A 126,109-nucleotide genomic window follows, 5' to 3' on the forward strand; every position below is an offset into this window, starting at 1 on the left:
TTCTTCCTATGTTTTCCTCTAAGAGTTTTATAGTGTCCGGTCTTACATTTAGGTCTTTAATCCATTTTGAGTTTATTTTTGTGTATGGTGTTAGGGAGTGTTCTAACTTCATTCTTTTACATTTAGCTGTCCAGTTTTCCCAGCACCACTTATTGAAGAGACTGTATTTTCTCCATTGTATATTCTTGCCTCCTTTGTCATAGACTAGTTGACCATAGGTGCTTGGGTTTATCTCTGGGCTTTCTATCCTGTTCCATTGATCTATATTTCTGTTTTGGTACCAGTACCATATTGTCTTGATTACTGTAGCATTGCAGTATAGTCTGAAGTCAGGGAGTCTGATTCCTCCATCTCCGTTTTTTTCCCTCAAGACTACTTTGTCTATTCGGGGTCTTTTGTGTCTCCATACAAATTTTAAGACTTTTTGTTCTAGTTCTGTAAAAAATGCCATTGGTAATTTGGTAGGGATTACACTGAATCTGTAGATTGCTTTGGGTAGTATAGTCATTTTCACAATATTGATTCTTCCAATCCAACAACATGGTATATCCCTCCATCTGTTTGTATCATCTTTAATTTCTATCATCAGTGTCTTATAGTTTTCTGCATACAGGTCTTTTGTCTCCTTAGGTAAGTTTATTCCTATGTAGTTTATTCTTTTTGTTGCAGTGGTAAATGGGAGTGTTTCCTTAATTTCTCTTTCAGATTTCTCATCATTAGTGTATAGGAATGCAAGAGATTTCTGTGCATTAATTTTGTATCCTGCACCTTTACCAAAATCATTCATTAGCTCTAATAGTTTTCTGGTGGCATCTTTAGGATTCTTTATGTATAGTATCATGTCATCTGCAAACAGTGACAGTTTTACTTCTTCTTTTCCAATTTGGATTCCTTTTATGTCTTTTTCTTCTCTGATTGTCGTGGCTAAGACTTCCAAAACTATGTTGAATAATAGTGCCGAGAGAGGACATCCTTGTTTTGTTCCTGATCTTAGAGGAAATGCTTTCAATTTTTCACCATTGAGAATGATGTTTGCTGTGGGTTTGTCATATATGGCCTTTATTATGTTGAGGTAGGTTCCCTCTATGCCCACTTTCTGGAGAGTTTTTATCATAAATGGGTGTTGAATTTTGTCAAAAGCTTTTTCTGCATCTATTGAGATGATCATATGGTTTTTATTCTTCAATTTGTTAATATGGTGTATCACGTTGATTGATTTGCGTGTGTTGAAGAATCCTTGCATTCCTGGGATAAATCCCACTTGGTCATGGTGTATGATCCTTTTCATTTGTTGTTGGATTCTGTGTGCTAGTATTTTGTTGAGGATTTTTGCATCTGTATTCATCAGTGATATTGGTCTGTAATTTTATTTTTTTGTAGTATCTTTTTCTGGTTTTGGTATCAGGTGATGTTGGCCTCATAGAATGAGTTTGGGAGTGTTCCTTCCTCTGCAATTTTTTGGAAGAGTTTGAGAAGGATGGGTTTTAGCTCCTCTCTAAATGTTTGATAGATTTCACCTGTGAAGTCATTTGGTGATGGACTTTTGTTTGTTGGAAGATTTTTAATCACAGTTTCAACTTCATTACTTGTTATTGGCCTGTTCACATTTTCTATTTCTTCCTGGTTCAGTCTTGGAAGGTTTTACCTTTCTAAGAATTTGTCTGTTTCTTCCAAGTTGTCCAATTTATTGGCATAGAGTTGCTAGTAGTAATCTCTTAGGATGCTTTGTATTTCTGTGGTGTCTGTTGTAACTTCTCCTTTTTCATTTCTAATTTTATTGATTTGAGTCCTCTCCCTCTTTTTCTTGATGAGTCTGGCTAATGGTTGATCAATTTTGTTTATCTTCTCAAAGAAACAGCTTTTAGTTTTATTGATCTTTGCTATTGTTTTCTTTGTTTCTATTTCATTTATTTCTGATCTGATCTTTATGATTTCTTTCCTTCTACTAACTTTGGGTTTAGTTTGTTCTTCTTTCTCTTGCTCCTTTAGGCGTAAGGTTAGATTGTTTATTTGAGATGTTTCTTGTTTCTTCAGGTAACTTCTATTGCTATAAACTTCCCTCTTAGAACTGCTTTTGCTGCATCCTATAGGTTTTGGATCATTGTGTTTTTGTTGTAATTTGTCTCTAGGTATTTTTTTATTTCTTCAGTGATCTCTTGGTTATTTAGTAACGTATTGTTTAGCCTCCATGTGTTTGTGGTTTTTACGGTTTTTTCCCTGTAATTGATTTCTAATCTCATAGTGCTGTGGTCAGAAATGATGCTTGATATGATTTCAATTTTCTTAAATTTACAGAGGCTTGATTTGTGACCCAAGACGTGATCTATCCTGGAGAATGTTCCGTGTGCACTTGAGAAGAAAGTGTAATCTGCTGTTTTTGGATGGAATGTCCTATAAATGTCAATTAAATCTATCTGGTCTATTGTGTCATTTAAAGCTTGTGTTTCCTTATATATTTTCTGTTTGGATGATCTGTCCATTGATGTAAGTGAGGTGTTAAAGTCCCCCACTATTATTGTGTTACTGTCGATTTCCTCTTTTACAACTGTTAGCAGCTGCCTTATGTATTGAGGTGCTCCTATGTTGGGTGCATATATATTTATAATTGTTATATCTTCTTCTTGGATTGATCCCTTGATCAATATGTAGTGTCCTTCCTTGTCTCTTGTAACATTCTTTATTTTAAAGTCTATTTTATCTGATATGAGTATTGCTACTCCAGCTTTCTTTTGATTTACATTTGCATGGAATATCTTTTTCCATCCCCTCACTTTCAGTGTGTTTGTTTCCCTAGGTCTGAAGTGGGTCTCTTGTAGACAGCATATATACGGGTCTTGTTTTTGTATCCATTCAGGGAGCCTGTGTCTTTTTTTTTGGAGCATTTAATCTATTCACGTTTAAGGTAATTATCGATATGTATGTTCCTATTACCATTTTCTTAATTGTTATGGGTTTGTTTTTGTGGGACCTTTTCTTCTCTTGTGTTTTCCACTTGAAGTTCCTTTAGCATTTTTTGTAGAGCTGGTTTGGTGGTGCTGAATTCTCTTAGCTTTTGCTTGTCTGTAAAGCTTTTGATTTCTCCATCGAATCTGAATGAGATCCTTGCTGTGTAGAGTAATTTTGGTTGTAGGTTCTTCCCTTTCATCACTTTAAATATATCATGCCACTCCCTTCTGGCTTGTAGCGTTTCTGCTGAGAAATCAGCTGTTAACCTTATGGGAGTTCCCTTGTATGTTATTTGTCATTTTTCCCTTGCTGCTTTCAATAAGTTTTCTTTGTCTTTAATTTTTGTCAATTTGATTACTATATGTCTTGGCGTGTTTCTCCTTGGGTTTCTCCTGCCTAGGACTCTCTGAGCTTCCTGGACTTTGGTGGCTATTTCCTTTCCCATGTTAGGGAAATTTTCGACTATAATCTCTTCAAATATTTTCTCAGGTCCTTTCTCTCTCTCTTCTCCTTCTGGGACCCCTATAAGGCGAATGTTGTTGCGTTTAATGTTGTCCCAGAGGTCCCTTAGGCTGTCTTCATTTCTTTTCATTCTTTTTTCTTTATTCTCTTCCACAACAGTGAATTCCACCATTCTGTCTTCCAGGTCACTTATCCGTTCTTCTGCCTCAGTTATTCTGCTGTTGCTTCCTTCTAGTCTGTTTTTCATTACAGTTATTGTATTGTTCATCTCTGTCTGTTTGTTCTTTAATTCTACTAGGTGTTTGTTCTTTAGTTCTTCTAGGTCTTTCTTAAACATTTCTTGCATCTTCTCGATCTTTGCCTCCATTGTTTTTCAGAGGTCCTGGATCATCTTCACTATCATTATTCTGAATTGTTTTTCTGGAAGGTTGCCTATCTCCACTTCATTTAATTGTTTTTCTGGGGTTTTATCTTGTTCCTTCATCTGGTACATAGCCCTCTGCCTTTTCATCTTGTCTATCTTTCTGTGAATGTGGTTTTTGTTCCACAGGCTGCAGGATTGTAGTTCTTCTTGCTTCTGCTGTCTGCCCTCTGGTGGATGAGGCTATCTAAGAGGCTTGTGCAAGTTTCCTGATGGGATGGACTGGTTGTGGGTAGAGCTGGGTGTTGCTCTGGTGGGCGGAGCTCAGTAAAACTTTAATCCGCTTGTCTGCTGGTGGGTGGGGCTGGGTTCCCTCCCTGTTGGTTGTTTGGCCTGAGGCAACCCAACACTGAAGCCTACCTGGGCTCTTTGGTGGGGCTAATGGCGGACTCTGGGAGGGCTCACGCCAAGGAGTACTTCCCAGAAGTTCTGCTGCCAGTGTCCTTGTCCTAACAGTGAGCCACAGCCACCCCCTGCCTCTGCAGGAGACCTTCCAACACTAGCAGGTAGGTCTGGTTCGGTCTCCTATGGGGTTACTGCTCCTTCCCCTGGGTCCCACTGCACACACTACTTTGTGTATGTCTTCCAAGAGTGGAGTCTCTGTTTCCCCCAGTCCTGTCAAAGTCCTGCAAGCAAATCCCACTAGCCTTCAAAATCTGATCCTCTAGGAATTCTTCCTCCCGTTGCTGGACACCCAGGTTGGGAAGCCTGACGTGGGGCTCAGAACCTTCACTCCAGTGGGTGGACTTCTGTAGTATACGTGTTCTCCAGTTTTTGAGTCACCCACCCAGCAGTTATGGGAATTGATTTTATTGTGATTGCGCCCCTCCTACCATCTCATTGTGGCTCCTCCTTTGTCCTTGGATGCGGGGATCTTTTCTGGTGATTTCCAGTGTCTTCCTGTCAATGACTGTTCAGCAGTTAGTTGTGATTCTGGTGCTCTCACAAGACGGAGTCCGGTTTTCTATTTTTTTTATATGAGTGGATGTTGAAATTTGTTAAATGCTTTTCCTTTTTTTTTTTTTTTTTAAATGCTTTTTCTGAATTGATTAGATCCTGAGGTTTTCCTCTATACTATTAAATATTACACCAACCAAGTGTTGTTTTTTTTTTGGCTGTGTTGGGTCTTCGTTGTTGTGCACGGGCTTTCTCCAGTTGTGGCAAGCAGGGGCTACTCTTCGTTGCAGTGCACAGACTTCTCATTGTCGTGGCTTCTTGTGTTGCAGAGCCCAGGCTCTAGGCCCACGGGCTTCAGTAGTTGTGGCATGCAGGCTCAGTAGTTGTGGCTCGTGGGCCCTAGAGCGCAGGCTCAGTAGTTGTGGTGTGTGGGCTTTGTTGCTCCATGGCATATGGGATCTTCCTGGGCCGGCACTCGAACCCATGTCCCCTGCATTGGCAGGCAGATTCTTAACCACTGCACCGCCAGGAAAGCCCACCAACCAAGTTTTGAATTTTTAACCAGCTTTACATTTCCAGAATAAACTCTACTTGGTCATGGTATATTATTTCTTTTATGTATCATTGGATTCAATTTGCTAATATAGTTTAACAGCTTTATTGAGATATAATTCACATACAATAAAAGTTTTAAAGTGCTAAAAAACCTTTTTATAAAGTGTTAAATTCATGGTTTTTCATATATTCACAGTATTATGCAACCAATACCATTATCTCATTTTAGAACATTTTAATCATTCAAAAAGCAACCCCATACTCATAAACAATGTCTCTTCACTCCCTCCTTCCCCACAACTCCTGGCAACAAGTAATCCACTTTCTGTCACTCGTATAATGTATGGCTTTTTGTTTCTGGCTTTTTTTCACTTAGCATAATGTTTATTTATGTTGTAAAATGTATCTGTACCTCATTCCTTTTAATGGCCAAATTAATATTCCATTATATGGATATGCATTTTGTTTATCCATTCATCTGTTGGTAGACATATGAGCTGTTTCCATTTTTTTGACTATAATGAATAATGTTGCTGTGAACAATAGTTTATAATTTTTTGTGTATACATGTTTTCATCTTTCCTGGATGTATATGTAGGGGTGGAATTGCTAGGTCATATGATAATTCTATGTTTAACTTTTTAAGGAATTGTCAAGCTGTTTTCCAAAGTACCTGTGCCAGTTTAAATTTCCACCAACAATATATGAGAGTTCCAATTTCTCTATATCTTTACCAACACTTGCTATTGCCCCTTTTTTGATTATAGCTATCCTAGTGAGTATAAAGTAATATCTCGTGGTTTTGACTTGCATTTTCCTAATAACTAATGATGTTGATCATCTTTTCAGATAGATTTTCTAGTATTTTGTTTAGGATTTTTGCTTCTGTGTTCATGAGGGATATCGGTCTGTATTTGTCTTTTCTTGTACTGCCTTTTTCTGATCTTGGTATCAGGGAAGTACTGACCTCATAAAAATAACTTGGAAAGTGTTTCCTCCTATTTTATTTTTCTGTGAAAAGACTGTGTAGAGCTGGTACTATTTCTTCTTTAAGTGTTTGGTAGAATTCACCCATGAAACCATCTGAGCTGGAGATTTATATTTTGGAATGTTTTAAACTATGAATTCAACTTTTAAAATAGTTGTAAGGCTATGCAGTTATCTATTTCATTTTGGGTGAGTTTTAGTAGTTTGTGGTTTTCAAGGAATTGTTCCATCTCATCTAAATTGGTGATTATGTGTGTAGAGTTGTTTAGAGTGTTCCCTAATTATCCTTTTAATGTCTGCAGGGTCCATAGTAATAACCCCTCTTTCATTCCATGTATTGTTAACTTGTATCTTCTCTCTTTTAAATCATATTAGAGGCTTATTAATTGTATTGGTCTTTTCAAAGAACCAGCTTTTGGTTTCATTGATTTTCTCCTTTGCTTTTCTTTTTCAATTCCATTGATTTCTGGTGTGATATTTATTATTTCCTTCCTGCAGCTTGCTTTGAGTTTATTTTGCTCTTATTTTTTAGTTTTATTAAGGTGGAAGTTTAATTGACTTGAGACCTTCTTTAAACAGTTAATGCTATATATTTCCCTTCAAGCACTGCTTTAGCTGCATTGCACAAATTTTGACATGTTGTATTTTCATTTTTGTTCAGTTCAAAATATTTTCTAATTTCCCTTGAGACTTCCACTTTGATCTGTGGATTGTTTAGAAGTATGTTGTTTAATTTTCAAGGGAGAGTTTCCTGTTACCTTTCTGCAATTATTTCTACTCTAATTCATTATGGTCAGAGAACATACTTTAAATGATTTTGATTCTTTTAAATTTATTAAGGTTTGTTTTATGACCTAGTGTAAGGTCTGTCTTGATGGATGGCACTTGAATATATTCTGCAGTTGTTAGGTGGAATGTTCTATAAATGTCAATTGAACCTAGTTGGTTGTTAGTGCTATTCAGTTCTTCTATATCATGGCTTATTTTCTGTCTACTAGTTCTATTGATTACAGAGAAAGGAGTGTTCATGTCTGCAACTATAATTGTGAGTCTATTTCTTCTTTCAGTTCTGGCAAGTTTTGCTTCATGTATTTTGAAGCTCTTCTACAATTATTTACAATTATTATGTCTTCCTTGTGAAGTGACCCTTTTATTTTTATATAATGATTCTCTTTATCTCTGGTAATTTTCTTTGCTTTGAAGTCTACTCTTTCTCATATTAAGCCATTCCAGCTCTCCTTTAATTCGTATTATGGTATATCTTTCCCCACTTTTACTTTTAGCTTACCTATATCATTATATTTAAAGTGAGTTTCTTGTAGAAAGCATCTAATTAAGTCATTTTTTATCCATCCTGAAAATCTCTGTTTAATTGATGTGTTTATACATTTAATGTAAATATTGACATGTTTGGATTTAGATCTACCATTTTATTGTTTGTTTCCTCTATTTTTCATTCCTCTGTTTCCTCCTTTCTTGCCTTCTTTTGGAATATTTGAACTTTTTTTTTAGAATTCCATTTTAATTTATCTGTTGTTTTTTACTATATCTTTTGTTATAGATATTTTTAAATGGTTTCTTTAAGGATTACAAAATAAATACTTAACTTTTTACAATCTACTTAGAATCAGTATTTTACCACTTCAAGTGGAGTGTAGAAACCATGTACCATATAAGTTCCTTTATACTTCCTGCTTTATATTGTAATCAAAATTGTCTTATATATTACATCTACCTACACTGAAACCTCATTAGACAGTGTTATGATTTTTGCTTTCAACTGTCAAACATATTTTAAAGAATTCAAGAGGAGGACAGTCTATTAAATTTACCCAAATATTTACCATTTTTATTGTCCTTATTTCCTTCCTGATGTTCTAAGTTTCCTTGTAATATAATTTCCCTTCTGTCTGAAGAATTTTCTTTAACAGTTCTTTCAGAGCAGGTCTGCTGACAATGAATTTTCTTAACTTACCTTTATCTGAGAATGTCTTTATTTTACTTTTATTCCTGATAGATATTTTTGCTGGGTATAGAATCCTGGTTGACTGCTCTTTTCTGTCAGCAATTTAAAATTCTTGTTCCATTTTTCTCCTGCCCTTCATGGTTTCAGTTGAGAAATTCACAGTTATTCAAATCTTTATTCCTATATAATTAACACATCATTTTTCTCTGATTGCTTGCAAGATTTTTTTCTTTATTTTTAGTCTTCAATAGTAACTGGAATCATTATTTTTCTATTATTATCATTATTATGATTTGGTTTATCCTCTTTGGGGTTCACCAGAAAGCTGGAGCTTGTAGCTTTATTTACTCTGCTCTGTTTTGCTGCCTTCTCCCCACAGTTGCACCTGCATCTGGAGCCAAATGGTGGGAGGACAGAGAGAGACAAAAGAAAATAAATAAATAAAAATAAAAATAAAAACAAAAAACCAGCAGAGGCTCACACTCTCTTAGGACCACAGATACTTGATTGGAGAAGTTTTTCCTCCCTCAGAGTTTTAGGGGTCTGTGGGTCCCTGATGTCACAGCCACCACTGCAGGATTCCCTGGGAGCTGGGGCATGAGATAATGGAGAAAAGATTAAAAAATAAAAGAAAAATTATTTCCCCCTCTCACTCTGAGCATTAGAGGTCTCCTTTCCTAATCCTAAAGTCAGAACTAGGGAGATTCATGGGCACTCTCTCTGTGTTGATTCCCCAAGTCCAGGTTTTGGGCTGCCTTCAGACCAAGCTGGGGGATACCAGAGGATGAAAAACTGGTAAATTCACTAGTCAGTGGTATGTCAGATTCTACCCTTCTTCCCCAATTTCCTGCTAGTATTTTCGGAGTCCTCAAGTAGCTGCTACATACATTTTGTTCAGGTTTATTGCGGCATTCAGTGGGAGGAATGTGCTTACCCAGAATTGGAACCAAAATTGCTTTTGAAACTAAACAAATTTAAGTATTTCCCAATGTGTGCAAAACAAAAACTACTAATTTCTTTAGAATAATTTGTTTTATGCTTAAAATCCTCACTTGTTACAATTTATGTTGTAATTAAACATTGGTTCTCTTCTTCTCAATCACATGCTTTATGTTGCTGAGGAGAGATTCTTTACCAGCTAACATCATCCCAGATGGGAGTAATGTGGGTAGAGGTCCTCTCTCTTTTTGTGGGGTAAAGTTCCTTGTGGATATTTCTGGGAAATGTAGTCTTCTAAGTACCAAGGGAAAAAACCTGAGGAGAAACAAAAAATATTTTTAAAATAAGGATCTCAGAAATTATCTCCTGATAAACAAACAACAATTACATGGCTTACTTTGGTTTTGCTTTAAGTGTAAATAAGTCACTTATATAATTTAGGTGGGCCTTAGGGCAGATAAAATATTTCATCAATTAACTTACTAATTTAGCATTAGTTTTTTGTTTGTTTGTTTTTAGACAGAAGGCCTTATTTCACATGGCTTTTTCAACTACAATTTCCTATTTCTGCCACGATTGCTGTCATGTTTTTCCACAAAGCATAATATAATGATGGCCATCTGATAGGAGAATTCAGTTTAATTGAATGAGGGAAAAATATTACCAATGCAAAAAAAACTTATAGGCATTTGTTGCAAAATTATATGTATTGTTATAGAGTGATGGATTTACCACAAATCAGAGCTACAAAAAAGATTTAACTTTGAAAAGTAACAGTTAATTTAAAATAATTATTTTTTTCATGTACATCGTAAATATTAACTATTTCTCACCAGGCCAGTATTGCAGAGTCAGGATATGAAGTCGGTGAAGTCTCTTTACAAATACTTCTCTTGGAAAATACAGTTTAGGGTGGAGGGTACCAAGTACAGCCTTGCCAAAAGTAGACAGAGACTTTAGGACTTAAAAGTCTTAAGAGACTAGGATAGCATCTGGCCTTGTGTTCTTATAGAAGACTAGGGCCTGGCACAGTGCATGCTTGCTCTCTCATTCACTTAGTCAATATTTATTGAGCACCTGATATGTGTTAGGCACCATTGTAAGCACTGGGGATATGGCAGGAGACAAAACAAAGTCCCTTCCTTCATGGAGTGTACATTCTAGTGGGGGTAATAATTAAAGACTACAAATAGTAAAAATACAATCTGGTGGTGAAATACAGCAAAACTAGGGCAGAGGAAGTGAGGGAGGAGGGAATCACTATTTTATTTTGGGTGGTCAAGGAAGGCCTCCCTGGGACAGTGACATTTGAGCAGAGATCTGGAAGAAGTGACAGATGGTTTGAGCAGAGGAATGACAGAGCAGATAGTTAGGTCTGGTTCAGAAGGAGGGAGCCCCTTCCCATTGAGCCCCACTTCCCACACATGGAGCAGAAAAGAAACCAGGTCCAGAGAGTGAGTTAACTTATCTGAAGTTGCAGGGCTAGAAGTGGAAACGCTAGGCAGAGAGTCCAGTTTTCTTCACTTTTCCCACTTGTTTTTCCTCTTCTTCCCCTGTGATAGTGGGTGGAAGACAGACACAGAGGGGAAAGGTGTATAATAAACACTTACTTTAGGTTGTGAGTGCATATCTTTCCATCTTTCCAATGATTCACCATCTTAATACCTCAAGGAAAAACATTTTTGTTTTCACATATTTAAGATTCTTGCTATCATTTTTCTAAGTAGTGTGAGCGCTGTTTGCATTAAATACTCAGAGGTACTTGATTTGAAGAGTGAAAAATGTTCTCAGAGGAATTCGGATCAAATTACTATTTAAACCAAGCGTGTGACAGGGAGTAAGACTGCTATCATCATCCGATGTTACAGATGAGAAAGCTGAGGCTCATAGAGGTGAAGGGGCTTGCCCAGGGTCACACGACCTGTCAGTGGGCCAACGTGCTCTCCGCCAGGCCCCGCCGCCCAGCTCTAAGTGCAGGCCGGTGTGGAGGTGGGAGAGGCCCCTACTCCATGCGTGCTGGCGTCTCCTCTCGCGCCCTCTGGAGCAAGACACTAACTATCTCTTTAAGAAGGAAAGTGAAGCGGGCCGCTTACGCAGCTGCCGGCAAGCCGCCGACTGGCTGGTCCCCTCCATCCACCTCACCCTCCCTTCCCCTCCCTCCCTCCCTCCCGGCAGCCCCAGCCCCGGCGAGCACCCAGCTAGCCGCCTCCAGCAGGGGCTCCGGAGAGCAGTTCGGCGGCCTGGGCAGGGCAGCCGAAGCCATGGAAGCCTCCGCAGGTGATGACAGGAACCTCCCGGCCCACCGCCCAGCAGTGCCGCCGCAGCCCGGAGTGCCTAGTGCGGGGTGGGGGGAGGGGAGGCGCGGGCCCCGCAGGGGAGCGGCCGGAGCGCCAGGCGGACAGCCAGCCCTGCAGGCTTTCCGGCCGCGGCGGCCCAGCTGTCAGCGGCCGGAGACTCGGCGGCCCGCTGTCCCCGCCCGCGCTCACCCGCCCCTGTCTGTCTGTTTTCCCCACCGCCGCAGGTTGCTGATCTGGGCCAGGCAGCTGCAGCAGCGACTGCAGAGGCGCTGCGCCAAGCCGGGCCGGAGTGGTGAGAGCCGGCGGGGCTGCGGAGGGCGAGTGGACTCAGGTGAGGAGGCCTCGGCGGAGCAGGGATGGGGGCCTGTGCGGCACCGCGGCGGGCGGCGGCCGGCGGGTGGGGGCTGCTCTCTGCGGTAGAATCCCTCAGAGGGCACCAGCCGAGGAAGGGTTAACTGTGACTCATTCTTACCATCCCTTCATTCCCCTACATCCTTCGAAGCGCCCCACCACCACCACCTAGAAATTCACTAATTAGAGGATGCTGGTGGCAGCAGAGAAGATGCCCAAAGTGGGCTATTTGGAGGATTTTAGGGATCACCCCATTCCTATTTGTTTTCCTCTTACGGCATTTGGCAAACGTTTAAGCCTCTTTCTTTCTTGGAGGAGGAGCAAAAGTACCTGGGGGTGGGGGAAGCATGGAACCCCACACCCAGCCCAAGGTCAAGTGCCAATGACTGCTTCCTTCCCATATTCTCCCCTGAGAAGAACCAGGGCCCTGCAGTAGATCTGGAAAAAAATGTCCATGACCCCTAGAGTAGGAGATCTAAGCCTCAGTCTCCATGGATCCTCCACGGTATGTGATGGTTTCTTCTGCTCCTCAGCAGGGAGCTGGGCTGTTGGGAACACCTACTAGCCTGGGAAGCGCCCATATTCCCTTACTCAGCCCTGCAGATTGAGGAGAGGCCTGGAGACACACTGCCTGTTTCCTCTGCCTTCTCTGCCCATCTGGAGGTGGGATGGGCTGGAGTTGCTTCCCAGAAAAAGGTGATCTCTGCAGGCAGGGTCGGGTAGGGAAAGTGCCAGAGACTGGGGTTCTAGTCCTTTTGCTTGCTCGTAGGCCACAAGTAGCCATCTTAAAATTCTGTAGGTGTGGGTGTCTGTTAATCTGTTAAATTCAGGAGTTGGATTAGATGGTCTGTACAATTTTAATATGCCATTCAAGCAGCTCTTACATGTCAGGGGGACATCCCTATTAAAGCAACCCAGAATTTAAACTTGGGTCTATGAAATAATTGGGGTTTCCTCAGTTGATCTTTTTCAACTCGAGACTTCTCAAGTGAAACATTGACTGTGTGGGCCTCGTGGAACTGGAGGTATCAGACAGTCCTATATTGTCAGCTCTGCGCCATCACTGGGATGACCTTTGTCAAGTTACCTCCCTTCCCCAAGCTTCAGTTTCCTCATCTGTAAATCTGGGAAGAAGGGTACGTATCTCAGAGGGTTGATATAAGGATTGAATGAGACATATATGAAAGCACTTAAAATAGTGCCTGTGCCTGGCACATAATAGGTTCTCAGGGACACAGGAGTTGGGAGATAGACTGGAGGAAGAGAGGAGGGGTGGCTGCTCTTAGTCAGGTTCTCTCCCACCTCCCCCGCCCCACCGGTCTCTTTTACATCCCTGCGGATGGTTCCCTGCCAGGGGATAATGAATGCTGGAGTGTGTTGGGCTGCCAGGCTGAGGGGCCTAGGAAGCAATCAGGAGGTACAAACATTTCCACTGCAAGGGCGCTGACATCATTCCAGCAATGATGGTCCCAAGGAGGCATATATAGCCCAGCACTGGGTTTGGAAAATCTTGGCATCCGAGGGCAGAGTCCCTAAGGGAACAGAAACATCAGAATCTTGTGTGCTGGCAGGGAGGCAGGGACCGTGGCTTTCTGGTTTCACATGGACCCCACTGCTGCTTCCTTGCCCTCCCAGGAATCTCTCATTAGAAGCTCCATGAGACAAGGAGGTCAAGTTTTTGGTGTCTGTATTTTCTATTCTTTATCTTCCCTCCTGCTGTCCTGTTCAGCCTTTCATTCATCTTTTCTTGCTCCAGTTTATTTCAAAGATACATTCTGCCGCTTGACAGCATGATAAAGAAGCCTCCCCATAGGGTGGGGCAGGGCATTTTACTGCTGCACCATTTGGGCCAAAAGGAATTGTTATGTCCCCACCCGCCCTAAATCCCCATTAGATTGTGAGCTTCTCCTGGCAGAGGCATGGACTTTTTCCTCTCTGTGTCTCCAATCTCGAGCCCATGGCTAGGCATAAAGTGGGTCCTCAGGAAGTGTTGAATCAAATAAGTTGGAGGAAATTATGTCCCTAAGCCAGCCAGGTTAGGGAGAAACTGTGAGAATGTGTTGACAGTGTAGGGAAAAGCATTTTAAAGTATAGGGTACTGTGCCCGTTGTTGATTGTCATTATTTATTGCTCGTACTGTTATTATTGCTATTGCCAGGGGCCAACAGTTGTTTTACCTTCTCCTCAAGTCAGGCTTGAAGGGATTAGATGTGCCTGGGGGGTGTGATTCTGTTGACAAACGAATGGTTCTGGCTGGTGAAAGATAAGCATGAAGGGAAGAGGATGGGAAAAGAGTGATTCCAGCCACTTCCTGTGTTTCGGGGAGGGGGCAGATAAGGAGAATCAAACGGGCCAAAATGGACAGGTAGCAAAAAATCAGGAGACCCAGGTCCCAGGTCTTGTTCCACCACCACCTCAATGTGTGACCTTGGGCCAATCACACCTCCACTCAAGACCTCTGGGTCTCCAGCTATAAAACGAGAAGACTGGACCGCATGATCCCTAAGGCCCCTTCTGGTTCTGACATTTTGTCAAGTGGATTTTGTTAAATAAAAATGAGACAACTATTATTACTCTCAGTATCATTTATGGAATAGCAGACCATTACATATTTCAGGTGATCCTCATAACAGATTATACCACTTTGAAAGATGAGGAGACTGAGGCTTAGAGAGAGTGACTTGCCTAAGACTGCACAGCTCGAAGTGGCAGACTTGTTATCTGACACCCGGTCTATCTGACTTGAAAGGGTGAGCTCTTGCAAAGGTTTCACAGCCTCCCCTTGTCATCACTGTGAATTGTGTGTACACTTGCACACGTGCATAGGGCTTTGGAGGAGGGAAAGCTGTGAAGGATTCGTGACAAAAGATCAGGCATTTCCCCAAAGGGATTGTTGCAGGGGACTTGCTGGGTTGAAGAGTATGTAAGTCAGTGCTGGAAAGTCTTCCTTGCACTGTGAGCTCTGCCTTGCTGATGGGTGGTGGGTGCCCCTTTACCAAGGAGAACAGCCAGGAGTGAATGACAATCATGACAGGCACACTTTTTGAGCTCCTCCTATGTCCTGTGCTCTGTTTTACACAGGTTCACGTACTCCTCAGACAATCCTATAATGTAAGCACTACAATTTTACCCATTTTACAAGTGAGGAAGCCAGGGCAGTGAGGCAAAGGATCTCGCCCAGAGTTACACAGCTAATGTGTGGTAGAACTCGAGACAGTTTAGCTGGAAATGCACTGTACTGAGAGTTGAAAAGGCTGCTTTTAGTCTGAGCCCTCTCACTGACCGAGTGATTTTGGGTTGGCCAGTTTCCTTCTGCATGTCACAAATGGGCTGGATGCATCTCTGGCTCTAAAGGGCCTAAATGCTGCCTTATCCCAGAACAGGAGTGGAGGGGATTCCTCGTCTAGCTAAACACGTGTCAGCCTTTGTTTATTATTTATTTATCAGGCCCTAGACCAAGAGCACAGGATAAAGGAAGGAGTAAGAGGCGATCCCTAGTTTCAAGACGCTCACGGCTAACAGAGGGAGACAAATATCTAAATGTGTAGGTATGATGAACCATCTAGGAGCTGTGATAATACTGATGTGGGTGTAATGGGACAGGGAGGGGGGATGGCCTTTCCTACTCAGTGGGTCAGGAAGGTGAGGGTGATGCCATTTTCTGTGTTGAATTTGTGTGTAATAATAATAATAAATGTTCTACCCAACTTAGGACATTTCCAAACAGTTCTTGGCTCTTGACCCCAGCAACCCAAAAAGTGGCCACAGAGTCTGAGGGACCATCCAAACTCACTCTGTGGCACAGTTCCAAAGGAACCATCCATTTGTCTCAGGTGGGCCTGAACCTTCCCTGTCATCAGAGGCCTCTAGAGGCAGGACTCTGAGGCTCCTCTTGGAAAGCCTGTCTAGTGCCTATAACAATCCAATGGGCTTGGGAACTTCTTCCTCATCTCATTCTTTCACCTGTCTGGAGCACCTGACCCCTGGAGAGCTGAAGGCATTTACCCAAGATTACTCAGCAAGGCTGGGATCAGAACTCTGGCCTAGTGGAATTGCATTTCTGAGCCATATGTGGATCTTTCTACATCTGGGTCAACAGGGACCTAACGGGCTGTTTCTTCATTTGATGGGCAGCTTGCACTGAGTGGGAGGTTTGATGCAGGTGATGTGAAGCTTGAGCTGAAGGCCCTTATAGAGGATGAGGCCTGTGCTCCCAGGCTGCTTTTTACTGCTTAGTGGAGAGATATTTATGAAGTGTTTGTCACATGCTAGCACCTCCGAATTGAGGTGCTGAGCCAACCAAAAGGGAGCATCTGGGAAGCAGCCTGGTGCAGTGGAAAGAGCCAGCACCGAGGGGCTGGGGACTCACCTCAGCTCTGCCAGGACTCCCTGGGTGGCCTGGGACGAGACTCTTTGCTTTTCCACACTGCAAAATGATAGTCAGAGGTGGTGAGCTCTAAGGGCTCTTCAAGTGCTGACTGGCTAATAATTCAGTAACTCTTCCCTCTGTTCCAGAACCACTTTAGGGGGTACAAGAGTGGATAGGATACAGATAACTGTAACTTGAGGAAGAATGAGATAAATATAACAAGAGGAATGAGCAAATGCTCTGTGAGTTTGCTGGAGGGAGAGGGCTTGGGAAAAGCTCAGTTCAGAAGCCACCTCTTCAAAGATAGGATGAGACGTAGATAGAGGTGGGGTTTTTTTGAACCAGGAGGAGTAGCAGAAACGTGCTGTCATTCTGCAACAAGAAGGCCGTATAGCAGAGCAATGGTCCTCAGACTTAGATTTCAAAGATCAGTACATTTGGGAATGTATCCTAGGTTGGCCAACTTTTTATTCTGCCAGGTAAAGACACATGACACTAGTTCTGTTTACTATTACTATCATATAGTCAGAGAAAGAACATTTTAATACCTTTAGCCCCAAAGTAAGAAGGCTATATAAAATCAGAAAAAAGTATTCCTTCAAACTGAATGCATTTTGCTTTATTAAAAACTCACTGCATTGTCCATACTTTTGCTGCAGACCAGTGTCCTTGTGTTTGGCTCTGAAGTCAGGCTGCTTGGGTTCGAATCCTGGCCAAGTTACTTTTTCTCTCAGAGCCTCTGCTTCCTCATCTGTAAAATGGGGACATGATGCTATCTACCTCATAAGGTCATTAGGCGGTCCGCATGCCATGATAAAACATGAAAAGCAAGGGACCTCAAACCCTGTTGTCTATGTTGGGCCCTTTGGGGATGATAGCAAATTAGAGAGTGTTGCTTGAAAGACGTGGCTGCTAGCCCGCTCTCGCCACTGCTGCCGTGCAAGAATGTGGGCCTCATGTTGTCACATCTTCTCATTTGTAAGAAATCTGGATGTTTGTGACACCTCTTGATTTTTTTAATGTGGCCAACTAGGAAACACTTTAAAACGCACCCATTAACGTGTGTCTGTGTCAGGCCACCAGTCTCTGTCCCCTGATGTACAGTGTTAGATGCCAGGTGCGTAGTGCTCATAGTTGTCCCCTGAGGATGAGGGCGGAGAAGGGAAACGAGGCTGGAAGTGCAGGCCTGGGCCAGCGATGCCCTGTCTGCAAGGCAAGGGAACATATTACTTTGGCCACTTGTGATCTTCTGCTTCTGGGCCCCCAGCTTCAAAGGGCCAATTAGTGCCCCTTCCCTTCTGGCAACACTGTCAGAATGGAGTCTCTAGAGACTGAGGCCTCCAGGCACCTCTGAGCCCCCTTGAAGCTGTCACTGGTCGGCCTCCCTACCACAGGGTCTCTGGAAGCTTGGTGGGCAGCCTCAGAAGAGCGAACTTGGCTGATGGCGTGTGAAGCCGGCCCAGAAGCCACCCTCGAGAGGGAGGCGGGAGGAGAGGCTCTGGCAGCTCCTCAGCGGGAGAGGTGCTTCCTGTTCTCCGGAAGCCATGCTGGTTCTGCCACCTCTGCCTGGGTTGTGATGAGGTCTGGACAGCAAGTGGTCTCTCTGTAGAGAGCTTTGCCACACAGCCCCCACTGAGGAAAAGCTGGGATCTGAGTGTGGAGGAAGCCTGGAGCCTTCTCAGAGAAGGACCTCAGAGGAGTTCCTAATTAGCAGGAGGAGCCCCGTCGACATGCTTTCAGGACATTCTGGGATTCAGACTAAAGCCACTGAGGACAGTTTACATTTTTGTGGCTCTAGTTAATCAAATATTCATCAAGCACCTACTGTGGTCAGGCTTTATCCGGGCCGCTGTGGGAGAATGCAAAGAAGTATTTCCATCCGTTCATTCAGCCAGTGTGTAGAGCGTCTACTCTGTAAGCAGGCCCCAAGATGTGGTCTCTCCCCTTAGGGAGCTTTTTAGGCTGATAAATATATATGGCTGGTACATGGAGCCTGGCTCATAGGAATATTACTAACAGCTGCTGTTTAATTGTGTGCCTTCTGAGTAAAAGATACCAGCCATATAGTACCTGCTTTAAAGAGTGGGTACTGGGATTGAATGGAATCCTCATCTGAAGCACTCAGCCCTGTGCCCGCCACACACTGGTGCTCAGTAAAAGGGTAGCTGCATTATAGTTAACTTGGAAAATTGGGCAGATCCAGAAGAAAGGCCAAGACACAGATGGGTCAGAGAAAACAGGACGCAAAACAATTCAGGCCCACTTAGCATATGTTATCCTCATTTTATAGATGAAGACACTGAGGCTCAAGGAGAGGAAGTAGTTTGTTCAGAGTTACACAGCTGCTGTGTAGCAGAGCCTACACTTAAATGCTGGTCAGTTTGGCATCGAAGCTATGTTCCTTCTTCTAAGCCATATTGCCTCTAAAGAAGTGGGTAATGAACAAAGCAATAAAACTACCACATGCGACAGGTGAGGCAGTGCCACCTGGTGAGGTTAGGAGTTTTTATAATTGAGGAAGCTGGGACTAGTGGAAAGAAGGAACTGGCCAGAGTTATATAACCAGGAAGTTGTAGGGTTGGGACCCCAATCTAGGCATACTGGACATGTCTTCCCACACTGCTGGGGCAGAATAGTAGCCATTGAGGGTAAAGATAGTTGTCTCCAGATACTCAAAGTTCAGTCACAGGAAAGAGCCCAGGCTTCCATATGCCCTGAGGGACAGACCCCAGACCAGCACTTACAAGTGCCAGCCAGGGAGGAAAATTTTGGCTCAGTTCTAGGAAGAACATTCTAAATTGAAAAACCATCTAGCAATGAAACAATATGTTTTGAGAGCGAGCTCCTCATCTCGGGGCAGCTCACATAGGTCTGGATGTTCTAGAAGGAATTCTTGCAATGTAATGGGGTTTGGAATGGCTGTGCTTGATAGTCTTACAGTCTAGAGGATCTGGAATTCTAGTATAGGACTGGTCACAGGTGATGCAAGCGGTGGGTACCACTGGCGACCCCAGGAGAAAGGGTAACTGTAGGCTGGAGCTGTCTGAGAAAGCTTCCTGAGGGAGGAGCTAGAGCAGGATCTAAAGGGCTGCGAAAAGGGAGAGGAGTAGGACTGGGTAAGGTGAGCAAGTGCTAGGGCGGTGAGCCCGCCAGTCTAGCTGGGCTGTAGGGTTAGTGCTTCTCAGCAAAGGGCATTCCCCTGTTCTCTGGGGCTTTTTAAATGGTGGAAATGGCACAGTGAGTCCTGCGTCTTTCCTCATTAGGAGACTGGTTTGGCACCACACCCCCCTCTTACCTCCCAGCCATCCCTCCCTCCTCTCTTCATTGTACCACTCACCTCCTCCCACCCTCCCTTTCAGAGGTGGCAGACTTTGGACATTGAGCTCTCTGGGAGAAAGGTGTGCCAAACGTGGCCTCTGCAGTGAGGCGAAGCTCGCAGCATCTGACAAAGGCCACCTTCCTCGCATTTGGGGCACAGAGCTGAAGCCGACCTGGGCCTCCTAGCGGCTGCTTGCTGCTCAGGGTGAGCACTGGCTTCAGAGTCAGGACTGGCTCATCTCCAGTTCTGCTACTTGTTAGCCTGGGACCTCAGACAAATTGTCTTACCCCCGGACCATGTTCTCATCTACCAAAGAGGGATCGATCATTCCTGCCTGAAAGGAGAGCGATGATCTGCTGAAAGGACCTGGCATACAGCAGATGTCCCCACAAATGCCCCTCTTCTGCACGGCCTCAGACGCTTCTCTGCCCACTGGGTCCCAGCCCTTGTCCAGGTGAATGATAAGAGGGGCACCACCTACCAGGTGCAGGGATGTGTGACTTAGCGCATCCTCCTACCGCTCTGGGAGGAAGGTATTATTATAGAAGAGGAAATTGAGTCACAGAGAATTTAAGCAACTTGTCTGTTATATGCGGCCTAGCTACCAAATATCTGATTCCAGAGCCCACCTTCTCTCCACCCCTTTTTCTCCCTTTGCTTTTTCATCCTCTTTCTCTCTCTATTTCTGTTCTCTTAGGCCTGTGAGTATCCATTTGTCCCTCCTCAGCCCTTAGCTGGGCTCTTACAAGCAAGATTACCAGCCCTGGGCCTGATTGGAGTGAGCCGGCCTAAGAGCTAGAGAAAGGCATTTTGTTACTTCAGCAATGTCCCTAAGGGACCCTTGGTCACATTCTATCCCAGGTCAGCAGTATTCCCTCCATGGGCCTTTCCTTTCTACCTAAATTACTTTTACTCACCCCAGTTCCCTCTGCCTGAAATTTTCTTCCCACCACTACTGCTATCTCCCCATGTTCCCATTTGTCTCAAGGCCCAGCTCACATGCCATCTTTCAGGGGTCCCTCTTCATCAGCTCCTTCCCAGAGCCCAGGCTCCTAGTCACCAGACCAAGGTCTGTGCTCTCAGAGGACGGAGAACACCTGACCCTGCATGCCCTCCCATTCCCTGCCCTGCAGAGAGCAGCCCATGCTGGGCAGTACCCAGGGCCCAGCCTGGAGCTGTAGGACACCTTGAGCCAACTCTCTGTTTTGTGGCTTCCTTCTGGAAGGAAAGGGGGTGGGGTCCATGCCTGGGAGAGGATGGGCTTCAGAGTTTGTTAGGACTGGCAGGAGATCGCCATTGTAAGGAATCCCAGAGGTTAGCCTTCAGATGAAGGAGACCAGGATCCAAGCCTAGACAGCGTCAGACCCCTCGCCCTGCTCTCTGAGTGGTCGAGAGCAGAGAGCATGGACTTTGCAGTTGGACATGCTTGAACTGCCATTTTGGTCTCGACCATGGACTTACTTTGTGACCATGGGCAAGTCATTTGATTTCTCTGACCTTTTGTTTCCTCAGTAGTAAAAATGGGCATCATAATCATAATCCCAGCCTCATAGGAGCAAAGCTGGGTAGAGAATTAAACTAGATTAGAAATCCCATATGTGTAAAGCCCCCAGCACAGGGTTTAGCACACAGTAGGTGCTTAATAAATGCCAGTACCCTTCCATCCACAGTTAGAAGGAAAGAACTTTATAACTTCTCTAGTTCTCCAAAGATCCGATACATCTTCAGTTGGTAGTGAGCTCCCCTCTCACTGGAGGTATTCAAACTGGGTCTGGGTGACTGCAGAACAGGAATGTTATTCAGAGAAGTGTAGCTTCAATCAGATGGATATTGGGCTTTGAAACCTTCAGATTCTTTCCTGCCCTGAATTTCTGCAATTCTGTGAAGACTTTGACTCAGATCTCATTAGTCAGTTATTAGAAATCAGTTGGGGTTCAGCTTGGATGTCTGCTTAGCACAGATACAAGACAGAATCCTGATGGAGTTATGAGCTTTCTCCCAAGAGATGGCAAGGCTAGAAACAAAATCGGGTCCAAGAAGAAGAGTTCTCATAGATCCTGTGAAGGGAACCTGGCTGGTATATTTGGGGCATGAAGCTAAATGTTTAGGCTGAATTTTGGGAAGGCTACGCCACAGCCAATAGCATGAACTGCCCAGGGCAAGGCCTGTGTTTGCTTTATCTCTGAATCCCCAGTGCCCAGCGCAAGCCAGGCACACAGGAAGTACTCTGGACGAATAATGAGCAAATGGCAAGTAGCCTTGGTGTTTCTCACAGATGGAATCCTGAGCTGAGAGACTCTTAGGACTCCCCTGGAGGCCAAGTGGCAGTTTCATACTCAGTGCATGTTCGTCTGTGTGTCTGTGTCCAGGTCCGTGCGTGTGCCAGGCTTCCCAGAAAGACTCCTCCTGCTTGCTGCTGCCTTGCCTTCTTCTCTTTCCCCTGCCCCTTCCCCTCCTTCCAGCTTTATTGACGTGTAGACAACATACATCAAGCTGCACATACTTAAAGTGTACAGTTTGGTAAGTTTTGACATAGTATGTAACCCATGAAACCATCACCACAATTAAGATAATGAACACATCCATCAACCCTCAAAGTTTCCTCTTGCACCTTTGTAATTCCTTCCTCTCATGCCTCCCTCTCCCCTCCCTTGTCCAGGCAACCACTGATCTGCTTTCTGTCACTATCAATTACTTTGCACTTTCTAGAGTTTGGTATAAATAGAATCATACAGAATATACTTTTTCGAAGGTGGTGGGGGTCTGGCTTCTTTCACCCGGCATGATTATTTAGAGATTCAAGTTGTTGTGTACATCAGTAGTTCTTTCCTTTTTATTTCTGAGTACACATAGTACACCATTGTATGTAAGGGTAAACCATGATTTGTTTTGCCCTTCATCTGTTGATGGACATTTGGTTTTTTTCTAGTTTTTTGTTATTACAAATAAAGCTGCTGTGAACAATTGTGTATAAGTCTTTGTATGGATATACCTTCCTGTTCTCTAGGGTAAATACCTAGGAGTTAAGTGGAGTGGCTAGATCATTTGGTAAATGTATATTTAACTTTTTAAAAAATTGCCCAAGTGTTTCCAGAGTGGTTGTACCATTTTACATTCCCAGCAGCAGCGTATGAGAGTTCTGGTATCTCCACATCCTCAACAGCACTTAGTATGATCAGTCTGTTTAATTTTAATCATTCCAATAGGTGTATAGTGGTATCTCCTTATGGCTTTAATTTGCATTTTCCTAATGACTAACGATGTTGAGCATCTTTTTGTGTGCTTGTTTGCCATCCATATATCTTTGGTGAATTATTTGTTCAAGTATTTTGCCAACTTTTAAATATTTAACTATTTGGCTGTTGGTCTTAATATTATTGAGTTGTAAGAGTTATTTATACGTACTCGATACAAGTTCCTTGTCAAATATATATTTTGCAGCTATTTTCTCCCAATCTGTGTCTTGCCCCAGAGAGCCCTGTGGGAGTTTCAGACTCAGTGTGCATGTGTACATGTGTGTGTGTGTGTGTGTGTGTGTGTGTGTGTGTGTGTGTGTGTGAGAGAGAGAGAGAGAGAGAGAGAGACTCAGAAAGAGACTGGCTTCCTGAGAGATTGCAGCCTCTGAATTCAGTCCTTCTCTACTATCATGTAGAATCACAGGACAGCACCTAGAGGTACTTAAAATTTGCACATCTCCACAGCTTTCTTTTGCAGACAGGGGGCCTGAGTCCCTGAGACCATGGGGTGTAGCGTCAGAGCCCACACAGACCTCTGATCTCTAGAGGAAGAGGGCCCATGCTGGGTGCTTTGATGCTTTTGATTCCGGTGACACTTGGTGAGGCAGGTCACCTTTCTCCCTCACCTTGTCTGTACAATGGGCATGGCACTGCCTTTCTGTGGGTGAGAGGCAGGTGCAGAGCTCTGTGGCTGATCATCTCAACTCCAAGGACAAGGAGCGTGTCAGCACCGTTTATTGTCACAAAAGGCACTTGGGAGACAGAGGAGGAGGAGCCACATATTCATTAAGGAATGTTTGTTGAGCTCCCCTCTGGGCCAGGCTCGAGATGCACTGTCTGGAACAGTGCGGGGCAACCTTGTCTGCTCTGCTCTGGGTGTGTGGAGCCTGGCTGAGGGCATCATTACCTCTTCTGCCAGTGCCCTCTCACAGCTCGCCAGCAGTGCACATCGCTGCTTAAGCCAAACGCCTCTGTGTCTATGTGTCTGTGTGTATGTGTATGTAGACTTAGAAACCCTCAAAAAATGGAAGATAGTGATCCACAGCGGGTGTGTGTAAACAGCCTGTGTCCTCCTGGTATAACAAAAGAGCACGTGCAATGGGGCCACCATGGCGAGAGCTGTGAACTCTGTCTCCGGTGGAGGCACACGTGGGCATCCATGCTTGAACTGAGCTTGGAAGCTAAGCAGGTAGAAGAAGCTTGGAAGGGCTTTCTAGGCAGAGGGCACTGCATAGGCGAAAGCATGGTGAATCCATGAGGTGAATCAGTGAGGATATTTGGGAAGATGTGATGGCAGAGGCCAGGTGGTCACACAGCTCCATGAGGTGGGGGCATTATCTCCATTTATAGATAGGGACACTGAGGTACCAACTCAAAAGAAGGGTGCCCTCAGGCCTGTGAGTCAGTGGCAGAGCTGAGCGTACGGGCTCCCAGTTCTGTGCTCTCTCTCCTGTGCTGGGCTGTGTCCCAGGGGAGATGGACGGTGGCCTCGAGGCCATTCTCCTGGTACTAGGTTGACTGTGCATGGGGTTCTCAGGTCCCAGATCACCTGGTTGGCTGCCTGACTTCCTTCAGCTCGTGTTTGCTAGCCCTTGACTCTGAACCTGGCCCTGCTCCTGGCGCGTGGGAGACTGAGCCACTGAAGGCGTGATGCCCACTTCTCTTTTGGCCCTCGCAGGCTAAATGACAGCTAGCCGGACTCTCAAGCCCGGGTGCTGCTGTCACAGTGCACAGGCCAGAACTGCCACCGCCACTCTGGATACTTGTATGTTTTAAGCTGGGTATATTGCCAGCCCTGAACAAAAATAGGGTTCTGTTATTAAGGGAGAAGGGGCGATGAACACTGGGTGGGCTTCACCCCCACGTGCCCAGAGGCCTGGGCATCATCACGGTTCTTCCCTCTCCCTGGTTTCCCACGGCCCATCTCTTTCGGTCCCTGTCTACTCCCTAAATTTCTCTCGAAGCCATCTTTACTTCTCTCACTTCCTTTCCTCTTCTCCCGCCTTGGCTTTCCTGGTGCCCCTCCTCATCTCTTCCAGCCCATTCTCAGCAGAGCTGGTACAGGGTTATCTTCTATAGTCTAAACCTGACCTCGTCCTTCCTCTGCTCAGAACTTTTTCTGTAGGCTCAAAAGGTGCTCCCCCAGTGCCTGGTCTCCCCTCTGCTCCCCCTTTGTCCCTACGCTGTCTGGTCTCGTGTACCCAGCCCTTTGTATCTCCCCTTCTCTTGCATGTTTCTGTAATGTTGACCCCCACTCCCTGCACTGAATCTGGAATGCTCCTCCGCAGAAGCCTGCTCCTGAGTTCTGCAGAGAGACTCCCTCCGTCCCCTGCCCAGCCCCTCCCTGACACACGCTTTGATTACGATTGGGGAGAACCCAGCGCACATAGACACCTGGTAAACATTGACTGAAATGTCCCTGCCACAGCTGCCACACAGATAAGAAGTACTCTGATTAGGAGAGAGGAGGAACTTGAGGGGACCTGCTTCCAATCTTGGAGCTAGGCCACTTTTGAGCTACGTCTCTCCAGGAGGCTTCAGTTTCCCTCTTTGCCATGTGAGGTGAAGACACTTGTCACAAGGCCACAGAGACACAGAAAAACCATCTTTGGTAATTCCTGTTTTGAGCTCGAACTCCTTGCCTTTCAGGAGGCAAGGCTAAGTGCCTGTGGTTTTGTCAAGGGGAAACACAGCTGCTGTGCATATGTTATGGGGGGAGAATCAGCTAGCAACTCAGCCCTTTAGAAAAGCAGTTTGGCAGCATAGTCATACTTTTTGACCCTATAAATCTACTACTGGGGATCCTTCCTAAGGAAATAATTCTAAATACAGAAAAATAATTATGCATGAAGATGTCTGTTGTAGCATTCTTTTTGACAGTAAAAATGTCTATATGTTCAACAGAGGGGGATGTTAAGGTAACAGTGATGGACCCATGAAATGGACTATTATACAGCCCATAAAATACTTTTTATAAAGAATATGCCATATCGTGGGCAATTCATAAACCATGTTAAATTTTTTTAAAAGATATAAAGGTGCCTCTCTACCATGTTTATAACTATGTAAAAATAACAAAACCCGCCTCCAAAATAGTTTTTCTTCTATGCTTAGAAAAAAACTAGGAGGAGCAGCAGTCAAATTAATCAGTGGTTTATCTCTGAGTAGCAAAAATGGAGGCTTTTTTTAAAAAAAAAATGTGTGCTACTTTTATAGCTATAATAACAACATTCATAAATAGAACTATATTTAACATTTAAAAATTACCCAGTTGGAGCTAATTCCGTGACCTTCTTGGGGTGAATTATTCACTTGTCTCTGGGCCTTGGTTTATAAAATAAGGGAAAGAAATTACTGCTCATTGGGTAGTGTGTGCCAGGGCTCTTCACAAGCATTATCTGATTAAATCTTCGCAGTTGAAACCCTATGTTGCAGATGAGGAAGCTAAAGCCCGCGGTCAGTCCTCTGCTGAGACCTAGGTTTTCCAGCTGGATTCTGCTCTAGGAAAAGCCCCTGCTCTGCACACCTTCCCCGGGGGCCCCTGCGATTATGAAGATCTTTGCCTGCTCAGGGGAAAAGGCAGGGCAGAGGGACACCTGAGAGCCCTGTGTCAACAGAGCCGGGGAGGAGTTTATCTTACAGGGTGGGGGAGGCCCGTGTTTGCCCGCAGGTGGGAAGGAGAGCTTTTTGCTGACTGCAGCCAGAGCGGCTGGTCTCTGCTTTACCTTTTGGCACCAGCAGCCTTTTCCTGAACAGGATTTGCCCCTCAGCCCAAGTCCCCCGTTCTGTGTTCCCAGCCTCCCTGTGTGTCCAGCACCCTGGGTTCAGAGCTGCAAGGGTTCAAATCTCAGCTCCACCAGTTTACCTGGGGCCTTGGGCAAGTGCCACCCCTTCCCCCCATGCCACCCCCCCCCCCCCCCCCACCGATCTCAGATCCTCTATTTATAAAATGGGATTGGACTAGACTGGAGATTCCAAACTCCAATGCCAGGCAGCTAACAAACGAAACAGCCCAGGTAAAGAGCACAAGTGCAGGTAAGAACTGGCAAAAAGGGGCCACTCCTCAGCCTCAGCCCATCACTGCCATGCAGGAATGCAGGCACAGAGCTGCAGGATCTTTGGGGTTAAGACAAGCTAAAAATCTGGGTTTCTTTAAGTATGAAATTTCTCAAGTTATAAATGTTGACTGAAATTAAAATACACATACATGCAGGCCAAAGGAGAGTGGTCTTTAGGCACGATACAGCCTATGGGCTGCCAGTTTGGGACCCCTGGAGTTGTCTGTCTCTGAGCACCTTCTGGCTTTGACCTTCTGGTCCCTGGCCTCCTGGCCTCCAGGTGCTCCTCGAGGCAGCGCTGGGCAGAGTGAGGCCCAGGCCTGCGAGAGCAGGGAGGCCAGTCTGCTAAGGAGGGGGAGGCCCTCAGTTTGGCTCTCCTGGGCCCCATACATGCCCTGTACAGATACAAGGGCTTAAAAGGCTCTGTCCTGCTGCCTGCCCCAAGCCCTATCCCTATCCCTATCACTGCGCTTGGCAGCTTGACCTGCACAGCCCCACTTTACCATCGTGACAATGATTAACCTCACGTACACATAAGGAAACTGGCCCTGATTATGACAGGCCTGCAGGCACACAGCTCCCCGCTGAGCTGGGGTTTGAATCCAGTAGTGTTTGGCTCTACCCCCTGAGCGCCTGCATTTAGTCCTCACGGCCCCCGGAGGGCTCGGCTGGTGCTGGTGCGGATGGCAGTGTTGAGTACACGGAGCTGAGCACACAGCCGAGTGTGGTTGTATGTGTACTTGTGCATGAACGCAACCGGACCCGTTGTGTGCAAATCTGGGTGCTGGGCACCTGTGCTTAATACAGTCAGTTCTTGTTATTTGCAATAGTGATGTTCTATAAACCAGTTGTGAACCCTGAATTAGTACAAAACCATTGCTTCTGAGGGAAAATACAGAATTAGGTTCCTGGGAGCCTCTGGTCACAACATTTTCATCAACTGATCAGTACATAACCTTGTTTTATTTATTTGTGTTTCTGTTTAAAGACACCTTTAATACACATTGTTGATACATTCACCTTGAATTCGTGCCAACAACACTATAACTCACACCTGGACGAACCTTATCTGATGCTTATTTTCTCCGTAAGGCACGTCACAGCCTTCCTGAGCCTAGGAACACTAGACAGCGCTTCAGCACTATGCTTGCGGGCCATTTTAAATAGCAAAATTACCGCCCCCCCGCACACCAGCAAAGCACAAAATATGTTAAAAATATAGCTCTAAATGGACCACAAAAAGGACACTTGTTTATAGTATAAGAAATGAACCAAGCTAAGTGAAGTGTGTGCATTTTTGATAACTGTGTACTTCTGGAAACTGTACAGTTTAAAATACTATTTTTTAAACTCAATTTTATTTTATTTTATTTTATTTTTTTCACACACACACACTGTATTTTATTTTTACAAGAGATAAATCGACTGACACCAAGCATTGTACATGGATGACCACAACAAAAGCAACAATGATTGCAATTACCAAACATGAAACACACTCATACTATGTCATAGTATTGACATTCAGTCCAGTAATCCTCCACTGTAACAGCTCCTTTACTTTGCAGTGAAAATTGATTTGTATATTCTTTGCCTCTGAGTCCTTGTGGAATTTTTTTTTTTTTTTTTTTAATTCAGACAATTTTTTTTAATTCAGACAAATTCAATTTTATTTTTAAAAAAAAGAAAGAAGAAAAGAAATGAAACGAGAGGTTGCCTTGTTCCACTCAACTGGGAACATGGGCATCAGGCAACTGAAATTTTTCACCACTCTGTGCATTCCACCCATGACTGTGAAGGAACTGGGTATTGATTTGGGGCTTATGAATAAATGTTAGCAAGTAGATGATTCACAACTACAGAATCTGCAAACCATGAGGATCCACTGTAATGTTGTATCTTTCACTTTTCTCTGAGGGCTGCTGTCAGGATTTGGGGTTGTTGACACAACGAATTGGATTTTCTGAGTGCGGAGATGTAATTTAGAGGGGCAGCTGGAATCGTTTGAGTTCCACTCTCAGTATTACCACCTACTTTCCACGTGCCCTCATGCAAGTTCGCTGGTCTCTGGAGCCTGAGCTTCCTTGGTGGTAAAATGGAGAGCACATCCCCTAACGTGAGGGTGAATTGAAAGGATAAATGTGGAACACCCAGGACAGTGCCTGGCAAGAGGCTGATTAAATGACAGCTTTCAAACTGTGCTTTCATGCTTTCCCTTAAGATGCAGTTTTTAAGAGTTTTGTACTCAAGACCCTGCTAGATACTAAGGATTCGGAAATGGATAAATCCTGGCTTAACAAATCTAGCAGGAGAGACCAGCCCACCTAAATAGGACGCCATGTGTGAGAAGGACTATAATAATATAACCTAAGTACTGCAAAGCTTTTTTTGCCCCTTTTTTGACTTGCTAAGAAGCCCGCACTTACTTGGGTAGTGATATCAACCCAAGTGAGTGCAGAACCACTTATTCATCCAGCAAATATTTGTTGAGGGCCTGTGGGGTGCCAGGCACTGGTCTAAGTGCTGGGAACTAAATTAAGAACTAAATGGGCAAATATTCTTACCTTCCTAGAGCTTATATTCTAGAGACAATAAACAAAGTACATAAATATATTAGCTGTTGCTAAGGACTGTGGAGAAAATAAAGCATGGGGAGAAAGAAAGAGACCCCTGAAATACAAACTATTATAATATTTCAGATGAAGATTTTGGAGTGGAATAAAGATGTAACATATATGAACAACATTAAGCATAAGACTATTTAGGTGAATAAATAAATACTGTTTATGGAGTGCTTTCCCTATGCCAGGTCCTTGCTAGGCATTTAGCATGTATAACTGCTAATCGTGACTGTACTCATGCACAATATCTGTAATTAGCTCCATTTTACAGATAAGGAGACTGAGGCTTAGAGAAGTAAAGTGGTATTCCCACTGTCATAAAGATAGTGGGTGGTGCAGTTTGGAATTCAAATCCTGGCATATTTGAGCCCAAAGCCATCGTTTCTTTCTGTTAAATTAGGCTCCCAGCAAAGGGGAAAAACTCATTCTGAGACAAAGGGATTTTAATATAGACATAGATTTTTACAGAGTCTCCCTTTGAAAACATTTTAAAATGCTCATTTTAGCTAAATTGAGGGGTGGAGCAGCTTCTCCAGAGTAGGAGGTCTTTTGGGGAGAGAGGTTTATAATTACCCACCCTCTTTCAGCAAGTGTGAGCCATGTTGGGCGCTGTCAAAGGCCCTGGATCTTAATGAAGGCAAAAGAATTCAGCTTGATGGGTGCCACTGGAAATCAGTTGGACAGGAATCAGCTGCTGAGGATGGCAGGGAAGCTGGCAGCTGGAGAAAGAAAGCAGGTCTGGGAGGAGAGGTGAAGGATGCTGATTTGGGATCAGCATGGCTCCTGGGCTGAACAGGAGCAGTTGGGTGAGCTGGGCCTGTATCTCCACACAAAGCCCCCAGGAGCCTCAAGAAGATAGGTGAGACTTGGCTTCCAACAGGAGCAGCATGCCCACAGTGGCTGGTGGGATTGGAATCAGCTGGCCCACCTTCAGTCTCATGTCCCCTGTTCCTACAGTTCACATTGTGGCCTTTGGCGAGTCGTCCGTTTCTGCTTAGAAAATGTGGCGGTTGGACTAGATTGTCATGAAATGCCAGGAGAGAGAGCCAGAGCGAGAGAGAATGCAAGAGACAGCATGAGTTTACGTGGTTCCCTGCTTTGGATTCCCAGGAAGATAGAGCTGTCTGATCTCAGATTGGGTGGGGGCTATCTCCATGCAAAGGAGCTGTGGTCCCAGGCAGATCAGATGACATCTGCACATCCCTTTAGCCCTTTGGTCCTTGTGTTCCATGGGTCCTTCAACCTCATGTCAGCAGAGCACAGCACATACAGGGTAACTTGGCTGAGCTCTGAGGCCACCATCTTTCCTTTATCTTGGGATCCTCCTTGCAGATTCACAATAGGCAGTCCTCTATCCCTACAGCAAATCACATGCAATAATGTTTCTTTTAGCATTCATTTTAGGGAGAGCTTTATGTCTCCTAAAGAACTAGTCTGCTTCCCACTCTCCCCTACCTATAAGAACAAGAAGACTGGGCATAATTTCTCTTTTTGCTTTGATGGCCAGGAAGCTCAGAGTGGAATCTGAACCTCGTTATTGCTGCCACATTTGCATGTGTGGTCAGGCTGTGGTATTCCCTGCTTCCCCAGGCCTCGGTTTCAATGTATATTTTACTGTGTCATTCGTGTGCTGCCTTAAAATTGGTGAGACTTCCGTTTTACCCTTGGCTTTCCTTCCATGACTTCTTTACTCAGAAAGCCGCCTTTTGTTCTTATTTTATCAGACCTCTGCCTGGACTCAAGCAGGGGTGTGGGGTGGGGCTGCAGAGCAGAAGCTTTGTCACTGGAGTCAGGAGTTGGGCGCCCAGCCCCGGCTTTGTGCTCCGCCGGCTGAGCAACTGTAGACATAGGGCATGCTCCCTCCGGCTTTCAGTTTCTCTCTGTAAAACGATGGGCTGTGACAAAGTCCACCCAAGATTCCTTCCATTCTAGAATTCTGAGAGTGTGTTAGCTCCTGTAGGTACTTGGGGTAAATGCAGGGGAGGGGTGGACGCTGACTCAAGGATCCTAAGAACCACAGCAGAGATCTGAAGAAAAGAGAGTCCATAGGGTCAGAGGCCCCATCCTATGATGCTTTAAAGCTGGAACCTCAGGAGGAGGCGGTGGCAGGAGAGGAGCCAGGCTGCGGCTTGACAGCTCTATCAGCCGGGAAGCCCAGGGAAGCATATGCTGTGGCCAAGGTCGTTGAAGGACCTCCACCTGCCAGGAGCCACTTGCCAAGCAGCTGCCAAGCTGGGGCTGGCACCAGGGCCCCTCTGTCCCCCACACTTCCCCATGGCTGTCTGCAGAGGGGCAGCCTTGGCACAGCTGTGGAGGGATGGAAACCAGTGTTGCCCCTGCTGCCCCTCCCCATGTAGGAGACTTGCCAGGCATTGGCCTGGAGAACCACCACCCCAGGGCAGTCGGCCTGGCAGAGGGTGCCAGTAATTTCAGAGTCACCACCTGGGCTTGCTCTGACTTGCCCTAAAGCAAGGAATAATACCTCTGAAAAAGGAGAAAATATCCCCTATAAGAGGTAGTGGTAGCAGTAGTAATGGCAAGAAATGTTCTGTCCTCTATTTGTCTAGAACTTCCCCTGTTCCTCCATTCATTGCCTTGGTTGGATAAGGCAGGGTCAGGAGGGTGGTTCCCACTGAATGCATGAGGCAGCTGAGACTCAGGTCGAGGGTGCAAGGTCACCGACAGGGACCATGTGATGTGGCTTGAGGAGCTGAGGGTCTGTCAGTGCTGGGCTCGCACAGCACCTGGGCTAGTGAGCAGGATGCAGCAGCTGTTGGAAGAGTTGAACACAGTGGTCCTCATGGTGAGGGCTTCTCCTTTGCCCACGTGGCTGATTCTTGGAGGGACATGGAGAGACTTACACTGTTTAGGGAGAAGACACATGAAGAATTTCTTTTTGAACAATCTTCCTTGCTCTGCTAACCTCCTGTTTCTGTGATGTCCACTTTCTTTTTTTCAGGAATATATTATTTTGTTTATTATCTTTTTATTGAAGTATAGTTGATTTACAATATTGTGTTAGTTTCAGGTGTACAGCTTAGTGATTCAGTATTTTTTTCAGATTATATTCCTTTAGGTTATTGCAAGATAATGGGTATAATTCCCTGTGCTTTATAGTATATCCTTGTTGCTTATCAATTTTATATATAGTAGTTCGTAGCTGTTAATCCCATACCTCTAATTTGTCCCTCCCCCTTCCCTCTCCCCTTTGGTAACCACATGTTTGTTTTCTATATCTGTGAGTCTATTTCTGTTTTGTATATAGATTCATTTATATTATTTTTTAGATTCCACATGTCAGTGATATCATATATTTGTCCTTCTCTGTCTGACTTATTTCACTAAGCATAATATTCTCTAGGTCCATCCACATTGTTGCAAATGGCAATATTTCATTCTTTTTTTATGGCTGAATAATATTCATTGTGTGTGTGTGTGTGTATGTGTGTATATGTATATATACCATTCCTTCTTAATCCAATCGTCTGTTTATGGGACTTGGGTTGTTTCCATGTCTTGGCTATTGTAAATAGTGCTGCTGTTGAACATTGGGGTGCATGTACTTTTCCAAGTTAGTGTTTTTTCTGGATATATACCTAGGAGTGGAATTGCTAGATCATATGGTAGTTCTATTTTCGGTATATTAAGGAACCTCCACACTGTTTTCCTCAGAGGCTGCACCATTTTACATTCCCGTCAACAGTATACAAGGGTTCCCTTTTCTCCACATGCGATGTTCTGCTTTTATGGAAGCATGAAGAGCCCAGGATGCGGGGATGTAACCCCCGCATCGCCACCCTGGTATTTTAGAATCTCCTGGGAAAGTAGATTTCTGCTTTTTCATACAGCATAGCGGTATGTGTCCCAGTTCGCTTGTACGATGAGACAGTCATGATGCAGTAGAAATGCAGGCACTCATGACCTAGATGTCCAGGTGTGACCTTGAGTGATCTCGAAAGCTCCGCAGCTTCAGGTTTCCCATGTGTCCTGTGGATCAGTCTCCACCTGGCCTCCCTCCACAGGGAATTTGTGAGGATCAGATGAGGTTGGGGATATGCCAAACCTTCAAAGGGGCAGTCTTAGTCGCCTGTCTCCTCCAGGCTGACCCAGAGTCAGGAGGACCAGGGCAGTACCTGCCCTGGGCCCAGCTGCCTGAAGTCAGGTAGAGGCAGGAGGGCTGCTTCTAGCTCCTGCCTGTCACTACTTGCTGAGCCATCCTGGGCCATTCCCTTCCCCTTCCTGGACCATGCCTGTCCTTTTATAATGGTTCATTTAAAATATAGATTATATAGATTACTTTTGGTTTTTATTGATATATAGCCACGTAACTATAAAATCCACCCTTTTAAAATGTACAATACAAAGGGTTTTAGTATATTCACAAAGTTGTGTATCTGTCACCACTATCTAATTCTAAAACATTTTCATCAATCCCGTTAACAGTCATTCCCTATTCCTCCTTCCCCCAGCCCTTGGCAACTGCTAATCTGCTTTCTGTCTCTATGGATTTGCCTATTCTGGCCACTTCATATAAATGGAATCACAATATGTGGCCTTTTGTGTCTGGCTTCTTTCATTTAGCATAATATTGTCAAGCTTCATCCATGTTGTAGCGTGTATTGGTACTTTATTCCTTTTTATGTCTAAATGATATTCCATCGTATGTATAGGCCACATTTTGTTTGTCCATTCATCCGTTGATGGACATTTGGGTCATTTCCTCCTTTGGGCTGCTGTGAACAGCGCTGCTATGGACATTCCTGTACAAGTTTTTGTTTGAACACCTATTTTCTATTCTTTGGGGTGTATACCCACTAGTGGAATTGCTAGATCATTTGGTAATTCAATGTTTTACTTTTTGAGGAACTGCCAGACTGTTTTCCACAGTGGCTGTACCATTTTACATTCCCACCAGCAACACACAAGGGTTTCAGTTTCTCTGCATCCTCGCCTGTACTTGTTATTGTCTGTCTTTTTGATTATAGCCATCCTAGTGGATGTGAAATAGTATCTCATTGTCGAAAATATATATTACATAGATTTTTAACCTGTAAAACCCTTTTAAAAGTGTAGTCTTACTTCAGACCTTCCATACGTAGAACAGGTACAAGAGGAGTCTCTCGAGGTGAAATGGGGAAGGAGGCCTGAGCCCACCCCCTCATAGTCCCAGAGGCAAGTTCTCTAGGTGGTTTGAAGACCACTGGCTCTTGGTGCCCTCCAGGCTCCGGAATCTGAGTCGAACCACCAGAGACTACCTGCATAGCAGACGCCTCAGCCCTCACGGCCATCCTGGTTGCCTTGGGAGCCCTCGCAGCATTTGGCCAAGCTGTGGGTCTGCCCTGCGCTGTACTGGGGTTGCCACAGCGAGAAGGAGTCCAGTGGCTCCATCTATGGTTCCAGCTCTGAGGACAGCTTGTGTAGGAAACAGGAAGCAAACTGGAGAAATGCCACCACTGCCTCCCTTCCCGAGTCTAGGAAGAAAGGCCCTGGTTTTGCTGATAGTGCAGAGAAGCATAGTGGCTGATGAGGCCGTGAAGCCAATGGAAGGTTTACCAAACTCCTCAGCCATGAGTAGCCCTCATAGCACTAATCCTCTGAGGTCCAGAGAGGGTGGCCGGAACACTCCCAGGCCCGTCTTCCATCTCCCGCTTCCCTCTGCATTAGCATTCTAGGAGCACCAGGCGCCCTGCTGTTTGACGGGTGGAATGTTCTGCATTCTAGTGTTGCCTTGGCAGAGAGAAGATTCCTCCCAAGTTCTGTTCTATTGGTTGCATTGCTCTGCTTTCCACAATTGTGAGAGGCTTGAGTCATCAGACACAGATTGTTCTGTTCCTTTGGATTTTAGGAGAGCTTTCTTCTCTTATTGATGGCTAATTCTTTGGAAAAAAAAAAAGATAATTTATAGTGCATACAGGGACTTTCACTTAGCCAGAATATTAGATTAACCTAAGTGCCTGGTTTCTCCCCTATGACTTGCTGATTGAGCAAAATGCCATAGTGTTTCTTCGAAGAACGCAGCTTCCTAGTTTTACAGATGTAGAAACTGAAATCCAGGAGTCCTAGTAATTGAAAGGGAAGAAAGCATCAATTAGAACTCTATTTCATTTACAGCGCTAGAATCAGAGAATGTTGGATCCAGAAGTGTCTTTGAGATCATCTAATCCAACCCCTTGGTCTATCAAATGTGCCTGTTTAACTCATTGCGTTTCTAACGGTTGCGTGTTGATTGTGTTTATTTTTACGAAATTCCGCAGAGGGGGGTCTTCCCTGAGTTTCAACCTAAGGCATGGCATGCTAAGTGGTCAAGAGAGTAAGTGACGGGTGAAGTCCCAGGAGGAAAGTCCTGTAGGGCAGAGCCTTACAGAAAGTGTGATGTGTGCATGAGGGCAGGGCAGGGCAGGGCAGGGCAGGGCAGGGCAGGTGCTGTTGGCTGGGCAAACAGCCTTTGCAAAGATGTGGGAGCAACGAACAGGGTTTTCCTCTGGGGTCAGCAAGCAGCTGAGAGCAGGTTGGAAAGGGTATAGATAAGAGGGCCTTGAATGCCAGAATCAAGAGTTTTGCCCTAATTTTTACTTAATCGGGGGCCTCTGATGAATTTTGAGAAGGCTCCAGGCCCTTTTCTCCACTGCTCCTGCTGCTGCCCTGACCCAGGCCTCCGAACCGGTCTCTCTGCCTCTATTCTTGCCCCTTTCCAGTCCACAAAGGCCCCCTACGCAGGGGCTTTCTAAAACGCAAGTCTGATTGTGTCCGTCCCCCTTTTAAGGCCCTTCCATGGCTCCCTGTTGCTCACAGGACAAGATCCTGGCTTTTGTGGCTCTGTGTGGCCTGGCCCCACCTTCCTCTATCAGCCTCAGGCCCGCTGTGCCTCTGCCTCCACTAGGCCCCCTAGTTTCCTGAGCAGCCATGCTGATGAATTACTCACAGCCTTTGCCAACACTTCTCCATCCCTCCCATTCACTTTCTCTGCCTGGTGACCTCTTATTCACCCTTTAAGACCCAGTGTAAATTTCCTTTTGAAGACGCTTTCCCTGACCCTCCTGAAGCCACTATTATGCCTTGAATGTTTCTGTCTTGAAGCTCACATTGCATTGCAATTATCTATTGCCAAAATCCTGGCAGTTCCCATTTTCGAGTGTTTATTGTGTGGTGGGCACTGGGCTAAGCCCTGTGCATGCATGATCCTGTGTTATTCTCACAGTAACCACATGAGGTGCATTCGGTTACAGCCCCACTTACAGATGAGGAAGCTAAGGCTCAGAGAAGTGGTGTGACTCACCCACCGCATGCAGCTGGAGGGTGACAGAGCTGGGATTTGAGCCCAGATATCTTTGACTGTTTCTGACTCCTTCCATCTCCTGTTCCCTGGATCCTGCTCTATCTCCTGAACCCCCGCTGTTGGGCGTGTGAGGCACTAATCAAAGGGGTAGATGCAGCAGGGTGGCCATGGTGTGGGCAGGATGGGGAGATGGGGCTGGGCTTAACCTGGGGTGGAGGTGATAAGCAACTGTCAGCCCAACTCCCCACGGCTAGGGGTTTCCTTTCCACCTTTCATTCCAAGCTGCTACCTGGGGACAGGCCTGCGGGACTCCAGGCCGAGCAGGTGACATGGAGACAAACGCCATGGCAATCTGCCTCCTCTCTGGGGCCCAGAGGGGAGGGAGGACCTGAGAGAGCCCAGGGTGCTCACTGACACTTCTGGGCTAGATCCTGGGGAGGCAACTCCCTTTGGGCCTGGGTGTCTTCTGCCCTCCCAGAGGGACCCCAGCCTGCAAGGTCCCATCCCAGCAGGGGAAATGCCACTTCCACCTCTGTCCCAGATGAATGGCTGGCTTTGGCCTCCCAGGAGACTGTCGTCTCCATCCAGGTACAAATGCCATCCCCTTCCCACCCCCACCCCCCTGGCCAGAGAGGAAGGAAGAGGGAGCAAGAGAGGAGGGAGGCGTGGGGTTGCCAAGCAAGGTAGGAGCAGGGACAGCGACAACAAAGCCCTCATTGTACCGAGGCCACACGCAGCTCCAAGGCGAAGCAGGCATCGTGCCTGCCTCCCAGGACCTGGGCCTGGAGCTCCACCCGGACTTTCTGAGCTCCTTAGCAATGCTCACCAGAGCTGGCTTGGAAGAGCGAGGCCCTGCCTCAGCTCTGAGTCCTGCCTCTGCTGAGAAGTCCTCCTGAAAGCACAGCATCCTCCCAAAAGCCAGAAGTGGTGATGGGAGGATGGCCGATGAAGCCAGGCTGACTGGGGCTAGAAGCCAGGGTCTGTTGGACGGGCAGCTGTGTGACCTTGGACCCAAATGTGATAAAAATTCCTGCCTTGAAGGATTTTTATTTGAAGTAATGGGCCAAGGCACATAAAAGCACTCAGTATGGTCACCTGGCCGCAGAAGTGTTCAATCAGTGACAGGTGATCCTTGAAGCCCTCGTCCACCAACGAGCGAGGACTGTCAGCCCCTCCCAAGCTGCTCCTAGTTGAGGCCCTCCTGCGCCCAGGAGGTGGTGAGCCATTGGTGGCCTTCCTGGCAAGTGTGGAGGAGCACTGTTGTCCCCTCAGCCCCTGTCTCACTGTTCCTCCTCCGGAGGCCGGCCCTGCAGGTCCAGGAGGCCCTGCCTGGGCGGTTGGGGCATGATGGGTGGGATGCATCACCAAGCTGGGGCGAGCAGCTCAGGTGACAGGTGGGGTGTCGGCGGCTCCTGTGCCTGGCACCTGACACCTCTGGGCAGACAATGCTGGCAATGTCTGAGCCCTCCAGGGAACACGCCACGTCTGTGTCACAGCCAGGAAACAGGCCACCTGAGTAGCGCCGTTGTCCACTCAGGACGCAGCCCCGCCGCTGGCCGGGGTGACCGGGATCCCCAGAGGCCCTGACGTGGGAAGGGGGGGTGCCCTGGGCAGGGGCTCTGGGGTTTGAGACCCAGCCCCTCAGCATCTGGTGTTGGCCTGGTTCAGGTGTTGGCCCTGCCACACTGGGGCTGGGACTTGGGCAGTCCATTCCCTCTCAGGTTCCTCATCTGCAAAGGGACTAATCACAGCACTTCCTCATAGGGTTGTTGGGAGGAGTCGATGGCATAATGTACGTAATGTGGTTGGCACGGGGTCTGGTGTGGAGCAGGGCTTGGTGACCGCTTTTCTCCCAGCATGGGGGAAGGTCCAGCGCACGGTGTCCTTGGCTGAGTCTCCTGTAACCCAGGCTACTGTCCTTAGTTCCTGCTCTGAGCATGGAAGGAGGGGACTAGGGTCTCTGGAGCTGGCACAGAACTAGCCTGTTGGCTGCAAAGAGCCCAGGCCTCTCCACCTCGGACTCCAGGAGCTCTGGGCTAATGCCCAGTGCAGGCCTCCTTCCACAGCAGCCAACACCAGCCCAGCATGGGGCCTCTCCCCTCCTTAAACTTCTGTAGAGCTGGCTGCCCTTGGAGCCCAAACCTCTACCCAGGAAAGGGGCCTTGGGATTCCTGGGCAGGAGGCCAGGTCTGAGTCTCTCTACTGATTTGTCAAGAGGGCCAAGGATGGATCTCTGCAGGCATGGTCACTTCCTACTGGGTCCAGCCTACAGAGACACCCCCTGGGAGCAGGGAGGAGTCTTCATCTCCCATCTGTCTCCTTCCTCATTTGCTTTGAGCCTGTGCCCTGAGTTCCTGGTGCACCCCAAAATGAGCATTTGCATGGATGGGTGCGGGCATGCCTGTGTGCAGCATGTGGGCAGTGGGGGCGGGGGGGCGGGGCAGGCGAGGGCTGCATGTCCTGCATTGTGGGCAGCCCCCTGAGCATGTCCACTGAGCCATGTGTGGCATGCCTTGGAATGGAGGGGACGTGGTACCTTTTCATAGTCGCGTGTATCCATATGTCTTTCTACACGTGTGTGGTGTGTTGGTCTGTCTTGTCTCCCCTGTAGACGGGAAGCCCTGAGCCACGCACCAGCAGGCACTCTGGGAAGGTGACATCGAGACTAGCCCAGCCTAATCTGGGGTTCCTGGTCCTGCTCCAGGAGTCCTCCAGTCTGCAGCCCCCGCCGAGGGAGGATTGACCAGCGCGGGGGTGGGGGTCCGAGAGTCAGGGGTCCGGGGACCTGGCTTATAGCGTAGAGGACTCAGTGCTGGGCCGAGCCGATTAGGAGGCCCTGCCCCAGTGTCAGTGACCTTGGGCGAGGCCTTTGTTCTCTCTGGGGCACATTCACTCATCTGGAGGACACGGGGTTGGACTGATGATTTCTGCCCGCCCTGAGGCTCTGATGATCATGATTTTAAGTCGGGTGGTGGGGTGAGAGCCTGCTAAATTTGTTGGTGGAGGCAGCTGTGGCCAGAGCCTGGCCTGCGAGCCCCCCGCTCGGTCCTGGGTGTCCTGCTGAAGGGTGAGAGGAGAAGCCATGCCGGGCAGCGGCCCCAGCGAGAGGATGACGTGGCCGGGCCCGGCCACCCCCACGGCCCCCCCAACCCACCCTCTCTCCTCAGCCCCGGGGACACCGCTTATCCCGCCCCTCACCCGGACCCACAGCCTCATGGCCATGTCCCTGCCAGGCAGTAGACGGGCCTCTGCTGGATCCCGCAGGTGAGTCTCCCCAGTGCCCGGAGCCTTGGCCTCTGAAGGTGGGGGCAGGGAGGGTCTCTGTCTCCAGTCCACCACCGGCTTGTTTTTGAGCAAGTCATTGCCCCAGTTTTCCCATCTTTAAAATGGGCTTGCTGACACTGGCCTCAGGAACTATTTATGGGCTCAAATGACACAGTGGGTATAAAAGTTCTCTGAAGACTTAAACCATTGGATCCCTACCGTCACCAGTATTGTTGTTCGATCTTCACAGTTACTGCCGGGACGACACGCAGCCTTCCACCCAGGCTCGCCTGGCCTCCCCGTGTGTCCCTCCTCCTGTCCCTCCTCCTGCCTGCCCCATTCCTCTCCACCTGTGTTTCAGTCTGTGCAGGGACCTTTCCCTCTGGGCTTGGGGGACCCCGGAAGTTGAGGACCCTCAGTAGGGGTAGCTGGGACCCCACCCTTGGCCCGCAGCCCTGCTCAGCCTCTGGGGAGTCCCGAGGACCGGCCTCCTTCTGGTTTTCCACCTTGATTTGCACTGTCTGTTCTGTCACCCCTGTCTGTGCATCCCCCCGCCACGCTTCTCTCCCCGGCGGTGACCCTGAAGTGGGGGCCCTTTGGGCCGCAGCGGCCTGGCGGTGTTCGCCCAGTGTCCGCAGCTGCCCACCAGCCAGAACGAGCACCTGCCTCTTCTTCCTGCCTCCAGGCGCACCTCTCCCCCCGTGAGTGTGCGGGATGCCCACGGCACCTCTTCCCTCAGCAGCAGCAGTAACTCGGGCTCCTGCAAGGGAAGTGACAGCAGCCCCACGCCCAGGTAACCAGCCACTCCCTCCCACCCGGCCTGGCCAAGCTGGCTGGGGCCCTGAGTGCCCTGGGGGTCGAGGGAGGTGGGCGTTCTAACCATCCCCAACTCTAGCACACTTCCCGGCTGTGTGACCTTGAGCAGGTCACTTCTCTCTGAGCCTCAGTTCCCATCTGTAAGATGGGTATGATCATACCCAGCTGCACGTAACCAAAGTCAGTAGCTGAGACAAACTGGGGATGATGCTTTCAGAACAAGGGGCCAGAGGCGGGAAGCTCCCCGAAGTGTCAGGGACCCCATCTCCACCATCCTTGGTGTACAGCTGGCTCCTACACCTCCAGGCATCAGGTCAGCATCCAGGAAGGAAGAAGGTAGAAAGGCCAAAGCCCCTGAACCCCCAGAGACTCGTGTTTTTGAGACAGGACACATTCCCCAGGAAATTCTGTCTATACTGTGCTGGCTGGTGCCAGGTATGACTGGCTACAGGGAGAGTTAGAGGTTCCCAGTGTAGGGCCACCCAAGCAAACTGGGAGTTCTGTTGGAGAAAAGGCAAGAATGGATATTGGGAGGCAACTCGTGGCGTCCGCCAGCCTGCTCTTCTAGGTGGTACACTGTGAGGGTGGCAGAGTGGAGTTGGTTTAGAAAGTGAAGTGTGTTACAAGTGCAGCATGTGCTTTGGGCTCTCAGCAAAGAGGAAAGGCAGGATCGGGCTGGGGAGGCGGGTAAGGAGAGCAGTGGGTCCTCAGAGACCAGGACGTGCAGGCTGTGATGGCGGCGCCCATCCTGCTTCCCTGTGTTGAAATACAAGGAGCACGAGCGGGGAGCATGGGCTTAGGATGTGATTCAGTCTGAGTCTCCACTCCCTCATCTGTAAAGTGGAGCTTACAACCCGGAGGCTTCAGGGAGTTGATATCTGCACCCACCACACACTGCTGCAGGCCCGTGACGCGTAACCGCTCTCATTAGGACTTTGGTTCAACTTGAGAATCGTAGGCAAGAGAAGGCCAGGAGACTCTGGCCTGCAGCTCCCATGGCCAGAGCTCCTCCTGGGAAGGCTTGTCTTGAGTGAGTGTCATTTGTGTGACCAGATCACACCGAGGCAGCAGTTCTGAGTTTTCCACCATGACACGCATGATGGGTGACACACATATGCTGGACCCATGCCCCAGCATCCTGTCTGTAACTGCACCCAGAATGGGGGTGGTGGTGGTGTGTGAGTGAGATTGATGATGCATTAATTTACCTTTTGAAAAGTGTATAATTGGCAACTTTAATACTTTTTTATTGGTAGCAGATTTTTGCCACACATGTCATAACTGCAACCCATGGGGGCAGTCCCAACCCTGAGGCTGAGAGCTGCTTCCATGCAAGGGTCTCCTTGCCACCATCAGAGCTGCTGGTGAGCAGTGCCTCGGCTCTGGCCTCACTATAAGTAGCCAGGTGTTCCAAGGCGTGAATAGCTGAGGGACATGAATTGTAGTATACTTCTCTTCTCAGGTACATATAGTATATATGTAAATATATACTATATTAAAAAATATTTTTTCCCACAAAGAGCTAGTGACTAAAACTATATGAGTGTTAAATGTTATATTGAGAAGGAAAACTCGTGAAAGCAAATGGAAAAAAGTTAAAATAGTTACTTCCTTTGTAATCCCCAGCTCTTACTAGTTTAAGTAATCCTGGTTCCTCCACCCCGGCAGAGGGAAAAGGCCTCTTTTTCTCGCCACGGCTCTGGGTCCCTCTCGCCAAAGCCTTTGCAGGGCACCAGGATGTCTACTGGCCTAACACGTGGGGCTCAGGGCCCTTGCTGGCTTCCTCTCTTTTGGAAGGAGATTTCTTAGAGCCCATCAGAGGGGACCCCAAGGTCCCACCTGACACCGCGCCTCTGCCCCTTGCCACACAGAAAACAGGCCAGTGTGTGACGTGACTTGAGTTAAACTTAGAGGCCAGGAGCGGAGTGAGTAGAAGAGAATCGTTTCTCTTTTCCTCCACTTCTGTCCACACTTTCTCTTCAACAGTTTACGATTTACAAATACTTTTTCCTCAGTTAACGTTAGACAGCTTCCCCAAAACTTTTAAAACTGCCTCCAACTTGGCTCCTTCGGCAAATGGGCCCCACCAGGGCCTGTCTTTTCTACACCCATAAAATGTGATTGCCTCTTGCTAGACCTGGGACTCCCCGTCCCCTAAAGGAACAGAGTTGGATGGCAACAAGGCCTCTGCCAAATTGTGTGAGAACACGCCCAGGTGTTTAAGCCAAAATCCAAGGAGGTTTCTTCCCAAACAGAACAGCCGGCAGGAAGCTGTGAGTTGAGGTGGCCCGGCCGTGGTCTGCTGGTGGCATTGGGGTGTTCCCCTTCCCTGGGTGAAAGCCTCGGCCCTCCCTCCTCCACCGGGTGGGAACTCCTCCTCCTCGGCCCTGGTGGGACCACACACACACACACGCACACACACACGCACACACGTCTGCGCCACCCTGTGCTTGGGTGTTTGTGGCTGCCGGGAGCGGTACACGTCCAGCCTGCTGCCACTGCAGGGTACAGCTGTGAACAGGGTGATGCCCAGAGACAGCCAGTGTTCACATGTGTGCTCACGTGTGCCCCCAGAGCGTGCACATGCAGATGGAAAGGGTCTGCCTGCGTTTGTGTGAACGTGTTCATGAGCTGGCGTCCTAGAGCAGTTGACCCTGGACCAACAAGGGGGTTGGGGTACTGACCCCTCGTGCAGTTGAAAATCTGCATATAACTTTTTACTCCCGCAAAACGTAACTGCTAATATCCTACTGTTGACCAGAAGCCTTCCTGATTACGTAATTAGTTGATTGACATGTATTTGGTGTGTTATATGTATTATAAACTATACAGTAAGCCCCCTACATACAAACGAGTTCTGTTCCAAGAGAGCATTCGTAAGTCCAATTTGTTCGTAAGTCCCACAAAGTTAGCCTAGGTACCCAACTAACACAATTGGCTATATAGTACTGTATTGTAATAGGTTTGTAATACTTTTCACACAAATAATACATAAAAAGCAAACACAAAAAATAAAGAAAACATTTTTAATCTTACAGTACAGTACCTTGAAAAGTACACCAGCCAGGTGAACTAACTTATGTGATTGGACATGGGAACGCACGTTCATCTTTGAAAGTTTGCAACTTGAAGGTTCATATGTAGGGGACTTACTGTATTCTTACAATAAAGTAAACTAGAGAAAAGAAAATGTTAAGAAAATTATAAGGAAGAGAAAATACATTTACAACAATATACTGTATTTATTGATACTGTAAGTTTACATTGTTTTTAAACTGAATCATCTGTCAGTACATCAATATTGTCTTATATGATACAAAACACTGTAGCTGTTACATGTATTACTAAGACTAGACATCAAAAATGAAAAGATCATGTGAAAAAGAAATTCGTATTTATTTACGGGTATAGTGTGCATGCATTGATAACAGAGAAGCTAGCAATGGTTGCCTAGCTTATCTAATGAATGAATCATTATACAATTTTTATGGCCTACAGTATTACAGTCATATTCAGAATATGGTATTAGAAACATTGTTACATTTTTCTAAAAACCACTTACCTGTGATGATAGGCTGATAGGCAGTTCCTCCAATTAGGAGAGAAAGGCATACTGTAGGGTAACGTGATTCTTTGAAAGCAAAGTTGTAGAACACTAAGAAAACGAACGCATTATTAATTTTATATCAACTATCACCCACCTTATGCCAGTGGAAGGACAGGCTGCCACTTCAGTGCCAGTCTTGCACACAGTGTTCTACACGATGAATGCTGAGGCGGTGGTGGTGACGACAGCACAGAAACGGCTCACACGGTTGCGGCCGCACAGTTACTAGATTTTCACACGAAGTCACTCACACACATACACAGCAGATAAACCCTTGCCCGCCGTGCAGGCCCCAGGATAATTACACGGAGGGGGAGACCTCTCCCACCCTCAGCCTTGGTCTCTGGGTTGGGAGGGTGGACACCTGAGCTCTGGGCTGCGGCGCCGGGACTGGGTTGGCGGAGGTGGCGTCACCCCAGGCGGCGCCAGGCTGGTGCACGCGCTCTGTGACGTGTCTCCCCAGCCCGATCTAGAGGAGCCCTGAGCTCCCCACCCTGACGCTGCACTCATCACTGGAAAGAGTCTTAATAAAACCCACCTCCCCCGCCCAAAAAAAAAAAACCCACCTCCCAAAGGGACTGGCTGTTCTCGTGCCCACAGGGGCCCCGTGGGGGAGGCCTGGCCTGCAGCGCTCCAGTGGCCAGGGGACCAGGATGGGTAGGCGGGGCCCCTGGCTCCTGGAGGCACAGCGCCTCGCCAGGCCCCTTCCTCCCTCCCTGCTGACAAGCGTCCCCGGCAGGCGCGCCATGAAGTACACGCTGTGCAGTGACAACCATGGCATCAAGCCCCCCACCCCGGAGCAGTACCTGACCCCCCTGCAGCAGAAGGAGGTGTGCATCCGGCATCTGAAGGCCCGGCTGAAGGACACGCAGGACCGGCTCCAGGACCGGTAAGCGGGTGGCCAGGGCCCTGCAGTATCTCTGGGAGGAAGGCGTGGCTGGGGGCTCCTCTGTCAGCAAAAGCTCACCTGTCCCTGCCCTCCCCTCAGCTGCTCCTTGAAGCATCAGGTAACTGCTTGGGGCCAGGCTGGGAGCAGTTTCCCCTGTGGAGGTCTGTCGGGCCTCCCACCCAAGGCAGTGCTCTCCCAGTTGTAGCCTGGCAGCCCCTTTTGGCCACTTCTCATGCCCTGGCTCCTTTCTACCAGGGGAGGAGCAGCACAGGGCACTCTTCCTGCCTGACCTGTCTCTGTGGGGGAGAAACAACCCCTTAGCCCTCCTTTGCTTCCTCCCAGGGGGTCACCAGGGGCTCGTGACCCACCAGTTTAGGCCCCAGAAGCCTTCCTCCTCATCCACTTATAGATGATGTAAGATCGTGAGAAACCTTCCTCTAAGCTCCCAGCCAGCCCAGGGGTCTCCCAGGAGCCCCCGTGGGCCTGTCTGAGCTCATTCCCCAGACCTGATCCTCCCGGCCTCCCCGTTTCCAGGCTGGCGGCTTCATCTTTATGATCGAAGCTTCAGGGCTGCCCTCTGATCTCTTCATCACCTACCCGTCTTCTCCAGACTGTGTCAGTTCGGATACGCAGCCGAGTGTGAGCTGGACAGGGTGCCGTGCAGGGCGCTGGAGGGCAGGCGGGGAGGCCACCGCTACCACGCCTTCCTTCATCTTTTCTTTCTTTCTTTCTTTCTTTTTAATATAACTGCTTTATTGAGATATAATTCACATACCGTACAATTCACCTATCTAAAGTAAACAATTCAGTGATTTTTAGTATATTCACAGAATGGTGCAACCATCAACAGTATCTAATTCTAGAACAGTTCCATCACTCCAGAAAGAAACCCTGTTCCCAGTAGCAATCACGCTCCATCTCTCCCCAGCCACCCCGTCCCTGGCAACCACTAATCTTTCTGCCTCTGTGGATTTGTCTATTATAGTCCATGTAAATTGGAGCATACAGTGAGCATGACCGTGTCTTTCTTGACCAGAGCTCTGCCAGGTAGCTGATCCAGTTTGTATCTGTTGTGCTTTTGAACTTGGGGAGGGTAGAGGTGGCATTCTGTGGACCTCCTTGTCTGTAGTGCTAGGATTTCTGTTTATATTTCCCACTGTCTTCTCGCTGATGCCCTGGGTCTGCTTGGCCATTTACACTGATGTCCTCAGGAAGCAGACAGCCCATCTCCCTGCTTCCTTTCTAGGGCCGCCCTGTGGCTCAGAGCAGACAGTCTGCCCTGTGTGGTTTGGGCAGGATACCCTGTAGTGGACATGCCTGCACCTCAGCTCGCCGGCCTCTCCGCCTGATACTCTTGCAGTACCTGTGGCCGTTCTTTACTTGCTGTATTGTCACCCTCCTCACAGGCTCTGAACATTCAGTCTGATACCTCTCATTCCTGCAGTAGCCTACTTCCTCCTCAAAGAAGGAGCTCTGCTTTTACACTCTGTGCTTTCATATATTGTGTCCCCACTTCTAAGATACCCTTCCTCTCATCTTGCTTCTTTGGAAAACTCATCCTATAAGACCCAGTTCAAATGTAACATCCTGCAGCCCCCTGAGACTTAAACAGGGCTGGGAAGCCATAGCTCTGGGGTCCTGCTGGCTCCCAGGAGGAGTGGGGCCCAGCTGAGCTGAGCATGCCCAGTCCCTCCTTTCAAACTCACGCTTCCTCCCAGGGCTCAGAGTCAGTGAGGAGGGTTATCCTAGACTGAGCCCCCCACCCTGAGGCAGGAGGAATGAACATTATCCCCACACCTGTGGGGACGTCCGTTATCGTGGCTCTTGAGCAGCTCCAGGTCCCTGCTGCCATCCCACCTCCATCACCAAGCTGTATCCTGTTGGGCAGCCCTTGCCCTCCTTCCCCTTCCAGTGGATGCCATTGCTGACCCTGTGGCCACTGCAGCCCCGCAGGCCCAGTCCCTTCAGTGCTTTGTGGAGTGAGATTCCTGGGCCCATTTCCTGAATTTCTAATTTGACTTTGAAAAGTGCATGGTGCTTGATCTGGGTTGGTCACTCTGCTGGACTCATAAAATCCAAAGTGATGGTCGTGCCATTTTGGATTTTATGTACGTGAATGTAGGGTTTGGGCTGAGTGGCTGCGTGTGGGCCGGATCACTAAGACGTTTGCTGAAGGAGGAACACCCAGGGTGGGAGTTCAGTCCCATGAATGAGTCTCCTCCTTTCTCACTGCTTTTGGTCCATCCTGTTCAGTCTCACCCTGGCTTTACCTCTGGACTTGATGACATCATTTTCTACTTCACCTCCCTCCCCTGCACCCCCCGGATTCATCTATGCCTCAGGGATTTTAAAAGCCTGAGAGTTTCTGGACAAGAGTCTTCTGACCGTCTAGTTTGCCTGCTCTTGCCTCTTCTTTCGGGAATAGCTCTGTGCCGTTTTTTTTTCATAGGGTAACCTGGGCTTGAATCTTGCAGGAGCACCTCCCATTGGTGGACAACATACTCCTTTTTTTTTTTTTTTAGAGAGAAAGTCTTTTTATTTTTATTTATTTATTTATTTATTTATGGCTGTGTTGGGTCTTCGTTTCTGCGCGAGGGCTTTCTCTAGTTGTGGCAAGCGGGGGCCACTCTTCATCACGGTGCGCGGGCCTCTCACTATCGCGGCCTCTGTTGCTGCGGAGCACAGGCTCCAGACGCGCAGGCTCAGTAATTGTGGCTCACGGGCCTAGTTGCTCCGCGGCATGTGGGATCTTCCCAGACCAGGGCTCGAACCCGTGTCCCCTGCATTGGCAGGCAGACTCTTAACCACTGCGCCACCAGGGAAGCCCCAGCTCTGTGCCTTTTTTGTCAATCTTCTGGGTCTTCCCTCTCTACGGTAGATACAGAGGGGAAACATCTAGCATGGATAGAAGACAGCCACTCTGTTCTCATCATTCTCCTCTGATTCATCCACCACTTCTCATCCCTCCACTTGAGGGAAGATGTAAAATTATCAGCTGCATTCAAGGCAGTAATTTCTCTCATAGAAACAAAGTGGCTCATCACCCTCTCCCCGGGGTCTCTGGCCAAATAGCCCTCCATTGAAAATTTCCACCACCGGCTTTTGTAGGAGGCCACATCCCTTTCTGCAGAGTAGAGATTTTAGGTTTAGTTTTTGTTGTTTTATGTTAAGATTTTTAAATGGATGCATTAAGTTTTTATAGCGGTAGCATCTTTAAACTGAGAATCTTTATCGTCTACTCTCTTCTCTGGGTAGTGGATGTAAATGTGGACAGTCGTCTGCATTTTGGCTCTAGAGGGTGGGAATGAGGTGGTGGCTCATTCTTGTCCCTGAAGAGGAGGCCTCTCGTGTCCTGACCCCTGGCCCCTCTCCCGTCCCCACTGCTTCCCCGATGGAATGAAGAGGGTGAGGAAGGAGCTCTGAGTCGTTCCTTTGTTTTCAGCTCTGAGGGGCAGCAGCACAGGCCCTGTGTCCTTGGGGACACCCCCTCCTTGTCTGTCCTTGGTGGCGGTGACAGGCCAGGCGGTGAGCATGTGTGTCTCATCTGCTCACAGGGACACGGAGATCGATGACCTGAAGATGCAGCTGTCGCGCATGCAGGAGGACTGGATCGAGGAGGAGTGCCACCGCGTGGAGGCCCAGCTGGCCCTGAAGGAGGCCCGCAAGGAGATCAAGCAGCTCAAGCAGGTCATCGACACCGTCAAGAACAGCCTGATTGACAAGGACAAGGGGCTGCAGAAGTACTTCGTGGACATCAACATCCAGAACAAGAAGCTGGAGACGCTGCTGCACAGCATGGAGGTGGCCCAGAACGGCTTCGCCAAGGAGGACGGCGCCGCTGAGTCGGCCGGCGGGTCCCCCGCCCGCTCCCTTACCCGTAGCTCCACCTACACAAAGCTGAGCGACCCCGCTGTCTGCGGCGACCGCCTGCCCGGTGACCACCCCGGCGCCTCTGTGGAGGACGGGGCTGACAGTGGCTTCGTGGCGACCGACGACACTCTGAGCCGGACGGACGCACTGGAGGCCAGCAGCCTGCTGTCTTCGGGGGTGGACTGCGGCCCCGAGGAAGGCTCCTCGCTGCACGGCTCCTTCAGCCTGGGCCCCCGCTTCCCCGCCAGCAACACCTACGAGAAGCTGCTGTGCGGCACGGAGGCCGGCGTGCAGGCCAGCTGCATGCAGGAGCGCGCCATCCAGACGGACTTCGTGCAGTACCAGCCGGACCTGGACACCATCCTGGAGAAAGTGACCAAGGCCCAGGTCTGCGGGACAGTCCCCAAGCCAGGGGACAGGTGCCCGGAGTCGGATCCCCACCCCCTGGGGCCCAGAGACCCCAACTCTGCAGTGGTGGTGATGGTGGGTGACGAGCTCGAGGTCCCGGAGCCCATCACCCGGGGGCCCACCCCACACCACCCTGGTGCCAACCCAAACCCCAGCCCGTCGGTGAGCGTGGCGTGCCCCGTGGAGGAGGAGGAGGAGGCGGCCGCAGCCGAGAAGGAGCCCAAGAGCTACTGGAGCCGCCACTACATCGTGGATCTGCTGGCGGTGGTGGTGCCGGCCGTGCCCACGGTGGCCTGGCTCTGCCGCTCCCAGCGGCGCCAGGGCCAGCCCATTTACAACATCAGCTCCCTGCTGCGGGGCTGCTGCACCGTGGCCTTGCACTCCATCCGCAGGATCAGCTGCCGCTCGCTGAGCCAGCAGGGCCCAAGCGCCAGCACGGCAGGCGGCAGCTCCCAGATCTGAGTGGGCCCCATCCCGGCCCGGGCTCCGGAGGCCTGACTACCGATTGTAGGGGTGCCGTCCTCCCTCTCGCACGTTCCCGTGGGGCATCATCTTATTTATTTAGTTTTGGGTTTGGAGGTGGTGTTTTCAGAATGGTAACAGTGTCAGGGGCTGGGAGTGGGGGTTGGGGGAAGGTGTCCCAAAACTTCAACAGGAGAGAAGGGAAGAGAGGCCAAGGGCAGGGAGGCACAGGGATGGGACACACTGCGGAGAAAGAAGGTGGTGAGGCCCCCAACCTGGCCCCCCTGCCCACCTGGCCTCTCACACAGGGCAGCCCCTGCTCAGGAAGTCTCTGGGGTGCTGATCTGGGGAGGCCGGGCTTGACTTGTCTGCCAAGCCTCCCCGTCCCCCACCCCCATGTCCTGTCCAGTTCCCTGCTCACCCCAAGCCTTCTCTCCCAAGCCACCCCTTGCCCTCAGCCCGGGCTTCTGGGCCGGTATTATCTCCTCAGATGGAGGCAGCTGCGACCCAAAGTACAGGCACCTGACCGGGACTCCGAGCAGGTCTGGAACCGCTTGGCCTGGGCTGAGCTCCACCCCCTTCAGGCTGCTCCCCGCTTTGGGATTCGGGAGCACGGTCAAGGCCATGGGCTGGAGGAAAGATGGTGATGGGCAGAGGGCAGTGTGGGTTCTGTGTCTGTCTGTTCATCCCAGAGCTTCCCCACATCTGTTTTCCTCCTGGCGCTTCTGAGTGTGTCAGATAATTTTGTGAGAGCCGGACAGGCGAGTGCCGGGGTGTGAACGCTAGCCTGAGCCCAGCTCCCGTCTGGAGACGCTGCCAGCAGGAAAGGAGGAGGCGGGGGCTGGCAGCTTACGGGGGCACCTCCAGCCTTCTGAGACAGGGCCCTGCAGCCTGGGAGGCAGGGCTGGACTCAGCAACGGCCAGCTGCCTGCTCCAGGTTTGACTGCCCTGGAGCTTGCCCTCGTTTTTCCGGGGACCTTAGGACCAACTTCTGCTTTGCACTGTGTTCACTTTGGGGCTTGGTTCTCACGCATCCCAGGGTCTCCTGTGAGGTGGCTGCTTGCTTTCTAGGATGAGGATTCCTAAATCTTACACCTTTCTGCCTCTGAGGGGCATTCCAGCAGGATGACTGGCAGGGTGAGGTTTTGAAGCCATGATGTCCGTCCAGGCCAGAGCAGGGCGCCCTGGGATGTTTCCCAGGTAGGGGGTGGAGTGGGGCTCCCAGCCCAAGCCCAGTCAGCCTGGGAAGGTTCACTGGCCCCCCTCCTTCCCCGGGACCACATCTAGGTCCCCCGCAAAGCTGCTGACACTTTATTAGCATTATTATTTTACAGAGTAAACCCATTCCTCTTCCTCTGCAGGGCTTATACCTATCTCGTCATCCCACCCGCTCTTCAGAGTTAGGCCCTACATTGGGGGTGGGGCGGTGTTGGTGGGACCCTGTGTCTCACTCACCCCTCCGGCCTAGGGGCCACTCTGGTTCTGCCAAGGTTGCTTGCCAACCCCCGCTGCTCTGACAGCTGTTGCCTGACTCGTGGGCTCTGCCCTTCCTCTCTGTGCCCCCTGCTTGAGGGGGGATGCCTGCATGCACTGGGGGTGGGCAGCCGGCCCAGCCATCGGGGGGAGAGCCCCTCTGCCACGCGCCTTGTGCCTCCAAAGCTCCCCTTCCTCGCTCTGGACCTCAGACCTGCCATCCTTTGTGGAGCACCCCTCCACCCCAGTCGAACCAAACCCAAACTCTGGGGGCCGGGCTGCGCTGCCCCACAGGACCTGGGGGTCGTGACGTGGAGGGGCAGTGGACAAACCCAATCCAAAGCCAAGCCAGGACTGGCTGCGGACCCCGCCTCCCGTGCCGCGTACTCACGGAGCTGCGTGGTGTCTCCTTAGAAATAGTCAAAAGCTTTGCCGAGAAAATAAATGTATGACTATTATATTTGACAACATAAAATCTATATATTTTTCACCACTGGAATCTAGTCGAGCTGCGTAGCCCCTCTGCTCCGGTCTGCGTCTTGCTGTCTGTGGCCTTCCTACTGTGTCTTGTGTTTTGATGGACGTGGTCAGGGCCGGGGCTGTGGTCCGTTCTGTCCCTGCTGCTGGAGGAGCCCCTCGTGAAGAGCGTGGACCGAGGACTGTGGACCAGGTGAGCGGAGCTGGCGCCGCCCTCTGCTCCTGCTGTGGCTCGAGACCTGCCTGTCTGGTCAGAGGGGCTCCAGCCCACAGTGTTGGGGGGGGCGTCTCTTTTGGGGGGTCTGGTGGGACCTTGACGGGCTTTGCCTCTTGTCGGTGGAGGAGGCAGCTCTCTGGCCCAGGCCTGGGACAGACGCTGGGACCATGTCGGCCAGGCCCCGGCTCGTGCGTGTGTGCGTGTGTGTGCTCGGTATCCTGCATCTATGCAAAAGGGGCAGCGCTGCCTGGGCAGCTCCCAGCGGTGGAGGCGGAGGGAGGCGCAGCGGCCCACGGGCTCAGGCGCCAAGCCCTGACCGCAGGACACAAGATGCGGGGCCAGGACGCAAGGCCGGGGCCCGGGGGCCTCCCGCTGAGTGCTCATCCTCCAAGGCTCCCCTTTTCCTTCCTGCTTAATACCACCTCCTGCTGGGCTGTGACCTTTCCCTCTCGCCCTCCGCTTCTGCACAGAAATCTTTGGGGTCTCCCCTCTCCCCAGCCTCTGGCCAGAGCTGATTAGATCCTAAGGGACCGTGGTCTCAGGAACCACCTTCTGGAACTGCTGGTCCCTTGGAGTCCCACTGCCAGAAGTGGCTTCTCCTAAGTTACAGGGTCCAGGCCAGAGCTGCTTTGCTGCTCCTGTGGTCCAGGCTCAAAGCAGAAATCAGAGTCCGGGGCCGGGACTCTGCTCAGAGAGCTGGCCTCAAATGGAGTTTAGCCCAAATATCTCCCAAGGGGATAACTTAGCTTTTCACTGAATACCCTTCCCAGTCGCCACTAGCACAGGGGTATCTGGCAGCACCTTGGGGGGTGGGGTGGGGGCAGATGACAAGGTTCTGGGGTAAAGGCCTACAGAGGGGCCTCTGCCCAGGGAACTCATGACCCCCTCTGACCTAGGAATCAGGGCACACACGTCACAGTGCACTGCTACATTCAGCCATGCCCTTGACAGAGAATTCGGGGGATACAGGAAGGGGGGAGGTGGGGAGGGGTCTTCACTTTTGTCTTCTTTGTCCTTTTGATCAGACAGAGTTGTACCTACAGCAGACAGCTCTGAATTAAAGCATGAAAACACAACAAGACCCTTGGCCTGTTTTCTTTATATTGTGTCTTTTGGGGGTGGGGGCGAGGGGGATGAAGGGGGCTCACACTTGTCCCCACCTGCATGGGAGTCATAACACGCATCCTGGAAAAAGCTGAGCGGACAGAGATCTTTCCTGAGGTTGAGGGAACCAGAGAGCTGTGTGCTGGCTCAGCTCTGCCGTGCTTCTGACTCCCCTTCAGGGGGTCACTTGGTGCACCCCAAGCCCCCCGTCAGACCCGCGGGGCCCTGTAAGTGCACGTGTTCCATCCTCTCCAGCACCCTTGAAGTGGTTCTCACACCCGTTCTGCAGATGCGGAAGCCAGCTGCAGTTGCTGAGCAGAGGGTGCGTGAAAGCCAGGGCCCCCTTCCAGAGCCCCACACCGTCCCCCTCTAGTCATCCATGCCCCAGACCGGCGGCATGTGATGGTGGCAAAGCACAGTCACTGCGCTCAGAGGCAATACGTAGCAAAGGCCTTGGTCTCATCACTGCTTAAAAGAAAACCAGCTCTGGCATGTCATGAGACAGAAGATTCTGGAATTTCAGTTACTTTTGAGGAAGTGATTTTATGTAAAATCAAATCTTTATTCAAAAGACAGTGAAGGGTTATAACTAAATACAGTTTGTGACAAAGAACAAGTAAAGGGAAAAGAAACAATTCTCACAAAAAAATGTATTTGTTCTCTCAAACCGTGGAAATGTTTTACTGGTAGAGGCAAAATTTTGAAAGGGACCCAGCTGCAACCTTAGGAAATGTTTAGTCGGCCTGCCTACGTGCCCAGCATTTAAATCGGCTCAGAGAATCACTGCCTGTGGGCCCTGCCCCTGCCTTAGCCCAGTTAAGAGGCTGAGGCTCCAAGGAGGCCAGTGTGTATAAATGACAGGCCCATGTGATCCAATGTTGCCCCACTCAGAACACGCCCACCTCGAGACAGCCCCGCCCCCAGGCAGCAGGCCTCCACAGCCTGTCCCCTGAGGACTCTCCCTTTCTTGCTGGAGGGTGAGAGGGCTGAGCTGCTCTCCCGTGGCTTCAGATGTCAGGGATGGTGTGGTCCATGGTGTGGTGGAGCAGGGTTGGGGACAACCTAGATACAGCAACAAGGACAGTCGCCAAAACTGGCAGCACCTTCTCCCCCTCCCCGCAAAGCCTGTGCATGCCTTGTGGGCCCTCACTTCCAAGTCTAAGACTTTCAAATCACCAGAAGCCACTGGCTAGCGTGAAGGGAGGCAAGGGCAGGAGAGCGGAGGGCAGGCTGGTCTGGGCTCTGCAGGAGCCTTGAGGAAGCCGGGGTGGACGGGAGGTGGGGAGGAGAGGGGGGAGGCAGGAGGGGAGCAGCCTTACTTTCTGACCATGTGCTCATAGATCACAGTGGGGATGATGGCCAGGTTGATGACGTTCCCGGCTGTGGCCAGAATCTCCATGACTTCTTTGTCCTGGAGAAGGGGTGAGTGAGCGGTCACCCCAGGGGCCAGGGGCAACTCTGAAGGCACCTCTGTGCAGAGGTCAGCATGGCCTCCACTGAAGGATGCCACTGACATTCTGACGTCAGGGGCAGGGCTGCCCCTCAGGTGAGCAAGAACGTGGGCCTCCCACCTGAGGCCCTCTCAGTAAAATGAGCGTGCCCCTCCCACCCTCAGCTCGAGGGCCTGTGTGGGCCTGACGCCTAACAGGGCCTCACAAACGTGACTTCCCCCACAGAGCCCTGGGAATCTCACCAAGCACACATGTATGCCATTTCCCAGGACCCCGTCACACTCGGGTTCTGGACCCAAAGCACAAAGAGAATAACCGTGCAGTGGGGGGACAGCAGGGGCTCCCACCCACCCCCTTCACTGGGCTCCTGTCAGCCTGAGCCGAGCCCGTGTGGTACTTCTTCCTCTTACATCTTCTTGACTAGTGAAAAGAGAGGCCCGCAGAAGCCATTCAGATCATGGGGAGAACAAGAAACAAAAGACATCTACACAAAGTGTGCCAAACAGTCCAAAGACAAACGCTATGGCCATTAGAAGAGCCTCTGGCCCTTACTCCGACACCACGACCTTTACTTTACACAGATGTCTAACCCAGGTATATGTTTTCTTAGCTGTTCCAGGATAAATGGGAGAGGATGTGCTAGGTGGGACTAGTGATGGCCAGAGTAGAAATAGACAGACCTTTGAGAAGATAAATGATCTCAAGAAGCATAGCTATCTGGGGCCATTCAGCAAAGGGACAGGTCCGGTCCTTAGAGCCTTACGCCATTGTTTGGTAGGATAACTGATAAGTTCAGAGTGAAGCCTTGAACCATCAGTGAGGACGAGAGACTCTGCAGCACATTTTAGAATGACTGCTCTCCAGAACAGTTAAGATCAAAGAACTGTCATGCTTTGAAAGGAGTGAGTTCACTAACACCCAGTAGAGCCAGCCACTCAGAATTGGTATTACTGTACTCAGCTTTTTAGCTACAATGGATTCCCTTTGGATTGTCATGCCTGATCCCCAAGGAAGGGGAGAGATGCAGCAGGAGGGATGTCAGACAGACATTAGGAAGAACTTCCTGATCACAATGCTCATGAGCCAGCAGAACAAGCCTCCAAGGAAGGTGGGGAGACTGTCAAGCACAGGGAAGATGTGTGACAGGAATGGTGATGGTGATGGCCCTTGTGAAGGGGAGGAGAACTGGCTTAAAAGACTGTGCCACCTGTGGAGTGAGATGCCACCGCCCAAGCCACCTCTACCCGGGGAGCCCTACCTGTGAGCCCCGAAGCCCTGGCTGCAGGACGGCAGGGACCCTCACTCTAAATCACAGCTGGGATTAAGAAGCACTCTCGGTCCTGGTGGCATCAAGTCGGGATAAACCACTCTCGCTTATCCAGGGACCAGAAGCGGCGTGACTCATCCTCCTCCAGGCTCGATTCCCCAAAGGCACCCACCCCCCAGTCCAGGTCACAGCACTGGGCCTAGGCCACTTGCTCCCTCTTGTATTTAAAGATAAAACTCACCAGGCAAACCCCCTCGGGAGGGCAAAAAAAAGAGGTAAGCAATGGACCTCTGAAGAGCAATTTTCTAAAGTATTCCTATTACTGAACAAGATCCAGGATACAAACAGAAGTGCCACACAGAGTAGGGAGGTGTCCATGCAGCCAGGAGCCACCTGGGCACCTACGTCCTTACACAGGTCATCACCCCCCCACCCCCACCCCCCGGCTCCCTGTCACACCTCTGGCCTCCATGCGTAAGTAACAATAGCTTATATTTACCGAGCACTTACTTTGCGCCTGCACTGTGCTCGAAGCTCTGTGTCCCTTGTCACACTGAATCCCTGTAGCAGCCTTAGGATGAGGAACTGAGGCTGGGGTCGGGGCAGCAGCCCACCCGCAGACACGAACCTGCCCACCGCCTGGCGTGTCCCAGCCCCTGATGTCCCGGGACAGAGCTGCTGCTCTGCCTAGCTTACCTTCAGCCCAATGACGTTCTGCCCGTTCACCTCGCACACGTAGTGGTTGATGAGGAGCCCATTGCGGGCCGCAGAACTCCCTTTGACCAAAGAGATGAACTTCCCCTTCTTGATGGCGAAGCTGAAGTGGCCTGTGCTGTCCTTGTGCATGGTGACGATCCGCTGGAATGTCCTGGCAGGGAGGGACCGTGAGCTGGGCCTGGGGCGTGGCTGGGGGTGGGCAGAGAGGCTCCTGGGACCCAGCTACTCACCTGTCCCGAACAACCATGACAATCTTCTCAGCTGACGCCTTCTTCACCACCCGGTGGGCTTTGCCTGTGCTCCACCCGACACAGTTGCGCCCGTCAATCTGCAGGATCTGGTCCCCGAAGTGCAGCCCCACCAGGGACGCGGGGGTGTTGGCCTGGACCAGCTGCACAAAGAGCCCCTGGGGGAGGCAGTCCCCACAGTCAGCCCTCCCGGCCCACCATGAGCCCAGGGCCCTCCTCCAAGCTGCTGTTTGCCCCCTGATCCTCCCGGAGCCTACAGGGCACTGGGGCTGCAGCTCTGCGCAGCAGACACAGGCAACCCCATTTTTCCGGCGAGGAAACACTGCAGGCCACACAGCTAGGAGGCAACGGAGTCAGGAATTCAACCCCGACTGGAGGCTGCACCCCCAACCACTGGACTACAAGGCCTCTCACACTGGCATCCGGGGCCCTCGGCTTCCGCTGTCTGCAGACAGCCGCCCAGAAGCCAGATCCCTTTGACTGGGGGGCAAGGAGGCAAGGAGCCCACGGAGGGGCAGGTAGAGGATCCCTGGCGCAACCCAGAGCCAGCCCTAGGGCCTTGTGGGAGGGGATTGAGAGGAAGAGCCAGCCCTAGGGCCTTGTGGGAGGGGATTGAGAGGAAGAGCCTGGCCTAGGGCCTTGTGGGAGGGGATTGAGAGGAAGAGCCAGCCCTAGGGCCTTGTGGGAGGGGATTGAGAGGAAGAGCCAGCCCTAGGGCCTTGTGGGAGGGGATTGAGAGGAAGAGCCAGCCCTAGGGCCTTGTGGGAGGGGATTGAGAGGAAGAGCCAGCCCTAGGGCCTTGTGGGAGGGGATTGAGAGGAAGAGCCAGCCCTAGGGCCTTGTGGGAGGGGATTGAGAGGAAGAGCCAGCCCTAGGGCCTTGTGGGAGGGGATTGAGAGGAAGAGCCAGCCCTAGGGCCTTGTGGGAGGGGATTGAGAGGAAGAGCCAGCCCTAGGGCCTTGTGGGAGGGGATTGAGAGGAAGAGCCTGGCCTAGGGCCTTGTGGGAGGGGATTGAGAGGAAGAGCCTGGCCTAGGGCCTTGTGGGAGGGGATTGAGAGGAAGAGCCTGGCCTAGGGCCTTGTGGGAGGGGATTGAGAGGAAGAGCCAGCCCTAGGGCCTTGTGGGAGGGGATTGAGAGGAAGAGCCTGCCCTAGGGCCTTGTGGGAGGGGATTGAGAGGAAGAGCCAGCCCTAGGGCCTTGTGGGAGGGGATTGAGAGGAAGAGCCAGCCCTAGGGCCTTGTGGGAGGGGATTGAGAGGAAGAGCCTGGCCTAGGGCCTTGTGGGAGGGGATTGAGAGGAAGAGCCTGGCCTAGGGCCTTGTGGGAGGGGATTGAGAGGAAGAGCCTGGCCTAGGGCCTTGTGGGAGGGGATTGAGAGGAAGAGCCAGCCCTAGGGCCTTGTGGGAGGGGATTGAGAGGAAGAGCCAGCCCTAGGGCCTTGTGGGAGGGGATTGAGAGGAAGAGCCAGCCCTAGGGCCTTGTGGGAGGGGATTGAGAGGAAGAGCCTGGCCTAGGGCCTTGTGGGAGGGGATTGAGAGGAAGAGCCAGCCCTAGGGCCTTGTGGGAGGGGATTGAGAGGAAGAGCCTGGCCTAGGGCCTTGTGGGAGGGGATTGAGAGGAAGAGCCAGCCCTAGGGCCTTGTGGGAGGGGATTGAGAGGAAGAGCCTGCCCTAGGGCCTTGTGGGAGGGGATTGAGAGGAAGAGCCAGCCCTAGGGCCTTGTGGGAGGGGATTGAGAGGAAGAGCCAGCCCTAGGGCCTTGTGGGAGGGGATTGAGAGGAAGAGCCTGGCCTAGGGCCTTGTGGGAGGGGATTGAGAGGAAGAGCCTGGCCTAGGGCCTTGTGGGAGGGGATTGAGAGGAAGAGCCTGGCCTAGGGCCTTGTGGGAGGGGATTGAGAGGAAGAGCCAGCCCTAGGGCCTTGTGGGAGGGGATTGAGAGGAAGAGCCTGGCCTAGGGCCTTGTGGGAGGGGATTGAGAGGAAGAGCCAGCCCTAGGGCCTTGTGGGAGGGGATTGAGAGGAAGAGCCTGGCCTAGGGCCTTGTGGGAGGGGATTGAGAGGAAGAGCCAGCCCTAGGGCCTTGTGGGAGGGGATTGAGAGGAAGAGCCTGGCCTAGGGCCTTGTGGGAGGGGATTGAGAGGAAGAGCCTGGCCTAGGGCCTTGTGGGAGGGGATTGAGAGGAAGAGCCAGCCCTAGGGCCTTGTGGGAGGGGATTGAGAGGAAGAGCCTGGCCTAGGGCCTTGTGGGAGGGGATTGAGAGGAAGAGCCAGCCCTAGGGCCTTGTGGGAGGGGATTGAGAGGAAGAGCCTGGCCTAGGGCCTTGTGGGAGGGGATTGAGAGGAAGAGCCTGCCCTAGGGCCTTGTGGGAGGGGATTGAGAGGAAGAGCCAGCCCTAGGGCCTTGTGGGAGGGGATTGAGAGGAAGAGCCTGGCCTAGGGCCTTGTGGGAGGGGATTGAGAGGAAGAGCCAGCCCTAGGGCCTTGTGGGAGGGGATTGAGAGGAAGAGCCAGCCCTAGGGCCTTGTGGGAGGGGATTGAGAGGAAGAGCCAGCCCTAGGGCCTTGTGGGAGGGGATTGAGAGGAAGAGCCTGCCCTAGGGCCTTGTGGGAGGGGATTGAGAGGAAGAGCCTGGCCTAGGGCCTTGTGGGAGGGGATTGAGAGGAAGAGCCTGGCCTAGGGCCTTGTGGGAGGGGATTGAGAGGAAGAGCCAGCCCTAGGGCCTTGTGGGAGGGGATTGAGAGGAAGAGCCTGGCCTAGGGCCTTGTGGGAGGGGATTGAGAGGAAGAGCCAGCCCTAGGGCCTTGTGGGAGGGGATTGAGAGGAAGAGCCAGCCCTAGGGCCTTGTGGGAGGGGATTGAGAGGAAGAGCCAGCCCTAGGGCCTTGTGGGAGGGGATTGAGAGGAAGAGCCTGGCCTAGGGCCTTGTGGGAGGGGATTGAGAGGAAGAGCCTGGCCTAGGGCCTTGTGGGAGGGGATTGAGAGGAAGAGCCAGCCCTAGGGCCTTGTGGGAGGGGATTGAGAGGAAGAGCCTGCCCTAGGGCCTTGTGGGAGGGGATTGAGAGGAAGAGCCAGCCCTAGGGCCTTGTGGGAGGGGATTGAGAGGAAGAGCCTGGCCTAGGGCCTTGTGGGAGGGGATTGAGAGGAAGAGCCAGCCCTAGGGCCTTGTGGGAGGGGATTGAGAGGAAGAGCCTGGCCTAGGGCCTTGTGGGAGGGGATTGAGAGGAAGAGCCAGCCCTAGGGCCTTGTGGGAGGGGATTGAGAGGAAGAGCCTGGCCTAGGGCCTTGTGGGAGGGGATTGAGAGGAAGAGCCAGCCCTAGGGCCTTGTGGGAGGGGATTGAGAGGAAGAGCCTGGCCTAGGGCCTTGTGGGAGGGGATTGAGAGGAAGAGCCAGCCCTAGGGCCTTGTGGGAGGGGATTGAGAGGAAGAGCCTGGCCTAGGGCCTTGTGGGAGGGGATTGAGAGGAAGAGCCTGGCCTAGGGCCTTGTGGGAGGGGATTGAGAGGAAGAGCCAGCCCTAGGGCCTTGTGGGAGGGGATTGAGAGGAAGAGCCTGGCCTAGGGCCTTGTGGGAGGGGATTGAGAGGAAGAGCCAGCCCTAGGGCCTTGTGGGAGGGGATTGAGAGGAAGAGCCAGCCCTAGGGCCTTGTGGGAGGGGATTGAGAGGAAGAGCCTGGCCTAGGGCCTTGTGGGAGGGGATTGAGAGGAAGAGCCAGCCCTAGGGCCTTGTGGGAGGGGATTGAGAGGAAGAGCCAGCCCTAGGGCCTTGTGGGAGGGGATTGAGAGGAAGAGCCTGGCCTAGGGCCTTGTGGGAGGGGATTGAGAGGAAGAGCCTGCCCTAGGGCCTTGTGGGAGGGGATTGAGAGGAAGAGCCAGCCCTAGGGCCTTGTGGGAGGGGATTGAGAGGAAGAGCCTGCCCTAGGGCCTTGTGGGAGGGGATTGAGAGGAAGAGCCTGGCCTAGGGCCTTGTGGGAGGGGATTGAGAGGAAGAGCCAGCCCTAGGGCCTTGTGGGAGGGGATTGAGAGGAAGAGCCTGGCCTAGGGCCTTGTGGGAGGGGATTGAGAGGAAGAGCCTGGCCTAGGGCCTTGTGGGAGGGGATTGAGAGGAAGAGCCAGCCCTAGGGCCTTGTGGGAGGGGATTGAGAGGAAGAGCCAGCCCTAGGGCCTTGTGGGAGGGGATTGAGAGGAAGAGCCTGGCCTAGGGTCTTGTGGGAGGGGATTGAGAGGAAGAGCCTGGCCTAGGGCCTTGTGGGAGGGGATTGAGAGGAAGAGCCAGCCCTAGGGCCTTGTGGGAGGGGATTGAGAGGAAGAGCCTGGCCTAGGGCCTTGTGGGAGGGGATTGAGAGGAAGAGCCTGGCCTAGGGCCTTGTGGGAGGGGATTGAGAGGAAGAGCCAGCCCTAGGGCCTTGTGGGAGGGGATTGAGAGGAAGAGCCAGCCCTAGGGCCTTGTGGGAGGGGATTGAGAGGAAGAGCCTGGCCTAGGGCCTTGTGGGAGGGGATTGAGAGGAAGAGCCTGGCCTAGGGCCTTGTGGGAGGGGATTGAGAGGAAGAGCCTGGCCTAGGGCCTTGTGGGAGGGGATTGAGAGGAAGAGCCAGCCCTAGGGCCTTGTGGGAGGGGATTGAGAGGAAGAGCCTGGCCTAGGGCCTTGTGGGAGGGGATTGAGAGGAAGAGCCAGCCCTAGGGCCTTGTGGGAGGGGATTGAGAGGAAGAGCCTGGCCTAGGGCCTTGTGGGAGGGGATTGAGAGGAAGAGCCAGCCCTAGGGCCTTGTGGGAGGGGATTGAGAGGAAGAGCCTGGCCTAGGGCCTTGTGGGAGGGGATTGAGAGGAAGAGCCTGGCCTAGGGCCTTGTGGGAGGGGATTGAGAGGAAGAGCCAGCCCTAGGGCCTTGTGGGAGGGGATTGAGAGGAAGAGCCTGGCCTAGGGCCTTGTGGGAGGGGATTGAGAGGAAGAGCCAGCCCTAGGGCCTTGTGGGAGGGGATTGAGAGGAAGAGCCTGGCCTAGGGCCTTGTGGGAGGGGATTGAGAGGAAGAGCCTGCCCTAGGGCCTTGTGGGAGGGGATTGAGAGGAAGAGCCAGCCCTAGGGCCTTGTGGGAGGGGATTGAGAGGAAGAGCCAGCCCTAGGGCCTTGTGGGAGGGGATTGAGAGGAAGAGCCTGGCCTAGGGCCTTGTGGGAGGGGATTGAGAGGAAGAGCCAGCCCTAGGGCCTTGTGGGAGGGGATTGAGAGGAAGAGCCAGCCCTAGGGCCTTGTGGGAGGGGATTGAGAGGAAGAGCCTGCCCTAGGGCCTTGTGGGAGGGGATTGAGAGGAAGAGCCTGGCCTAGGGCCTTGTGGGAGGGGATTGAGAGGAAGAGCCTGGCCTAGGGCCTTGTGGGAGGGGATTGAGAGGAAGAGCCAGCCCTAGGGCCTTGTGGGAGGGGATTGAGAGGAAGAGCCTGGCCTAGGGCCTTGTGGGAGGGGATTGAGAGGAAGAGCCAGCCCTAGGGCCTTGTGGGAGGGGATTGAGAGGAAGAGCCAGCCCTAGGGCCTTGTGGGAGGGGATTGAGAGGAAGAGCCAGCCCTAGGGCCTTGTGGGAGGGGATTGAGAGGAAGAGCCTGGCCTAGGGCCTTGTGGGAGGGGATTGAGAGGAAGAGCCTGGCCTAGGGCCTTGTGGGAGGGGATTGAGAGGAAGAGCCAGCCCTAGGGCCTTGTGGGAGGGGATTGAGAGGAAGAGCCTGCCCTAGGGCCTTGTGGGAGGGGATTGAGAGGAAGAGCCAGCCCTAGGGCCTTGTGGGAGGGGATTGAGAGGAAGAGCCTGGCCTAGGGCCTTGTGGGAGGGGATTGAGAGGAAGAGCCAGCCCTAGGGCCTTGTGGGAGGGGATTGAGAGGAAGAGCCTGGCCTAGGGCCTTGTGGGAGGGGATTGAGAGGAAGAGCCAGCCCTAGGGCCTTGTGGGAGGGGATTGAGAGGAAGAGCCTGGCCTAGGGCCTTGTGGGAGGGGATTGAGAGGAAGAGCCAGCCCTAGGGCCTTGTGGGAGGGGATTGAGAGGAAGAGCCTGGCCTAGGGCCTTGTGGGAGGGGATTGAGAGGAAGAGCCAGCCCTAGGGCCTTGTGGGAGGGGATTGAGAGGAAGAGCCTGGCCTAGGGCCTTGTGGGAGGGGATTGAGAGGAAGAGCCTGGCCTAGGGCCTTGTGGGAGGGGATTGAGAGGAAGAGCCAGCCCTAGGGCCTTGTGGGAGGGGATTGAGAGGAAGAGCCTGGCCTAGGGCCTTGTGGGAGGGGATTGAGAGGAAGAGCCAGCCCTAGGGCCTTGTGGGAGGGGATTGAGAGGAAGAGCCAGCCCTAGGGCCTTGTGGGAGGGGATTGAGAGGAAGAGCCTGGCCTAGGGCCTTGTGGGAGGGGATTGAGAGGAAGAGCCAGCCCTAGGGCCTTGTGGGAGGGGATTGAGAGGAAGAGCCAGCCCTAGGGCCTTGTGGGAGGGGATTGAGAGGAAGAGCCTGGCCTAGGGCCTTGTGGGAGGGGATTGAGAGGAAGAGCCTGCCCTAGGGCCTTGTGGGAGGGGATTGAGAGGAAGAGCCAGCCCTAGGGCCTTGTGGGAGGGGATTGAGAGGAAGAGCCTGCCCTAGGGCCTTGTGGGAGGGGATTGAGAGGAAGAGCCTGGCCTAGGGCCTTGTGGGAGGGGATTGAGAGGAAGAGCCAGCCCTAGGGCCTTGTGGGAGGGGATTGAGAGGAAGAGCCTGGCCTAGGGCCTTGTGGGAGGGGATTGAGAGGAAGAGCCTGGCCTAGGGCCTTGTGGGAGGGGATTGAGAGGAAGAGCCAGCCCTAGGGCCTTGTGGGAGGGGATTGAGAGGAAGAGCCAGCCCTAGGGCCTTGTGGGAGGGGATTGAGAGGAAGAGCCTGGCCTAGGGCCTTGTGGGAGGGGATTGAGAGGAAGAGCCTGGCCTAGGGCCTTGTGGGAGGGGATTGAGAGGAAGAGCCAGCCCTAGGGCCTTGTGGGAGGGGATTGAGAGGAAGAGCCTGGCCTAGGGCCTTGTGGGAGGGGATTGAGAGGAAGAGCCTGGCCTAGGGCCTTGTGGGAGGGGATTGAGAGGAAGAGCCAGCCCTAGGGCCTTGTGGGAGGGGATTGAGAGGAAGAGCCAGCCCTAGGGCCTTGTGGGAGGGGATTGAGAGGAAGAGCCTGGCCTAGGGCCTTGTGGGAGGGGATTGAGAGGAAGAGCCTGGCCTAGGGCCTTGTGGGAGGGGATTGAGAGGAAGAGCCTGGCCTAGGGCCTTGTGGGAGGGGATTGAGAGGAAGAGCCTGGCCTAGGGCCTTGTGGGAGGGGATTGAGAGGAAGAGCCAGCCCTAGGGCCTTGTGGGAGGGGATTGAGAGGAAGAGCCTGGCCTAGGGCCTTGTGGGAGGGGATTGAGAGGAAGAGCCTGGCCTAGGGCCTTGTGGGAGGGGATTGAGAGGAAGAGCCAGCCCTAGGGCCTTGTGGGAGGGGATTGAGAGGAAGAGCCAGCCCTAGGGCCTTGTGGGAGGGGATTGAGAGGAAGAGCCTGGCCTAGGGCCTTGTGGGAGGGGATTGAGAGGAAGAGCCAGCCCTAGGGCCTTGTGGGAGGGGATTGAGAGGAAGAGCCAGCCCTAGGGCCTTGTGGGAGGGGATTGAGAGGAAGAGCCTGGCCTAGGGGTCAGGTGGGCCTCGGCTCCCAGCCCGCGCAGCCCCTTCCTTACTGTGGATGGGGCTCCCCGCGCTGCCTCCTCTCCCGCTGGTGGACGAGGCGGCCAGAACCCCGGAGGCGCGCGGAGGAGGGCGGGCAGCTGGGGCTGAGGGCGGGCGGGCGCTGTCCAGCACGCGGGCTCGCCCTCCGCCCTCCGCGGGGCCCCTCCTCTCCCCCCCCCGACCCCCAGCTCCACCTCGTCGATGGCCCGCAGCCGCAGCCCCGTCTTGCCGCGCTCGTCCTTGTACAGGTGGATCTCGCGCACCCCAGGCTTGACCTCCCCAGGCAGCACGCCCATGCTGTTCCCGGACACCGGCGCCACCACCTGGTCCGGTGAGGGGCCCGAGACCGCTGCCTGCAGACATCAGGAGAGCAGGCGGTCAGCCAGCGCCTGGGGCCTCGTGCCACAAGAGTCCCCGGGGTGGGAGCAGGGATGGGGTAAGGAGAATGGAGTGGACCCTGGGCCGCAGTCCACCCCAGCCCACACACTTCCCCGCATGCGGGCGAGAGGGAACATGGCTCAATGAAACCACTAGGGGGCGTCAAAGTCCACACCCCTGAAAAACAGCCAGGAAAGTAGGGCGAGAAGAGAGGACAGGTAAATAGGAAAGGGGTCCTCGTTTTCCAAGGCAAACTGGTGTCAGGAGAAGAGTCTTTTAAAATCCACTTAAAAATAAAAGTTCCACAAAAAATAGTGAACGATGGGGGGGAAAGGGGCTCAATTTGATCTCTGCCTTTAAAAAAATTAAGGTAAAAGTACCAAAATGAGTGAGTGCTTTCCCCCCTAAGATCTGGAACAAGGACAGGATGTCCACTCTCACCACTACTATTAAATACAGTAATGGAAGAACTAGCCAGAGCAACAAGGTAAGAAAAGGAAATAAAAGGCATATAGACTGGAAAAGAAGACATAAAATGGTCTCTATTTGCAGATGAGATGATACTTCACTAGAAAATTCCAAGTAAACTCCTAGAACTCATAAGTGAGTTCAACAAGGTCGCAGGATACAAGACCAACGTATACAAAAAAATCAATTGTACTATATACTAACAATGAACATGTGGAAACTAAAATTAAAAATACAATACCACTTACAATCACTCAAAAAAAAAGAAATACTTAGGTGTAAATCTAATAAAACATATGCAGGAATTGTATGCTGGAAATTACAAAACACTGATAAAAGATATCAAAGAAGATCTAAATAAATAGAGAAACATTCTGTATTCATGGACTGGGAAAACATAGTAAAGCTGTCAACTGTCCCCAGACTGATACACAGATTTAATGCAATTCATATCACAATCTCTACAAGATGTTTTGTAGATACATGCAAGGTTAATCTAAACTTTATATGAAAAGACAAAGGAACTAGAATAGCTAAAACTATTCTGATAAAAAGAATAAAACAGGAGAAATCACTCTACCAAATTTCCAGATTTATTATATACCTATAGTAATTAAGACAGTGTGGTACTGGGGAGCGACAGACACATGGATCATGGAGCAGAAGAGAGAATCCAGAAGTAGCCTCACACAAGGAGGGGCAACTGCTTCTTAACAGAGGTGCAAGAGCAATTCACTGGAGAAAGAAGAGTCTTTTCAACAAATGGTGCGGGAGCAATTGAACATCCATAGGCAAAATATGAGCACTGACTTCACACCTTATACAAAAATTAACTCAAATTCAATCATAAATTTAAACATAAAACTATAGCAGTTTTAGAAGAAAGTAAAAGGGAAAATCTTTAGGACCTAGGGCTCAGTGAAATTTCTTAGGACACCAAAGCATAATCCACAAAAGAAAAAATTCAATAAATTGGACCTCATCAAAATTAAAAACTTTTTGCTCTGCAAGAAACCCTTTTAATATGATGAAAGGAGAAGCTACACAGTGGGAGAAAATATTTACAAATCAAATATCTGACAAAGGACTCTAGAATAAAGTCTCAAAATTTGACTTAAAAAAACAATCCATTTAGAAAATGAGCAAAAGATATGAAGAAACATTTTACCGAAAAGAATATACAGCTGGTAAATGAGCACATGAAAAGATGTTCAGCATCACTAGCATTAGGGAAATGCAAATCAAGACAATGATAAGGCATTGCTACACACCTACCATAATGATTAAAATTTAAAATAGTGATAATACCAAATGCTGGCAAGGATGTGAAGAAACTGAAAACACTCATGCATTGCTGGCAGGAAAATAAAATAGTACAGCCATTCTGGAAATAGTTTGGCAGTTTCTTTTTAAAAAAATTAACCATACATTTATAACATTACCTAGGAATTGCACTCCTGGGGGTTTATCCCAGAGAAACAAAAACTTATATCCGTACAAAAATCTGTACACAAACATCCATAATAGTTTAGTTTATAATAGACAAAAACTGGAAACAACGAAAATGTCCCTCAAGAGGTTAAACAAACTGGGGGTACAGACACACCGTGGAACACAACCCAGCGATAAAAAGGAATGAACTGTTGATACAGGCAGCCTCGAAGGGTCTCCAGGGCATGATGCTGAGTGGAAAGAGTCCATCTGAAAAAGTCACACACCGAGTGATTCCACTTACATAACCTTCTGAAATGGCAAAATTATAGGGACAAAAACACGCTAGTGGTTGCCAAGGGGTTGGGGATGGTGAGGGGGAGGCTGGGAACGATTATGAAGGGGCAACACTAGAGACACCTTTGTGGTGATGACATAGTTCTCTATCTTGATTGTGCTGGTGGTTGCAGGTGATAAAATGACATTGAACCACAGACACACATTGTACCAATGTAAAATGCCTGGTTTTGACGTTATAGTGTAGTTACATAAAATGGAACCACTGGGAAAACCGAGTAAAGAGTACAAAGGACTTCTCTATCTTCGCGAATTCCTATGAATTTATGATTACTTAAAAATAGAAAGTTAAAATGAAATAAAAATAATTTAAAAATTTTAATTATAAAAATGCATTATCTGTCATTTTTTATCAAAATTTAGGTTGTCCTAATTATTGGACCAAAGAGGGATTAAATCGATGGATTAAAATTGGACTATCTACAACATGACCTACTTTGCTTCATGTGTGTACTTCCCTACATGACTGTCAGGAGGGTCATTTTGGAGAAACACCCCAGGGTGTCACCAGTTTTTCTCAGGGTCCCACATGTCCTCATCCTTCCTGATTTTTCCTATGAAGTCCTCATTTGTCAGTGTGGCAGTTCTCATCCTCATTTCCATCAATTTCATGAAATCCTGCAGCCTTAGCAAGATTTGCATTTGCACTCTGCAATCGATTTGCACTGGACCAGGGAGGGGCTGGCAGACAAGGACAACTGACAGGTGGCCCGCAGGGAGGCTGGAGCTGATTGGGAGAGGGTTTGGGACTGATTCTATAAGTGAATACATTTTCAGGAGTGAATATTTCTATGTTATGATTTCCTTTGCTCCCTGAAGCCATGGGGAGCAGGAATCAAGCATTATTGTTTAATTTGGGGAGTGGGGCTGGATGACAAGCTCCTCCCCACTGGGCTCTGCCTAACCATGCAGCTGCTGTCAAGTCACAGGCAGCCCTTCATTAGCAGCGCCCAGGCTCAGGCTGGGTTTCATGTCCTCCCTTCTCATCCAGCAGGCTCAGGCCAGCAGGTCAGAGGTCAAAGGGCAGGCAGTGGCCCTTCAGCCCCAAGGCCCGCGGGAAACCACGAAACCCCACAGCACTTTTAATGAAGGCTGAAAATACAAAGTGCCATCAAAAAACAGAGCCGCAGCAACGCTGGGGAAAGAGGAGATTCAAGTCTGTTTAAATGGTAAGACCAAGAAGGAGGGCCCACATCAGGCAAAAGACAAATACCTACACTGGCACCTTCTGGAATCTGAGGCAGGTTCTCCTGGACTTCGTGGCTGGAGAACGAAAGACCCATGTAACTTTCCAATTCCGCCAAGTTTGGGTACAAAACTGATGGGAAGGGAAGGAAGGAAGAAGAAAGGTGTTACTCCGGGCCTGAGATTAGCCGCACCTGCCTGGCTCCCAGGTGGTCAGTCATTTTTATTAAGAAACAGGGCCTGGGGTGCTGCTTACTCCCAAGAATGCAGTATATCCCAGAGATGGCTCCGCACTGCCAGGAACGCTCGCCGGCACTGTGGGTCCTCCCCTCAGACGGTCTGCTTTCTCCAGGAGCAGCCCGGGACACTGAGTACCTCATGTATCACTTTGGTGTTCAAGTTAACTGACTTTATTTGGCACCGGCCAGACCCGAGGGCAGCTCTGGGGAACTGCGTGGTGAGGAGAAGAGCTGGGCCTGAGTTCAAGTTCGCTACCACAGGGCCTGAATCAAGAGGGCCACGAGCAGCTCCAGGGCCACCACACGCATCCCGGTCTCCACATGCAACCTTCCTTGGTGGCCCCAAGTCAGGGCGGTCAGTGCCCTCACACAGCTGCAGCTTTCTCAGTGTCCCCCTCAAAGGGTTCTAGGGAGGGTCAACCTGCATAGTGCCCACAGCTCAGCGGCAGGAAGGAGGCAGGCTCTTGGAAATGTCCAGCAGAGGTCACTCTCAGCCAGGAGAACCCCAGCCCACTCACTCACCTGAAGGCTGGGAGTCTGCTCCCTGCCCCGGCAGGGCGGGCATCCTGGGTACGGCTCTGGCCTCGGCCTGGGGACGGATGGGGAGTGCCGGTCAGCTGTGGCCATGAGCCCCAGAGCCCTTGAGGCCTGGGGCTCCCTGAGGCTGGGGGTCAGGGCATTAGGTATGCTGGCGGCCTGAGGGGGGGTGTCCATGACCCTTGGAGTAAATGTGGCCTCTGCAGATGTCCACGCTTCTGGAGGGAGGTTCTCCCAGGGGCCCGCGACCCACCAAATGTCACAACTCGTTTACTACCTGAGGCAGCCAAGGCAAATTTTCAGTCAAAAAGCCCCCAATTCTCAAAACCCACTAGGACCTCATGTGGGATGGAAGGAGAAAAGGGCTTCTGGGGGCTGAGTAGGCCAAACGCCACGGCCACAGGATTTACTCTGGAAGCTCGTCCTAGAGCATGGGTTCTACACGAACCCGGATGGAGGAAGCACTGGGATAGAGCAGGCACCAGACGGGCCGGTCTGCAGCTGCTTGGTCTTCTCCACCTGCTGTAATTCCATTGCCTGGGCCTCGGGACACCTGCTCTGGCCAGCAGGCCCTGCAGTGGGGACCTGCATGCCCTGGGGCCGGTCAGGGACTCCCAGGGGTCCCCGACACTTGACCCAAGACGAGCCTCCCTTAGCTACCCTGGCGTAATCCAGAAGGCCCCGTCAGGGGACCCCAGGCTGATGGCCTGGCAGTTTACCTGCATGGCTTGGTCCACCTTCAGGTCCTCCAGAGACGGGTACAGGGCGGACATGGCTGCTCTTTGGAACACGCTGCAGGGCACAGAGGGTGGGGAGGGCTGAGGGCTGAGAGGAGGCACGGACGTGTGCCACTCAGCACTCTCAGGACGAGAAAGATGTCACAAAGGTATTACTGTCCCCATTTTAGAGATGGGGGAGCTGGGATTTGACCCAAAGTCTGTTTGGTTCCCAAGCCCGTGCTCTCAACCCCGCAAAAATCCCATCCCACCATGTTCAGCTGACTCTGGGCTTTAGAACCTGAGACCCGGGGTCACCTAGCACATGCTGACCAGGCAAAGCAGGATTGGGGGCCACGTCCCTCCCTGTCCTGTTTCAAAGGTCAGACAGGCTTATGAGGTCTGATCACTCAAGACCTAAATCCAGTCCAGCTGGTGGGTAGTGAGCACCTGCTGTATACCCGGCCACCGTCAGGGGTTTGCTCAGCATCATCCCGCAACTACGCGGGGTTCAGTCCAGTGTCAAGTGGGCGGGGACTTGATATTACAACAGAAAGGCAGCAGGCACTTTAGAAGTCCTCCCCAGCCCCCCACACGCCTCTCCATCTCTGGGGATTTGAGTTCCTACTGCATACCAGCCATTTCCGGTCTCGCTGGCGACTCTTGATCTTGACCACAATGAAGTAAGACCAAAGGAAGCTCTTAAAAACATGCACACAAACTGTAGCAGAATTTATACACTCAGCAGAGTATTGCTCCAGAGGGAGAAGGAAATGGGGGGAAGCACGATAAACATTTACTGAACGCCTTCTACCTGTCCAGAGGAGAACCACTAGGACCTCGGAGCAAGGTACCAAAAGAAATTCAAAGAAATTACCTCACAGAAATGCTTTACTTCCTTCCTAGTTGAAATGTGAGGAAGGAGCAGTTTGTCTTTCTGGATTCTTTTCCGTTTACCCACTAACACATTGTCTCTGTCACATCTCCGGGCCTTTGTTGGGCCGGCCGTCACTAGCTGGATGTCTCTGCCCCGCCCTCCCACCCTGGCTCCTCAGGCAATGAGGTCACTGCTGCTCCCAACGACCCTGCCCTCAGAGGAGACTCTCGGCCAGCCTCCGGCCCTGGACTCTTCAATCGTCCTTAGTCTGTCTTCCCACCTGAACTGCAGTTCCTTGGGGTCAAGGGGTGTCCTATTCACCCCACTGGGCCCACATTCTCTGGACCAGGTCCAGATCCTCTGGGCATCTCCCCTGAGTGACCCACAGGGGCTGAGGTCATCTTCATCCATCACTGTTCCTCATCCTTCCTCTGTACCTGCTGCCTTGACCCTTGTATCAACCTTAACACTCCCCAACGACCTCTCCCATCCCTCCTAATCTGCCATCAAATCCCATCTCTCCCACATGCCATCCCTAATCCCCATGCTGTCTGCAGACCTCCACCATCTCCCCGCCCTTCTGCAGGTACCACAACATCTCCAATGAGTCCTAGCTCCTCTATTGTTGTTCCCCAGCCAACAGGCCCGTTCTGCATGAGCCTGGAATGTCATGCCCTGCTGAAAGCCCCCAGTGGCTCCGCACTCTCAGAATCGAGCCCACATTCCCTTTACGATTCCTCCAAAGATTGGAACTGGTGGCTCAAAGGCCAGATGCAAACACTGTAAAGCAATTACACTCCAATAAAGATGTTAAAAAACAAATCTGTTGCCAAGTGCTTTATACGTTCAAACTAGCCCACTAAATGCAGAACTCAAGATGCTGCTTTTTTTTTAAAATTAATTAATTAATTTTATTTTTGGCTGTGTCGGGTCTTTGTTGCTGCACACAGGGTTTCTCTAGTTGCGGCGAGTGGGGGCTACTTTTCGTTGTGGCGCGCAGGCTTCTCATTGCGGTGGCTTCTCTTGCTGCGGAGCACAGGCTCTAGGCACGAGGGCTCAGCAGTTGTGGCTCAGGGGCTCTAGAGTGCAGACTCAGTAGTTGTGGTGCATGGGCTTAGTTGCTCCGAGGCCTGTGGGATCTTCCTGGACTAGGGCTCGAATCCGTGTCCCCTGCGTTGGCAGGCAGATTCCCAACCACTGCTCCACCAGGGAAGTCCAAGACGCTGCTTTTAATAATCTAACTTCACATTGCTCCTGAAAAACAGGACACTCTGGCAACCCTGGACCGCTGCTGAGTGGCTACAGCTGAGTCGCAGCTGACTCCCAGGCGCCCCAGACCCCACCAGCCTCTGCTGTCTCTTACATCAAGACCGCTTTACTCACTGGCACTGAGACCCTATAGACATTTGCTTGCACCCCACTGCCTAATTCTCCTGCTTTATTTCTTTCCACACGTCCTTCTCCCAACCCCCACCCTCAGCTTCAGCCATAATGAGCTGCTTTCAGATCCTTGAATTAATCGAATTTTCTCATGTCCCCAGGCCTTTGCATGTATTATTATTCCCTCTATTTGGAATAACTTTCTACCCCCTCCACTCCCTACCTAGCTAACTCCCAATTATTTTCAAGTCCCAGACCAGAGGGCTCTTCTTTTAGGAAGCTTGTCTTGATTTGTGCTCCCCCCGCCCCCAAACCCCCCTCCTCACCCAACTCATGTTCTTACTCTGTTGATCATTCACTGCTCCTGTAGTTGCTTCTTTGTCTACCTATTGGGAGTTCCAGAGGGCAGGAACTGGACCTTCTAATTTGCTATGGAACTCCTAGCCCCTAGCATGGACACCAACGCAATAATATTTCCAGAAGCAATGCATTCTGCCCGGGCTTCCACTTTTCTCCTTGTAAAGTAAAGCTCTGATGTCCTATGGACATGCACCTTCCTAGGATGGAAACAAGGATGAGAGGTCCCAAACAGGTTTTGTTCGCCTCTCACAGGCTTGTTTTTTGTTTTCATTTGAATTAGTGCCAACATTTTAAAATCTGGAAAAATAAAATTCTTCACTTCTAACTTGTACAGAAAAGAAAAATCACACTATTTGGCAATGCAAGAGCAGAAATCATACACGGCAACAGTCAGCCAGGCCTGAGTCGCAGCCTGCCATAAGATGGGGCTGCACGCGCCTCCTTGTTTCCTGAAGCGCCCATCCAGCTGACTTAACGCTGCCTGTTTGGCTCCTGCAGGCAGGCAGCTCCAGATCTTTGCCTTAGCCTTTGGGGCAGGAATGATCATCTCAAGAGGACAGGGATTGTCCTAGGGGGAGAGAGAGACTGTCCCTGACCTCCTTTAAATCAGCTGGGGGAAGAGACCACTTTGTCTGTGGTCTTCCCCACTGTGCACACACTCTGGGAGACTTTTATCTCAGGACAGTCCTCAGGAGGTACCAGCTGCCAAAAACATGCCCTGCTACCAGGATCACACATGAACGACAGGTGTGAAGATAAGAGGCACCCCTGCCCTGCTTTTTCAAACACTGAAGCAGCAGAGCCAGTTATATTTTTAGCAGCTGCCCTCTGGGAGAGCAGAATCAGAGATCTACTTCCTGGAAATCACTCCCAGGCTAAGACCACACAACCCTTCCTCTGTGTCTGGGACCCTTTCACCATTGCCACCTACTCTGGGTCTCAACTAAGGTTTGGGCTCTGGGTGGAATCAAGAGGCAGGTATTCCCCTGCCATGTAGCGGTTCATGATATACAGTGGGGAATGGCTCCCTGCCAGCAAATATGCGTGTCTCATTCAGTCATCCATCTACTCTTTCACAACATTTGAGTGTCCACTGTGTGCTAGCAACACTGGACCTGTTTCAGTCATGCTGATCCCTCTGCTTGGCACACCACCCTTCTCTGCATGGTGCTCTTCCAAGGCTCAGCTCAAATGTTTCTTCTCTGGTTGGCTTTTTCAGACCATGGGACCCCCTGTTAGTTGGCCAGGTCTTCATGTGTTCCCAAACTGACTTGTACTGTCCCTATTGTCAAGTTATTTATCATATTATATGATTATTATCTGGGTATTTCCTCATACTGGGCCCCAACTCAGAAGGGTGGGGACTGTGTCCTGTTCACCACCCTATGCCTCCCCACCAAAACAGCACCCAGCACGTGGATGCCGGCAAAAATTGCTATTCGACTGAATAAATCAGTGGTTTTCCAAGGAACGGATTGGAAATTTGTGGGGGCATTTTTGGGTGTCACACGACTGAGGGGACACTACTAGCATTTAGGAAGCAGGGAGTAGAGGCCCGGACCTCCTGTAATGCACAGAACAGCTTACCACAACAAAGCTGTCCTGCACAACTTTCCAATACCCTGCCAAACCTTCATGGAGGCAAAAAACCTGTTTATAACCTGTTTTATATACAAATACAATGAAACTTTCCCTGGTTTTAATATATAATATATTATCCAGAAATGTATACACCAGCTTAACCGAGGAAGTTATTCTTTGTTTTGTTCACCATTGTGGAAAATCACTGTCAATCCTTCTGAGCACAGGTGAGTCACCAGAACGCACCCATGTGTGTCTGCGTTTGTAGCTGTCACAGTGACGCCACGCCTGTATACAAATACATTTAACCTTTGACTCAAGACGCCAAATATAAGGACTTCCCTGGTGGTCCAGTGGTAAAGAATCCGCCTTCTAATGCAGGGGAGGAGGCTTCCATCCCTGGTCGGGGAACTAATACCCCACGCAGCCAAAAAAAAAAAAAAAAAGATGCCGCAGGTAAACTTTGGCAAAATTTAGTTGAATACTATCTATTAAATCCAAACTTTCTCATTTTAAGTTAGGTACAGACGTGACCGGGTGTCACCCAGTCTGAACTTTTACATAGTGAAGGGCATATTCGTTTATTATAAATTACTTTCATTGCTCATTGCTCTCATTTCTCCTTTATAGTACAGAGAGGGCATCACGTTGATTTTTTTTTAACCTTGTTGGGGGGGGACACTGAACCACCACTCAAGACGAACCCGCCCCCTCCCTCAGCCTCAATTTCCCGCTTTTTGAACGCAGCCAGGCACAAAACTCCGAGCACTCGGGCACCGGAGAAAGCCCCAACGGTTCCTAGGGCCTGTTCTTCACCCCAGGCCTCAGTTTCCCAATCTGTCCAACGATCTTGGATCAAAGCTCTCCAAACGACTCCCCACCCTGACGCTCCGGTAGCTCCAAACTCTGCGGGAGGCCGCCCCTGGTTGCTATGGGTTACGGCGCCTGCGCAGAAATCCCGCCAAGCCGCTGGAACGCGCAGCGGCCGCTAGGGCGCATGCGTGTCACCCACCCAGGGCTGCGCATGGTTACGGGCGCTTCGCAGGGTATCCCGCGATTGCGGGTGGCAAACGGCGGTCTCCTTGCCCCGCGGGTTGCTGGCCGGCTAAACTCACCCGGCCTCTTGCTTTTTCCAGCCGCTCGTGGCTGGCGCCCACACGCACACACACACACAAAATCAGGTAAAGCAGCAGAGTAAGGGATGGGAAGTCTCAGTCAGGGTCCGCGTCCGCTCTTTACGCGCCTGGAGTCTACGCGGATCAAATCGCGCTTTAAAGGGGCGAGTGTCCCTTCGCCTCCCCACGCCCCCGACCCCCGGTCCATTAACGGCCTCCCGAAGGGGCGAGGGTGCGGTTGAGCCGCCCCCTGCTCGCTGATAAGATTCCGTCCTAAGGCAGCTGTGGGAGGGAGGAGGGCAAAGTTGACACGCCTGCGCTCCGGGCTGCCTGTTGCTCATAATGAAGAGGAAGCTCCCTCGTTCCCTACGATTTCGGAAGCTCCTTGGATCCCCGAGTATGCCCTACCGTTGTGACGTCACCGTCCTTCCCACCGTGCCAGGTTTCTTGCCTGGCCCTGCCTTCCTGTCCTAGTGCTGAACTGCACGTGCCCCGCCCCACTCCACGAAGATTTATTCTGGAATCCCACCCAAGAATGACTGAGTGCCTGGCCCCCAGGGTAGAGGTCTTGGGCTCGGCCAGGCAGATCACTTTCCACAGCAACATTGGACCCACTGCACATTTTTAGAGATTCGGGCAGTTGGGTTTGCGGGGTGCAGGATAAAAGTCTAGGGCAACGGGGAAGGCCTGGAGGAAGGTAGGAGACGCCGAGTGGACCCTGAAGGATGGAGGTTCAGCAGGGTGAGAGTGGAGTATTACTCCAGGGATAGGGAGGCCCAGGCCCAGGAGTCCAGCCGCCTCCCAGATCTTTACTACCTCCTGCAGTTTATTCAGATTGAATTCATTTTACCCCAGCTTTGCTGCCCCTCTACAGTGACACCACCAAATGCACCTCATGGTCTGAGCCAGAAATCTGGGAGTTATCCTTAGCTCCTGCTCTCCAGCCATACCCAGCTCTTGCCCTCAGGAGAAAATATGGGACTTCAACTTGATATTCCAATCTCTATGACGTGACCCCTGGTACCTTCTCCACTGACTCGTGGTGACCTCCTCACTCTTGCACACTCACCCTGCATTTCATTTATTCTAGACTGCTTGCTGATCCTAAAACTCACCCTGCTAGTTCATGCCTCTGTGCTTTTACAGGTGCTGTCCCCTCTGTCTTGAATGCCATTGACACCTCCCCCCAGCCACCACCACCTTGTTCATCTGGTGAACTCCTCTTCTTTTCCCCCCAAATCCCCAAAACCAAACAGAGTTAGGCAAGCCTCCCTTCTCTAGACCACAGAATCTCATATTCGCCTATTCATCATTCAGTCCACTACTGTTTATTAAGAACCCACTGTGAGCAAGGTCTTCTGCATTTCCTGGGTTGGATTTCCACTGAGCTGTATTTGCCTGTCGCCCTCTTTGGTCAGGAATGTGGCTCATTTCTGAAGCCCCAGTGCTGTGCCCACTGCCTGCTACACAGCAGGCATCCAGTTACTGTTTCTTAAAGAAGTAGAAAAGCAGACCCAAGGGGAAGAGAAAGCCCCAAAAAGTCCTTTGAAGAAAAACCCTGGGCCTAGAAGGGGAGTAAAAACAGTGCCCTGATGAGGTGGATTGAAAGGCTGGCTCCTGCAGTCTGACAATGGAAGAGTTTGCTCAGTTCGGTGCTGATGACTTCCTGAAATTAACTAGCTCCTCTGAAAAGAAAGGAACCGATCTAACCTACCTCACCCAGAGAAATTTTCCTCTCCCACTGCATTTTCCAGGATTTCCATCCCTGAGCTTCTGTACTTTGTAATATTCTGAGCAATAACAACTCCCACAACAAAGCAGCAATCAGGTCCTCAGAGACCAGCAGGGCTGAAAAGGGGTCGCCGGCCCCCATCTTTGGACTTTGGAACGAGAACACTCCTTTGGAACACTTTGTTCCAAAGAGCTGAAACTACGGGACGCCCACTTGTTCCTGTGGACAACTCATCCATCCTTCAGAAGACAGTGTGCGGGAGGGAAGCGTGGGTTAGAGTGTCAGAGGAACAGCTCCTGGAAGGCCAAATTAGCCCAGGGATGTGGTGAGTTGGAAAGGAAGAGGCTGTTGCTAAGCCACCAGCATATACTCCTCTCCTTCTCTCAGGCTGTACTACCTGCTGGAGAAAAGCTGTGGACTTCTTCAAGGAGTGTGGACACTCCTGAACCCAGGCCCAGGAGAGGCAGAGCGGGAGCCAAAGACCTTGGAGGCAGGCAGGATGGATTCAGACTGCTGCCTCTGACTTGGGAGAGCAAGCATGGACAAGTCCCTTTGGCATGGCATTTATTCCTTTGTAATATGGGTAACAATACTTGCATCACAGAGTTACCGTGGAGATTAATTAAAAGATTCTTAAATAAAAGAGATATGTACAGAAAGCACTAGTACATAAAGGGCGTGTAATAATCGTTAGCTATTGTTCATTCGGTACATTTACTGGGCACCTAAGTCCCAGTACTGTTCTAAGTACAAGTAATAAGGCAGGGAACAAAAGAAAAATCTGTCCTTGAGTGTCACTTTCTAGCTGGATTAAATAAGTGCTTATGCCATGTTAGGTGGTGGGAAGTGATGGGGAGAAAGATAAAGCAGAGTGGAGGGTAGAGCCTGGAGGTCCGGAAGAGCCTCACTGCCAGGGGGTGGGTGGGGGGGTGACAGGTGGCTTTTGAGCAAAAGCCTAAGTGGGGAAGGAAAAGCATTGAGGCTGAGGGCAAGCCACTGCCCTCTGTTTAGGGAACATCTGACCAGTGAGACTGAAGTCAGTTGTTCATAGGGGAAGTAGTAGGAGACGAGATTGGAGAGGTAGCGAGAGGGACTAGATCCTGTAGGGCCTGTGGGTCATGCTGAGGGCTTGGCATTTACTCTGATGAGATGGGAGCCCCTGGAGAATTTTGAGCAGCAGAGTGACATGGTCTGACTTTCATTTGGAGGAGAGATTAGGGGGCACGGGTGGACAGCGAGCCCAGGCGAGAAGTGATGGTGGTGCAGTTGTTAGTAGTTGGGGCCACCGTATGTACAGCAGCCAGTGCAGTACTGGCCCAGCACACAGCAGCCCCATCTTAAGCACCATTTTCTGAGGCTGGCTGTGTGGAGGGCATGTTCCAGCCCCTTATATCCCTCATTCAGTTCCGCTGACTGCATGGGAGTCCCCACAGGAGGAAACGAGTGTTCAGATCAGGCCACTGGCCCAGTTCCCCCAGCAGGTTCTCCTTGCCGTGGTAGGGAGCTCGTTAATGGAAACAGCTTCAGGCAGAGAAGTAAGTGACAGAAACTGAGGCCTGCACTCAGTTCCTTGTGGGAGTTGCCCTTTGGCTTTCCAGGGGCCCATTTCAAGGAGCAAAGTGTGGGTCCTGTCTCCGTGAGAACTGACCCAGGCAGTGAGGAGGAGCCTGGAGCCCTAGTGATGTCTGGATAAAGATCACCCAGCCCTCGAACCTGACCCAGGGCTGGGCTCAGAAGAGGAAACCCCAGTTCACATTTCACTGCCAGAGAAAAGCACCTTGAGAGAAAAAGGCCTGGAAGTCGCAGCAGGGTTGGGACAGGGAGGGAAGAAGACAGGTGAGAGCAGGCCTCCCTTATCCCTGTCCCCACCTCTAGGGGCCCCTTGCCCCGCTCTCGCCTGCAGGCCAGGTGCTGCCCTTGCCCCGCTCTCGCCTGCAGGCCAGGTGCTGCTGCTCGTCCTTCTCTAGCCACTGCCTACGGAGTCTGGTCCCCTCCCTGGAAGGTGGTGGCCCTTGTCCCAGCTGGGTTCCTGCTCCCTGGTCAGCTGACTCACCCAGGACTGGGATGGGCCCAGGTAAGGACCTGCGGCTGAGTCAGCCCGCCCCTAGGTTACCAGGTTCAGAGGAGGGCTTTGGCCTTAGTCTGGATGTGGAGGTGGGGTTAGGGGCTCACAGCTCCTGTTGAGAAGGTTATGAACCAAGACTTCTTGGCCTTGAGGAAATCGGATTTGGACTGGACAACTAGTCCTGCTGAACTCATTGAGGGCAGTTTGATGGGTCTTAAAAAATGGTCATACCTTGTGACCCAGCATTTCCTCTTCTAGGAATTTGCTACAAGAAAATAAACAAGTAGGCAGTGAGGTCTCAGGGCCCATCACCGTGTTTCTTATAATAGGGAAATCTAGAAATCCCCAAATGCCCATCGCTAGGGTCAGTTAAATAATGCAGCATCTGTGGAAGATCACAAAGCTGTCAACATCATTTAAGGAAGAAGCCATGAGGAAATGTTCCAGCAAGATATTGAAAAATCAATATTGTGATAACCATCTTGTGTTTTGTCTTCATTTTTTGAAAAGTGAATATGCACTGATAACAGTCTGGGAGGGCATATCCTAAAACGCTGGAAATCCGGATGGTGGGATTGTGGGTGGGGTTTTGGTTTGTACTTTTGTGTCTGTTTCAAGGTGGTGGGGTTTTGTTTTCTTTTCTTTTGAAGTTAGTTTTTGCTTTGAATGTTTATGATTTTTGTAATCGGGGGGATCAAATTAAGGTTAATTGTTTTAAAAAGGAATTTAGATGGGTTGTCTCCAGGAAGGAGAACTAGGGGGCTGTGTGCTGAGGTGGGAGGGGATTTTTGAATAGCGCACTTTTTGGTGCCTTTTAAATTTTGAAAAAATTTAACTTTTTTTGACTATTCCCCCAAATAATCATATAAAATTAAACAGAAAAGGGGGAGGAATTTAGCTGAGGTCCTGGTGGGTTTGGTTGTATAGAGGTGCCTGTCACACCTGGTGCCTGGGGAGGGCCACACCCCCTGTGCTGGGTGGTCCCAGGAGGAATGACGCAGGGCAGTCGCCCAGGGTGGGGTGAGCGTTGGGGCTGCTCGGCAGGCCAGGCGGGGCCACGTCACAGTCCCCGTGACGATCCTGGGCAGAGGGACACTAGCCTTGGGCGTCAGATCCCAACCGGGGCCCAGCTGGTGTTCAGCCCATGCAGGAGACACTGCCAGCCTCAGGGGCTTACAGCCAAGAGGCCCACACTGGAGACAACAGCAAGAAAGGCAGTGGCCAATAATGGAGCCCTCATGGCCTGCAGAGTACGAGGTCCTGCCCCAGGTGCTTCACAGTCATCATCTCAGTGGCTCGCTCCTGCCATCCCTGTGAAGCAGGTGAGAGGCAAAGTCCCTCTCCCAAGTAACACAGCTGCAGCCTCCAAGGTTCTGTTTTCTCTTCTGTGAGACAAATGCACTTGAAGCTGAGGTGTGGACACACCCAAGGGCTGAGCCATATGGTCCTGAAGCATGTGGTAAACCATGAGTGATGGACCCACCTTAGGTCAGGTCTTCAAGACCAAAGAAAAGTAGAAAATAGAGACCCTAACTGAACCAAGTGACACCCCCTGCCCCCATACATACCTCAGTTCACTCAGCCAAGGTCTCAAAGGGGCTTTTTCCAGAAGGGTATGGAACTTGCCCGTGGTCACACAGAACATTGGCACAGATCTGGGACTAGAACCCACATCCCCTCACCTCCACCTACATGCAGGGGCACTCACTCCATGCCCTGGTGTTACAGCCTCCTCCATCTCTGACTTCTCCCCTGTTCCAGCCAACAAGAGGACTTTGTGTTGCCATGCCCTCGCTCAGTCTTCAGTGGTTCCCCACTGCAGCGGGAAGGGGGGAGGGGGAGGAGCAGCACTAAATTCCGGGGCCTGACACTGAGGCTCATGGTCCGTCCCCATCGTTACCATTTCAGCCTTTCTCCCCCAGTGCTTCTACCCCAGCCCAGCCACAGTCCTCTCCACTCCCACCTCACACTTCCAGGCAAAGGCCTGTGCTGCTGCTTCTCCCGGAATGCCTTCCCCCTGCCCCCATTCCGCCTGGCCAAATCCACTGAGCTCGTCTTCCAGGAAGTCTCCCTGTCACCCCCATCCACGTGGCCCGTCCCGCCTCTGAGCTCTGGATCAGACTGTGCTGTTCCGTTCTGTTCTTTCATAGTAATCATCTTGTATTGTTCATCTGTCTTAGGCTACAAATTAGACCCTAAGTTCCTTGAGGGTATGGCCTAGTTATTAGATCTACGGTGGCTATTTTCAAAATGAAAACTGGAACCTGTGCTCTGACCAGGATATGTTTCTGCTTTGTTGTACATTTGTATGAACAATCTCCAAAAGTCTAAACCATGGGTATCCAATATGGACCATATACTTGGAAACCCTCTACCACCACCCTTCACAGATCTGAGTAATCAGCCACTTTACCCCTTCCTGCTGAGCCCAGAGGCGGCTCAGAATTCTCTCACAATAATGTTGCAGGTAGCTAGTGCCACCTGGATTTGGCCTGTGAGATGAAACCTCTGTGCCGTCTGGAATGGGCACTCCCTGAGGGCAGGGACTTGTCTGGGGGGTTCTTATCCATAGGGCGTAGCATCATGCCTGGCACATAGCAGGCTCTCAGTAAGTATCTGCTGAGTGAATGAACGCCCCTCCTAGAAAAGTCAATCGCAGTTATAAATGAAATGGCTGACTCATTTAAAATATGGGCTGGGCTGGGGCATCAGATCTGTGTCCCAGATCTGTGACATTGCACAAGTTACTAAACCTCTCTGAGCTTCGGTTTCCACATCTACAAATGGAGTGTTGGTACCTGCTTTACAGGCTTGTCCTGAGGATTAAATGAATCATGTGCAGTGCCGAGGACATAGTTGGCACTCAGTACATGTAAGTTTCCAACTTCCTCTTGGAATGAGTCCAGCTGCAAGTTACAGAAACAAAAGTCGGCGGTTCAAGTGAAAATGGGGGTGCTTTTTGGGGAAGAAGGGGGAGTGGCTGCTGGGCAGAGAGAAGCACCAGCTGTGCACTTCTACCCTCTGCATGGAATCGGGATGGTGTAGAAAACCCAGGTTACATCACCACAGCTGCATCAGTACCACTGAATGATAACAGGAAGTGCTCCGTCTGCATGCTGGGCAATCTGCTGGGCATGGGGTAGAACCCGGTCTCACATTGTTCCCAGCAGCCCCCAGATTCAGAGAGTGGAGCACCTTGCCCAAGGTCACACAGCCTGAGTGTGTGAACAGGCCTTGGCTGTGAACTGAATGGAGCCACTGGGGCTACAGGAGCCTTTCCCATCCCCACGCAGCTGAGTCATGGATTTCCCAGGTGGTGGCCAAGGGCCCTGGTGAGTCAGAGGCCCGGCGGGGTGCTGACCCCCTCACACTTCACCCCACTTAGTCCTGCCCAGGACCCCAGCCCCTTGCTTGGAAGCACAGGCACCTGCCAGAAACCACAACCTATAATGCCCTTACAGTACCCCAAAGTGATATCCTAAAGGGGCCACGGCATATTGTATGGCTGTGGAATCCCAGCCTGCCTGGGCTTAAATCCCTACGCTTAGGCCACGTGACCTTGGGCAGGTCACTTTACCTCTCTGGGCCCCATTTTCCTCACCTGTGAGATGGGGAGAATGATTTCACTTTGTATTTATTAGCACAGACAAAGTACTGCGGGGCTCATGGGAAGAGCCAGCTAAATTTGAACTATTATAATATGCACATTATTGGATTTTTGCATTATCCAAGTGAGAAAAATGTATCCATTACTGTTCTAAATGTGATCAAAGATCAAACAAACAGAAATTACTTGCATCCTTTCTGGAACATAAATCCAGGTTGGACCCTCCCTGAGACGGTCACTGTAGAAGCTTCCAGCAAGAGGGAAGCTAAGGTCCTCAGAGGCCCCACTGCTGTGGTGGCCCCGCTATCTGCGCCCTCCCCTCCTCTGTTCTTGCCCTTGGATCCTGTATTTCTCCAAGTGCACTGACCCCAGCCACCTGCAACAAAGACCTCTGGGCAGGGAACACTTGCTAAAAATACAGATCCCAGGGGCACAGCCAGGCTTGCTGCATCCCGCTCTGCGTTTGACTTACCTTTCCAGGTGATTGAGATGTGAACTATAACGTGAGAAAGAATGTCTTGCTCCTTCCTGACCCAGTTTCTTCTCAGATCCAATGCCTACAGTGAGCTAAGCATGAGGCAAGGGGTTTTCCATCCCTTACCTCCTTTAAACCCCTAAAACATACAAAAAATGACCATTGGGGTGTTGTGACAGATAAAGAAGCTGAGGCTCAGAGAGGTATGCTGTGGGCCCATGATCACACGTGGTAAGCCGTGGAACTGGGATTTGAACCCAGAATCTGTCCGCTTTCCCCTTGCAAATGCTGCTCTCCCATAAATGTGGCTGTGCCTGAGTACCCTCATTAGTCTGGGCCAGGGTCTAACTTTGTAATTTGCTGGTGAAAGCTGGTTGCTACAGCCAAGCTTCTTGGCCAGAGGCACAGCAGGAGCATCTAAATATACACAGGCAACTTGGGGTAGGGAAAGTGTCAGCATCTGGGCCTGAGGAGGGGAGTCAGCTGGGGTTTCAACAGAAACCGGCTGTGGGTTACTTAAGCAGGAAGGGAACTTATTAAAGGTTACTGGGGAGCCCATAACCTCTGAGAGACTCAGAGAGCCCAGCCTAGAGGCCTTATGGCCAGATCACCCCTCAGCCCCCCACCATGAGGCACTGACATGGCAGCCTGTCCCGCTGACACCCAGACCTTGGCCAGTCCCTGCAGAACCTCTGTCCCTGGTGACTCCAGACACTGGATGTAGGCACTGCCAAAGTGGGTCTGTGTGCCCCTGCCTCCTTGGCCATGGATTCCCTCAAAGCTCTGTGCTGAGGGGTGTGACTGGGGGAGTCTGGGTCCTGTGCTCAGCCCTTATACAAAGTGTGCTGGTAATTTGAGGCTGCTCTGTTGGAAGTGTCATTAGGTGGGGCATTCACCAGACATGGGAAGGTGGCTTGAAAACAGGGCATCCAGTAAGAATGCAGATGTCCATTGAGACCAGGAACGGGTGGTCAAAGACCCACCAGTTGCTGAGGGCTGCCATGCACCAGGCACTGTGCCAACTGGTTCACATCTGTTAGCTTCAATCTTTAGCTACAGAAATAATGCCCAGTTTACAGATGAGAAAGCTCAGGTCCAGGATCATAAGATGCGTGAGTGACAGGTCACGCTATCGAGCCTGGGTCCATCAGACACCTGAGCCAGGGCTGGGGCCCACCAGGACATATGTCATTGCTTTCTGCTTCCTGTGACTGGGACCAGCCCCCCACCCCTCCAGACTGCACACCTGCCTTTCACCCGCCTCCTGCGCACCTCCTAGCTCAGCAGGCTGACCCCTCAGCATCCCTGTGAGGGAGGCAGGGTGAGCACTATTATCCCATTTTATAGATGGGGTACCTAAGTTGGGGGGAGGGATTTGTCTAGCTCAGGAAGCATTCATTGTAGGTCTGGGGTCTCCCCACACTGGCCTTCTCTCACTAACTCTCTGCCCCATTTCCTGGGGAGGCCCAGCTGCGCTTCTGAAGGCAGCTTGGAGAGCCAGCTGGGAACACTCCTCCCCACTACCTTTGCCTGGCGGAGAGCCAGCTTCTGGGGGAGGCTGTGGGGTGGGCATGCAGGGGCCCTGGTGCAACTTGTGCAGGAGAAGGAAGGCAAAGAGAGCCCTAGAATGTACGTTCAAAGCCCTGCTTCTCCAGTTGTTTGAGTTGCTCTGCCGAAGAACTGCCCTCCTCCAGGGCTGGAGAAATGTCCCCAGTGCCTTCAGCCCACCCAGAGATATCTCTTCCAGCCCCTTCTGTGACTTACTTGATTCAGTAGGGCTTTGCTAGCTGGGTACAAAGCCACATGGGAATTGTGGCCCATCTTCCTGGACAGTCAATTTTTATAGAAGATTTTATGATGCCTTCATTAGATATTGAAACATCTTCCCAGTCTTCACAATTTTCACACTCACCGTCTACCACCTGCACCACCCAAGACAGCTGCTGGGGCTGCAGCCTCGACAGCTATGTTTCTAGTAGCAAGAAGGAGGAGGCAGAAGGACCTCCAGCTGAGTCAGCTCCTGTAGGAAGCCCACTAAGAAGTCCAGGTGGACTTCAACTTACTTAGGCGGCAAGAATCTAATCACATGGCCACGCAGTGGCATGCGAGGCTGGGCACGTTGCCAGATAATCTTGGGGCTCTGTTACAAAGGACAAGGGAAGCGTGGGTACTGGGTAGGCAACAAGCAATCTCAGTCACTCATGTCAAGATGTGCTAAGATCCAACAAAGGGCCAACTCAGCGTCACCTGGTCCCTGCTGGGCCGAGACACCACAGGTATCCAGCCTGGGCTTTTGGCATCACACATGCTGAGCCAGACCTCTATCAGGCCATGCACCCCAGGAGGCCATACTCCTCTGCCTCAAACACCCCAGGGCCAGGGGCCCAGCAGCTAAAGACCCCGACAGCCCAGAGCCCACTATAATTATTCAGACCAGTCTAGCCCAAACTGTTCACCTGCCCTGTCTTGTCTTTCCCATGGAAACCCCAATAAAGGCTGTGGCCTAAGCATTCTCCCCTCCCCCTCCTGACCATCCTGGGTTTTTCCACATGTGGCATGCGTGCCTCCTGTCTCTAGGACCTGTGCATAGAAGGACCTTTGTTTTCCTGAGCTTCTCCACTGTCTCCTCTGTCTCCTCTGTGGCCGCAGCTGATGGACCATCTCATAAAAGAATACGAAACAGGTCTCCAGAGACACAACGTCCTCCACGCCATTTCTCAGCTCCATCTTGGCTTTCCTTTCCAGAGATCTGTACTAGTCAAGGTAGGCGAGGTCGTACTGCAATAATAACAAATAACCCAAGTCTTAGCGGCTCCCAACACGAAGCTATCTCCCAGGCACCTGCACGTCTGTGGAGGGCTGGCCGGGCTCTCCAGCCCCCCCCCGCCCCCCCCCAGGGCCCGGGCGATGCAGCAGCCACCACCTCGAAGCCCGTCCGAAGCCACAGCGGAGGAAGAGGGTCTCCACCTGGCAACTGAATGCTCCAGCCTGACGTGACACAAGTCACTTCTACTCACACCTCATCGGCCAGGGCTGGACAAATGACCCCACTCGATCACAAGGGGACAGGAAGTGCCATCTACTCACATGCCTGGAGGGAGCAGCCTGGGAAATAATATGGAGAATGACACTGAGCACCGCCTCAGGCCTCTGTCTGGGGTGTCTGCCAGGCAGCTGTGGTCACCTGCACAGGGGCTGAGGGAGCAGCTATGTCCCGCGGGTGGGGTGGTGCTGCGCTGAGCCCAGCGGGGACCTACCTGGCGTGAGGGGGCTGAAGAGAAGAAAGACATCTGACACCCCAGAGCCTGGGGTTGTCATGCCAGACAGGCCTTCCAATCCAGCCAGGAGCCGGGTTCCTCTTCTGCAAAATTGGAACAGTATTTCCCAACCGGCAGATTTTAGTGAAGATTAATTAAAATACATGAGTAACATGGGGAAATGTGCCTTTATACTCCCAGCAGCCTTCCACGGAAGGAAATACTTTTCAGTGGAAGACCCTCTGCCCTCTGAGCCCTTTGATGAACTCTTGTGGGAAAATCTGAGAGCAGGAGCTTGTGGGAGGCGGGTTGGAAGGGGCTTATTTTAAAGACTGTGCTTAAAAAGCACAAAATATTCCTAAGATTTCTTTGGGGGTGACCTTGTTTATTTGGGATGGTTTGGGGGGAGCTGATGGAGATTATGGGGGCATCCAAGCCCCCCCTATCAAAACTGGGAACAGATCAATTGTTCTGTATAACAGGAAGAGAAGACTTGGGGGTTCCTGTGGCAGTCCACAAGATGGGGGAGCAAAAAGAGGGGAGCAGGAGAGGGAAGGCAGCGTGATGACAGAGGGTGGCGGGTACATAACCGCCAGGGAAGTCCTCTGGGTGCATGAAGGCAGCAGGAGGCTACTCTCAGAATAGGGTGAGGCTTTGAAGGGGAGATGTGATGTGAGCCCCAGTTCCTTCCCACTCCTCAGGCTTTGAGCAAACTCCCCCGGACGACAGGAGGCTCACTCCTGCACAGCGGCCACTCAACATGCTGCTCTGTGTTGTCCGTGTCACATCAAAGCCAACCGGTGGACACGGAGGCCTGCTCCGCTTCCTGGGCAGAGCATGGAGAGAAAGCATATCAAAAACCGGATCCTGGTCCTGCCCAGCGCAGAGAGACACGCCGATAAGGCTTGGATGCACACTTCCAGAAGCCTCAAATGGCCAGCCCCAGTGTGGTGGCACAACTCCTCCTCTGAATGCAGAAATGGGGGACAGGGTGGCAGAAAGATAAGAAAGAAACTTCCCGAGATCTGGAGTTATCCCGTTAATCTAGGTGTGCAGGCCATGTGGCAGAGGGGACAAACTGAGTCCTGGAGGGCTCAGCTTTCCCACAGTAACCCAGCCAGCCAGTGGTACAGCCAGGGTTCTACAGCCATTGGAGGATGGAAACTGGAGCACAGAGAGGGGAAGGCCTTGCCCAAGGTCACACAGCAATTCCATAGCAGAGCCAGGATGCAAGGACTACAGGTCCTATCTCTTCTGGCTGCCAGCCTGGGAAAGCTACCCAGCCCTTTCACCCACTTTTGGCCTGTGCTGGGGGAGAGGTGGAGCGGGTGGGATGAGGAGAGGCAGCGTGATTTAAGAACTCTACTCAGGCCCAGACACTAGGACTGAACGGGTCCCCCTTGCACCCTGGCGAGCCGACCCCAGAGAGACAGTACCTGCGAGGACAGCCGTGCTCAGGGTGGGAAGCCAGGCGTGGGGCTCGGCCTTCTGCACATGTGATCTCATTGAACCCTCAGACGACCCTGTGAGTTGAGCACCTCCGCTGTTTTCGATTTTTCCAGAGAGGAAACTGGGGTGAGTAGGACCGAGGCCTCGGGACTCGCAGTCCAGTGCTCCAACCCACGGCGCTCAAGGCGGGAGGGGCCTGGCGGAGCGCCACACGGGGCGGGGCGCGGGGGCGGGCCTCTCAGCCCGGATGCGCCCCCAGCCGGCTGGAGCTGCTCCGCCGGCTTCCCAGAGCAGGGCTGAGCAGGAAGGTGGGAACAATGGGCCGCGGCTGCAGCGGGGCTGCTGGTTTCCGGAGCAGGGGTGGGGCCGGCTGGGGCCTGGCGGCCACAAAGACTGGGAACGAGGTCTCTGCGCAGGAGACTAATGAGATTAACGACTAACATCTTTTGAGCACTCACTGTATGCCAGGACCTGCCTTCAACGCTTTAGAGGAATCCGCACCTTATCCCTATTTAGCCCCATTTTACAGATGAAGAAATTGAGGCACAGAGAGTTTAAATAAAATGTCCAAGGTAAGTAAGAGGTGAAAGCGAGATTTGAACCTAGTCATTGTGGCTCCAGATCCTATGCTCTTAACCACCATAAACTCTGTACACCCTACCCCACCCCACCCCCGCATTTTCTCGTAAATTTCCTTTATTCACTTAAAGCATTAACAGCTTTCTATGTCATAAATATAGTCCTCAGTTATCCTTGTTTAAAGTCCTAACATGCTGGGGAGATGTTGTCCATGCACCCAGCCCCCACCCCGTACCATTTGAGGCGCCCGGATTTCCACCACTGGTGCCCTATCATTGAGTTAGGTCTGGTTCCTCTAACTTAAATTGGTGGCACCCAGGGGTGGGTGCTTAAGAACCTCCTAATCTCCATCAGAAGCACCTCCACCACCTAAAAAGACGCACCACCTAGATAAAATGACGTGTTTATTACGCAAATGAAACTTTAAGACCGGCCTCCTTCCCACCCCAATCAGACTGCTGCACCCAAGCTCCTCCCACAGAGAATTTCCGGAGACTGCAGGCTGGCGGGTTCGTTCTTGCCCGGTTCCCAGCTTTGAACACAAGGTGAGGAAACACTGCAGGTTTCTTAGGATACGGTTGGGTGAAGACTGGCCCTTCCCAGAGCCACGGGAGACACGCGAAGACCCAGCCTGGCCAGCGATGGTGGCTCCAGAATCTCCAGAAGGCCTGGGTAGCTGGAGCAGGTAGGGGCACTGGCCTGGGGCTTGCATTTTATACAAGATTAAGGCGTCAAATTGGCACCGCCAACGACTGGGAAGGCACGTGGGAATCTAGGGCACCTCTTACTCAACTCCCAACTGAGACAGACTGGGATCCCCCGGTGCACCAGGGATGAGGCGGGGGATTGTTAAAGCCACTCCACTACATCTGCTGGGAGAAAGCCCTTTTCCCAAAGAGGCTGATGGGGCTTCTCCTCCAAGAATGATGAACCAGCTGGAGGCCCCCCTCCCGAAGCCTTCTTGCCTTCACAAGGTCAGCTGGGAGCAGTGGATGGGGAACCAGGATACCCGAGGTCTGTGTTCTGGTTTTATCCCCGCCGGGGGCTGCTGTATGGCCTTGGACCAGTCATTCTCCCTCTCTGGGCCTGTAGCTTCCCATCCCTACCACACCAGGGACCTCCAAGGACTCTTCCCACTCTGACAGGTGGTCTGCCAACAGCACTTTCCCTTTCTGGGGCCACCTGAGCTGCCCAGGTGGATGATCTGGTACAAGTCACCTCTCTGAACCTTCCTTTCATCACCAATTATTATCTTCCAAAGATGGCTGTAATTTGGGGGTCACCCAGCATCCACTTTCCCTTCTTATGGCATCAACCCCCAATTTTCTTCAGGGGAAGCCTTCCTCCTCCCACCTCAGCCTCGTGCAGTGGGTGGAGTTGAGTCTACCCCTGACTACAGGGGGACAAGAGTGACCAGGCCAGGCCGATGCCCGAGTTCCATTCCCTGAGGCTCCGGTGAACTGTCCAGCGGGTAGTCATGCAGCCCTGTTCCAGTCACCAGCAGTCGGGCTTAGGACTTGTCCCAAATGTTGAGAAGAATGGAAGCATCAAACCTGGGAGGGCTGGCGGCTGGAGTTGCCTCTGCTGGGAATGGAGCCTTTGCAGAGCAGGCAGAGCTGGGGACCGGGGCGTCAGGGCTTGGCTCTGTAGCCTGGTGCCTCCAATCCAGCTGTGCCTGAAGCCTACTGCCTACCCTTAGGTTTTCCTTGTCCAAGAGCCAATAAAATACCTTTCTCACTTAAGCCAGTTTGAAGTGGGTTTTCTGGTGCTCACAACCTAAAGAATCATGACCATTTTGGGGTTTACTTGGTTCTATGACACCATCAATTGTTAGATTTTTTTTTAAAGAAAAATATATCTACAGTATTTAATAACTTCTTGGTGAAAAAAAGAAGCATATTAGGTGTGCCCTTTAAAAATGGACAGTAGTATGTGTTTATTTCTAAAATTGCACATCACAGTCTCTTTGGTGACTTGATCAAAGTTCTTCACATTCTTTGGATGAATTCAGCAATTTTTATTTTGCCTGGCTGATGACAGCCTTCTGAACACTCAGTAACCTTTAATTTCCAGGTGGCATCACTTTAGAAGTCACTTTAAGTGATAATTAGGGATCCAATCTGGTAAAATTCCATCAGGCTTGGATCTCAGCCACCCGAGCAACTGGAAGCAGACAGTGAGGACACCAAACTCCCCCACTGCCTGCTGGCTGGCATGTTCCTTGGACATCAGTTGTGGGACACATCCTCATTCCAGAACCAGTGAAATGTGTGTGTGGGACCCATGTGTCAGAACTACTGTAGTTTCGATCATAACTATGAGACATTTGCTGTGGGACAGGCACTGAGCTGAGCAGAACGAGGTGGGACCTTGGACAAGTGACATCACTCTGTTCCTCAGCTGCCACATCTGTAAATGAGAATAATAGTTTCACAGGGTCGTTGGGAAGATTTAATGAGAAAAATCAATGTAAAACTCTTAGAGCAGTTTTGGCATATCAGAATTGCCCAATAAATATCAGGTATTATTATTTTGTTTCATTCTCACAACTGCTCTTTGAGATCAATATGATCTACTTTAAGGTTTAGGACACTGAGGACAGGGACAAGAAGTGTCAAGTCCAAGGTCACTCATCTGAGAAGGAGGTGGTGGATCTGGGACTCAAAGCCAGGCCTGTCCAGTACCCAGCCTTATGTTTGTAACTCATGCCATCTGGACTTCCAGCCAGGAGCGGGGCTCCTAACCCCAGAGGTTTGGGGTCGGGTGGGCCAGGGAGGGCTTGTGGGTCCAGTTCTTAGCCGGGGCAGGGAAAGATCATACTCGGTCACCAGCCAAGCTCACTGCCCAGTCCACTGTCTCAGCCTGATTCGTGAATCCTGGGCCTTTGAAAACTCCAGAGAGGAAACACCAAGGCCCAGGGACTTGTCCAAGGCCATATGGCCAGGGAGTGACGTGGGTTCAGGCTGGAACCCCTGTTCTCTGACTCCTCACATGGTCCTCATGCTTCACTGCTCCCCATAGACCCTTCTGGCACCACAGCCTCCAAGAAGAAGCCCTCCCTGACCACCCCAGTCCATGTCCCTGTGCATTTCTCTGGCAGGGTCCCAATACTTGCTGGCATTTCAGACATGGCTTCTGGAGTCAGGCCAAGCTTGGATTTGAATCCTCTTCCTGCCACTTATTAACTGTGTAATCCTGGGTTCTTTCCCCCCTTCTGAACCTTGGTTTCCTCACCTGTAAAATGGGCTACAAAAGCCCATCTCATGGGGTCAATGTGAAGTTTCGGGTGAGGTCAGGGCTGAGCACAGCCTGACTAGGAATTAGCCTTCATGATCAGCTGTTTTCTCACTACCCCCTCCTGTATGCAACATAGTTATTGTCATTAATAATCACAAAATAAAATAACAAGAATAATGTACAGAAAAAAAATTCATTGTGAAAATGTTCTTTTATTAGACTTCACATTTATATAACTGTGGCAGTGAAAAATAATGAATTAAATCAACAAATACAGTATTATAGTACAAAAAAAGGAAAACAGTAATGAATTAATACTTTTAAGTCATATTAATGTCTTTTTCTTTTTTACAAAAAACAACACATTAAGAAATGCTTCCAAAAAAGTGAATCTGAGAAGTTTGGAGTGTGATCTGCACATGGAGCGATGGCGTGAGGTCAGTCGGGCTCCGTTTCTGTCCCTCATGGTCAGAGCGCTGTCACTGCTTATTCACTTGCTGTTCAGGTGCAGGGGTGTGCAGAACACCGGAGGGTGCACCAGCTGTGTCTGGAGTTGAGTTTAACCGTTACAAATTGTTACCAAACTTGAAATGAATGCCTGTAGTTGAATCTGGGTGTGTTGGGAGCCAAGTGTATGATGAAGTTCTCTGCATTAGCTTCCATGCAGAACAGTGTTTATTACAGGAAAAGTAGTTTTAAAATGTGCTAATAGCCTATTATTAAAACTTAACAGTAACTACAGTGACTATTTAGAACCTAGACTAACAAAAGATTTTTACCAGGAGGAGAAATTTAATCACTGACTTCGGTTAGAATTGCCAGTGCAGAGTGATAATAAAAAGCAGGCGACTTTCAGTGGTTTCATTATCGCTTCTAAACTCTCTACAGATAACACCCCGCTCATTGCCTGCACTGCGCAGCCTCCCTTTGCCCACCCTTGGCCCTCCACTGTGCTCATTCCCTGGTAAGTGTCATTCTGATGATCAACGCAAGCTTTAACCATTGGGCATCCCCAGAGAGGGGTGAATGAGGGAAGGAGGGAGGGAGCCCAGAACAGGGAGCCATCGCCTCTTGAGTCCCAGGCCTAACTCGTTATAACAAGCTGTGTGTCTTTAAGAAGTCACACCCTCTCTGTGCTTCCAACAGGACGGGTTATCCCTCCCCTGCTTTACTCAGCCTGGGTGATGGAGAGGTCGGGCCTAGGGGCAGAAGCAAGTGACAAATGCATGCCTGCTGCAACCCTGGACACCTCTCTAGGAGTCGAACCCACGCTGCTGCAGCCTCGCTTGCTGTTACCTGTCCTGCTCCAGCTGCCTAGCTATCCGTAGGCCTTTAATGCGCTCTAATGCCCCCCTCACGTGAAGGGGCTGATCTCCAGTGCTCTGGATGCCCCCACCTGCCAGTGACCCCTGCCACTGGAGTTGCCTCATGGTTGCCACTGTGGCCACCACTTTCCCAGCCTCTACAGAAATGTCCTCCCAGTGTCCAGCTGTTGCAGAGGCCCCACAGGCCCGGACTGGGGCCCCAAATGACCTCCTCTTTCAATCCTGTCACTCGGCCATCTCCTTTCTTGTAGGCTGTGCTGCAGGGGAAGTTGGTTCAGAGGCAGCCTCATTCCCTGCTCCGAATCTCTGCTCCCTTTCCACTTTTAAACTGATGGCCGTGGGGACACCAGGCTGCCTGGAAGAGAACACACACTCAAACGCACACCCTGATATCAAAAGGATGTAGCCAAGGGTACGGATCTCATGGAAGCAAGGTGGCCACAGGGGCAAGAGCAGATGCAGCAGGTGGTGGCTGGGCTTCTCCCTTTCCCTGTAGGACCTGGCAGTTGTTGCTACTTTCTCTGAGTGGGTAGGATCCTTCCAGAGCAGAGAAAAAGGCTGAGTGCTTGCTATGCCAGAAGGTCTTTCACATTCACATTCCCTCGAATTCCAGGAGAACCAATATAGTAATATAGGTAGTTCCTCAAAAGGATGGTTACCAAGGTTTGTTACTAAAGTTTGTTTATCCTTTCACCAATGGAAGGTCAGTTTGGTTGCTTCCAGTTTTGGGAGATTATGAATAAAGCTGCTATAAACATGCATGTGCAGTTTTTTTGTGTAGACATGTTTTCAGTTCAGTTGGGTAATACCTAGGAGCACAATTGCTGGATCGTATGGTAAGAATATGTTAGTTTTGTAAGAAACTGCTAATCGTCTTCCAAAGTGGCTGTACTATTTTGCATTTGCGTCAGCAATGAATAAGCGTTCTTTTTGGTCTATATCCTTGTCAGCATTTGGTATTGTCAGTTTTGTGGATTTTAGCCATTCCAAAAGGTATGGAGTGATATCTCATTTTAATTTGCAATCCCCTAATGACATATGATGTTGAGCATTTTTTCACATGCTTATTTTCCACCCGTACATTTTCTTTGCTGAGGTGTCTGTTCAGATCTTTTGCCCAGTTTTGAATTGGGTTGTTTGTTTTCTTACTATTGAGTTTAAAATGTTCTTTGTATATTTTGGATACCAGTCCTTTATCAGATATGTGTTTTGCAAATATCTTCTCCCAATCTGTGACTTCCCTCTTCAATCTCTTAACATTCTAACACAGAGCAGAAGTTTTTACTTTTAATAAAGTCCAGTGTAACCAATTTTTCTTCTATAGATTGTGCTTTTGGTGCTGAATTTAAAATTCATCATCAAACCCAAGGTCACTTGGATTTGCTCTAATTTATCTTCTATAAGTTTTATAGTGTTGCATTTTACATTTAGGTCTAAGATCCATTTTGAATTTACTTCTGTAGTAAATTTAAAGGCTATGTCTAGCTTCACTTTTTTTGCCTATGAATGTCAAATGATTCTAGCACCATTTGTTAAAAAGACTATCCTTTCCCTTATTGAATTGCCTTTGCTCCTTTGTCAACGATCAGTTGACTGTATTTGTGTGGGTCTATTTCGGGGCTATTTATCCATTGATCAATCTGTCTATTCCTTCACCAATACCACACTGTCTTGATTACTGTGGCTTTATAATAAGGCTTCAAAGTCAGGTGGTATCAATCCTCTAACTTTTCTTTAGTATCGTGCTGGCCGTTCTGAATCTTCTGCCTTTTCATATATACTTAGAATCGGTTTGTCAATGTCAACAAAAAAATTTACTGGGGTTTTTATTCAGATTGTGTTGAATCTATAGATTGAACTGGGGAGAACTTACATCTTAAAAATATTGAATCTTTTTATCCATGTACAGGGAATATCTCTCCATTTATTTCTTTCTTTCATCAGAGTTTTATAACTTTCCTCATGTAGACCCTGTACATATTTTGTTAGATTTATGCCTAAGTATTTAATCACTTTTGGTGCTAATGTAAATGGTATTGTGTTTCTAGGTTGAAATTCCAACTGTTCATTGCTGGCATATAGGAAAGCAATCAATTTTTACATATTAATTTTATATTCTGTGACCTTGCTATAATCATTTATTAGTTCTAGTTTTTTTTTGGTCAAGTCTTTATGATTTTATAAATAGATAATCATGTCATCTGTGCACAGACAGTTTTATTTCTTTCTTGCCAATCTGTATACCTTTCTTTTACTTACCGCATTAGCTAGGACGTCCAGTATGATGCTGAATAGGAGTGGTGAGAGAGGACATCTTTGCATTTCCTAATCTTAGGAGGAAAGCACCCAATTTCTCACCACTAAGTATGATGCTAACTGTAGTATTATTGTAAATGCCCTTTATCAATAAGTTTGAGAACGTTCCCTATTATTCCTAGGTCACTGAGTTTTTAATCATTAATGGGTGTTAAATTCTGTCAAGTGCTTTTTCTGCGTCTATTGATATGATCGTATGATTTTTCTCCTTCAGCCTATCGATGTGAGGGATTATAATAACTGATTTTTGAATGGTGAACCAGATTTCCATACCTAGAATAAATCTCACTTGGTCATGCTGTATAATTTCCTATACATTGTTGGATTCAATTTGCTGATTTTTTTGAGGATCTTTGCATCTATGTTTATGAGAGATATGGGTCTGTAATATTCCCTTCTTATAAATGTCTTAATCTGCTTTTAGTATTGGGGTAACACTGGCCTCACAGAATGAGTTAGGAAGTATTCCCTCTGCTTCTATAAGTATTTTCTGGAAGAGATTATAGAGAACTGATATCATTTATTCCTTAAATGTCTGGTAGAATTAGCCAGTGAAACCATCTGTGCCTTGTGCTTTTTGTTTTGCGAGGTTATTAATTATTGATTCAATTTCTTTAATAGATATAGGTCTATTCAGATTATCTGTTTCACTTTTTATGAGTTTTGGTAGTTTTTGTTTTTTAAGGAATTGGTCCATTTCACCTGTTATCAAATTTGTAGGCATTAAGCTATTCATAATATTCCTCTACTATCCTTTCAATGTCCACACGATCAATAAAAGTGACCCCTTCTTCATTTCTGATATTTGTAATTTGTGTTTTCTTTCTTTTTTTCTTGATTTTTTTTCAAAGAACCAGTTTTGGTTTCATTGATCTCTGTTGATTTCCTGTTTTCAATTTCATTGATTTCTAGTCTAATTTTTTATTATCTCTTTTCTTCTGCCTATATTACTCTTCTTTCATTTATTGAGGTAGAAGCTCAGATAATTGCTTAATCAATAATTAAGCAAAAAGATTAATCAATAGTCTTTTCTAAAGTATGTATTTAATGTTATAAATTTCCCCCTAAGCACTGCTTTTACTGCATCCCCCAAATTTGATAAGTTGTATTTTCACTTTCGTTTAGCTCAAAATATTTTAAAATTTCTCAAGACTTCTTTGAGCCATGTGCGATTTAGAAGTGTGTTGTTTAATCTCTAAATAGTTTGAGATTTTCTAGTTGTCTTTCTGTTATTGATTTCTAACTAATTCAATTGTGGTCTGTAAGCAAACTTTGTATGATTTCTGTTCTTTCAAAACTTTAAGGTGTGTTTATGGCCCAGAATGTAGTCTGTCTTGGTGAATGTTCCCTGTGAACTTCACAAGAATGTGAACTCTGCTGCTGTTAAGTATTTCGTAAACGTCAGTAAGATCTAGTTGATCATTGGTGCTATTCAGTTCAACTATATCCTTACTGATTTTCTGCCTGCTGGATCTGTCAATTACTGATTGAGAGGTGTTGATATCTCCAACTCTAACAGTGGACTCATCTGTTTCTCTTTACAGTCCTATCAGTTTTTGCCTTGCATATTCTTTTTTGCTCTGTTGTTAAGTGCATACAAATTAAGGATTTTTATTGCTTCTTATAGAATGACTCCATCATTATGTAATGCCCCTCTCTATCCCTGATAATTTTCCTTGCTCTGGTCTGCTTTATCTGAAATTAATATAGCTACTCCAGATTTCCTTTGATTGATGTTGGCATGGTATATCCTTCTCCATCCCTTTACTTTTTAATCCATGTGTGTCTTTATAAAGTGGGTTTCCTGTAGAAAACATATAATTGGGTCTTGTTTTTTCATCCACGCTGACAATGGATTTGAATTGATCTTTTAGTTAGTGTATTTAAACCATTCACGTTTAAAGTAATTATTGCTATTACAGTTTTGTAACTGTTTTGTATTCATCCTGCTTTTTCTTTGTTTTATTTTTATTTTAAAAATTCCCCCTCTTTTCCTGACTTTCTCTGGGTTCTGATTTTATGATTCCATTTTCTCTCTTCTCTCAATTACTTCTTTAAAAAAGTTGTTAACGGTTTCCGTAGAGTGTGCAATATATGTTGCAACAAATCTAAGTCCACTTTCTTTTACGTTTTTAATTATTGAGGTACAACTGACATATAACATTATATTACCTGAAAGGTGTATAACATAATGATTTGATATTTATTTATAAGTCCACTTTCAAATAACACTATACCACTTCATGGGTATACAGTACAGGTGCCTTATAACAGTGTATTCCCAATTCCTCCCTCTCATCCCTTATAACATTGCTGCCATTCATTTCACTTTCCATATGCTATAATCACCCAGTTCATTCTTGCTATTATTACTTTGGACAAATAATTATCTCTAAGATTAGGTAGGTATACAAGCAACAAAGATTTTATTTTACCTTCATTTCTTCCTTCTCTGATACTGTTCCTTCCTTATGTAGATCTGAGTTTCCAACCTATATCATTTTCCTTCTCTCTGAAGAACTTCTTTTAACATTTCTTGCAAGGCAGGTCTACTTGGCACAAATTCCTTCACTTTTTTGTTTGTCTGAGAAAGAGTTTGTTTTTCCATTTTTGAATGATAATTTTGCTGGATACAACATTCTAGATTGGTGGTTATTTTCTTTCAGCACTTGGATATCTCACTCCACTCTCTTCTTGCTTGCATGGTTTCTGATGAGAAAGTCCAGTGTAATTTTCATCCTTGTTCCTCTGCAAGTAAGATGTCCCCCCAGCCCTATGGCTTCTTTCAAGATTTTCTCTTGTCTTTGGTTTCCTGCAGTTTGAATATGATATGCTTAGGTGTAGATTTTTTGGTATTTATCCTGCTTGGTATTTTTTGAGCTTCCTGGATTTGTAGTCTGGTGTCTATCATTAATTTTGGAAAATTGTAAGTCACTACTACTTCAGATATGTCTTCTGCTTCTTTCTCTCTTCTCCTTCTCGTTTTCTCATTATGTGTATGTTATACCTTTTGTAAATGTCCCACAATTCATAGATATTCTGTTCTAGATTTTTTTCCACTTTGCATTTTTTCCAGCTTTATTGAGATATAGTTGATGTATAACATGGTATAAGTTTAAGGTATACAATGTGATGATTTGATACACTTATGTATTGCAAAATGATTACCACAGTAGCATTAGTTAATACCGCCATCACTTCACATAACTACCATTTCTTTTTTTGTGGTGAAAACATTCTTAGTAACTTTCAAGTACATAATACAGTATTGTTAACTATAGTCACCATGCAGTACTTTGGATCTCAAAATTTATTCATCTTACAACTGGAAGTTTGTACCCTTTGACCAATATCTCCCAGTTTCCTCCATCTCCAGCCCCTGGAATCCACCATTCTACTCTCGGTCTCTATGAATTTGGCTTTTAATGCATACGATTTTAGGACTGTTATGTCTTCTCAGTTTGGGGTTGACTCAGCTTCTTAAATCTGAAGGTTTATTATGTTCTTTTGCCAAATTTGGGGATTTTCCAGTTATTATTTGTTTGTATATTTAATGCACTGCACTCTTTCTCCTCTCCTCTGGGACTCCCATGACATAAGTATTGGCGGATTGGGTATAGTCCCACAGGCTCCTAAAGTTCTGTTTGTTTTTCTCATCTATTGTTTCTTTGTTCAGGTTATATAATTTGTATTGGTACATCTTCAAGTTCACTGCTTCTTTCCACTGTCATCTCCATTCTGCCACTGTGTCCATCCAACGAGTTTTTTATTGTTGTACTTTTTAGTTCTAAAATTTCCATTTGGTTTTCCTTTATATCTTGTATTTCTGTGTTTCAAGAGTGTTAATAGTTGCTTGTTGATCCTTTTCCTTTTCCTTTCTCCCCCTCCCCTCTTCCTTTTTTCTTATGATGGCTGCTTTAAAATCCTTGTCAGATGGTCCCGACATCTGTGTCATCTTGATATTGGCATCTGTTGATTGCCTTTTCTCATTCCAGTTCAGACTGGTAATATTTGATTTTATCCTGGACTTTTTGGGTATTATGTTACAAGACTCTGTTCCCTTTTAAAACCTTCCATTTTAGCATGCATTCAACCTGTTTCAGTTCAGAATGCACATCATGGCTCACTTTTGTGGTCTGTGTGTTTGAATGTCAATTTAGTTCCAAATTCAGGGCTATTTTGGTCTGCCTCGCTTGTGTGCTACCCAGAGGCCAATCTGAAACCATGCAGTATTCCACTTCACAGTTCAGTTCTCAAAGATTTCGGTATGTTAATTCTGGTGGGTTTCACGCATAGGACACTTGAGTGTGTGCCCAGGACTTCATACACAAACTGAGAGAATCTCTTTCTGCAGCTCCCCCTTCTCTGTAACCCTCCCCACACACTCTGGCTGTGAGGGGGTGGGTGCTGCCCCTTTGTTACCTTTGCTTAGTGCAGAGCAAGGAGAATGATAGGGCTCCACCCTGCACTGTCCATAGCATGCTGTGGAGTGTGTGGGGGGGGAGGGGTGTCCCCCTGCCCCCCTCTCCCCTCCCCGCACCCCCCCCCCCACCGATCACATTAGTGCAGGGTAGAGCTGAGACCACCATGCTGTGAAGAGGCCTGGGCGTGTCTACTGGAGGACAAGAGGCCACATGAGAAGATAGATATCTAAAAGTGATAGGTCGAGACACAGCAATGTAATGTAAAATTCTTAGAGTAGCTTAATGTTATTTTCTACTAAATTGCCTTTTTCTTTAGAATTATTTATATATTTAGGGTATGAGATTTTTGTTATATTTGCAAAATTTTTTTCTCCATTATGGCTCTCTTGCTTATGGTATTCTTTATGATACAGAAGTTTTGTTCTTTATTTCATTTTTAGGTGATCACGTCTATCAATAATTTCCCTTCTGTCTCTGAGATTCTGTTTCTTGATTAAGCAGGCTCTTTCCAAAGATTTACTTTAATCTTATATTCTTCAACAACAACAACAGTATAAGCAGTTGGTGCAACATGGTGGTAACTGTAGAAGAGAGAGCGAGGAGTTTGAACTAGTTGTCTCTATGGATTGGCTGGAGTAAGGGCCAGGCAGGAAAGGAGGGCTCTTTCCCTCACAGTCCAGCCTGAAAGTCACACTGATAAAGTGTGTCCTGAACCGGACCGCTTCCTTACGACCCTCGCTCCTACCAGTCGGGTCAAGGCCTCCTTCATCTCCGGCCGAAGCAACCCCAACAGCCAGCTCCTTGGTGTGTGCTTCCCTCCTTACCCCCGTTTCAATTATCCATGGCTGTGAAATAAACCACTTCGAAACCCGTGTCTTAAATCTCACAGTTCTGTGGTTTCCCTGAGCTGAGTGAGGTGGTTGTTTGTTTATGTGCTGTTGCTGGGGCCTTGGTTGTTCGTTTATGTGCTGTTGCTGGGGCCTTGGTTGTTCGTTTATGTGCTGTTGCTGGGGCCTTGGCTGGGTGGAACGTCTAGGTGTGGTTCCCTCAACCTGGCTGGCAGTTGGTGCTGGAAGTTGGCTGGGTCGCCAGCTGGGACTGTGGGCTGCAGGCCTCAATTCTCCTCCATTTGGCCTTTCCGTGTAGCTTCCAAGAGGAAGGAAGTCGAAGCTGGCAGTCCTATTAAGGTCTGGGGTTGGAAGTCCCAGAACATCCCTTCCACTGCCTGCTAATGGTGAAAGCAGTCATGAGGCCAGCCCAGAATCAAGGGGAGTATAGGAATCACTGGGGGCCGTCTGTGGAGACCAGCTACCATGATCTCCTTCAATTTTCCAGAGACATCTTCTAAAAACAGACATCACTCCCCTGCTGAAATCCACCAGTGCCACCACCATGCTCACTATATAAACCTGTAATGTAACACCCTGCCTTACCTGGCCCTTGCTCAACTCTGCCCCTCACACCTCTGCTCTCCTCAAAAGGTCTTACTGTTTTCCTGGCACCCCTAATTCACCACCTCTCAGAGCCTTTGTACTTGCTGTTCCATTATCCTAGAACAGTTTTCCTCCCAGCCTTCAGCTGGCTACTTCACCGCTCTCCTCACTGCTGTCACACTCTGGATACCTGACATTATTTATTTGTTCATGTTTTGGAACTCCACTAGAATGGAAGGTCCTTGCAGGTGGCACCTTTCTCTTTCCTATCCTGTATTCACTTCTAACACCTAGAACAGCACTGATCACAGGGATGGCATACCATAAATATACTCTGTGGTTAACTGAATTTATTTCCCTAAATCTTGGGCATCTATTGCTTTGAGAAATATACAAATTAATTCTAAACTAGGAAAAACTACAGTGGCATTTGGCAGACAGATCCAACAATATATCAGACCTACATACTCACTAGCAAATATTTCCACCTTCCTAATAAAAGCTGACAGCTGTTTTCCCGTGTACTCTATAGGGCAGCTGCTGCAAAGCCTGGCTCCTGATGGTCCGTAATCAATCTGCCCGATGCATGTAGGGAACTCGGGGAACTCATAAGACCCACTCTGGGCAGAAGCCAAGGGAGTGCTGCCCTTGGCATTTTAATTTTAATGCATTTTTGGTGTCAGCTGTCTCTTATTAATTCACTGAATTTAATTAGAGAGCTGAACAAGAATCTCTAAACTCTGCTTTCTCGGTGGTTCCTAAGAACACGGTTCAGTCCAAGGCTGTCAACCAAAGTGAACCCACATTTATCCAGGAAGCAGGTGCATGCTGAGGGCAGAATTCTTACAGACACACATCCCACATGTGTCAAAGACAAATCTAAGTCCAAGATAAAGTTAATAAAGCCTGTTTATTCAGAAACGTGCAGCATGGGAACTCTTTTGCTGTCACCTTTGCTTCAGCAGCGGTTCAAAGGTGTCAGGGAGTATATTTTATTGAATAAAAAGGAAATACTGACGCAGTATCTCATTGGAAAACGTTCCCGTAAGGCAGGATTTGTGGAGCGAGGGACAGACTAACTGGTCAAGTACATTTGGCCATCCTCGGTTAGCTGCAAGGGGCCAGGCAGTTTGGGGACATTTCAAAAGAGGAAGGGGCAGAGGGTGTGTGGCCAGCCCTTTCCTGGAACAAATAGGGGTCAGTAGAATGCTTTTTTGTAGTCAAAACTGTCATCCTGGTTATTGGGGGGCGGGGGAGGTGTGTGGCCACATGATAATTACAGTTTTAGAGTTGGAAGTTATCTTAAAGTTCACCTGGTCACTCTGACCTACCATGCATGCCCCAGCCCCCACCCCGAATCCATTCAACAAATGGAAACACTCAGAAACAGGGTAGTTCAGTGTCTAAGCTGTAGCAAAGGTCAGAAGCAGAATTAGAGTTCTCCTGAATCTTAGGACTGTGAATATAACCGTCATGCTTCTCAAAAATAAAACAGAAACGAAGAAAAGGAAAATGAAGTCAGTAGATCCTGGATACTGTTCTGGGGCTCAGGGGCTCTGGGATTCAGGGGAGCCAGCGCTGGGGACGGGGTGATGTGTCTCTGGTCCAGATCAGTCAATTCTCCACAGATTTAATTCTGACCAAGGAACATGAGGGAAAAGTGGGTGGGTGGGTGGGTGTCTCGAAAAAGAAAGTGCTTGTTTTTTAAGGAGACCATGGAAGGGACAACCCATTTTCTGCCATGCAACGTAGGTGGGATTTGTTTTCGGTGTGTGGGAAAAGGCTTATACAACTTGGCAACATGAACTGAAAGTCATAAAAATCTCTTTTGACCCTACAGTCCTCCTTCTAGTGTTTTATCCTATAGAGTCAAGATATTTAGGAAAGAAAAAAACTACATGTTTAAAGATGTATATTGACTTTCTGTTTTAATAAAAGCAAAAGATTGGAAATAACCTAAGTAACCAACAATAGGGTGTCAGGAAACATTGTGAAAGACTTTGAAAGAGCTTCCCTCCCTCCCCAGTTACTGGGTGTTCCATTTACCCATCCACCCTCCACCCCCTTCTGGGTTGTCTCCACCTTTCACTCTCTTTAAGCTACTTTACAATGATGTACATTGAGGGAAACTGATAATGCAGATGATTCTTGTGCAGAGAAATGCAGATTTCATCCAGTGGAATTTAACTGATTGTCTGTGGATACTGGCCAATTTTGCCAGTTTTGTATCTATTAAGCAAATTCATTTCAGCATTCCTACTGGACTTATTATTAAAACGTCTTACTGGTTCTCTCATTAATTAATGAGTTAACTAAAATCTTTAACATGTTCATTTTGTATTTGAGTCATGATTTTACTTCCTAAAAAAATTTGTCCTTTAACAAGGTGGTTAAGGGAAATTCCCTGGCAGTCCAGTGGTTAGGACTTGGCGCTTTCACTGCCGGGGCCCAGGTTCAAACCCTGGTCGGGGAACTAAGATCCTGCAAGCCGTGGACAAAAAAAAAAAAAAAAAAAAAGCAGTTAAATTTAGTATATTCATTTGATTTTATTTACAGCCCTCTTAAGATAGTTATAAAGACCTTACAGCAACATGAACAAATATTCTTAATCAAAAACATTCAGTGGAGAAAAAACCAGAATGCAAAATTTATACTAGGCTGTGATTAAAACTAAAAATGGCAGATGCCTAGGGCAAGAACTAGAGGGGAAGGAGAAAAAAACTGAAGTCTGATTTGTTAGAGCTGTAGAATCCTGGAGATTTTTTAAAAATCCTGATTTGTTATTATTCTGTTCTCTGTTATACATTAAAAGAAACAAAGACCCTGTATGAGTTTCCTCTTGCTCAAATTGCCACTGTAACAAATCGCCACAAACTTAGTGGCTTAAAATAACACAGATTTATCATCTTACAGTTCTGGAGGTCAGAAGTCCAAAATGGGTCTCACAGGGCTAAAATCCAAGTGTTGGCAGGGTTGGTTCTTTCAGGCCCTAGGGGAGGATTCTCCTCCTCACCTTTTCCAGCTCCTAGAGACTGCCAGCATTCCTTGGCTTGTGGCCCCTTCCTCCATCTTCAAAGGCAGCAGCATGGCATCTTCAGATGTCTTTCCATCCTCACATCTCTGACTCATTTAAGGACCCTTGTGATTACACTAGACCCACCAACATAATCCATGACAGTCTCCCCACATCAAGGTCCTTAATGTAATCACATCTGCAAAATCCCTTTTGCCATGTAAGGTACTCACAGGCTCTGGGAATCAGGATGTGTGCATCCTTTGGGGCCCATGGTTCTGCCTGTCACAGATACCTGACCCTGATCCAGTTGATTTCTTTGAAGTTCAATGAGAACTAAAAGCTTCCCTATGTGTCTGCGTGCAGGAAGACATAGTGTTTAAGATCATACTGAAATTAAATTCTGTAACAGGCAACACTATGGTAGAAAAAATCAAAACAATTGTTACCTCTGGCGGTGGGGTGGGGACTGACTGGGAAAGGGCATAAGGGAACTTTCTGAGATGATATTCTGTGTTTTGATAGGGTTTTAGGGTACAAAAGTATAAACAAATATTAAATTCTAATGATATTTAGGGGAAACTGTAGTGATGCCTGCTGTTTATTCTGAAATGTAGCATAAAGGGACAGACTGACAAGAGGGATGAATAAATATGTGATAAATAGGTGTAGAGTAACATTTATGGCAGAATCTAGGTGGTGGGTATATGGATATTCACGGGAAAAATCTTTTATTTGTTGTTTGGCAATTTTTATAAAAGAATTTTGGGGAAAATAAGACATAACCCTGAAATGATACTCTGGTGACTTAAATTAATAAAAGGATGGATTTGGAGGATCATTAAGCAAGTCTTTGAACCATCTCTCTATTTAAAATCAAAGGCCCTCAACCAGGGAAACTGTGGAAGGTGCCTAGAAAGGTGTGGGATACCACAATTTTTGGTGTCCATGACCAGAGGAGGGGAATATTACTAGCATATACAGGGTAGGGCCAGGGAAGCTACTGCAACCAAACTGTCCATGTGACAAAAAGCCTCCACACCAAGTGTCACCAAGGAACACCTACTTAAAACCCAAATCTTCCCTTCGTAACATTTCATCAATTTGCTGGTAGCACATCTCCAAATGGGTGGTGGCTCAGTTCTTCTGCTGGCTGCATCCCCGACTTCTTGGCAACCCCAGAGAACCCAGCGTAGAACTCTACCCAGACCACACATTTAATGAACATCTGATGATGGGCAAGGGGGTGGGGCTCCCTGACGACCCCAGCCTGACCGCCACAAAGTTCCCTCCATGGGTGAAGATGCAGATCTACTGCCCCCCCCATCCCATCTCCCAAGAGGGCAACGGGGAAGGATGTTCCTGCTGCAGTTCTTCTGCTAAGACACAGCCTCCAGCACTGCACCCCCACTGCCACACCCTAACCCCATCCCCTTGCACCAAAGGGCAGGGGGAGGCACCTGAAAGTAACCACCATCACACAGAGCTGAGAAAAGCCAGCATAAAGCACTTTTATTGCAATAATAAAACTTGAAACTCATATGTAGTGCAGGGGGTGGGGTAGGCGTGGGCGAGTAGGCAGCAATTTCTCTCACCAAATCACTACACAGGACAGCAGAGGGTGAGAGGGAGGAAGGAGAAGCCAGGAAACTCTGAGATCAGCAGAGGGAGCTGAGCATCAAAAAACAGGAGATGCTGAAGCTGTGATGACCAGCATCATTTTCTTAAGACAACACTCAAGGATTTGTCATGATGGCTGGGCTTTCATGGGTGTTAAGTGTCTACAAACAGCACCTTCAATTTAACTTTCGATTGAAGTTCTTAAAATTTAGGAAGTGGAGCCTGGATAGCTATGAGATTACAAAAGTCCTAAATATCCATTAGAAAACCACAGGATGGAAAAAAAGAAAAAAAAAAAAAAAAAAAAGCCAGGCCATGAAGAAGGCTTCAGAGGTCCCTGCTGGCCCGGTGACAGACACCTGTAGTGTCCAACATCTCAGTGAAAATGATCTGCTTTCAAAAGGCAGAGGGTTAAGGGGAGGGTGGGGGTGGGACAGTGGAGGCAAAGGCTCTCCCCTTCCCACTTTAGTTTTGGGTAGGGCTTTTAATTCAACCCGAGGACATCTCTCAACTTGGAGAATAATTCGGCCCTCAAAAGCGCCTCAAATCTGCTATGGCTTTGCAGCGCAGCAGCAAGAATGTTTAATATATAATAGATAAAACTTTCATCCAAAAAAAAAATAAAATAAAATAAAGATTCTTGCACTCCCCCCAACACCAATTCCTATTCTAAAGTTAACCCATTATTTGTGCTGTTAATACTTGACTAGTACTTAACTGGAAACCTAGATCCAAAGGACTGAAGCTCAATCTTCACCCCAAAACAAAAACAAACTAAAATGGGTAACTTGAGGTTTATGGCATATAGTTCAGGTCAACACACATACGAGGAGAAAGGGGAAGAGCAAAGCCGGTGACAGAACACATTCAGTCAGGGAAGATGTTTATACAAAGAGTGTAGTGGAACATCAGGAAAAGCTCCATACGGACTCGCTGTGCGCATCTGGAGGCGCCAGATCCGTCCATGGCACATCTGTTGGAGACAGAAAGTTGGTGAGTTCCAGCAACTCAATGCTTTTTGGGTGCAGTAGGGACAGCCACAGGCTGCTGCCACACCAAGTCCCTTCCCTAACAGCTGTGAGGTCTGACTTGGCCCCTCGCCCCTTCTGCTCCAGCTGGGGAGGGCCCACTGGGCTCGGGCTGGATTCCCAGGTGAGCAGCCTCCTTCCTGCTCATCTTGGTTGTGTTTTTTTTAAACCTAAGGTCACATTTCTGTTGCTGAGGATAGCAGGAGAGGCAAAGCCCACCAATGCAGCTGACAATACAGTTTCCCATTATCGATGAGTCTCCAACCTGGCTGCATATAGGAATCACCTGGGGGCTTTAAAAAACCTCAACACTTGGACCCCACTCCCAGTGGGGGCGGTTAACTGGTCTGGGGGGTGGCCTGGGCATCAAGAGAGTCTTTAAAGCTTCCCAGGGGCTTAAATGTGCACAGCCCGAAGCTGGTTTTCCTCATGTTGAACAGACTGAGAAAATGTCTGCAGTCTTCATTCACTCTCTCGAACCTGTAACTTTCTGGGTTTGCCCTTGGGCTTTCCCTCAAGACCCTTTCATGAAGCTCTGAGCTGTGCTTTGGCAGTGTGTGGGGAGGCTTAGGCCAGGGTGACTCATAGCCATTCAGCCCTCTCTCCCCTCTTTCTCCCCTTCCTCTGTCCTTCAGATTTCCAGAAAGCCTGTTCCCAAATCAGGGTAACTCCAAGACTTCCTCAAGTACATTATGTTCAAAGGACTCAGCTTTCCAGGGTGGGGACTAGGTGTAGACCTCTGGGCAGAGAGAGGCTCTGTAAAGTGTCAGAATTCCCTCCCGGCAGGAATGACAAGTGGGGTAGCTAGAGTCCTCAAACCTGACCAGGCCTGGATGACCCAGGTGTTTAGGGATCAAACCACTGGGAGGAAATAGCTAATAATAAAAAAGGCTCCTCTATTTAAAAAAGTCCATAGCAGGACAAAGGTACTCCATAACAGGCTGGCTGCCACTTGCTACCATTTTCAAACAAAAGCATTCTCACCCAGCCCCTGGCTGTGGCCCTCTGGTTCCAGGGGCGGGAGGGGAGCAAATGCAGAGGTCTGGGGCCATGTGGAAAGAAGATGACAAACATTCATGTGTTTTATGATTCTAATACCCACATGAAAATTTAGGTGCCATTAGGATATTGAGTTTGGTTGCCTAGAAATGAGGGTAGAAGAAGGAAAAAAAGGTCCAGGAAGGGGATGCAGAAAAGGGTTCTGTCCGAATTTGCCACTGTCTGGATGTGACCTTGAGTAAGGCCTCTCTCTCTCTGGGCCTCAGTCTCCTCACTTGTTGCACAGAAAGGCTGACTTAGGTCCCTAAGAGCCTCTCCTAGACTGAGAGCATCCTTTACACTTCATAAGCATCCTTAGGCCTCACCTTTCAACCCACTGATAACAAGCTGGCCTGCTGTCTGTCCTCGTGTGTCCTGGGCTTGCTCCCCGAGGCAGGTGGCCCAGGTGGTAATGCCTCTCTCATATCCTCTAACAGGCAGTAACCACAGACTGTATGGATGAGGGAGCTGCAGAAACTAGGCAGGGCAAGCAAAGTCAGTCATCCCAATCTTACCTCTAAAGAACTAAAATGCTAGCACTAAAAATTTGGCCTGTATTTCCAGTTCCCAACTCAGTTTTAGTTTATAGGTTACATATAAAAATACTTAATTTAAACAGTTACCATCAGCTGCCCCATCCCCACGAGTTCTTTCAAGAGCACATGCCGTCCCTTTCCAAGGTGTACACTTAAAACTGAAAGGATAGCCAATAGAGGGAGACTGTAAAGGGAAAAAAACCCATGGCATTTTTGGTTCTCTCTGATGCTCATCAAACACCATGCATGACTTGGAAGGAGCAAAGGAAGGTCCTTCAGCACTAAGTTCCTTACCCAAGAATGGGGAGCTCAGGGAGGAGGCCATTCCTGTCATTCCAGTTTTAGAAGCTCCACATCAAAGACGAGCGTGGCATTTGGCGGGATGATGCCTGGGTGCCCAGTGGCGCCATAGGCATAGTCTGGGGAGATAGTCAGCTTGGCTCTCTGACCCACGCTCATCTGTGAAAAGAGCAAGGAAGAATGAATGAGCTGATGCAACCCCCAAATGTCTCCTTAAGAAGCAGAGCTGTGGTTACCTGCCAGGACGGTGTGACTAGGACATTCCAGTGACTGCACGCTGCCTGGGCAGTGGGCACGCCCTCCATGGGATGTGGAGGTAGGCGATCAGGCTGGATGAGCCCTATATCTGTCTCCAAGGGAGCCGACAGCAGATCAAAATCCCTCTCGACTCCCAGAACCATCAGGCTCTCAAGCTTTCTGTCCAGGTCTCACTGATCTGACTCTGGGCAGCCATCACTCTAGAAGTGTCACCACCTGATCCTTCAGTGGCCTGTCACTAGAGGCATCTATACTCTTCAAAAAGGAGTGCTTTGATCAAAACTTTGCTTTAAAAGAAAACACACAGAAAGTAATATTTGAGGCAGTCTACTTTTCTATACTTTCTAGATTTATACTTGTACTCAGAAATACAGAAAAACTAAAAAAGACAGTACGATTTTCTGGGGTACAAACTACACTGTACAAAGCAGCATGCTAACTAACAACCGTGTGAAAAAGAGGAAAGTTTATATTTATACCTGCCTGTATAAACAGAAAACATCTTTGGAAGGACACAAATAATACCACCATTTCTCTAAGGGGAAAACAGAGGGTGGAGGGAAATGTTTCACTTATTAAAATGTATTTGTAGTTTTTCATTTTCTAATCAAATACACAAGTTTAAATATTTATTTTCTGAATAGTGAGGTTCTCTGCTCTATTCCCACCCTTTACCTATCTTTTTTAAGTCTCCATGTGTGCGTTCCTGGCTCTCTGACCCAGAAGAAGAGATGGTGACTGAAGAGAAAGCTGCAGGCTTACTTCCTACAGCTCCCTTCAGAAACTGGGACATGTTGGACCAAGGTAGTAAGGACAGTTGAAAGCATATGGCTTAATCTAATAAAATTCAAAACAATCATATCCTTTTACCCAGCAATTCCACTTCCAGAATCTGCTAGCAACCCAAATGCCCACTGCAAGGGGAGTGGTTTCACAGCACACGTGCACCACGGGTTAGCCAACAGAAAGAATATAGCGGCCTTAATTATACTAACATGGAAAGATGTCCAATACACATCGTTAGATGAAAAAAGCAAGCTGCCAAAACAGTACATGTGGCAGGATTGCAGACCTGTAAACACAGAAAACCAGAACACAATATCAAAAGAATAGGAAAAGGGGCACAAGACAACCCCCCTTCTTCCTGTGCTTTTAACTTACTTGCTAAATAAATATTCTACAGAGGAGTTTAAAAGAAGATGCTCTATGTAGGTCTCAGACCACCCAGACTTCTCACAAGTAACAGAGCTGTGACTGACCCAAAGAACCCTGGGTGCAGGGGGAGACTGGGCATCTCCCCAACACCCCACCATGCCTCACCAAGCCTGGGATGTGAAATAGACTGGTAACACTATCTTGGTGGCAGCTATGGCTCCTGGAACACACAACACAATGATTGTTCCAGTGCTGGAACAGCCACAGAAGATGAGTTGTGGGGTGGACAATGGTTGGCCCGGGAGACGGGGGATGGGCCACAAACCCAAGAGCCTGCCAGACTTCTGGGATGGGAACAGGACGGGACAGAAAGGTATAGTTGAAGAGGTTTCCAAAGGGAAGTAAGCCACAAAGATCCTCTCCTTTTTGTACTGCCAACCCTCAGTCATGCTGGAACAAAAATCTAGACACCTGGGAATGGGATAGCTTAAAGTTTCTGAAAGTTAAGCAGTTTATTTGGAGATAAATCAGTGATATTTTATAGAGGAAGTAGAGCAAAGTGTATCCTGGAGAAGAGAAAGACAAATCCTTCTCTCCACACTGGTTAAATCTCCAATTCTCTTCGGTGAGAGGAACTAGACTAATTTATCCATCGTGGCAGGGCCTATTATAAAGCTCGCTGGGTCTTAGGCCACCGTAAACATCCCTTTACCTGGTTAGTGCCAAGAAGAAAATTCCTGGGCTTAGTGGAAGGATAAAATCCAACTGAAATTTGGCAACCCTGGGTCCCCTACTATCTACTGGGAATTTTGAAGACTTGGCAGAACAAAAGCTGTTTACACAAATTTGGAGGGGAGAGGTGAAGAAACACACTTAAGACAAGCAAAATGGCTTTCTCCACGAGTCTGACCTCTCAGAAGTGGTCCGACACAACATGGTCAATAATAAGACAAACACAAATTAAAATGATACCGAGATAACATTTTTCACTCATTATATTGTCCTGAAGCCAAAACGTTTCAACAACACACCGTGCTGGAAGGCCTGGGAGAAGCAGGCACCTTCACAGCCCGCTGGTGGCAACTCAGTGTAATCCCCACAGATGGCAACCTGGCAGTATGTCAAAATCCAGTGCACACAGCCACTGAACCACTCACTCCACTTTTAAGAATCTGCCTATGGCAACACCTGCACAAATGTAAAATAAAGTCCATTCAGGATTAGTCACTGCAGTATTGTTTACAATATCGAAATACTGGAAATGACCCAAATGGCCATCAATAGGGTACTGGTCAAATAAATTATAGTACACCCAAGGGAATACAGGGAATACAGGCATACCTCATTTTACTGTGCTTCACAGATACTGTGTTTTTTACAAATTGAAGGTTTCTGGCAACCCTGTGTTGAGTAAATCTACTGGTGCCATTTTTTCCATAGCATTTGCTCACTTCATGTCTGCCACATTTTGGTAATTCACTCAGTATTTCCAACCTTTTCATTATTATTATTTGGATGGCGATCTGTGATCTTTGATGTTACTACTGCAAAAAGATTATGACTTGCTGAAGGCTCAGATGATGGTTAGCATTTTTTAGCAATAAAATATTTTTAAATTAAGGTATGTACAGTTGACCCCTGAACAACACGGGTTTGAACTGCGTGGGTCCACTTACACATGAATTTTTTTCAGTACTAAATACTACGTGATCCGTGGTTGGCTGAATCCCTGGATGAGGAACTGCAGACACAGAGGGCCGACTGTAAAGTTATACGTGGATTTTCAACTGTTCAGGGGGCGGGGGAGGGATGCCCCGACCCCCACGTTGTTCAAGGGTAAACTGTCCATTGTTTTTTTAGACATGATGCTACTGCACACTTAACAGACTACATTATAGTGTAAACATAACTTTAATATGCCCTCGGAAACCCAAAAATTCACGTGACTCGTTTTATTGCAAGATTTGCTTTATTGTGGTGGTCTGGAACCGAACCTGCAGTATCTCTGAGGTCTGCCTATACTATGTAGCTCTATGAGGAGGAGAGCTTCCTCCTCTTTTATGTCCTGGTATATGAAGTATCAGAGATGGATTACGTGAAAAAGCAAAGCACAGAACAATGTGTGTGTGTGTCTAAAAGAAAAAAAAGGGAGGCACTTAAAGAAATTCTACAAGAAACATTAATAAAAGGAGTTATTTGGGTGAGAGAGCCAGGAGTGAAATTTTTCCTACCTAAAAACGTAATTTAAAAAGTAGACACTAGGAAACACAACGAAACAACGGAGAGCATACCTGGGCAACCCCTTCTTCCCAGCCTCGGATCACCTCCTGCTTACCCAGCACAAACTTAAAGGGCTTGTTTCTGTCCCGGGAGGAATCGAATTTCTTTCCATCTTCAAGCATCCCTGCGGAGAAGGGCAGTTGTAACATGAGCAACGAGGAGTAATGACACGAGGCAAGTCAGAGTCAGCAGCAGAGTGCCGGTCCCACGGGCCAGCACTGGAGGGCCTGGCAGGGTGTCCTAGGAGGATTTCCTGTGTCCACGGGCCAGCACTGGAGGGCCTGGCAGGGTGTCCTAGGAGGATTTCCTGTGTCCTCAGTGGGCCTCTGAGGAGCTGGGGTAGTCCCTCTACTCCAGGCTTGTGAACGCTCTTCCCCAGCTCCAAGCAGTAAGCTGCTACAGAGGCAGGCAGTAGCCTACCTTGTTGTGGAGAATGGGGAAGTGGACACACTCCTAGCAGGAATTCCCAGCACCCTGTGGGTTTCCTCCCAGACAGGGTAACTGTGGGCCCTTTAGGCACACGCAACAGCTCAAAGTCACTCCATGTACAAGAAGCCATATTCCTTCCTCAATTCATTTGTCATCTTTTACAGAAATGTGGGTAGTGTCAGAACTTAACTGAACTGTAGGATACCAGTTGGTGTCGGAGAATCAGAGAATCGGAGAAGTGGCATTGGAAGACACCAAAAACCTTTCACCAGCGAACTGCTAACGACTCTGAACTGTGGACACTGTTTCCACTACGAGTCAGAGACTAGGCTAGGCACTTTCCACATGTGAACTTAGTCAGTCCTTCCCACAGCACTGTCCCCATTTCACAGAACTGAGGCAGAGAGAAGTGAACTTGTAAAGCTAGGCTATAAATCCAAAGACCACGTTCATTCTACTATTCCAGTTTCCCAGAAACGTGACAACCCATAATGGCAACCTCGACTAAAAGGGGGCATTCCAGAGATGGAGATGCCAGTGGGTGAGTGCCACGACAAAAGACGAATAGACACCTGCAACTCCTTGCTCAAAAAAGACCATCACCTTGGTTTCTCCGGAAGCCAGTATCAGCCAATTGTGATAGCTGTCACTGAGGTCCTGAAAACTCACACCAGGATCCTAGACTGGAAGGGGCCAGCCAGTTGCTGACATGTAACTAACACAAAGCTGATTTCATTGGAGGCGGAGATTGGGCAGCCACCATGGTTCTAAATTAAGCAACACTCAGAAGACCCAGCAAAACACAGAAGTCTGTTGTGTTTGTATGTTTTCAGAGGTGGAGGGAAATCCCAGCCTAAAAAACAATGTCAACACTGGCAGGTGGAATGGGGAAGCAGAGATCAATTGACAACTTTATCACAGCTACCAGACTTTCTGTATTTTGACAAAATAGGAAACGGGGGGGAGGAGAGGGGAAGGAACTGCTGTCCTAACAGAATAGGAGGGGAGACAGATGTCCTGGGCGCAGAGTGGGTGCTAACACTGCCTGAAGCCTGGGGCTGAGGACTGAGAGTGAGATAGGAGGATGGAGATCTACCCCTGCCAAGTCAGTGCAGAGCCAGGAACTGGCACCCCAGAACTAACAAGTTGGGGTGTACATGTAGCTCCTCCTTTACCAGAACACAATCACTACCTGATAAAAGGAATGATAAACGGCAGGACTTGAATAGTTTTTTATAAATGAGAAACTGGGAGAAGACTAGGTCTCCGCTTTCCATAATACTACGGACGTTCCCTTTAACCCATTTCAAGTTCTTCATACACTGACCCCACCCCAACTGAACTCAGCATTAAGGGTGAGAGGAGACTGAAGACCAGAACTAGCCTCTTCCTGGTCTATGCTCTTTAGAGCAGACCCTGAGTAGAGCCCCAGGGCTTCCTGAGCAGCCACGGTAGACAGGTAACTAGGTGAGGAAGCCACATGGGAAAGAGCCAAGGATGGGAGGGTGGTCCCTGGCCTCTAAGTCCTGACTATCTGCAAAGGCTGACTGGACAAAACTCAAAGAGAAAACCTGCCCAGAGGGGCACCTGAAACACAGGCTATAGCACATTCCAGACCCTTGGAAAACCCAGACCCAGCACTCCCACCCCCCATTCTAACAACATCAAATTTCCAGGAGCAGCAACAGCCTGGCCCAGGAGACGAACTGGAATCAATCCAAGCCTTCCTCCTATGCCAGAGTTGGTGTGAGGTGGCCGTATGGGCCAGTTTGGGCACTTGGACCAACTGTGAAGTCTACTGGAATCTTGCAGGAAAGACCTGCCTCACTGGTAAAAAAAAGAAACACATCCAGGAAGAAAGCTCCTGCCCTCCCTTCCTGTTGCATGCTGTCATGTGAGGATGTGATGTCTGGAGCCATGGCAGCCACCTTGTAACCACAAAGTCAGCCAGAAACCCCAGAATGGTAGTCCCATTGCTCTGAACCAGCCCCAAACCACCTCCTTTAAGACCTGTATTCTAGGTGATTAAAAATCTGCTTTGCCTTAAGTCAGATTTCCAGTTACTTGCAACTGAAAGTAACCTAATTGGAAAGAGGTAAATATTTTATTTGACAGTTACTTAGTACACCCCACTGTAGCGCTGCCATGAGAGAAGTAACAAAGAAATGGAACTCAACAACCCACATCAGTAAGAGCTATCACTGTGACAACAGACCAGTGTGTTATGTCAGGACCCAGTACACACATAAATGTGTATAAATGAAGCAAAATTTACATGTAACAGTTACTATGTGGGATGCACTTCTCATTTCTAAAAAGACTGCTGATTGTGACTCTCTAGATTTATTTCATGATACATTAATGGGTTGCAATTCACAGTTTAAAAAAACACAGTATACCTACAAAAGAATTATATTATTTCCTACCAAATTTGAACATGCACCCAATCAGAGCAAGATCGTATTTTGATTGCAATAAAAACCACTGGGTACTGAGACAGACTCCCTACACTTTCCTTTTATCCCTGATCAAATGCATTGCCAAGCAACTTCTAGATGTTACATGCATCCATCCTGCTTTGCCTGAAGGTGAGATGTTTCAACTGTCTGACTGGTACCAGGCTGGGGGCACAAGGTGAGACTCAGCCTCTACCTGCTGCTGAGCCAAACTGGAGAAGTGGATGCTCTTCAGTGCAGAGACTGTGGGTCTGGGAAAATGTCCCCCTTAAGCTTTTCTGGGACGCTGAGGGGCAAAAAGAAACCATAAAAGCCAAGATACAGGATTTCTAAGTAAAGGGGCTTTAAGCAGGAGCTTTGCCAAGGATCCTTATTCTCCTACCCTATTTCAGATGAGCTGCTGTCCCTGGGAAGAGGACATGAGCCTCACTCCAGAACTTGAGAGCATGGTCATTCTCTGTCAATCTCACCTACTTCCTTGGAGAAGAAATCTTCACAGGGAAGGTTAGGTGGTGGTGTTGGTAAAGGTGGGGTTCCTTACATGTGAGGAGGGAATTTCCTATAATCTAAGTCCAAAGGGTAAACGATATCCAAAGATCTGAGCAGGATGTCACACAACTGGCACAGGCTAAAGGGGCCAGGAGGTGCTAGAAAAAAGGCTTCTCCAATGCGGAGGAAGAGACCACCTTCTATATGGCTATAATTTGCAGGGTGAGGAAGGAGGTGATGCAAGAGAGGAAGCAATGTCCATTAAGAAGCAGGAATGAATGTGCATACAATGCTTTCTGGAGTGGGAATTACGTTTGTCGGTATTGAATGCAGAACATAAGAGAAGCTGTGACATCAAAACCAGTAGTTCTGGCCAAGATGGAGGAAAAGGGATAAGATTTACCCTCCTAACTAAACAACCAAAAATTAAAACAAAAACAAAAAGACAACAAACTAACAAAAGAAAAGAAACGAAATGAAATGAAAAGAAGAGAGAGAAACAACCCAGACAATAGTTAAACACTTAAGACACTGGACATTGCAATGAAAAACTGTGATCCCTGAGAGATGGGAAACTAACAAGGCGAGCCCTGTCTGCCCCAGCTTATATCCTTGGGAGTTTCCAGGGAGAAGAAAGTGGGACGGAGCTCAAGTCCACAGGACAAGTACCAGGGAGGAGAGAGCTGTGGAGGAAGACCCCCGGAGGTATACAGAGGGTCCCCCTTAGGTATTCAGTACAGTACTAATCAATGCATGTGTTTGAGGAAGCTTCTCAAGGTCTGGAAAAGCATCCAAAAGGTTTAGAAGAAACAGTGCTCAGAGCTTACACAGGGCTGGGATCAGTGCTTGTTCCCATCAGCCAGACTGAAGAAAGTCATGGTTCATGAGGCACTGGGTAGGAAACCCAGGAAGATCTTGCCTCAGCAGTGAGGAATAATCAGCCCCAAACTGAGCACTGCTCTGGGACCCTCCTAACAAATTGTAAAAGCAAGACCCCAGGGACTTCCCTGACAGGCCAGGGATTAAGACTCCATGCTTCCACTGAAGGGGGCGTGAGTTTGATCCCTGATGGGGAACTAAGATCCCACATGCCGCGTGGCGCGGCCAAAAAATGGAGGAAAGGAAGAATTAAAAAAAAAAAAAAAAAAGCAAGACCTCAAAGGATCAAACTATTTCCAAGTAACTTAAGTGCTTCCCAGTACAAAGCTCAAGAAGATTTTTAGGAATAAAAATATCCAGCACCCCAAAACATAAAATTCACAACGTCTAGCATCCAAAGATTACCAAGCATGCAAAGAGGCATGAAAACACAACCCACAATGCAACTAATCAATCAATTGAAAACAACTCAGAACTGATACAGAGGTTAGAATTAGCAGAGAAGGACAATAAGATTTAAGTCAAACTTCCAGGGATGAAAACTACAACGCCTGAGATGAAAAATACAGTGGGCTTTTAGAACAACTGGATATCCGTAGGCAAAAAGTAAAAACCTGGATCTATACTTCATATAATCAAATATCAACTAAAAATCAACTCTAAATGAACACTATAAAACTTCTAGATGAAAACATAGGGAAATAATCTTTGTGACTGTGGGTTAGGCAAAGATTTCTTAGATATGAGGTTAAAAAGCACAATCCATAAAGGATAAAATGAACTTCATCAAAAATGAAAACTTCTGCACTTTAAAAAATACTTTTAAGAGAATGAAAAGTCAAGCCACAGACTGGGAGAAAATCTTTACGAAGCATATATCTCATAAAGGACTTGTGTCCAGAATATATAAAAAGCCCTCAAAACTCAACAAGAAAACAACTTAATTAAAAAAAGGCAAAAGATTTGAATAGATTTCACTGAAAAAGATTAAAAAATGGCAAGGAAGCACATGAGGATGTTCAACCTTATCATCATTACAAAAACGCAAGTTAAAACCACTAGGAGGTATGACTACTACCGATTAGAATGAGTACAACTAAAAAGACTCATCGTATTATGTACTGGTGAGGATGTGGAGGAACTGGAATTCTCACACATGGCTGGTGGGAACTTAAAACAGAACAACCACTTTGGAAGACAGTTTGGCCGTTTAAGTTAAACATACACCTCCCATTTGACCCAGCCATTCTACTCCTGGATATTTAGAGAAATGACACTTATGGCTATACAAAAAGACTTATATACACTAACATTCATAGCAGACTTACCTGTAATACCTAATAACTGGAACAACCCAAACATCTGCCAACTGGTGAACAGATAACCAAATATATCCATACAATAGAAAATTATTTGGTAATAAAAACGAATGAATTATTGACACATGGAACAACATACTCTCAACATAATTATGCTGAGTGGAAGAAGCCAGACAAAACAGTACATACTATATGATTCCACTTATATAAAACTTCAGAAAAATGCAAACTGACCTATGCTGAGAGAAAAGCATATCAGGGGTTATTGGTGATGGGAAGAAGGGGGAGATTTCAAAGAGGAACAAAGAAACATACCAAAACTTATGAAGCTGTACACGCTAAGTAGCAGCAGTTTACTGCAAGTCAATTATGCCTCTGTAAAACTGATATTTTAAAAAAACGGAGAGAAAGGGAAAAAAGTGAGATTTACTAAAATCCTACATATGTTTACCTCCTACACCCAACCTGGCAGTGGATGGCAGGTGCTTCCTCTGTCTGGGAAGGAGCAGGTAAAGCAGGCAGCAAGTCAAGCCTCAGCAGTTGCTCCCATTTTAACCCTGGACATCTCCATGCCAGGACCTGGAGCCCTTGAACAGTGAAACCACCTGCCAAGTTAGCACTGTAATTTCCTAGAGAACGCACGCTCTGCTGAGAGAAGGCAACTGAGGTTACAGCTCAGACATGACAGCCACTCTTAGCAAAAACCTGGATCACCAGCATGACCTTCTATCTGCAGAACTGACTGATTCTACTTCTGATGCCACACACATCTATACCTCACGACCCAGAAATTGCCTAGGATAGCCAAGTATTCTCGATTTCAAGAATTAATTCTCGTCTCTCCTGACTGAACGCAGCTCAAGGTCACAGACCTGGACTCAGAGTTCTATGTCCCTGTGGCACTCAGCTCAACCCCTGGCACTCACAACACCGGCACTCATGAGCACTTTTCGATTTGCTTCATTTGCATGATTTTGAAGAACTAGCAGGACAAGCGTGAGGCTTCCATTTCTGGACCTCTTCCCTACATGGGAAGAAGAATCTGAGGGGTAGTCCCAGAATGGCAGTTTTTACTTTTGGCACTTTTAAATTACTCATCAGTAAGAAAAATGTGAAAATTTGGGGGGTCTCCAGTTAAAAGCACAAGGCCATGAAAGGAGTGAAAGCTATGGCTGCCTGAGGGACTGTTAAAGCAGCTTCTGGCTGGAAGGCAGTTGACATCACCTTCGCCTGGGTCTCCTCCCAAACTGTTTTAGCTGTTCTTTGGGGGAAGAACCAGGCTGAAATCCCTGGAGAGGGAGCAGGAGGGCTTTAAAAATAGAGAGAGCGCGCGCATGAGTGTGGGGAAGTCTCCAGGTCCTCTCCCCGGCAGCACTCCTCCCACAGCTTGGCTCTTTCGGCTCTTTCTGCTGCTCGTCTGTTAGGGAGCGTTCTTTCTTGCTCCAAATGAACCAGCAGAGGCAGACTCGGCCAGCAGCTGCTGTGCAAAGGTCCCTCGGACTGTGTCTCTGATGCTCGGCCCATGTCATAGAAGCAGTGGTTAAGACCCAAGGCCAGGGAATTCCCTGCCTGTCCAGTGGTTAGAACTCCATGCTCTCATTGCTCTCCTATTAATGCCTAATGTTTGCTTATTAATCCTATTTTTTCTGTTTTCCAGAAAACACAGAGGCAGGAGCTGTCAGGTATAATGGTTAAAGGCATGAATCCTGGAGGCTGGCTCCAGATTATTACAGTAAGTCCCTGCTGGTCTCCCTGTTTCTGTCCTTGCTCTCCTACAGTATGAATTTGACATGGCAGCCAGAGTGACATTCTTTTAAAATACAGGTCAGACCCTATTACCCTTGTGTTCAAAACCTTCCCCTAGTTCTTCATTTCACTCAGAATAGAAGCTGAAGTCCTTAAAATGGCCTACAAGGCCCTGTAAGAGCTGCCACCCCACAGCACCACCTTTCTGACTTCATCTCTGATTCCTCTCACACTTCTCCACTCAAGAACACTGTTTTCTTATGTTCTGTACACACACACCAGGAATACTCCCACCATAGGGCCTCTGACCTTGCTGTTCCCTCTGCCTAAAATGCTCTTATCCAGTCACACGGATTACTCCTTTACCTCCTTCAGGTCTTTGTTCAAATGTCACTTTCATTGTTCTATCTAAAGTTTCAACCTTCTCCTGTTCCCTCAGCACTATTGGCTAATATCCAATGTTTGCTTATTAATCCTATTTATCACCTGTCTTTCCCATTACAGTTTAAGATCTATGAAGGCAGGGACTCTGTCTTCGTCACGCCTATATTCCTGGTACCCAGGACACTGCCTTGCATATAACAGATGGTCAATGACACTTGTAGAAAAATCAAAGGCACCTTTGCCCCCACCAGGCCTTGCACACATTTGGCAAGCCCCTGACTGAGCCACACACATCCAAGACCATGTGGCACTTCTAGCCCCAAGTGTGGGCTGCTCAAGGCACTTCCCTTATAATGTTAAGCACAAGGGAAGGCACTCCCTACAAGGTAGGCACCTCCAGGGCAAGGTTGAGGCTCCCCCCCCTGCCCAGCTCCTAACACATTCGTTGAATGACTGAGGGAAAGGTTTGGTGTGCTGACCTGTGTGTGTGGGTGAGAGAGGAAGGAGTGGTTACAACTTTATCAATCCACAGGGATTGGGCAAAGTCCAAAATGTTGTAAATATTCTCTTTCTTATTCTAACCCAAAGGCAACAGAAGTATGATACCAATCATAACAGGAATGTGGGCTTTCCACACTCCAGCCGGAGTCTAGTGCCAGGTCCTAACTGACCGCTCAAAATGGTCACTGAGTACCTACTCCATGCCAGGCGCCAGTGGGGAGAGAACCTGGAGAACACCACTTGTGTGGCTCTGGCCTCCTGGAGCCTGCAGTCTCCTGGGGAAAGGGTAGCTGGAACTACACACAGCCTGACTGTGAGGAAAGCAAAGGACGGGTGCCTTGTTGGAGACAGAGGCGTGAGTGTGTGTGCATGTGCGAAGAACCACTTTAGTCAAGGGTCAGGGGAGACCCACTGAGGGGGTGTCATTTAAGCTGCAAGAAGAGCCTGCCACGTGGTGGGAAGTGGGGGCAGTGTGGCTGCACCTAAGCACAGGGGCAGAGACCTTCCTGGGGGGAAAGCCTGGTGTGTTTGGGGAACCGAATGCAGGCCAGGGTGGCCTGAGCTCCTGGGAAGGGAAAAGTAAAGGCAGTGAGAGCAGAGACAGCAGCATCCAGGAGCTGATTATTCCCCCTTTTCTCTCCCTTTCCTCCTCCTGCTCTTTATACTGCTAGAATTTATCGGGCCAAAGTTAAAGGCTCCTGAGGGAAGAAATGCAAGGACTCAGTTGAGTTCCTCAGTAGGTAAAAAAAATAGGGAAAACAGAAATATGAATCAACAAGTACTGCCATGAGCACCAAAGGGAGAACTGGATAATACATGCCTAAGTTATCCAAAACACCCCTGGCCTTTTCCATGGGAAATAGCAGGTGACAATCCTATTTTTAGAGAAAACTCCAAGGCAGACAAATGAGTTTATAGATACAATGAACTCAATCAGTATTTTACAAAAATCAGTTTTTAACCACCAAACATGTTCAAGTTAAAATTTTTATGGTATAAATTATACCCAATAAAGTTGTTAATGAAAAAAAAAAAAAGTCTATAAGACCCACTGAAAGGAACCAGACCTCTTTGGAGAGGTGACTGATGCCAGTATCAGAGAAGTAAAACAAGGAAATGATTAAAAATAGTGGGAGTATGTCAAAAAGGTACTGGAGCCTGCCTGAAGGGGCTCCTACTGGCTAATTTTGGGACAATGTGAGTAGCAAAAAGAATAATGAATATCTATGATTTTAAGGCTCCAAGTAAAATATATGAGTTCCTAGTATACTAAAAACAAATAAATAAATAGATAGAGGCGGGGAAAAGTCCCTTGTCACCATGGGGGATGACTATAAAGCCAATTCCTGACCTTGGTGATTGGTGATTAAAGAATTAAGTTTTACCCTGTGTAATAGTAGAATGGTAGTTAATAAATGTAGAAGATATGAAAAAAAAATTTTAAATTACCACTTTGTAAATGCCAATGAAATAGTTTCTTCTGGCAAGAATCATCAATTGATGTAAAAAGCAGTAGGTGAAAGGCTGATGAGGAGCAGAGCACGTGGAGGATGTCCAAGCACTTCACAGACGGCCCGCTAATTGCAAAGGGTAAAATGCACCTTCACAAAAAAGATCAAATTTAGCATCACAAATAGTAATGTTCCCCACGGTGCGCTGAGTACAAAGTGCACGACATTCTGTAAGAAGTCTTCACGTTAAAGTGTTTTAACCAGAAACTATGTAGACATTTCAACTCCTAGTTTACTGGAAATCAAGGCAGTGGAAGGAGTTAGACAACAACCAAGAGAAAACAATGAGACAGACATGGGGTATTCTATAAGGTAATAAGCCTTCTCTCTTTGGAAAAGCAGTGTGAGGTGTGAAGACTCTTCTAGATTGTTACTACAGACATAATATCCAACTGAACCTCAACAGAATTCTGGTTTTCACTTCGAAGACTACTGGGGTAGTTTCAATATGAATTTGGCTTTAGATACTACTGAATCATTTAAAATTTTCTCAGATGTGACCAGTAGCAGGACAGGGAGAATACTATCATTCTTACAGCATGCTCAAGAACTTAGAGAAGTATCATGATGTCTGCAAATTACATAGCTCAGCAAAAAACCCGACATAGCTATCTACCTACATATACCTGTAAGTAGACAGAAATGGCAAATATGACTAAACGTCAACCATCGTGGAATCTAGATAGTGAGCACATGGTATTTATTATTCTTGATTTTTCTCTATGTCTGACAACTTCACAAATAAGAGCTGCACGTAGATGCAACAATACTATGAGGTCTTTGGTTCATTTAAAGCAAGTGAGCCTTCTTCGGCTCTCACCTGTGGAAGAAGAGAGCTCGGCATCCGTGTAATTCTGTTTTTTGGTAATCACAGTCCCAGAGGAAAGAAAATAATGCTTCCATAGCAAGGTCTATTTTCAAAATGTTAAAGTCCAGTTATGTTAAGGAAACTTGAGGAGAAAAAGGACTGACACCTTAACTTGCTCACACAGCCAAGCTGGTGTAGCCCAACCCTGCCCCTCTCATACCCACCAAGAAACAACAACAAACACTAAAAACCTCCCTTGGTCCCCAAATTGAAGAGAACAACTGCAGCTTTCTTAGACAATATATTCTGTAGGCAATGTGTAGGCCTGTTTTGAGATGAATCCTCACTCAGATTCATCTCTTTTTTATAATTACCTATTTCCCCACCTGTGAAATGGAAGGGTGATAAGGTCTCAGCCTATCCAACTCTGCCAATGCTAAACTGCAGGGACAATATACCACTTAGTGCCTAAGACGCAGGGACCTTTAATGAGATTATGTGCAATAACAGCGTCACTGTTGCTGCTGCCCATCCCAGAATGCACCTGCCCCCAGCAACTCCTCACAGCAGGCACTGTTACTCCCATTTTACAGATGGCACATGGAAGCTGAGAAAAGTGGATCAATTTGCCCAAGCTAAGATCCGAACCCAGCAAAGGACCCACATCTTCTTCGGGGATCACTGTCCACCTGGTACCACCTCTGCACACCTGCCCTTGGCACACTCTATACACCCAGTGTACAACCAGGGCCCTGTTTCTGCACTTGCCACCAATAGTCCACATAGTAGCCAGACTGCAGTGTGTCCTGTTAAAAGTTCAGATCAGCTCATGACCCTCTAATGGTTCATCTCAGAGAGAAAACCCATGTTCTGATAATAACCTACAAGGCCCCACATCACCTCATCTCCTACCACTTTCTCCCTCACACAATCCACGCCAGCCAGGCTGGTCTTCTCACTGCCCCTCTCATACACCAACCAGGCTCCAGCCTCAGGGCCTCTGCAGTAGCTCCTCCCTCTGCCTGGAACACTCTTCCCTAGACAGCCACACTGCTCACTCCCCAACTTCCTTTGGGCAAATATTAAAATGTCACTTTGTCAGAGGCCTCTTCCAACCACCCTCACTAAAAGCAGCAAAGCCCCTTCCCAGGTCCTCTGCTTTAATCTCTCTCCACAGAGTTTCTCACCACCTGACGGGTCACACCTTCGTGCTATTACTCTCATCCCCACCAGATCAGGTCTTTGTTTAGCTCACTGGCCGTGTCCCTGCGCCTGGCTGCTTGCTGTTGCTCAATCTGCTGTAGGAAGGAAAAGGGTCCTGTTGTGGCCCTGCCCAAACAGTTACAGCCTGTCTGCCTGAAGCCGCCACACATCGGGGAATCCATCTGAGCAGTCTCTGCTGGGGGCGAGCCTTCCTCCAGACATCAGATCATCAGCCAAGAAACACCCAGCAGGGGAGTGGGTGGAATAAAGCAGAGAGGAGAGGGGAGACAGAGGCTAAAGAAAAGCAAGGGGCTGGGGGCGGGGAGGGGGACTGCAGGAAAGGGACCACACCTGCCCTGGGAGCTGCATCGTCCCTCCAAGTGGACCTCCTGAGGAGATGAAGCCAAGAGATCCTTGGTTTTTCTCAGTCAGAAGCCAGGCTACAGACAACTTAAACCCGATCCCAAGGACAAGATGTCAACTATAATAAAAGAATTCTTCAATCCACTTGAGGCTGCTCTGACAATGGCAGGCATGTGGCCTGCTGATGTGAGTAAAAGGGACATAAGCCTAGCTGTGTGTCAGGACAAGCTCAACTATAAAGATGATGAAGCTACCGGAGGCAAGGAGAGAGCCATGAGGATCCACTTGATTCTCAAGGCACATATTTGGCAGATTACCATTCCACCTCCTTCCTCCCACCTCAATGCCCACCTGTCATGCTACTAGGAGGTGCTTGGCTGGTGACAGTACAGTTTTCATTTTCCCTTCTGGCACTACGATGAGGCGGCACAGGCCTCTTTTGGGCCGGTGCTCATGCTGTGCTCTGCTAGAGGCCACAGAAGGCACCAGAGGGAGCCCAGAGAGTAGCATCCAGGATACAACTGGCGGCAGCCACCAGTAGCATTTAAAACATCCATGTGGTCAAAGTCAGCCTGTGATAATCATATCTCTGGTGATTGAGAGAAGATTTTGGCTTCCTTACTTCCAATGCTGATTCTTAGAAGCTGCCCCCAAATCAGCTGTAGCAGATCCCTGGCCAGAGCGGACTGGATCTAGAGTATTCACCCGACCTGAACCTGGGTCAATGAGATTCTCCCTCCTAGGAACTGTAACCACTGGAGCCACACAGCCAAGCAATCTGAGCTAGCTCTGCGAAAGAAGACAGAAACGGGGCACGGGGGTGGGAGGAGGGCGGGTGGGCAGGCAGGAACGTCCACCATCTACGACTTGGGAGAAGCAGGAAAACAGAAAGCTGTAACAGGAGACTACTGAAGCAGGCAGGTAGAGAAAGACACAGATGAAAAGTAGGAGCATCATGAGAATTTCTCCGTTCTCGAGGTCCAGTGGGCCTCTTGCCTTTGAGGACCCCCAGATTTTTATGATACTCCCCACCATGTTCCCTCGAGATGGATTCTGTTCCCAGTGGCTTAAAAGCCATAACTGCTCTAGATGAAATCTCAAAGCGCCTACCCATTCCTCTCACGCCCCCACAGGTCTCAAATGGGTTCTTTCTGGGAGGCTGGTGGCAAAGACCCACAGGAACAAAGCCGCCTGCCCAAGAACAGCCTATTCTGTGAGTATGAGAGGCAGAGCTGGCTTCTCACTAGGGCGTCTCTGTAGGGCTTATCAAAATGAAATAAAAAAGAAAGCTTTTGTCCTAATGCATGCCAGGGTCCTGCTGCTGTTCTGGGAACGTGTGGGTGGGTGCCGCCCTCGAGGAAAACACAGACTTGGAGAAGAGGCACTGGGAGCCCTGATGGTGCTCTGGGTCCCACGACCATCTGTTCTCTTAGGAAAAGGCTCCAGACATGCTGTGTGGGGACACTTCACCAAGAGGCACAGTGAAATGTTGTTCTGCCTACATGTGGGTGTCCAGTCCTACCATCAGCACCAGAAGATGGGAGATCCAAGGACAAGAGGCACAGACTTGGGAGTGGGACAGGTGTAGCCAATTATCCTAATGTGGCTACCTCCAAACCAGGAGGAGAAG

At 48.8% G+C, this 126,109-nt stretch overlaps 3 protein-coding genes and 2 long non-coding RNA genes across 16 annotated transcripts; 2 read left to right on the plus strand and 3 right to left on the minus strand.

Annotated features, from left to right (window-relative positions):
* Positions 1-4,929: 4,929 nt before the first annotated feature.
* Positions 4,930-11,096, minus strand: LOC309612703. Its single transcript, XR_014235355.1, has 2 exons — positions 9,287-11,096; positions 4,930-8,824 (listed from the first exon to the last, which is right to left on the minus strand). It is a non-coding gene; the product is annotated as an uncharacterized lncRNA (long non-coding RNA).
* A 205-nt stretch (positions 11,097-11,301) lies between these two features.
* SNPH (syntaphilin) lies at positions 11,302-53,268 on the plus strand. Of its 11 annotated transcripts, XM_082358716.1 has the most exons (7): positions 11,724-11,801; positions 38,465-38,492; positions 39,312-39,454; positions 39,868-39,964; positions 40,551-40,757; positions 45,127-45,276; positions 48,831-53,268. In XM_082358716.1, exons 4-7 carry the CDS (start codon positions 39,915-39,917, stop codon positions 50,014-50,016), a joined length of 1,593 nt encoding a protein of 530 aa, XP_082214842.1. In that variant the 5' UTR covers positions 11,724-11,801; positions 38,465-38,492; positions 39,312-39,454; positions 39,868-39,914; the 3' UTR covers positions 50,017-53,268. The 11 variants fall into 11 exon arrangements, with proteins under 11 accessions (XP_082214846.1, XP_082214840.1, XP_082214847.1 ...); XM_082358720.1 differs by lacking the exons at positions 38,465-38,492; positions 39,312-39,454 and adding an exon at positions 11,302-11,450 and having other exon boundaries at positions 11,695-11,801; XM_082358717.1 differs by lacking the exon at positions 39,312-39,454.
* A 74-nt stretch (positions 53,269-53,342) lies between these two features.
* Positions 53,343-86,470, minus strand: SDCBP2 (syndecan binding protein 2). 2 transcript variants are annotated; one of them, XM_082359404.1, is made up of 10 exons: positions 86,401-86,470; positions 85,740-85,921; positions 69,955-70,027; positions 69,221-69,287; positions 68,492-68,592; positions 64,835-64,993; positions 56,953-57,128; positions 56,702-56,873; positions 54,607-54,698; positions 53,343-54,349 (listed from the first exon to the last, which is right to left on the minus strand). In XM_082359404.1, exons 2-10 carry the CDS (start codon positions 85,868-85,870, stop codon positions 54,295-54,297), a joined length of 1,026 nt encoding a protein of 341 aa, XP_082215530.1. In that variant the 5' UTR covers positions 85,871-85,921; positions 86,401-86,470; the 3' UTR covers positions 53,343-54,294. The 2 variants fall into 2 exon arrangements, with proteins under 2 accessions (XP_082215530.1, XP_082215531.1); XM_082359405.1 differs by lacking the exons at positions 69,955-70,027; positions 85,740-85,921; positions 86,401-86,470 and adding an exon at positions 78,929-79,041 and having other exon boundaries at positions 64,652-64,993.
* A 1,786-nt stretch (positions 86,471-88,256) lies between these two features.
* LOC309613015 lies at positions 88,257-100,604 on the plus strand. The gene is made up of 5 exons (XR_014235464.1): positions 88,257-88,421; positions 88,910-89,113; positions 92,036-92,102; positions 92,554-92,629; positions 100,171-100,604. It is a non-coding gene; the product is annotated as an uncharacterized lncRNA (long non-coding RNA).
* Positions 100,605-105,663: 5,059 nt separating this feature from the next.
* On the minus strand, positions 105,664-112,515 carry FKBP1A (FKBP prolyl isomerase 1A). The gene is made up of 3 exons (XM_082359406.1): positions 112,403-112,515; positions 108,693-108,857; positions 105,664-106,769 (listed from the first exon to the last, which is right to left on the minus strand). The coding sequence occupies exons 1-2, from the start codon at positions 112,511-112,513 to the stop codon at positions 108,729-108,731; spliced, it is 240 nt and encodes a 79-aa protein (XP_082215532.1). The 5' UTR covers positions 112,514-112,515; the 3' UTR covers positions 105,664-106,769; positions 108,693-108,728.
* Positions 112,516-126,109: the final 13,594 nt, after the last annotated feature.

This window comes from Balaenoptera borealis (assembly GCF_965194805.1).
Source record: "Balaenoptera borealis genome assembly, chromosome: 16".
NCBI lineage: Eukaryota > Metazoa > Chordata > Mammalia > Artiodactyla > Balaenopteridae > Balaenoptera > Balaenoptera borealis.

Coding starts and splice junctions, on each gene's coding strand:
- FKBP1A (XM_082359406.1), bottom strand. CDS start 112,513: ATGCTTGAAGATGGAAAGAAATTCGATTCCTCCCGGGACAGAAACAAG. Junction 108,858..112,402: donor GGGAAGAAGGGGTTGCCCAG/GTATGCTCTCCG, acceptor CTCTTTTCACAG/ATGAGCGTGGGTCAGAGAGC.
- SNPH (XM_082358712.1), top strand. CDS start 39,783: ATGCCGGGCAGCGGCCCCAGCGAGAGGATGACGTGGCCGGGCCCGGCC. Junction 39,965..40,550: donor GCCTCTGCTGGATCCCGCAG/GTGAGTCTCCCC, acceptor GTGACCCTGAAG/TGGGGGCCCTTTGGGCCGCA. Junction 45,277..48,830: donor CAGGACCGGCTCCAGGACCG/GTAAGCGGGTGG, acceptor ATCTGCTCACAG/GGACACGGAGATCGATGACC.
- SDCBP2 (XM_082359404.1), bottom strand. CDS start 85,870: ATGGAGCTGAGAAATGGCGTGGAGGACGTTGTGTCTCTGGAGACCTGT. Junction 64,994..68,491: donor AGATTCCAGAAGGTGCCAGT/GTAGGTATTTGT, acceptor TGATGTCTGCAG/GCAGCGGTCTCGGGCCCCTC. Junction 54,350..54,606: donor TATGAGCACATGGTCAGAAA/GTAAGGCTGCTC, acceptor TGCTGTATCTAG/GTTGTCCCCAACCCTGCTCC.